The sequence below is a fragment of the Anolis sagrei genome, chromosome 10 (genome assembly GCF_037176765.1).
Source record: "Anolis sagrei isolate rAnoSag1 chromosome 10, rAnoSag1.mat, whole genome shotgun sequence".
In the NCBI taxonomy this organism is placed as follows: Eukaryota; Metazoa; Chordata; class Lepidosauria; order Squamata; family Dactyloidae; genus Anolis; species Anolis sagrei.
The window spans coordinates 28,927,902-29,072,080 of record NC_090030.1 but is presented as its reverse complement, the minus strand read 5'-3'; the positions used below and the strand labels follow the sequence as shown (position 1 = coordinate 29,072,080).

Here is a 144,179-nt window from a genome sequence, read left to right as displayed (position 1 = left end):
ACAATGGCTTCAAACTACAAGAGAGGAGATTCCATCTGAACACGAGGAAGAACTTCCTGACTGTGAGAGCCATTCAGAAGTGGAACTCTGCTGGGAACCACCATTCAAGAGAGATATTGACAAGCTGGAATGTGTCCAGAGGAGAGCGACTAAAATGATAAAGGTTCTGGAGAACAAGCCCAATGAGGAGCGGCTTAAGGAGCTGGGCATGTTTAGCCTGAAGAAGAGAAGGCTGAGAGGAGATATGATAGCCATGTATAAATATGTGAGAGGAAGCCACAGGGCGGAGGGAGCAAGCTTGTTTTCTGCTTCCTTGAAGACTAGGATGTGGAACAATGGCTTCAAACTACAAGAGAGGAGATTCCATCTGAACACGAGGAAGAACTTCCTGACTGTGAGAGCCGTTCAGCAGTGGAACTCTGCTGGGCACCACCATTCAAGAGAGATATTGACAAGCTGGAATGTGTCCAGAGGAGAGTGACTAAAATGATAAAGGTTCTGGAGAACAAGCCCAATGAGGAGCGGCTTAAGGAGCTGGGCATGTTTAGCCTGAAGAAGAGAAGGCTGAGAGGAGATATGATGTATCTCCTGTATTATTATTGCTGTAAATGCCATGGGATAAAAAGACTGCTTGTTAAATAATGCCATCCGATATCCACATACACCATTTTGTGCCTCAACAGAATACTACTTCCTGTTGGCATCACTCCAATTAAAACCACTCTGACTGCCAGCACACACACACATATACACACACACATATCTTCCCATGACTTAAGATTCCTTTCCGTCAGTACACAAGATATCATCAGCGACGGCGAAAGCTTGCAAATTCCATCCAAGAAGGTCCAGTTCTCTCCCTGCGTGATAATAAAAGGATTATTATGTCCGGTAACCTATTTATGAAAAGGAAACAGTGCACTCCTTTCAGAAGCCATCAATTGCTTTAATAAGGAATTGAAAAGCTCGCCCTACTTTATATGCTGAGCACCATTCCAGTTGCATAAGGATTTACAATGGGGAAAAACAAAACTGGTTTTGTTGTAAATAAGAGCCATTGGTGGAGCGGGGTGGGCAGAAGAGGAAGGAGGAGAAAGGCAACGCTCCGCAATTGCATTTGCACCGAGGGGGGAAAAATGATTTACAGGCTAATAAGGATCTATCAGGCTGTGGTTAATTAAAAACCAGTTGCATGTGCGATGGGAATAAATAGATGTTGAAGACAACTGTGGTGAAAATTAAAGCCAAGGGACGCACATGAAAGCGAGGCATATTTGTTCCTGGGTTGAGCTGTCAAGTCAGCTTTGACTTATGAATGAGAAGCCTCCAATAGTTGAGGTCTTGCAGATGCAAAGCCATGGCTTCTTGGATTGGATCGATCCGTTTTTTTCCAACAGACTCCCCTGTTGGAAAAATTCCATCTGAACATGAGGAAGAACTTCCTGACTGTGAGAGCCGTTCAGCAGTGGAACTCTCTGCCCCAGAGTGTGGTGGAGGCTCCTTCTTTGGAAGCTTTTAAGCAGAGGCTGGATGGCCATTTGTCAGGGGTGATTTGAATGCAATATTCCTGCTTCTTGGCAGAATGGGGTTGGACTGGATGGCCCATGAGGTCTCTTCCAACTCTTTGATTTTATGATTCTATGATTCCCCATAGAATCATAGAATCAAAGAGTTGGAAGAGACCTCATGGGCCATCCAGTCCAACCCCCTGCTAAGAAGCAGGAATATTGCATTCAAGTCACCCCTGACAGATGGCCATCCAGCTTCTGTTTAAAAGCCTCCACCACACTCCGGAGCAGAGAGTTCCACTGCTGAATGGCTCTCACAGTCAGGAAGTTCTTCCTCATGTTCAGATGGAATCTCCTCTCTTGTAGTTTGAAGCCATTGTTCCGCGTCCTAGTCTCCAAGGAAGCAGAAAACAAGCTTGCTCCCTCCTCCCTGTGGCTTCCTCTCACATACTTATACATGGCTATCATATCCCCTCTCAGGCTTCTCTTCTTCAGGCTAAACATGCCCAGCTCCTCAAGCCGCTCCTCATAGGGCTTGTTCTCCAGACCCTTTATCATAGAATCATAGAATCAAAGAGTTGGAAGAGACCTCATGGGCCATCCAGTCCAACCCCATTCTGCCAAGAAGCAGGAATATTGCATTCAAATCACCCCTGACAGATGGCCATCCAGCCCCTGTTTAAAAGCTTCCAAAGAAGGAGCCTCCACCACACTCCGGGGCAGAGAGTTCCACTGCTGAACGGCTCTCACAGTCAGGAAGTTCTTCCTCATGTTCAGATGGAATCTCCTCTCTTGTAGTTTGAAGCCATTGTTCTGCGTCCTAGTCTCCAAGGAAGCAGAAAACAAGCTTGCTCCCTCCTCCCTGTGGCTTCCTCTCACATATTTATGCATGGCTATCATATCTCCTCTCAGCCTTCTCTTCTTCAGGCTAAGCATGCCCAGCTCCTCAAGCCGCTCCTCATAGGGCTTGTTCTCCAGACCCTTTATCATAGAATCATAGAATCATAGAATCAAAGAGTTGGAAGACACCTCATGGGCTATCCAGTCCAACCCCATTCTGCCACGAAGCAGGAATATTGCATTCAAATCACCCCTGACAGATGGCCATCCAGCCCCTGTTTAAAAGCTTCCAAAGAAGGAGGCTCCACCACACTCCGGGGCAGAGAGTTCCACTGCTGAACGGCTCTCACAGTCAGGAAGTTCTTCCTAATGTTCAGATGGAATCTCCTCTCTTGTAGTTTGAAGCCATTGTTCCGCGTCCTAGTCTCCAGGGAAGCAGAAAACAAGCTTGCTCCCTCCTCCTCCCTGTGGCTTCCTCTCACGTATTTATACATGGCTATCATATCCCCTCTCAGCCTTCTCTTCTTCAGGCTAAACATGCCCAGCTCCTCAAGCCTCTCCTCATAGGGCTTGTTCTCCAGACCCTTTATCATAGAATCATAGAATCAAAGAGTTGGAAGAGACCTCATGGGCCATCCAGTCCAACCCCATTCTGCCAAGAAGCAGGAATATTGCATTCAAATCACCCCTGACAGATGGCCATCCAGCCCCTGTTTAAAAGCTTCCAAAGAAGGAGCCCCCACCACACTCCGGGGCAGAGAGTTCCACTGCTGAACGGCTCTCACGGTCAGGAAGTTCTTCCTCATGTTCAGATGGAATCTCCTCTCTTGTAGTTTGAAGCCATTGTGCCGCGTCCTAGTCCCCAGGGAAGCAGAAAACAAGCTTGCTCCCTCCTCCCTGTGGCTTCCTCTCACATACTTATACATGGCTATCATATCCCCTCTCAGCCTTCTCTTCTTCAGGCTAAGCATGCCCAGCTCCTCAAGCCGCTCCTCATAGGGCTTGTTCTCCAGACCCTTTATCATAGAATCATAGAATCATAGAATCAAAGAGTTGGAAGAGACCTCATGGGCCATCCAGTCCAACCCCATTCTGCCAAGAAGCAGGAATATTGCATTCAAATCACCCCCGACAGATGGCCATCCAGCCCCTGTTTAAAAGCTTCCAAAGAAGGAGCCTCCACCACACTCCGGGGCAGAGAGTTCCACTGCTGAACGGCTCTCACAGTCAGGAAGTTCTTCCTCATGTTCAGATGGAATCTCCTCTCTTAGAATAGAATCATAGAATCATAGAATCAAAGAGTTGGAAGAGACCTCATGGGCCATCCAGTCCAACCCCATTCTGCCAAGAAGCAGGAATATTGCATTCAAATCACCCCTGACAGATGGCCATCCAGCTTCTGTTTAAAAGCCTCCACCACACTCCGGGGCAGAGAGTTCCACTGCTGAACGGCTCTCACAGTCAGGAAGTTCTTCCTCATGTTCAGATGGAATCTCCTCTCTTGTAGTTTGAAGCCATTGTGCCGCGTCCTAGTCTCCAAGGAAGCAGAAAACAAGCTTGCTCCCTCCTCCCTGTGGCTTCCTCTCACATATTTATACATGGCTATCATATCCCCTCTCAGCCTTCTCTTCTTCAGGCTAAACATGCCCAGCTCCTCAAGCCGCTCCTCATAGGGCTTGTTCTCCAGACCCTTTATCATAGAATCATAGAATCAAAGAGTTGGAAGAGACCTCATGGGCCATCCAGGCCAACCCCATTCTGCCAAGAAGCAGGAATATTGCATTCAAATCACCCCTGACAGATGGCCATCCAGCCCCTGTTTAAAATCTTCTAAAGAAGGAGCCTCCACCACACTCCGGGGCAGAGAGTTCCACTGCTGAACGGCTCTCACAGTCAGGAAGTTCTTCCTCATGTTCAGATGGAATCTCCTCTCTTAGAATAGAATCATAGAATCATAGAATCAAAGAGTTGGAAGAGACCTCATGGGCCATCCAGTCCAACCCCATTCTGCCAAGAAGCAGGAATATTGCATTCAAATCACCCCTGACAGATGGCCATCCAGCTTCTGTTTAAAAGCCTCCACCACACTCCGGGGCAGAGAGTTCCACTGCTGACCGGCTCTCACAGTCAGGAAGTTCTTCCTCATGTTCAGATGGAATCTCCTCTCTTGTAGTTTGAAGCCATTGTTCCGCGTCCTAGTCTCCAAGGAAGCAGAAAACAAGCTTGCTCCCTCCTCCCTGTGGCTTCCTCTCACATATTTATACATGGCTATCATATCCCCTCTCAGCCTTCCCTTCTTCAGGCTAAACATGCCCAGCTCCTCAAGCCGCTCCTCATAGGGCTTGTTCTCCAGACCCTTTATCATAGAATCATAGAATCAAAGAGTTGGAAGAGACCTCATGGGCCATCCAGGCCAACCCCATTCTGCCAAGAAGCAGGAATATTGCATTCAAATCACCCCTGACAGATGGCCATCCAGCCCCTGTTTAAAATCTTCTAAAGAAGGAGCCTCCACCACACTCCGGGGCAGAGAGTTCCACTGCTGAACGGCTCTCACAGTCAGGAAGTTCTTCCTCATGTTCAGATGGAATCTCCTCTCTTAGAATAGAATCATAGAATCATAGAATCAAAGAGTTGGAAGAGACCTCATGGGCCATCCAGTCCAACCCCATTCTGCCAAGAAGCAGGAATATTGCATTCAAATCACCCCTGACAGATGGCCATCCAGCTTCTGTTTAAAAGCCTCCACCACACTCCGGGGCAGAGAGTTCCACTGCTGACCGGCTCTCACAGTCAGGAAGTTCTTCCTCATGTTCAGATGGAATCTCCTCTCTTGTAGTTTGAAGCCATTGTTCCGCGTCCTAGTCTCCAAGGAAGCAGAAAACAAGCTTGCTCCCTCCTCCCTGTGGCTTCCTCTCACATATTTATACATGGCTATCATATCCCCTCTCAGCCTTCCCTTCTTCAGGCTAAACATGCCCAGCTCCTCAAGCCGCTCCTCATAGGGCTTGTTCTCCAGACCCTTTATCATAGAATCATAGAATCAAAGAGTTGGAAGAGACCTCATGGGCCATCCAGGCCAACCCCATTCTGCCAAGAAGCAGGAATATTGCATTCAAATCACCCCTGACAGATGGCCATCCAGCCCCTGTTTAAAAGCTTCCAAAGAAGGAGCCTCCACCACACTCCGGGGCAGAGAGTTCCACTGCTGAACGGCTCTCACAGTCAGGAAGTTCTTCCTCATGTTCAGATGGAATCTCCTCTCTTGTAGTTTGAAGCCATTGTTCCGCATCCTAGTCTCCAGGGAAGCAGAAAACAAGCTTGCTCCCTCCTCCCTGTGGCTTCCTCTCACATATTTATACATGGCTATCATATCTCTTCTCAGCCTTCTCTTCTTCAGGCTAAACATGCCCAGCTCCTTAAGCCGCTCCTCATAGGGCTTGTTCTCCAGACCCTTTATCATAGAATCATAGAATCAAAGAGTTGGGCGAGACCTCATGGGCCATCCAGTCCAACCCCCTGCCAAGAAGCAGGAATATTGCATTCAAATCACCCCCAACAGATGGCCATCCAGCCCCTGTTTAAAAGCTTCCAAAGAAGGAGCCTCCACCACACACTGGGGCAGAGAGTTCCACTGCTGAATGGCTCTCACAGTCAGGAAGTTCTTCCTAATGTTCAGATGGAATCTCCTCTCTTGTAGTTTGAAGCCATTGTTCCACGTCCTAGTCTCCAAGGAAGCAGAAAACAAGCTTGCTCCCTCCTCCCTGTGGCTTCCTCTCACGTATTTATACATGGCTATCATATCTCCTCTCAGCCTTCTCTTCTTCAGGCTAAACATGCCCAGCTCCTCAAGCCACTCCTCATAGGGCTTGTTCTCCAGACCCTTTATCATTTTAGTCGCCCTCCTCTGGACACCTTCCAGCTTGTCAATATCTCTCTTGAATTGCGGTGCCCCGAATTGGACACAATATTCCAGATGTGGTCTAACCAAAGTAGAATAGAGGGGTAGCATTACTTCCCTAGATCTAGACACTATGCTCCTATTGATGCAGGCCAAAATCCCATTGGCTTTTCCCCCCCAAACATCATCGTCTCTCCCAGTGAGTCACACCATATCATTATACGAGGATGGGTCAAAAGGGTTTTGCCTCCAGCGTCATAAAAATGTTATGAATGAATTATCGGAGGCTTTCATGGCCAGAATCACTGGGTTGTTGTGTGTTTTCCAGGCTGTATGGCCATGTTCCAGAAGAATTGTCTCCTGATGTTTTGCCCACATCTATGGCTTATATCCTCAGAGGTTGTGGCTTGTGGTGCAGTGGATAGGCAATCATATGCACACAAAGGGAGACATAATTTATCTAAGTTTGTAAAAGTTCTGTCTTTTGACCAGGGACCACTTTGACCAGGGACCGCCTGACCAGGAACCACTTTGACCAGGGACCACTTTGACCAGGGACCACCTTGACCAGGGACAACCTTGACCAAGGACCACTTTGACCAGGGACCACTTTGACCAGGAACCACCTGACCAGGGACCACTTTCACCAAGGACCAGTTTGATCAGGGACCACCTTGACCAGAGACCATTTTGACCAGGGACTACTTTGATCAGGGACCATTTGACCAGGGCCCACTTGACCAGGAACCACTTTGGCCTTGGACCACCTTGACCAGGGACAACCTTGACCAAGGACCACTTGAACAGGGATCACTTTGACCAGAGACCATTTTGACCAGGGACAACTTGATCAGGGACTACTTGACCAGGGACCATTTGACCAGGGCCCACTTGACCAGGAACCACTTTGGCCTTGGACCACCTTGACCAAGGACAACCTTGACCAAGGACCACTTGAACAGGGATCACTTTGACCAGAGACCACTTTGACCAGGGACAACTTGATCAGGGACTACTTGACCAGGGACCACTTTGACCAGGGACCACTTTGACAAGGGATCACTTTGACCAGGGACTACTTCGACCAGGGATCACTTGACCAGAGACCACTTGACAAGGGACCACCTTGACCAGGGACTACTTTGACCAGGGACCACTTGACCAGGGACCACCTTGACCAGGGACTACTTTGACCAGGGACCACTTGACCAGGGACTACTTTGATCAGGGACCACTTGACCAGGAACCACTTGACCAGGGACCACTTTGACCAGGGACCACTTGACCAGGGACCACTTTGACCAGGGACTACTTTGATCAGGGACCACTTGACCAGGGACCACTTTGACCAGGGACTACTTTGATCAGGGACCACTTGATCAGGGACCACTTTGACCATGAACCACTTTGACCATGAACCACTTTGACCAGGGACCACTTTGATCATGGACCACCTTTACCAGGGACTACTTTGACCCAGGACCACTTGACCAGGTACCTTGTTCACCAGGGACCACTTGACCAGGGACCACTCTCCAACATTAGTACCAAAAGGGTTACGAATCAGTTTTTGGCCAACTTTGGATTCAGTTTGTTTATGTGGCATGCCAATTCAGAAAATTTCTGGCATTAACTTCTGCACCTGACAATTCATCCTCAGAAGACAGTTCCCAAGAGAAAGGCTGCCCTGGGCCCCTTTCAGGAATTTCACTTTCAGAGTCTACAGAAGAAACACAACATCCATTTTCAGAACTTGAAACCTCTGGCCTTTCAGCAACGCCAAGACTTGAAATCTCAGGTTCAGCACAACCATTATCCACAGTGACATCAGAAACAATAATTGGCTGAACTACAACAAGGGTTTTCATCACTAGAATCACTGGGTTGCTGTGAGTTTTCTGGGCTGTATGGCTATGTTCCAGTAGCATTATCTCCTGACGTTTGGCCTGCATCTTTGCCAGGCATCCTCAGAGGTTGTGAGGCTACATTCACACCTACCTCCAATAGACAAGAGTTCTTTCTCCCACCCTGGATATTATTCCACAGATATATAAACCCCATTTTCCAATTTCCCAACAGACCTCACAACCTCTCAGCAAGCAAAACGTCAGGAGAGAATGCTTCTGGAACATGGCCATACAGTCTGGAAAACACACAACAACTCAGTTATGAATTAACCTACAACAGCGGAGGTTGCTACAGTTCATAGCCTGAACTATCCTCTAAACCATTGGTTCTCAACCTTCCTAATGCCGCAACCCCTTAATACAGTTCCTCATGTTGTGGTGACCCACAACTATAACATTATCTTTTTTGCTACTTCATAACTGTCATTTTGCTAGTGTTATGAATCGTAATGTAAATATGTGATATGCGGGATGTATTTTCATTCACTGGACTCAATTTGGTACAAATACCCAATTCACCCAAATTTAAATATTGGTGGTGTTATGGAGGGAAGAATTTTGTCATTTGGGAGTTGTGTTGCTGGGATTTATAGTTCACCTACAATCAAAGAGCATTCTGAACTCCACCAACGATGGAATTGAACCAAACTTGGCACACAGAACTCCCATGACCAACGGAAAATAATGGAAGGGTTTGGTAGGCATTGACCTTGAGTTTGGGAGTTGTAGTTCACCTACATCCAGAGACCATGGTGGACTCAAACAGTGATAGATCTGGACCAAACTTGGTATGGATACTAAATATGCCCAAATGTGAACTCTGGTGGAGTTTGGGGAAAATAAACCTTGACATTTGGGAGTTGTGTTGCTGGGATTTATAGTTCACCTACAATCAAAGAGCATTCTGAACTCCACCAATGATGGAATTGAACCAAACTTGCCACATAGAACTCCTGTGACTAACAGAAAACACTGGAAGGGTTTGGTGGGCATTGACCTGAGTTTGGGAGTTGTAGTTCACCTACATCCTGAGAGTACTGTGGACACAAACTGTGATAGATCTGGAACAAACTTGGCATGGATACTAAATATGCCCAAATGTGAACACTTTGGAAAAATAGACCTTGACATTTGGGAGTTGTGTTGCTGGGATTTATAGTTCACCTTCAATCAAAGAGCATTCTGAACTCCACCAACGATGGAATTGAACCAAACATGGCACATAGAACTCCCATGACCAACGGAAAATAATGGAAGGGTTTGGTGGGCATTGACCTTGAGTTTGGGAGTTGTGGTTCACCTACATCCAGAGACCATGGCGGACTCAAACAGTGATAGATCTGGACCAAACTTGGCATGGATACTAAGTATGCCCAAATCTGAACACTGGTGGAGTTGGGGGAAAATAAACCTTGACATTTGGGAGTTGTAGTTGATTCTGAAACCTACTTGAATGACATTAAAACAGCTTTAAAATCATGGGACACTATCAATCCTGAATGTGTTGTTGAAGGCAACCAAAATGGTTTTGCTAAACAAAAGCGCAAATGTGTACAAGTTGATGGTGATTATGTTGTATGGTAGTTTTGTGTAGATGATAGCTCACGCTATGATCTATAGCAACTTCTGCTGTTATATGTTCGTTCATAATATTTTTATGACACAGGAGGCAAAACCTTTTGACCCACCCGTGTATGTCCAAAATATATAGCCTCAGGTCAGTCTTTTTTTGCCTTGCAGAGAGTTTTCAGGCTTGGTTTGGTTTAAGACCCTTCTCGTGTGTAATTTTGGTAGTCCACGGGATTCACAGAACCACATTTCAAATTAATGTTCATACTGTTAGCTGTCTTCATAACCATACATCACCATCAAAAATATGACAGCAATGATTCTGACTTTGGGATTGAATGATATATCACTGCACTTGAGGATTTTATCTAGTTCCATCATTACTACTTTTCCCAGACTTAACCCTCTTCTGGTGTCTTGACTGCAGTTTCCATTTTGATTAATGGCTAAGGCAAAGGAGAGAGGAAAAAAATTAACTGTATTTTTTAATGTCTTCATTATCTATTTTACAAAGATATAAACCATTCGTAGTCATTGTTTTCCCCCTTAATGTTCAGCTCAGCTCTACTTTTTGTGCCTTAACCTTCATCAATCACAACCTTTGCATTAGTGCAGTAAATACTGTCATTTTATTAATGAAATAAGCATTATTTCTAGGGCAGTGGTTCCCAACCTTTTTTAAAAACCATAGACCACTTGACCAGGGACCACTTTGACCAGGGACCACTTTGACCTGAGGCCACTTGACCAGGGACCACTTGACCAGAGACTACTTGGACCAAGGATCACTTTGACCAGGGACCACTTTGATGTGAGTCCACTTGACTAAGGACCACTTGACCAGGGACCAATTTGAGCAAGGGACCACTTGACCAGGGACCACTTTGACCAGGAACCACTTTAATGTGAGGCCACTTGACTAAGAACCACTTGACTAGGGACCACTTTGATCAGGGACCACTTTGACCAGGGACCACTTGACCAGAGACTATTTTGAGGCCACTTGACCAGGGCTCACTTTGACCAGAGACCACTTTGACCTGAGGCCACTTGACCAGGGACCACTTGACCAGAGACTATTTTGAGGCCACTTGACCAGGGCTCACTTTGACCAGGGACCACTTTGACCTGAGGCCACTTGACCAGTGACCACTTGACCAGAGACTACTTGGATCAAAGATCACTTTGACCAGGGACCACTTGACCAGGAACCACTTTGACCAGGGACCACTTTGATGTGAGGCCACTTGACTAAGGATCACTTGACCAGGGACCAATTTGAACAAGGGACCACTTGACCAGGGACCATTTTGACCAGGGTCCACTTTAACGTGAGGCCACTTGATTAAGGACCAGGGACCACTTTGACCAGGGACCACTTTGACCAGGGACCACTTTGACCAGGGTTCACTTTGACCAGGGACCACTTGACCAGGGTCCACTTGACCAGGGTCCACTTTGACGTGAGGCCACTTGATTAAGGACCAGGGACCACTTTGACCAGGGACCACTTTGACCAGGACCACTTTGACCAGGGACCACTTGACCAGGGATCACTTTGACCAGGAACCACTTTGACGTGAGGCCACTTGACTAAGAACCACTTGTCCAGGGACTACTTTGACCAGGGCCCACTTTGACCAAGGACCCCTTTGACCAGGAACCACTTTGACCAGGATTCACTTTGACCAAGGACCACTTGACCAAGGATCACTTTGACCAGGAACCACTTTGACGTGAGGCCACTTGACTCAGGACCACTTTGACCAAGTACCACTTGATCAGGAACCACTTTGACCAGGGACCACTTTAACCTGAAGCCACTTGACTAAGGACCACTTGACTAGGAACCTCTTTGACTAAGAACCACTTGACCAGGAACCACTTTGACTGGGGACCACTTTGACCAGGGTCCACTTTGACCAAAGACCCCTTGACTAGGGAACACTTTGACCAGGGCCACTTTGAACAGGGACCACTTTAACCTGAAGCCACTTGACTAAGGACCACTTGACTAGGAACCTCTTTGACTAAGAACCACTTGACCAGGAACCACTTTGACTGGGGACCACTTTGACCAGGGTCCACTTTGACCAGGGTTCACTTTGACCAGGGACCACTTTAACCTGAAGCCACTTGACTAGGAACCTCTTTGACTAAGAACCACTTGACCAGGAATCACTTTGACTGGGGACCACTTTGACCAGGGTTCACTTTGACCAGGGACCACTTGACCAGGGACCACTTTGACCAGGGACCACTTGACCAGGAACCACTTTGATGTGAGGCCACTTGACTAAGGACCACTTGACCAGGGACCACTTTGATCAGGGACCACTTTGACCAAGGACCACTTTGACCAGGGACCACTTTGACCAGGATTCGCTTTGACCAGGGACCACTTGATCAAGGACCACTTTGACCTGAGACCACTTGACTAAGGATCACTTGACTAGGGACCACTTTGACCAAGTACTACTTGATGAGGAACCACTTTGACCAAGGACCACTTTGACCAAGGACCCTTGACCAGGGACCACTTGATCAGGGACTGTGACCAAAGACCACTCTCCAACATTTCCATTTATCCGACGTTCTACCAGCCCATTCTGGAGTTGTTAGGTTGTTCCACTCTAACAACCACCATGTCAAACTACATAGGGAAGCCATTGAAATCCACAAGCATGGGGACAATTTCAACAGAAACGAGGAAACCATGAAAATTGAACACAATCTGGCTCTAAAAACTCTAAAATCAGGATAGTAAATAAATAGGAACATTCAAACAACAGGGGAATTCCTGACATGAAACAATCAGGGACAGCTAACACCTTCCAAACAGAGGATCCTAGCCAGACAGGAAGCAGTCAGGCTTTGAAGCTGCAAGGTCATTCAATGCTACTCAAGCAGGCTAATTGCAGCATTCACACTTGCCTCCAGACAAGTTTCTTTCTCCCACCCTGGACATTATTCCACAGATATATCAACCTCACTTGCCTAGTTTCCAACAGAACTCACAACCTCTGAGCGCATCTGCCACACATAGATATTGGAAGAAGCCAGGCTTTGAAGCTGCAAGGTCATTCAATGCTAATCAAAAAGGCCGATTGCAGCATTCACACTTGCCTCCAACAGACCAGATTTCTTTCTCCCACCCTGGACATCATTCCACAGATATATCAACCTCACTTGCCTAGTTTCCAACAGAACTCACAACCTCTGAGCGCATCTGCCACACATAGATATTGGAAGAAGCCAGGCTTTGAAGCTGCAAGGCCATTCAATGCTAATCAAGTAGGCCAATTGCAAGATTCACATCTACCTCTAACAGACAAGAGCTCTTTCTCCCACCCTGGACATTATTCCACAGATATATCAACCTCACTTGCCTAGTTTCCAAAAGACCTCACGACCTCTGAGCACGTCTGCCATACATAGATATTGGAAGAAACCAGGCTTTGAAGCTGCAAGGCCATTCAATGCTAATCAAGCAGGCCCTCCACACTTCCCTCCAACAGAAAAGAGTTCTTTCTTCCACCCTGGACATCATTCCACAGATATATCAACCTCACTTGCCAAGATCTATTTTCCCCAAACTCCACTAGTGTTCACAGTTGGGCAGATTCATCATTGTTTTAGTCCAAAGTGCTCTCTGGATTTAGGTGAACTACAATTCCAAAACCCAAGGTCAATGCCTACCAAACCTTTGTGGTATTTTCTGTTGGCTATTTTCAGCTCCGATTCGTAAACAGAGACTTTTGTTAATCTCCGTAGCTACAGATGGTTTCTCCTGGAAGCCAACCTTAATACTCAGCTCTTCACTCTATTCCTTATCTGCTGTTGCTACTTCTGACTCCTCAGACTGGCCTTGAGACCCTGCAGTTTCTGAGTCAGTTTTCTCAAAAAGAGAAACATCATTTTCCAGACCTGAATTTCTGTAGCTACAGATGGTTTCTCCTGAGAGCCCTCCTTAATCACTCAGTTCTTCACTCAATTCCTTATCTGCTGTTGCTACTTCTGACTCCTCGGACTGGCCTTGTGACCCCGAAGTTTCTGAGCCAGTTTTTTCACAGAGAGAAACATCACTTTCCTGACCTGAATTTCTGGGAGCCCTCCTTATCACTCAGTTCTTCACTCAATTCCTTATCTGCTGTTGCTACTTCTGACTCCTCGGACTGGCCTGGAGACCCTGCAGTTTCTGAGCCAGTTTTCTCACAGAGAGAAACATCACGATCCAGACCTGAATTTCTGTAGCTACAGATGGTTTCTCCTGGGAGCCCTCCTGATCACTCAGCTCTTCACTCAATTCCTTATCATCTGTTGCTACTTCTGACTCCTCAGACTGGCCTTAAGACCCCACCGTTTCTGAGCCAGTTTTCTAACAGAGAGAAACATCATTTTCCAAACCTGAATTTCCCAGACTTGAGAGCCTATCATTCTGTGCCACAGGAAAGCCCACAATCCTCTCTAAATCATCATTTGGTTCAATTCCATTGCTGGTGGAGTTCAGAATGCTCTTTGATTGTAGGTGAACTATAAATCCCAGCAACTACAACTCCCAAATGTCAAGATGTATTTGCCCCAAACTCCACCAGTATTCAAATTTGTGCCAAATTTTGTCCAGTGAATGAAAATACATCCTGCATCTCAGAGATTTACATGATGATTCATAACAGGAGCAAAATTACAGTTATGAAGTAGCAACGAAAATAATGTTCTAGTTGGGGGTCATCACAACATGAGAAACTGCATTAAGGGGCCGTGACATTAGGAGGGTTGAGAAAAACTAGGTGCTTGGTGGGATGGATATTGGGAAAGGGTCAAATTGACCATCCAGTCTACCTAATAATAATAATAATAATAATAATAATAATAATAATAATAGGTCTTGGAGCTATGTATTGTCGAAGGCTTTCATGGCCGGAATCACTGGGTTGTTGTAGGTTTTTCCAGGCTATATGGCCATGTTCTGGAGGCAATTTTTCTCCTGACGTTTTGCCTGCATCTATGGCAAGCATCCTCAGAGGTAGTGAGGTCTGCTGGAAGTAGGAAAAAGGGGTTTATATATCTGTGGAATGACCAGGGTGAGACAAAGGACTCTTGTCTGCTGGGGCTAGGTGTGAATGTTTCAGCTGATCACCTTGATTAGCATTCAATGGCCTGGAAGTGCCTGGGGGGAATCTTTTGTTGAGAGTGATTTCATGTGCCTGTTTGTTTCCCATAGCAGAGCACCTGATGAACCAACCTGGATACAGCATATTATTTGAGAACATAGAAGTGCTGGGCCACTCTCACAACCACCATGTCAGACTACACAAAGAAGCAACTGAAATCCACAAACATGTGGACAATTTCAACAGAAAGGAAGAAACCATGAAAATGAACAAAATCTGGCTGCCAATATTAAAAAACTCAAAAATTACAACAGCAAAACAACAGAGGGGAAACAAACTAGCACATAAAATCACTCTCAACAAAAGATTCCCCCCAGGCACTTCCAAGCCATTGAATGCTAATCAAGGTGATCAGCTGAAACAGATTTTGTTCATTTTCATGGTCTCCTCCTTTCTGTTGAAATTGTCCACAAGCTTGTGGATTTCAATGGCTTCTCGGTGTGGTCTGACATGGTGATTGTGAGAGTGGCCCAGCACTTCTATGTTCTCAAATAATATGCTGTGTCCAGTTTGGTTGATCAGGTGCTCTGCTATGGGAAACAAACAGGCACATAAAATCACTCTCAACAAAAGATTCCCCCCAGGCACTTCCAAGCCATTGAATGCTAATCAAGGTGACGGATTAGAGAGATGGGCCAAAATTAACAAAATGAAGTTCAACAGTGACAAATGCAAGATACTCCACTTTGGCAGAAAAAAATGAAATGCAAAGATACAGAATGGGGGACGCCTGGCTCGAGAGCAGTACGTGTGAAAAAGATCTTGGAGTCCTCGTGGACAACAAGTTAAACATGAGCCAACAATGTGATGTGGCGGCAAAAAAAGCCAATGGGATTTTGGCCTGCATCAATAGGAGCATAGTGTCTAGATCTAAGGAAGTCATGCTACCCCTCTATTCTGCTTTGGTTAGACCACACCTGGAATATTGTGTCCAATTCTGGGCACCACAATTCAAGAGAGATATTGACAAGCTGGAATGTGTCCAGAGGAGGGCGACTAAAAGGGTCTGGAGAACAAGCCCTATGAGGAGTGGCTTAAGGAGCTGGGCATGTTTAGCCTGAAGAAGAGAAGGCTGAGAGGAGATATGATAGCCATGTATAAATATGTGAGAGGAAGCCACAGGGAGGAGGAGGGAGCAAGCTTGTTTTCTGCTTCCTTGGAGACTAGGACGCGGAACAATGGCTTCAAACTACAAGAGAGGAGATTCCATCTGAACATTAAGAAGAACTTCCTGACTGTGAGAGCCGTTCAGCAGTGGAACTCTCTGCCCCAGAGTGTGGTGGAGGCTCCTTCTTTGGAAGCTTTTAAACAGAGGCTGGATGGCCATCTGTCAGGGGTGATTTGAATGGAATATTCCTGCTTTTTGGCAGGGGGTTGGACTGGATGGCCCATGAGGTCTCTTCCAACTCTTTGATTCTATGATTCTATGTGATCAGCTGAAACATTGACACCTAGCCCCAGCGGACAAAAGTCCTTCCACAGATATATAAACCCATTTTTCCTCCTTCCAACAGACCTCACTACCTCTGAGGATGCTTGCCATAGATGCAGGCGAAATGTCAGGAGAAAAATTGCCTCCAGAACATGGCCATATAGCCCGGAAAAACCTACAACAACCCTCTTGGAGCTATTTTTGCCATCACTTAAGCAGTAGGCCCTTTTGATTGAATGCAGCCAACACGTTAGATCTCTATTTCACACCTGTTGTTGTTGTTGTTTGAAATTTCCTAGAAATAATAATAATCAAAAGAAATACGATACATTAAAATAGATTCGAATTTATCAAAGCTAAGCGCAACAATTAAGTAATAACATACTTAAAGTGCAAAGGCACTTTAACAATCACACAAAAATAAAAGAAGGTGACACCCAGTGGCTGAACTTGGTCATTGACAGAGCTGCATGGGCAATAGTAGTATTTACAAAAAGGAGGAAGAGAGGAGGAGATATTTGGAGAGATCACCTGCTTCATAAAGTAAAGGCTTCCCCTTGACGTTAAGTCTAGTCGTGTCCAAATCTGGGGTGGCGGCGCTCGTCTCCATTTCCAAGTTGAAGAGCCGGCATTGTCCGTAGACACCTCCAAAGTCATGTGGCCGGCATGACTGCACGGAGCACCATTACCTTCCCGCCAAAGTGGTCCCTACTGTCTACTCACAATTTGAATGTTTTCGAATTGCTAGGTTGGCAGGAGCTGGAGCTGTACAGTGGGAGCTCACCCCACTCCCGAGATTTGAAGTGCCAATCTTTCAGTGAGCAAATTCAGTTCAGCAGTTTAACCTGCTGTGCCATCGGGAGCTCCTATTTAATACATTTCTTTAAAGCAGCGTTTCTCAACCTGGGGGTCACGTGGGGGGGTGTCAGAGGGGTTGCCAAAGACCATCAGAAAACATAGTATTTTGTGGGTTGTTGTAGGTCTTTTTCGGGCTATATGGTCATATTCTAGAGGCATCTTCTCCTGACGTTTTGCCTGCATAGTATTTTGTGTTAGTTGTGGGGGTTCTGTGTGGGAAGTTTGGCCCAACCCTATAGTTGGGGGGGTTCAGAATGTTCTTCGATTATAGGTGAACTATAAATCCCAGTAACTACAACTCCCAAATGTCAAGGTCTATTTTCCTCAAACTCCACCAGTGTTCACATTTGGGCATTTCACCTGCATAGTATTTTGTGTTAGTTGTGGGGGTTCTGTGTGGGAAGTTTGGTCCAATTCTATCGTTGGTGGGGTTCAGAATGCTCTTTGGTTGCAGGTGAACTATAAATCCCAGCAACTACAACTCCCAAATATCAAGGTCTATTTTCCTCAAACTCCATCAATATTCACACTTTGGTATATTGAACATTTGTTCCAAGTTTGGTCCAGATCCATTACTGTTTGAGTCCACAGTGCTCTCTGGATATGGGTGAACTACAACTCCAAAACTCAAGGTCAATGCCCACCAAACATTTCCAGTATTTTCTGTTGGTCATGGGAGTTTTGTTTGCTAAGATTGGTTCAATTCCATCATTGGCGGAATTGAGAATACTCGATTGTAGGTGAACTATAAATCCCAGGAACTACAAATCCCAAATGTCAAGGTCTATTTCCCCCAAACTCCACTAGTGTTCACAGTTGGGCATATTGAGTATTCGTGCCAAGTTAGCTTCAAATTCATCATTGTTTGAGTCCAACGTGCTCTCTGGATGTAGGTGAACTACAATTCCAAAACCCAAGGTCAATGCCCACCAAACCCTTGTGGTATTTTCTGTTGGCTATTTTCAGCTCTGATTTGTAAACTGAGACTTTTGTTAATCTCTGTAGCTACAGATGATTTCTCCTTGGAGCCCTCTTTATAACTCAGCTCTTCACTCAATTCCTTATCTGCTGTTACTACTTCTGACTCCTCGGACTGGCCTTGAGACCCTGAAGTTTCTGAGCCAGTTTTCTCACAGAGAGAAACATCACTTTCCTGACCTGAATTTCTGTAGCTACATATGGTTTCTCCTGGGAGCCCTCCTTATCACTCAGCTCTTCACTCTATTCCTTATCTGCTGTTGCTACTTCTGACTCCTCAGACTGGCCTTGAGACCCTGCGGTTTCTGAGCCAGTATTCTCACAGAGAGAAACATCACTTTCCTGACTTGAATTTCTGTAGCTACATATGGTTTCTCCTGGGAGCCCTCCTTATCACTCAGCACTTCACTCTATTCCTTATCTGCTGTTGCTACTTCTGACTCCTCGGACTGGCCTTGAGACCCTGCGGTTTCTGAGCCAGTATTCTCACAGAGAGAAACATCACTTTCCTGACCTGAATTTCTGTAGCTACATATGGTTTCTCCTGGGAGCCCTCCTTATCACTCAGCTCTTCACTCTATTCCTTATCTGCTGTTGCTATTTCTGACTCCTTGGACTGGCCTTGAGACCTTGCAGTTTCTGAGCCAATTTTCTCACAGAGAGAAACATCACTTTCTCACCACAGGGCTCTCTGGATGGTGGTGAACTACAATTCCAAAACTCAAGGTCAATGCCCACCAAACACTTCCAGTATTTTCTGTTGGTCATGGGAATTTTGTTTGCCAAGATTGGTTCTATCATTGACGGAGAATAGTCTTGGAACTATAAATCCCAGCAACTACAACTCCCAAATGACAAAATCAATCCTCCCCAACTCCAGCAGTGTTCAAATTTGGACATATCGGGTATTTGTGCCAAATTTGGTCCATTGAATGAAAATACATCCTGCATATCAGATATTGTGATTCACAACAGTAGCAAAATTGCAGTTGTGAAGTAGCAATGAAAATAATGTTATGGTTGGGGGTCACCATAACATAGGGGTCCTCAAACTAAGGCCCGGGGAGCAGATGTGGCCCTCCAAGGTCATTTAAGCGGCCCTCGCTCAGGGTCAACCTAAGTCTGAAATGACTTGAAAGCACACAACAACAACAACAACAACAACAACAACAACAATCCTATCTCATCAGCCAAAAGTAGGGGCACACTTCCCATTGAAATACTATTAAGTCTGTCTATCTATCTATCTATCTATCTATCTATCTCTATCTATCTATCTATCTATATCTATCTATCTATCTATCTATCTATCTATCTATCTATCTATCTATCTATCTATCTATCTATCTATCTGCTGTGTGCATAATGAGTACCTTAAAAACAAAAGAACCAATGAACAAAATCACACCAAATTTGACAATAAAACGTCTCACAACACAAGGAGTGACCATCACTCGAATAATTATGACTTTGTCATTTGGGAGTTGTAGTTGCTGGGATTTATAGTTCACCTATAATCAAAGAGCATTCTGAACTCCACCATTGATGGAATTGAACCAAACATGGCACACAGAACTCTCATGACCAACAGAAAACACTACAAGGGTTTGGTGGGCATTGACCTTGAGTTTGGGAGTTGTAGTTCACCTACATCTAGAGAGCACTGTGGACTCAAACTGTGATAGATCTGGACCAAACTTGGACTGGATGGCCTATGAGGTCTCTTCCAACTCTTTGATTCTATGATTCTATGATACAGAACTCACTTGACCAACAGAAAATACTGGAAGAGTTTGGTGGGCATTGACCTTGAGTTTGGGAGTTGAAGTTCACCTACATCTAGAGAGCACTGTGGACTCAAATAATGATGGATCTGGACCAAACTTGACATGAGTACTCCATATGCCCAAATATAAACACAGGTGCAGTTTGGGGGAAATAGACCTTGACATTTGGGATTAGTAGTTGCTGGGATTTATAGTTCACCTACAATCAAAGAGTACTCTGAACCCCACCAAAGATGGAATTGAACCAAACATGACACACAGGACTCACATGACCAACAGAAAACACTAGAAGGGTTTGGTGGGCATTGACCTTGAGTTTTGGAGTTGTAGTTCACCTACATCTAGAGAGCACTGTGGACTCAAATAATGATGGATCTGGACCAAACTTGGTATGAATACTCCATATGCCAAATATAAACACAGATGAAGTTCTAGATCTAGGGAAGTAATGCTCCCCATGCTCTATTCTGCTTTGGTTAGACCACACCTGGAATATTGTGTCCAATTCTGGGCACCACAATTCAAGAGAGATATTGACACATTCCTCTGGAATGTGTCCAGAGGAGGGCGACTAAAATGATCAAGGGTCCAGACCTATGAGGAGCCCTATGAGGAGTGGCTTAAGGAGCTGGGCATGTTTAGCCTGAAGAAGAGAAGACTGAGAGGAGATATGATGAAGGCCATGTATAAATATGTGAGAGGAAGCCACAGGGAGGAGGGAGCAAGCTTGTTTTCTGCTTCCTTGGAGACTAGGACGCGGAGCAATGGCTTCAAACTACATGACAGGAGATTCCATCTAAACATGAGGAAGAACTTCCTGACTGTGAGAGCCGTTCAGCAGTGGAACTCTCTGCCCTGGAGTGTGGTGGAGGCTCCTTCTTTGGAAGCTTTTAAACAGGGGCTGGATGGCCATCTGTTAGGGGTGATTTGAATGCAATATTCCTGCTTCTTGGCAGAATGGGGTTGGACTGGATGGCCAATGAGGTCTCTTCCAACTCTTTGATTCTATGATTCTATTATTCTATGACTGGGGGAAATAGACCTTGACATTTGGGATCATTAGTTGCTGGAGGAGCCCCCGGTGGCGCAGTGGGTTAAACCCCTGTGCCGGCAGGACTGAAGACTGACAGGTCGCAGGTTCAAATCCGGGAAGAGGCAGATGAGCTCCCTCTATCAGCTCCAGCTCCTCGTGCGGGGACATGAGAGAAGCCTCCCACAAGGATGATAAAAACATCAGTTCATCTAGGCATCCCCTGGGCAACGTCCTTGCAGACGGACAATTCTCTCACACCAGGAGTCACTCCTGACACGAAAAAAAAGTAGTTGCTGGGATCTATAGTTCACCTACAATCAATGAGCATTCTGTACTCCACCAACTACTGCATTGGGGCAAACTTCCCACACAGAACTCCCAAGACCAACAGAAAATACTTAAGGCCATCCAGTCCAACTCCCTTCATCAGGGTAAGAAAACATAATCAAATACTGTTTACCTACAAGCAGAAAGAAATTACATATAGTAGAAACCAACACTTTCTCATTACTTTATTTTCCAGACTGGGCCACAGCAACGCATGGCAGGGGATAGCTAGTAGGGCTGGGCGGTTTCATTTCGTTAATTCGTAATTCATTAAAAATTCGTTATTTTTTTATAACGAAGCGATAACGAACCATTCTGGAGCAACTTAAAAACGAAACGAATTTTTAAATTCGTTTCGTAAATGCTTCGGATTCGTTATGTATTCGTTTCATTATCGGTTTGAGGTCGTTTCGTTATTATTTCCGCATGTCTGGGGCAAGTTTTAAAGTTGTTTTTTGTTTAATTAGTGAAAAAAATTATATCACACCAACAGTCAACAACAGAGGGAGAGGGAAGCTTCAGAAGTCCCCCCTGTCCCATTTGGAGGTTTTTTAGCGTATTGCGTGGTCGCGTCCGCCATTAACGAATCGATTCGTATTTGTTTTGTAATTGTTTCATAATTTCCGAAATTTCGTAAATTTCGAACTTTTTTTAAGGAAAATTTCGGAATTCTTTTAAAAATCGAAACGCAAAAAACCCCTAAAAACGAATCGAGTTTAGAAACAAATTTTTCAGTGGTTGCCCAGCCCTAATTGATAGTATTTGTTAAAATTGTCCTTCAGTTTAATTATTGTGTTGTTTTTAAGTGTCTTTTGCACTACAAATAAGATACGTGCAGTGTGCATAGGAAGGGGATTCCATCTGAACATGAGGATGAACTTCCTGACTGTGAGAGCCATTCAGCAGTGGAACTCTCTGCCCCGGAGTGTGGTGGAGGCTCCTTCTTTGGAAGCTTTTAAACAGAGGCTGGATGGCCATCTGTCAGGGGTGATTTGAATGCAATATTCCTGCTTCTTGGCAGGAGGTTGGAATGGATGGCCCATGAGGTCTCTTCCAACTCTTTGATTCTATGATTCTAGGACTCCCATGACAAACAGAAAACACTAGAAGGGTTCGGTGGGCATTGACCTTGAGTTTTAGAGTTGTAGTTCACCTACATCTAGAGAGCACTGTGGACTCAAATAATGATGGATCTGGACCAAACTTGGTATGAATACTCAATATCCCCAAATATAAACACAGATGAAGTTTGGGAGAAATAGACCTTGACGTTTGAAGTTTGGGAGAAATAGACCTTGAATGTTTTTATGTTGAATGTTTTATATTGTGTATAAGCTATTTTAAATTGTAAGTCGCTCGGCGCACTTTGGTGGAGAGCGACTAATTAAGAAATAAAGTGATGATGATGATGATGATGATTTGGGAGTAGTAGTTGCTGGGATTTATAGTTCACCTACAATCAAAGAGCATTCTGAACCCCACCAACGAAAGAATCGGGGCAAACTTCCCACACAGAACTCCCAAGACCAACAGAAAATACTTAAGGCCATCCAGTCCAAATCCCTTCATCAGGGCAAAAAACGTAATCAAATACTGGTTTACCCACAAGCATAAAGAAATTTACATATATTAGAAACCAACACTTTCTCATTACTTTATTTTCCAGACTGGGCCACAGCAATGCGTGGCAGGGGATAGATAAAAAGGTAAAGGTAGTCCCCTGACATTAAGTCCAGTTATGTCTGACTCTGGGGTGTGGTGCTCATCTCCATTTCTAAGCCGAAGAGCCAGCGTTGTCCGTAGACACCTCCAAGGTCATGTGGCCGGCATGACTGCATGGAGCGCCGTTACCTTCCCGCCGGAGCGGTACCTATTGATCTACTCACATTTGCATGTTTTCGAACTGCTAGCTTGGCAGAAGCTAGGGCTGACAGCGGAAGCTCACGCCGCTCCCCGGAATTGAACCTGCGACCTTTCGATCAACAAGCTCAGCAGCTCAGTGTTTTAACCCACTGCACCATCGAGGGCTCCATAGGGGATAGATAGTATTTGTTAAAATTGTCCTTCAGTTTAATTATTGTGTTGTTTTTAAGTGTCTTTTGTAGGGCTGGGCGGTTTCGTTTCGTAATTTCGTAATTCGTTAAAAATTCGTTATTTTTTTTTTTAACGAAGCGATATTGAACCATTCAGGAGCAACTAAAAAATGAAACGAATTTTTCCAATTCGTTTCGTAATTGTTTCGTAATTGTTTCGTAATTGTTTCGTTATTGATTCGTTATTGATTCGTAAATGTGTCGTTACTATTTCCGCATGTCTGGTGCAAGTTTTAGGGTTGCTGTTTGTTTTCTCAGTGAAAAAAAATATAATTATCACACCAACAGTCAACAACAGAGGGAGAGGGAAGCTTCAGAAGTTTTTTTGGCGTATTGCGCGATCGCGGCCGCCATTAACAAATCGATTCGTAATCGATTCGTAATTGTTTCGTAATTGTTTTATGATTTCCGAAATTTTGTAAATATAGAACTTTTTTTAAGGAAAATTTCGGAATTCTTTTAAATAACGAAATGCAAAAAATCCCTAAAAACGAATCGAGTTTAGAAACAAATTTTTCTGTGTTTGGACAGCCCTAGTCTTTTGCACTACAAATAAGATACGTGCAGTGTGCATAGGAAGGAGATTCCATCTGAACATGAGGATGAACTTCCTGACTGTGAGAGCCGTTCAGCAGTGGAACTCTCTGCCCCGGAGTGTGGTGGAGGCTCCTTCTTTGGAAGCTTTTAAACAGAGGCTGGATGGCCATCTGTCAGGGGTGATTTTAATGCAATATTCCTGCTTCTTGGCAGAATGGGGTTGGACTGGATGGCCCATGAGGTCTCTTCCAACTCTTTGATTCTATGATTCTATGATTCTATGAGTCCATTTATGTTTTGTTTTTTTCAAATTATAGTTTGAGGGACTGTGACCTGGCCCACTGTTTAAATAGTTTGAGGACCCCTGCGCATAACCCGAGGAGGGGTATTAAGTAGGGCTGGGTAACCACGGAAAAATTTGTTTCTAAACTCGATTCATTTTTAGGGGGTTTTTGCGTTTCGTTTTTTCAAAGAATTCCAAAATGTTTATTTAAAAAAGTTCGAAATATACGAAATTTCGTAAATTACGAAACAATTACGAAACAATTACGAAACAATTCGTCAATGGCGTACGCGATTGTGCAATGTGCAAAAAAAACCCCTCCAAATGGGACAGGGGGAACTTCTGAAGCTTCCCTCTCCCTCTGTTGTTGACTGTTGGTGTGATAATTTATTTTTTTATCACTGATAAAACAAGCAACAACTCTAAAACTTGCATCAGACATACGGAAATAATAACGAAACAATTTCGAAACGATTTCGAAACGATTTTGAACCGATTACGAAACAATTATGAAATAAATTGAAAAATTCGTTTCGATTTTTAGTTGCTCCTGCGTGGCTCAATATTTGATCGTAAGCTAATTTAAATACGAATCAATAACGAATTACAAAATTTACGAACGAAACTGCCCAGCCCTGGTATTAAGGGGTTGCAGAATTAGGAAGGTTGAGAAACACTGCTTTAAAGAAAACGAAAACATTCCTACGTGCATGTATGTTGTGTAGGGGTGAGATCAATATCCTAGCATCCTTTGACTGCCCCTTTCCTCCCAAGACAAAACATCTCTCCTTACAAACAGTCAGTCTCAATATGTAAAGGGATTGGAATCTGGAATGCGAGAAAAAAGAAATAACTTAACGGGACCCTAAGAAAGAAAGAAAGCACCCTTCATCGTCCTGGCATAATACAAGGATTGTTGTAGGCTTCCAATGATTCAAAAAACCCTCAAGGATTTGATGGATCAAGTTCGGAACCGGGTTAGATTTGACGGATCAAGTTCGGAACCGGGTTAGTTTTGCTTTTGTAAAAAAAAAAGAGGATTTTTTTCTCTCCCCCCAGGAAACGAATCCTGCTGGGAACCCTCCCGAAACCCACCCGATTCACAGCTGGCTAATGGCAGTTTGTTTCTCCAGAACTTCGAGGTAGTCTGGTTCAGTCTGTAGCTTTCCCGGGAGTAACGGAAGGTCCGGTTTGGACTGTTCTGCAAAATACTTCCGCGGAGTCCCGTACAAAACTGTCTTATTTATCCTGTCCTGGTTTTGTCGCCTCGACTCGTAGGAAGGGGCGAACTGCCTTTTGGGGAGGGTGCAAAAGTTATAATGGACCAGGCTTCCACTAGGCAGCTCCTTGACCCTTTCCACAATGTTCTGATACAGCAACTCCGGCTCCCTCGCAAAGGCCTGCTTCTCTAGCATCTCGGCTGCCGTGATTGTAAACGCTAGGCTGGCCGAGTCCTCTTTCTTAGGCTCAAGGTTACTATAGCTATATTCGTGGAGGTTCCTGTAGTAAGCTACGGGGTCCCCTTCCTTCTGCATATAGATGGGGTTCTGGCACATCTGGCCCACGGGAGGTGGGATATAATTATATACATGCCCTTCGGCTTTATCGTGCGCCTCGCTGTTGTAGCACCCGTACTGCAACTGGAAGGAACTTACGTCGAGGTTGTTGGCACTGCTAGGCACGCTCGGCATGCCCTTGCGGCGTTTGAGCACAAAGACAAACAGGCCCGCTCCAAAACAGACCGACAAAATAAACACAACCAGCAGGCCCAGGATTAACACAGAGAGGGGGACTTCCGTCCGCATTTCCGGATAGGAACTGGGGAAGATGCTGAAGGCTTGGGGCACATCTGTGTTCAGGTCCGGAAAGGAGAAGGAGGAATCTAACATATTGGGATTTTCAGGGCAGATGGCTTCCTTGCTCAAGGTCTTGAGATGTTCTCCAGCGTGCTTGGATGGAGAATCGCAGATTACTTCGTTAATGACGACTGGAGTCCCTGACTGCTTGTTGTTTTGCTCGGTGACACGTTCGATCCAGTTCCTCAGCCCCATAATGTCGCAAGTACAATCCCATGGGTTTTCTTGAAGATCAATCTGGATCAAGGCTGAAAGCTGATCAAGGACCCCTCGCACGGGCAAGAAGGAGAAATGGTTGTTCCTCAAGTTAAGCCTGGTGAGGGTTGTGCCCCCAAACACGTTGTCTGGGAGGGACCTCAGCAAGTTGTTGTTCAGAAACAAGAGATGAAGGTTTCCCAGCGCATCAAAGGTACGTGGCAAGATCTCTTTAATGACATTATACTCTAAATACAGATATTGCAAGCTGTGTAGCCCTTCAAACATGGAAGGATACAGGACCTCAAGGTAATTGCCATTGAGATAGAGTCTGCGCAAAGAGGTGAGGTTAGAGAAGGCACCTTCTTGGATCACTGCGATCCTGTTATTCCCCAAGTGCAACAAATCCAACGAGCTGTATTCCAAGAGATCGGTTTTGTAGATAGTCTGCAAATAGTTGCTTGTTAGATAGAGTTTTCTTGGACTGGTGGGTCTTGGGTGGAGATCGGAAATGTTGCCAATCTTTTTCTCTTGGCAGTTGACATTCAACCCATTGTCAGAACCTTGAGAAGTACAGACACAACCAGTTGGACAAGTGAGTGGCACAGGGGACTTGGTTTGGTAAACCATGATTGGTCCAAATATCTGCCTGTCTTTCGACACTGTGACCCGTGGGGTGGGGCGGTTCCTTGTTTTGGGTGGGCGACTGGCTTTGGGAGCCCTGGTTGCACCAACGGCAGAGTTGGCTGTTGGGGGATATTTCTGGCTGTGCGTATCTGAATGGGAAGGGTGCTTCTCCCTCTGGTTGGAGTCCCCAGAACTTTTTCGAGGGCAAAGGTCCTGCCTGGTGAGTTGGGTAACATCTTTGCCATGCAGTCTGAAAGGGGTCTCGCAAACAATCTCCCCAACGAAGACGGTGATGGTATCTAGCCAGGCTTTGAGGGGCAGAAGGTCACAGGTACAGTTCCAAGGATTCTCCTCCAGCTGGATCTCCATGATGCCCCCAATGTGTTCCAGGACACCAGCAAAAGGCATCATCTTGAGCCTGTTCCCTCTGAGATCCAAGTGAGTGAGCAGGACAAAGCGGAACACATTGCTTGGCAGAGAAAGCAGGAGGTTATCATTGAGGATTAACACTTTCAGCTTGTTGAGCTTGCTGAAAGCTCCTGCCTCGATTGTGCTGATGTAGTTGTAATCAGCCTGAAGGTACTCTAGGCTTTCCAAACCCAGGAAAGTGTCCTCCCGAAGGATTTCCAACTTGTTGTTGTTGAGGTGCAACCTCTTCAGAGTCCGAAGGCCAACGAAGGCCCCAGTTCGAATCTCCTGCATGTCGTTGTTGCCCAGGTGGAGGGTCACAGCGTTGGAGTAGTTGACAAACTCATTGGGGTAGAGCCGGACGAAGGCATTGCCGTTGAGGAAGAGCTGGTAGATCTTGGACGGCGGAGGCAAGAGCAGGCTGACGGTTGTAAATCCCTTGTTTTCGCAATTAATATTCAGCACGTTCTCTTTCTCCTCGCAAGGGCAGCGGCTCTTGCTGCAAATGTCTTTGGCAGGTTTGCGGCTCTCCGTCGGTGAGATCCCAGCCACTGTGAACACACTGAGCAGCCAAACACCCTTCAGCATCTTTATGCTCCGGCGAGCCCAGCTTCGGCACCTGCGGTCAAACCTTAAGGGAGGTGGAGAAGAAGAAAGCAGAACCCTGGTTGACACAAGGAAGCGGCCAACTGGGAAGGCAGGACCAAGCAAGGAAGAAGCAAAGGGGCTCAGCGCCAAGTTCTTGGTGGGAGCCCTTCCATCGTCCACAATACCCTCTGTTCCCTCCCTCATCTCTTCATCATACTCTGACATCATTGCAAACCCAACTGAGAGCTCTCTCTGGGCTTGGGTCCTCTTACGGGAGATCTTTCCCCCTCCCCAGCAAATTCCTGGGAAGGGGAGGGGAGAAAGAGAGAGAGAGAGAGAGACGTGGGAAGCTTCAACTTGCCAACTGTCCATGCCCTACTTAACTCTCCCATTCCTGCCCGCCTCCTTTTCCAAGCACTGGGGCAGTTGCCAGACTCCTCTCCCCTCCTCCATGGCATCCAGAGTGCTGCTCTCCCCTCCTCCAATCCTCTTCCCCTGAAATTGGTGGGCTCTCCTGCCACGGGAGCTCTTTGCCAGCCTCCCAAAGATCCCTTTGTGCCAAAGCAGAGCTCAGCTCAGCCTTTCTCCCCACTCCTTCATCTCTACCGCCCTTTTCCCCACCTCCTGCTTTTCCATGGTCTTCCAAAGCTCTGTGAAAGATGCCGTCCTACAGCTCCCAGTCGAGCTACGAATCCCATGTGATGATCAAGAGAAGAAAACTGGAATGTTGCTGCCTGAGAAACAACCCTTCCTTCTCTCTTTCCTGTCTTTCCTTTTTTCTGTCTCTTTATGCTATATATGCAATATAATGGTATATAGTAATATATAATACTGATATTGTAAAAGGTAAAGGTAGTCCCCTGACATTAAGTCCAGTCATGTCCGACTCTGGGGTGTGGTGCTCATCTCCATTTCTAAGCCGAAGAGCCGGCGTTGTCCGTAGACACCTCCAAGGTCATGTGGCCGGCATGACTGCATGGAGCGCCATTATAGCAATATATAATACTGATATTGTAAAAGGGAAAGGTAGTCCCCTGACATTAAGTCCAGTCATGTCTGACTCTGGGGTGTGGTGCTTATCTCCATTTCTAAGCTGAAGAGCCGGCGTTGTCCGTAGACACCTCCAAGGTCATGTGGCTGGCATGACTGCATGGAGCGCCGTTACCTTCCCGCCGGAGCGGTACCTATTGATCTACTCACATTTGCATGTTTTCGAACTGCTAGGTTGGCAGAAGCTAGGGCTGACAGCGGATGCTCACGCCGCTCCCCGGAATCGAACCTGTGACCTTTCGATCAACAAGCTCAGCAGCTCAGTGCTTTAAACCACTGCGCCACTGGGGGCTCCACTGACTGATATTGTACTATGCTAATAATATAATATACTGTATGAAAATATATCTTGTAAGCCACTCTGAGTCCCCTTCGGGGTGAGATGGGCAGCATATAAATGCCGTAAATAAATAAACAAATAAATTCAAGTGCTCCAATTTTTTTTCTTGTCGTGTCAGGAGCGACTTGAGAAACTGCAAGTCGCTTCTGGTGTGAGAGAATTGGCCGTCTGCAAGGACGTTGCCCAGGGGACGCCTGGATGCTTTGATGTTTTTATCATCCTTGTGGGAGGCTTCTCTCATGTCCCCGCATGAGGAGCTGGAGCTGATAGAGGGAGCTCATCCACCTCTTCCCGGATTCGAACCTGCAACCTGTCGGTCTTCAGTCCTGCCAGCACAGGGGTTTAACCCACTGTGCCACCGGGGGCTCCAAGTGCATCCAAGTGCTCCAATGGGGAGCATGGAAAAGATGCGGGCGATGGGCGTGTTGTGGAATTTCTGCACAAATACTTAACATCAAGGCCCATCAATAATATATTGTCGAAGGCTTTCATACCTGGAGTCATGGGGTTGTTGTGAGTTTTCCAGGCTGTATGGCTGCATTCCCCCAGGCAGTAAGAAGCCAGACTTTGAAACCACTAGGCTATTAAATGCTAATTAAGGTGGCTAATCAAGTTGTCCAGGGTGGGAGTATTTTCCCCCACCCTGGACATTATTCCAAAAATATATAAACCCCATTTTCCTAGTTTCTAGCACACCTCACAACCTCTGAGGATGCCTGCCATAGATGCAGGTGAAATGTCAGGAGAGAATGCTCCTGGAACATGGCCATGCTTCTGTAACATCGTCATACAGCTCTGAAAACTCACAACAACCCAGTAATAAGCCCCTTATTCTTAACAGCAATACAATTCAATTGAAGCCCTACAGTATCTGAGGTTGGTAGCTGATAAATACTAGGAGGATATAGAGCAACTAAGCCCCAACATATACCATATATACTGTAGTATAAGCCTAGTTTTTCCAGCCCCCTTTTTAGGCTGAAAAAGATTTCTTTGGTTTATACTCGAGTTAAGATTATTATTTTTTGAGCTTTTAAGCAGAGGCTGGATGGCCATCTGTCAGGGGTGATTTGAATGCAATGTTCCTGCTTCTTGGCAGAATGGGATTGGACTGGATGGCCCATGAGGTCTCTTCCAACTCTTTGATTCTATGATTTTACTCTGTTGTTGTTGTCATTGTTGTTGTTGTTATTATTATTATTATTTGAAGCACAACAAGATGACTCCACAGCAAACAAGATCACTCTGCTGGCTGTTCATTGCACCACATGTCGGACACTTCCCTATTATTATTATTACATTTATTATTTCCTCTATTATTATTATTATTATTATTATTATTATTATTACGTTTACATTATTTTCCTCTATTATACATTTATTACATTTCTCTATTTATTGTTATTACATTTATTATTTTACTTTATTTATTTTTATTATTATTATTACGTTTACATTATTTTCCTCTATTATACATTTATTATGTTTCTCTATTTATTGTTATTATATTTATTATTTTACTCTATTATTATTTTTATTACATTTATTATTTTACACTATTTTTATTATTATTACATCTTTAATTTTACTCTGTTATTGGTATTATGACATTCACATTATTATACCCTATTATTATTTTATGGCATTTATTATTTGACTCTATTGTTGGTATTATTACGTTTATTATTTTTCTTTATTATTATTATTATTATTATTAAATTTACATTATTTTACTCTGGTTATTATTGCTATTACATTTATTATTTTACTATTATTATTATTATTATTACATCTCTAATTTTACTCTATTATTGTTATGATTACATTCACATTATTATACCCTATTATCATTTTTATTGCATTTATTATTTTACTCTATTATTGGTATTATTACATTTATTATTTTTCTTTATTATTATTATTATTACATTTACATGATTTTACTCTGGCTATTATTGCTATTACATTTATTATTTTACTATTATTATTATTATTACATCTCTAATTTTACTCTATTATTGTTATGACTACATCTACATTCTTTTACTCTATTATTGGTATTATTACGTTTATTATTTTTCTTTATTATTATTATTATTATTACATTTATTATTATTATTATTACATCTCTAATTTTACTCTATTATTGGTATTATTACATTATTTTACTCTATTATTTTTATGACTACATTTATTATTTTTCTTTATTTTGATTATTATTATGATTACATTTACATTATTTTACTCTATTATTATTATTATTACATTTATATTATTTTACTCTATTATTATTATTATTATTATTATTACATTTATTATTTTACTCTATTTATTATTACAGTACATGTATTTTTTTCCTCTTTATTATTATTACATATAGTATTTTACTCCGGTTATTATTGTTACTAAATGTATTATTTTACCTCTTATTACTACATTTCTATTACTTTACTCTTATTATTATTATTATTACATTTATTGGTTTATTATTATTGGAAGGATACATAAGCACATTTACATTGAAGGAGGTTACAATGATGATTTACTGTTTTCCTTCGAAATACAGCAAATATTCAAAAACTGAACTTACTAATGCCTCAATTAATGAATGATTATTTACTGTTTTTCTTTGAAATACAGTAAATATTCAAAAACATTGAACCTACTAATGCCTCAATTAATGTCATTTTATTGGTATCTATTTTTATTTTTATTTTTATTTTTTATTCTACCTGTAGCTGCTGCATTTCCCACCCTTGACTTATACTCGAATCAAAACGTTTTACCAGATTAGGTGTCTATATATTCGGGTTGGCTTATACTCGAGTATATATGGTATATTAAACATCTACAGATCCTGCTGCCGTCTCCATCTCTTAATCTTCTTAGTTTTCGAGTCTATCACTTTCTCAACCTATTTTTGACATATTTTTGGAGGACATTGTGCGAGACAAGGAAGCACGTTGCCGAATCCGGGCCCTATCCATCTATCAACCCTGACCACTCTGATAGGTGTTTTTAGGAAGAGACTGCAGCCCGAAGCCTCTTCTCCTGAACTAAATTGGTACCCCAATTCTCCCCACCCAGCATTACGAAGAGACATCCTTCTCCCAGCTTACTGTCCCCCTAAATACTCTGGTTGACATCTCACTCTGCATGGATGCCTTTGCCTCCCACAAAGGAGGGGGAGAGTCGAATCAGTAGGCAGCCCCCAAATGCAAGGTCAGAGAAGGGACTGATTGTCTTCCTTCAGGAGGAAGAAGAGAGGCGGAGGAAGAGAGGGAGAGGAGGAAAAAAGGGGGAGTAGAGGAAGAAGAGGGGGAGAGGAAAAAGAAGGGAGGGAGAAAAGGGCAAAGAGGGGGAGAGAAGGAAGAAGAGAAAGAGAGGAGGAGGAAGGGAGGGAGAAAAGGAAAAAGAGAGGGAGCAAAGGAAGAAGAGAAAAAGAGGAGGAGGAAGGGACGGAGAAAAGGAAAAAGAGGGGAGAGATGGTAGAAGAGAGGGAGAGAAAGAAGAAAAAAGGCGGAGGAGGAAGAAGAAGAGAAAGAGAGGAGGGAGAAGGAGGGAAAGGAAAAAGAGAGAAGGAAGAAGAAAGGGAAAGGAGGAAGAAGAGATGGAAGAAGAAAAAGAGAGGGGGAGGGAGGGAGGGAGGGAGAAAAGGAAAAAGAGGAGAGAGATGGCAGAAGAGAAGGAGAGGAAGAAGAAAAGAGGAGGAGGGGGAGGAAGAACAGAAAGACAGGAGGGCGAAGGAAGAGAGGAGAAAAGGAAAAAGAGAGGGAGAGAAGGAAGATGAAAGGAAGAGGAGGAAGAGAAGGAGAGAAGGAAGAAGAGAGAGAAGGAAGAAAAGAGGGAGAAAAGGGAAAAGAGAGGGAGAAAAAAGAAGGAGAAAGGGACAGGAGGAAGAAGAGAGAGAGAAAAGAGAGAGGGAAAAGGAAAAAGTGGGGAGAGAAGGAAGAAGAGAGGGAGGGGAAGAAGAGGGGGAGAGAAGGAAGACAAAAGGAGAGGGAGGGGAGTTCGGAGAGAGCTGGAGAAACATGGGGGAGTTTGGAGAAAAGGAACAGCAGGGGGATTCAGAGGTGGAGGAGAGAAAGAGGAGTTCAAGGGAGGAGAGCTGGGGTACTGTCTGCGGAGGGAGCTGAGATGGAGAAGTTTTGGGGAGCAGGAGAAGGGGAGAGAGGCGAAAGGGAGAAGGAGAGATTGTGGGGGAAAGAAAAAGAGGAAAGAGCTGGGAAGCTTCTATAGAGGGAGAGAAGGAACAGGAAGAAGATAGAGAGGAGGTAATAGAGAGAGGGGGAAAGAAGAGAGGAAGAGGAGGAAAAAGAGGGCGAGAAGCGGAAGAAGAGAGGAAGAAAAGAAAGAGGGGGAGAGGAGGATGAAGAGAGGGAGAGGAGATAAAAGAGAGGGAGAGGGGAAGGAAGAGAGGAAGAAGAGAGGGAGAGGAGGAAAAAGAGGGGGAGAGAAGGAAGAAGAGAGGGAGAGGAGGAAAAAGAGGAGGAGAAGGGGAAGTAGAGAGGAAGTAAAGAAAGAAGAGAGGGAGAGAAGGAAAGAGAGGAGGAAAAAAGGGGGAGAAGGAAGAGGAGAGGGAGAGGAGGCAAAAGAGTGGGAGAGGGGAAAGAAGAGAGGAAGAGGAGGAAAAAGAGGGGGAGAGGGGGAAGAAGAGAGGAAGAGGAGGAAAAAGAGAAGGAGAGGGGAAAGAAGAGAGGAAGAGGAGAGAAAAAGGGGGAGAGGGGGAAGAAGGGAGGAAGGGGATAGAGGGAGAGAAGGAAGAAGGGGAGGGAAGGAAGAAGAGAGGATTAGGAAGAAGAAGAGAGAAAGAAAATGAGGAAGGGAAGAAAAAGAGGGGGTGAGAGAAGGAATAAGCGGGGAAGAGGGGGGAAAGAAAGGGAGAGAAGGGAAAAATAGGAAGGGAAGAAAAGGGAAAAAGAAGAAAAAAGAAGAAGGAGATGGAAAAAAGAGAAGGAGAGAAGGTAAATGGGAGGGAGAGAAGGAAGAGAAGGGAAGAAAAAAGGGGAAGGGGGAAAAGAGAGAAGGAAAAAAGAAGGAAAAGAGGAAGGGAAGAAAAAAGAGGGGGAGAGAGGGAAAAGAGAGAAAGAAAAAGAAAAAGAAGAAAAGGGGGAGAGAAGGAAAAAGAGGGAGAAGGGAGAAAAGGGGAAAGGGAGGAAGAGAAGAGCCGGGGAAAGGGGAGAGAGAGGAGGCGGGGAAGAGGAGACTTTGAGGGGAGAGGGGACGAGAGTTTGGGGGAGTTGAGAAGAGGGAGGCATTGGGGGAGAAGGGAGCAAGGCAAGAGCCTGCTGCTGCGGTCTCTCCGTGCTGGTACTACTCACTCCTGGGGAGAAGCGGCGGCTGCCTTCCTCCGTCTCCTCCGCCTCCGCCGAGTGCGGCATCTTTCGCTTCTCGCGGATCCGGAGGCACCGAGGCTCACTCAGGAGGAGGAAGGAAGGAAGGAAGGAAGGAAGAGGGTCTCAGGATTGGGGGGGGGGGGGCAGAAGCTTTCCTTCCTTCCCAAGGCGGGAGAGAAGGGCTCCTCTTGCAGCTCCGACGGCTCCCCAAGCCCTTTGAACGGGCAGCCTTTTGGCAGGCGCGCCTTGGACACAGCCCCCACCCCCCCTCCCCTTCTCCTTCTCCTCCTCCCCCCGCGGAGTGACGTCACGCGTTGAGGAAGGGGGGGGGGAGAGAGAAGAGCTCTTCCCCTGATATATATATATATGTATTTATTATTATGTCCCTTTCCCCCAAATTTAATGCACTGGTACGAGTTTCCAAGTCTGGAATATTTGGGATCTCTCCCTCTCTCTATCTCCCTCTCTCTGTATCTATCTATCTTTTTATCTCTCTATATCTCCATCTCTATCTATCTACCTCTCTCTCCCTCATCTATCTATCTCTATTCTCTCTATCTCCATCTCTATCTATCCCCCCCCCTCTCTCTCTCTCTTTCTATCTCTATCCTCCCTCTCTCTATTTATCTCTTTCTCTATATATATATATCTTTCTCTCTCTCTCTCTCTCCATCTCTCTATCCCTCTCTCTCTCTTTCTATCTCTATCCCCCCCCTCTCTCTCTCTATATATATCCATCTCTCTATCTCTCTCTATCTAGCTATCTATCTATCTATCTCTCTCTTTCTCATCTATCTATCTCTATTCTCTCTATCTCCATCTCTATTTATCTATCCCTCTCTTCTATCTATATCTCTCTCTCTTTCTATCTCTATCCCCTCTATCTATTTATCTCTCTCTCTCTCTCTCTCTATATATATATATATATATCATTCTCTCTCTCTCTCCATCTCTCTATCCCTCTCTATCTCTATCTCTCTTTCTATCTCTATCCCCCCTCTATTTATCTCTCTCTCTCTCTCTCTCTATATATATATATATCCCTTTCTATCTATCTATCTATCTATCTATCTATCTATCTATCTATCTCTATTTATCTATCCCCCCTCTCTCTATCTGTCTCTCTCACTCTCTCTCTCTCTCCATCTCTCCATCCCTCTCTCTCTCTCTCTCACCTATCTATCTTTATTCTCTCTATCTCCATCTCTATTTATCTATCCCCCCTCTCTCTTTCTATCTCTATCCCCCTCTCTCTATTTCTCTCTCTCTCTCTCTCTCTCTCTATATATATATATAATATATATCTTTCTCTCTCTCTCTCCATCTCTCTATCTCTATCTCTATATATATCTCCCTCTTTCTCTATCCCTCTCTCTCTATCTCTCTCTATCTCTATCTTTCTTTCTATCTCTATCCCCCTCTCTTTCTATTTACCCCCCCTCTCTCTATCTCTCTCTCTCTCTCTCCATCTCTCTATCCCTCTCTCTCTCTCACACACACACACCTATCTATCTCTATTCTCTCTATCTCCATCTCTATTTATCTATCCCCCCTCCCTCTTTCTATCTCTACCCCCCTCTCTATTTCTCTCTCTCTCTCTCTCTCTCTCTCCATCTCTCTATCCCTCTCTCTCTCTCACACACACACACCTATCTATCTCTATTCTCTCTATCTCCATCTCTATTTATCTATCCCCCCTCCCTCTTTCTATCTCTACCCCCCTCTCTATTTCTCTCTCTCTCTCTCTCTATATATATATATATCTTTCTCTCTCTCTCTTTCCATCTCTCTATCTCTATCTCTCTCTCTCTATATATATCTCTTTCTCTATCCCTCTCTCTCTCTCTTTCTATCTCTATCCCCCTCTCTTTCTATTTACCTCTCTCTCTCTCTCTCTCTCTCTATATATATATATATACATATATATATATCTTTCTCTCTCTCTCTCCATCTCTCTATCCCTCTCTATCTCTCTCACACACACACCTATCTATCTTTATTCTCTCTATCTCCATCTCTATTTGTCTACCCCCCCTCTCTCTCTATCTCTATCCCCCTCTCTCTATTTCTCTCTCTCTCTCTCTCTCTCTCTCTATATATATATACATCTCTATCTCTATCTCTATATATAACTCTCTTTCTCTATCCCTCTCTCTCTCTCTATCTCTATCTATCTCTATCTCTATCTATATCTATCTCTTTCTATCTCTATCCCCCTCTCTTTCTATTTATCTCTCTCTCTATATATATATATATATATCTCCTTCTCTCTATCTCTATATATCTATTAGGCCTGGGTAACAACGCAAAAATTTGTTTCTAAAATCGTTTTGTAATTGGGGGGTTTTTTTGTTTCGATATTTAAAATAATTACAAAATTTTCCAAAAAAAAAGTTCGGTATTTACGAAATTTCGTAAATATTTACAAAACATTTTGTAAAGATGGCGCCCTTTTATTTCAATATTTATAAAATATTTTTTAAATTTAATTATTAATTTAGTAGAATAGGGAGGAGAAATTAAAATTATTATTATTAAATTTAAATTATTATTAAGGAGGGAAGGCAGGCACTCACTCTGGCGGGCCCTCTCACTCGCCGCTCGCTCTCCGCTCGCCCGCCCCTCTCGCTCGCCGCTTGTGGGGTTCAGAACGCTCTTTGATTGCAGGTGAACCATAAATCCCCGTAACTAAAACTCCCAAAGCCCTTCCCTGACATGGCCATCCAGCCTCTGTTTCAAAGAGTCTCCACCGCATTCCCTCTGGGGCAGAGAGTTTCACAGCTGAATGGCTCTCACCGTCGCCGCTCGCTCGCCCCTCTCGCTCGCCGCTCGCTCGCCCCTCTCGCTCGCTGCTCGCTCGCCCCTCTCGCTCGCCCTCTCGCTCGCTTGCTCAGCCAGCGGCATCGGCAGGCGGCCATCTTACGTATTTCCGAAATGGACGGAAATACAAAATTTTTTGGCGCCTGCCGTTTCGATATTTAAAAACACTTCTGGGTTGAAAAAAAAGTTTTGTAATCGTTTCGTAATTAAGAAAATAACGAATTTTTAACGAATTAACGAATTAACGAAACGAATTGCCCAGCCCTAATATCTATCTCTTTCTCTCTCTCTATCCCTCTCTCTCTCTCTTTCTCTATCTCCCCATCTCTCTCTCCATCTCTTTCTCTATCTCTATTTCTATATATCTATCTCTCTTTCTCTCTCTCTCTCTATCCCCCCTCTCTCTATCTTTGTCCCTATCTCTATCTCTGTATCTCTTCTCTCTCTCTCTATCCCTATCCCCCCTCTATCTATCTATCTATCTATCTATCTATCTTTATCTATCTCTATCTATCTCTCTCTCTCTATCCCTCTATCTCTACCTCACTATTTCTCTCTCTATCCCTATCCCCCCCTTCTCTCATCCGGGGAGGCCCTGCTCTCGGTCCCGCCTGCATTGCAGCTGCGCCTGGCAGGGACGAGAGACAGGGCCTTCTCAGTGGTGGCCCCTCGGCTGTGGAATGCCCTGCCTGCAGACATCAGATCGGCCCCCTTGCTGTTGGCGTTTCGGAGGAAGGTGAAGACCTGGCTATTTGAACAAGTGTTTGACTAAACAGTGAAATTGAACATAGGAATACGGAACAATGGATAATGTGAGTGGATTCTGATTTTATTGTTGAGGCGTTATGATTGTTATACTGTTGTTAATTGTTGATGTTATAATCTATTTTAATTGCATTATACTGTTTTGAGATATTTTGCATTGTTGTGTAAACCGCTTTGAGTCGCCTAAGGGCTGAGAAAAGCGGTATAGAAATAAAGTAAATAATAAATAAATAAATAAATAAATCTCTCTCTATTTATCTTTATCTTTATCTATCTCTATATATCTATCTATCTATCTCTATCCCTCTATCTCTACCTCACTATCTCTCTCTATCCCTCCCTCTCTGTATCCCTATCCCCCCTCTCTCTATTATATCTATCTCTCTCTCTCTCTCTCTCTCTCTCTCTCTCTCTATCCCTCTCTCTCTACCTCACTATCTCCCTCTCTCTCTATCCCCCCCTCTCTATTTATCTTTATCTATCTCTATATATCATCTATCTCTATCCCTCTATCTCTACCTCACTATCTCTATCACTCTCTTTATCCCTCTCTCTCTCCCCCTACCCCCTCCTCTCTATTTATCTATCTATCTATCTCTCTCTTTATCTCTTTCTATCTATTTATCTTTATCTATCTCTATATATCTATCTCTCTATATCTCTACCTCACTATCTCTACCTCACTATCTCTATCTGTCTATCTCCCTCTCTCTATCACTCTATATATCTCTTTATCTCTATCTTTTTATCTTTATCTATCTCTATACCTATCTCTCTCTCTCTTTATCTCTCTATCCCTATCCCCCCTCTATCTATCTTTCTATCTATTTTTCTATCTCTATCTCTCTATATCTATTTATCTCTATCTCTATATATCTATCTATCAACTCGACTATTTGACCTACAAGAAGCACTGCCCGAATATGAAGCAAAAAGTGGGTGCTAGAAATAATATCCTATGAAAGCTGACTGGCACAACCTGGGGATCACAACCAGACACAGTGAAGACATCTGCCCTTGCGCTATGCTACTCTGCTTCTGAATACGCATTCCAAGTGTGGAAAACATCTCACCATGCTAAAACAGTGGATGTAGCTCTGAATGAGACATGCCGCATTATTACCCTCGGATGTCTGCCTATGGTGGAGGAAACACCTAGCATATCTAGGATGAAATTGGGTGGTGGGCCATAGTGTTTGGGGAGGGCATTGGGAGGGTTTGGGCTACATGTTCATGGCACTCGCTATAACCTGCAATGTCAGCGGAGGGAGTGCCTTTGGAGACTTCTCAGCACTTGGAAGTATAGCCCTGGTCAATTATGTGTATTGCGTGTGCGTGTGTATATATGTGCATGTGTATTGCACACAGGCATATCTTTATTCATTTATTCTCTTTCTTTATATTCCGCTTCCTCTCTCCTTACATACTCAGACTGGCTCACAATGAAAATATCCATAAACGTTTATCATGTGGATGTGTGTGTATGTATCTATATAAATAAAAATGTAAGGTTCGTTTGTGGAATTAACATAACTCAAAAACCACTGGATGAATTGCCACCAAATTTGGCCAAAAGACACCACAAACGAACAAGCTGGAATGTGTCCAGAGGAGGGCGACTAAAATGATCAAGGTTCTGGAGAACAAGCCCTATGAGGAGTGGCTTAAGGAGCTGGGCATGTTTAGCCTGAAGAAGAGAAGGCTGAGAGGAGATATGATAGCCATGTATAAATATGTGAGAGGAAGCCACAGGGAGGAGGGAGCAAGCTTGTTTTCTGCTTCCCTGGAGACTAGGACGCAATGGAACAATGGCTTCAAACTACAAGAGAGGAGGTTCTATCTGAACATGAGGAAGAACTTCCTGACTGTGAGAGCCGTTCATCAGTGGAACTCTCTGCCTCACAGTGTGGTGGAGGGTTCTTCTTTGGAAGCTTTTAAACAGAGGCTGGATGGCCATCTGTCAGGGGTGATTTGAATGCAGTTTTCCTGCTTCTTGGCAGGGGGTTGGACTGGATGGCCCATGAGGTCTCTTCCAACTCTTTGATTCTATGATTCTATGATACTAACCCAAGCAGTGACCATCACCCCAAAAAAAATCGAGTTTGTCATTTTGGAGTTGTAGTTGCTGGAATTTATAGTTTACTTACAATCAAAGAGCATTCTGAACTCCACCAAAGATGGAATTGAACCAAACGGGCCACACAGGACTCTCATGACCAACAGAAAACACTAGAAGAGTTTTGTGTTCATTGACCTTGAGTATGGGAGTTGTAGTACACCTACATCCAGAGAGCACTGTGGACTCAAACAATGATAGATCTGAACCAAACTTGGCCCAAATATTCCATATATCCAACTAGGAACACAGATGGAGCTTGGGGGAAACAGACCTTGACATTTATTGGGATTTATAGTTCACCTACAATCAAAGAGCATTCTGAACCCCACGAATGATAGAATTGGGGCAAACTTCCCACACAGAACCCCTATGAGCAATAGAAAATACTTATGGCCATCCAGTCCAATTCTCTTCACCAGGGCAAGAAAATGTAATCCAATACTGTTTACCCACAAACATCAAGAAATTCCATATATTAGAAACCAACACTTTCTCATTACTTTATTTTCCAAATCACCAGGCTGGGCCATAGCAATGCCTGGCAGGCAGGAGCGGCTCAACCCATTACACAAAGTAAGCATTTGCAGTATATTTGATTTTGCCCAGGGGCGCTCTTGAGGCACTCTTGGGAGAAAATAGACCTTGACATATGCGAGTTGTAGTTACTGGGATGTATAGTTTGGCTACACCGAGATTGTGGATCTTTGGCTGGGGGGGGGGGGGGGCTCACAAAAATCTGGCCACCGAAAATGGGTTTAACCATATTGCATACCCCTATTAACAAGATCTTTCACCTTCTCACCAAATTTTAACTTGTCATAGATTGAAGGCAATACATTTGTATAAATATATATATAGATTTATTATTATTATTATTATTATTATTATTATCATCATCATCACAATTATTATTATTATTATTATTATTATTATTATTATTATTTAGCTGACCTCATGTAAGCCGCCCCGAGTCCCCATTGGGGGAGATGATGGCGGGGTATAAATAAAGTATTATTATTATTATTATTATTATTATTATTAGGTTCTTGTAGGTTTTTTCGGGCTATAGAGGCATGTTCTAGAGGCATATCTCCTGACGTTTCGCCTGCATCTATGGCAAGCATCCTCAGAGGTGAGGTCTGTTGGAAATAGGAAATGGGTTTATATATCTGTGGAATGACCGGGGTGGGGCAAGGAGCTCTTCTCTGCTGAAGCTAGGTGTGAATGTTTCAGCTGACCACCTTCATTAGCATTTGAAGGCCTGGCTGAGCCTGGGAAAATGTTCTGTTGAGAGGTGTTAAGATGTGCCTGGTTGTTTCCTCTCTGCTGTTTTGCTGTTGCAATTTTAGAGTTTTTTAATACTGGTAGCCAGATTTTGTTCATTTTCATGGTCTCCTCCTTTCTGTTGAAATTGTCCACATGCCTGTGGATTTCAATGGCTTCTCTGTGTAGTCTGACATGGTGGTTGTTGGTGTGGTTCAGCATTTCTGTGTTCTCAAATAATATGCTGTGTCCAGGTTGGTTCATCAGGTGCTCTGCTATGGCTGATTTCTCTGGTTGAAGTAGTCTGCAGTGCCTTTCATGTTCCTTGATTCGTGTTTGGGCCTTGCTGCGTTTGGTGGTCCCTCTGTAGACTTGTCCACAGCTGCATGGTATACGGTAGACTCCTGCAGAGGTGAGAGGATCCCTCTTGTCCTTTGCTGAACGTAGCATTTGTTGGATTTTCTTGGTGGGTTTGTAGATTGTTTGTATGTTGTGTTTCCTCATCAGCTTCCCTATGCGATCAGTGGTTCCCTTGATGTATGGCAGAAACACTTTTCCTCTGGGTGGATCTTCATCTTGACTCTCGTGGCTTGTTCTTGGTGGTCTTGCAGCTCTTCTGATGTCTGAGGTGGAGTCTCCATTGGCCTGGAGAGCCCAGTTGAGGTGGTTCAGTTCATCTTGGAGGAGGTGGGCTTCGCAGATTCTTTTTGCACAGTCTGCCAAGGCTTTAATGGTGCTTCTTTTTTTACTTGGGTGATGGTTGGAGTTTTGATGATCTATCTCTGTGTGTATGTTTTCTGTAGACGGTGTGACCCAATTGTTGATCTAGTTTGCGGATGACTAGGACATCTAGAAAAGGCAGTCTTCCTTCATTTTCTTTTTCCATTGTGAATTGGATGTTTGGGTGGATGCTGTTCAGATCGTCCAGGAACCTGTTGAGTTCTTCTTCTCCATGGCTCCAAATAGTGAAGGTGTCATCCACATATTTGAACCATATCGTGGGCTTTTTGGTTGTTGTCTCCAGGGCTTGTTTTTCAAAGTGTTCCATGTAGAAGTTAGCGATGACCTCTTTGCCCCACCCCAGTCATTCCACAGATATATAAACCCATTTCCTATTTCCAACAGACCTCACTACCTCTGAGGATGCTTCCCATAGATGCAGGCGAAACATCAGGAGATATGCCTCTAGAACATGGCCCTATAGCCCGAAAAAACCTACAAGAACCTAGTGATTCCAGCCATGAAAGCCTTCGACAATACATTATTATTATTATTATTATTATTATTATTATTACTACTAGCCGTCCCCTGCCACGCGTTGCTGTGGCCCACATGGGGGTTCTGTGTAGGAGGTTTGGCCCAATTCTATTGCTGGTGGGATTTAGAATGCTCTGTGATTGTAGGTGAACTATAAATCCCAGCAACTACAACTCCCAAATGTCAAGATTCTATTTTCCCCAAACTCCACCAGTGTTCACATTTGGGCATGTTGAGTATTTGTGTAGAATTTGGTCCAGATCCATCTTTAACCATGGACCACCTTGACCAGGGACCACTTTGACCTGGGGACACTTGACCAGGAACAACTTGACCAGGGACCACTTTGACCAGGGGCCACTTGACCATAAAACACTTTACCAGGGATCACTTGGACCAGGGACCACTTTAACCATGGACCACCTTGACCAGGGACCACTTTGACCTGGGGCCACTTGACCAGGAAGAACTCGACCAGGGAACACTTTAATCAGGAACCACTTTGACCGGCAACCACTTTGACCAGGGACCAATTGATCAGGAATCACTTTGATCAGGGACCACTTGACCAGGATGAACTTAACCAGGGACTCCTTTAACCAGGAACCACTTTGATCAGCAACCACTTTGACCAGGGACCACTTGGCCAGGAAGAACTTGACCAGGGACTACTTTGACTAGGAACCACTTTGACCAGCAACCACTTTCACCAGGGACCACTTGATCAGGGACCACTTTGACCTGGGGCCACTTGACCAGGAACCACTTGGACCAGGGACCACTTGGACCAGGGACCACTTGACCAGTGACCACTTTGACCTGTGGCCACTTGACCAGAGACCACTTTGACCATGGACCACTTCACCATGGCTGACTCTCCAACATTAGTATCAAAAGGGTTGCAAATCAGTTTTTGATCAACTTTAGATTTGGTTTGTTTATCTGGAATGCTAATTCAGAAAACCACATCAGCTATAGTTTCTGATACAAAACATATGTCATCCAGTAGTCACCATCTGCTCACCCACAGAAAACCATTCTTAATAATTTAGAACCGTTGAGAGCTACTGCCTTAAACTCTTTGAATCATAGAATTGGAAGAGACTACAAGGACCATCTAGTCCAAGCTGACTCTTCCACGCAGGAATTCACAATGCGCTTGTTCCAGAGACTCAGTATGGGCAGCAGGTCCAGCACCATTTCTGCTGTTCCATCAGCTTCTGTGTTGTTCCATCAGCTTCATTTTTCATCTCCAGCCAAATCTGTCTTTTTCAAAAGCACCACTTTGACAGCAAGCCTGCTTTGCTCAGCCCTTGTCAGCCCCCGAAGGAAGGATGTTGCATTTTGAGTGGTAGGACCCAAGGGTACTTGGAGATGTCTTGGACTTCAAGGCATTTGCATGCTTAAAACTTCATTGACTGGAGTCTGAGGATGTGTGTCTGTTTTAGATGTGAGCAAGGAATGAAGGTTGATCCCTTCACTGTTCTGTGAAATAAACTAACACTCTCCTTCTCCACTGGTCTGCCTGGATCAAGTGATGGAAAGCAGCTGCTTTGTTGTTGTTCATTCATTCAGTCGTCTCTGACTCTTCGTGACCTCATGGACCAGCCCACGCCAGAGCTCCCTGTCGGCCATCACCACCCCCAGGTCCTTCAAGGTCAGTCCAGTCACTTCAAGGATGCCATCCATCCATCTTGCCCTTGGTCGGCCCCTCTTCCTTTTGCCTTCCACTTTCCCCAGCATAACTGTCTTCTCTAGGCTTTGCTGCCTCCTCATGATGTGGCCAAAGTACTTCAACTTTGTCTCTAGTATCCTTCCCTCCAATGAGCAGTCAGGCTTTATTTCCTGGAGGATGGACTGGTTGGATCTTCTCGCAGTCCAAGGCACTCTCAGAACTTTCCTCCAACACCACAGCTCAAAAGAAGGCCATCCAGTCCAACCCCATTCTGCCAAGAAGCAGGAATATTGCATTCAAATCACCCCTGACAGATGGCTATCCAGCCTCTGTTTAAAAGCTTCCAAAGAAGGAGCCTCCACCACATTCCGGGGCAGAGAGTTCCACTGCTGAACGGCTCTCACAGTCAGGAAGTTCTTCCTCATATTCAGATGGAATCTCCTCTCTTGTAGTTTGGACATATTATTTTATTATTTTATTATTTTATTATTTTATTATTTTATTATTTTATTATTTTATTATTTTATTATTTTATTATTTTATTATTTTATTATTTTATTATTTTATTATTTTATTAATTTTAAGTGATTTTAATTTGTATTTTTACTAACTTAATGTATTTTAATTTCATCCTGAATTTCAGAAGTTCCCCCTGTCCCGTTTGGAGGTGTTTTTAGCGCATTGCGCAATCGCATCCGCCATTAACGAATCGATTCGTAATTAATGAAATCTCGTAAATTTCAAAATTTTGAAATATTAAATTTCGGAAGTCCTCAGAAATTCGAAACGCTGGCACCCCCTGGAAACGAAGTGAGTTTAGAACCAAATTTTTTCTTGATCAAACAAGCCTAGTAGGTAAACTATAAATCCCAGCAACTACAACTTAGAAATGACAATATCAATCCCCCCCCCCCCCCGTATTCAAATTTGGGCATAACGAGTATTTGTTCCAAATGTGGTCCAGTAAATGAAAATCCATCCTGCATATCAGATATTTACATTATGATTCATAACAGTACCAAAATTACAGTTATGAAGTAGCGAAGAAAAGTCTCAGCCAATTCTCTTCTTTGCAGATTCAACCATTCATTAGAACTCTGGCTAGATGTTGCAAGGGAGGGATATATCTCTCCCCTCTCCTGATTAGGGCTTCCTGATGCTGAGCAGAATTCTGGGAAATGTAGTTCAGGGCTAGGCCTTTTGCATTCTCTGGCATAGAGCTCCTCACCTTCCCAAACTACATTTCCAAGAATCATGTGCTTTCTCTACCTCTTTCCCAGTGAACTCTGCTTTCTACCTGCTGCTTCCCTCTTCTAATGGTGAGAGGGCATTAATTTGAAAAAGAAAGGCAGCCTTTTTGGCTTTGCTTTGCTTCCTTGCACTGAAAATGAAACTGACTTTGGGAGGCTTCCAAGATTTACAATGTTAAATGAACCTATCATAGTTCCTCATGTTGTGGAGACCCCCAGCCAACTTTGTTTTCTCGCTGCTACTTCCCTTTCCTCATGATGAGATGCCATTAATTTGAAAAGGAAAGGCAGCCTTTTTGGCTTTGCTTTGCTTGCTTGCACTGAAACTGAAACTGACTTTGGGAGGCTTCCAAGATTTACAAAATTACACGAACCTATCATAGTTCCTCATGTTGTGGAGACCCCCAGCCAACTTTGTTTTCTCCCTGCTACTTCCCTTTCCTCATGATGAGATGCCATTAATTTGAAAAGGAAAGGCAGCCTTTTTGGCTTTGCTTTGCTTGCTTGCACTGAAACTGAAACTGACTTTGGGAGGCTTCCAAGATTTACAAAATTACACGAACCTATCATAGTTCCTCATGTTGTGGAGACCCCCAGCCAACTTTGTTTTCTTGCTGCTACTTCCCTTTCCTCATGATGAGAGGCCATTAATTTGAAAAGGAAAGGCAGCCTTTTTGGCTTTGCTTTGCTTTCTTGCACTGAAAATGAAACTGACTTTGGGAGGCTTCCAAGATTTACAAAATTACACGAACCTATCATAGTTCCTCATGTTGTGGAGACCCCCAGCCAACTTTGCTTTCTCCCTGCTGCTTCCTTCCCCTCATCGCGAGAGGCCATTAATTTGGAAAGGAAAGGCAGCCTTTTTGGCTTGGCTTTGCTTCCTTGCACTGAAAATGAAACTGACTTTGGGAGGCTTCCAAGATTTACAAAAATGCATGAACCTATCATAGTTCCTCATGTTGTGGAGACCCCCAGCCAGCTTTGTTTTCTCGCTGCTACTTCCCTCTCCTCATGATGAGAGGCCATTAATTTGGAAAGGAAAGGCAGCCTTTTTGGCTTTGCTTTGCTTGCTTGCACTGAAAATTAAACTGACTTTGGGAGGCTTCCAAGATTTACAAAATTACATGAACCTATCATAGTTCCTCATGTTGTGGAGACCCCCAGCCAACTTTGCTTTCTCCCTGCTGCTTCCCTCTTCTCATCATGAGAGAATATTAATTTGGAAAGGAAGGGCAGCATTTTTGGCTTTGCTTTGCTTTCTTGCACTGAAAATGAAACTGACTTTGGGAGGCTTCCAAGATTTACAAAATTACATGAACCTATCATAGTTCCTTATGATGTGGAGACCCCCAGCCAACCTTGCTTTCTCCCTGCTGCTTCCTTCTCCTCGTCGCGAGAGGCCGTTAATTTGGATAGGAAAGGCAGCCTTTTTGGCTTTGCTTTGCTTTCTTGCACTGAAAATGAAACTGACTTTGGGAGGCTTCCAAGATTTACAAAATTACATGAACCTATCATAGTTCCTCATGTTGTGGAGACCCCCAGCAAACTTTGCTCTCTCTCTGCTGCTTCCTTCTCCTCATGGTGAGAGGCCATTAATTTGAAAAGGAAAGGCAGCCTTTTTGGCTTTGCTTTGCTTGATTGCACTGAAAATGAAACTGACTTTGGGAGGCTTCCAAGATTTACAAAATTACATGAACCTATCATAGTTCCTCATGTTGTGGAGACCCCCAGCCATCTTTGTTTTCTCGCTGCTACTTCCCTTTCCTCATGATGAGAGGCCATTAATTTGAAAAGGAAAGGCAGCCTTTTTGGCTTTGCTTTGCTTTCTTGCACTGAAAATGAAACTGACTTTGGGAGGCTTCCAAGATTTACAAAATTACATGAACCTATCATAGTTCCTTATGTTGTGGAGACACCCAGCCAACTTTGCTTTTTCCCTGCTGCTTCCTTCTCCTCATGGTGAGAGGCCATTAATTTGAAAAGGAAAGGCAGCCTTTTTGGCTTTGCTTTGCTTGCTTGCACTGAAAATGAAAGTGACTTTGGGAGGCTTCCAAGATTTACAAAATTACATGAACCTATCATAGTTCCTCATGTTGTGGAGACCCCCAGCCAACTTTGCTTTCTCCCTGCTGCTTCCTTCTCCTCATCACGAGAGGCCATTAATTTGGAAAGGAAAGGCAGCCTTTTTGGCTTTGCTTTGCTTTCTTGCACTGAAAATGAAACTAACTTTGGGAGGCTTCCAAGATTTACAAAATTACACGAACCTATCATAGTTCCTCATGTTGTGGAGACCCCCATGAAAATCCATCCTGCATATCAGATATTTACATTATGATTCATCACAACAGCAAAACTACAGTTCTGAAGTAGCAACAAAAATAATGTTATGGTTGGGGGTCACTACAACATAAGGAACTGCGTTAAGGGGTCACGGCATTAGGAAGGTGGAGCAACACTGTTCTATAGCATTGAGCCATGGCTGTTAAAGTGGTGTCAAACTGCATTCACTGGATTGTGAGGTGCGTGTGTTACTAGCATTTACATTACGAGATATAGAGCTTCAAAAAATCCCACAAATCTATAACTGCAGTATAGATTTTACCGTGTTCCCCGGGGGCTTGATTTTTGGAAGCAATCAGAGCATGACTCTTACTCTCATCCTCATATTGTGCACAAGCCACGGCTCTGAATGTGCAGGCAGCATGAGAGTGTGCCCCTCTTTCTCTGAATGTGCATGCTCTGGGTGTGCATTTCCTCTCCCCTTGCCAAGGTGTGTGGAACGTGCGATGCCCTCTCCAGAAGCCTGTGTGCCTGCTGCCTCTCTTTGAGCGTTGGCGTTGCCATTGTTGCATGGCGAGATATTTTTATTCCTCACCCCACTATGATTATTAAGAAAAGCCAACAGTTACTACATTTAAGCTGTAAACAGCTTGCAGTGTCATAATTCTGTGAAAATGGAGAGAGCTGGGTGCAATAGTGAAATGAAAAGGGCAGAGGATGTGCGAGGAAATGGGGGGCAAAGAGGTGGGCCCTTTTTGTCACTTGCAGAAAGGCAGTGCGGAGAGATTGGGGAGCTGGCACGACGGAAGGGCAAAGGGAGCAGGCAGCTGGCACAATGCCCAGCTCGCCTGCTGCTTGCCTCTGTTCCCTTGCTTTTGTCACAACATCTGGCGCTCTACGGCAGCATGGCAGGGGGTCATTGCGCCATCTCTTGGATGAGACTCCAGAGGAGGTGGAGGGGCAAATGCGGAAGCAACCCATCCTGGCCATCAACTCACTGGGTGGGCTCCATTCCAGAAGATGACTGCTCACTCCGCTCCAGGGGGTTAAGGCTCCCCAACAGAACAACTTTTCCTCCCTTTCGGGAAAGTTTGGAAAATGGCACAGAAAAGAACTCTAGGGCTCTGCAAGAAAGGCAAAACATCCTCACTCACAGAGCGATTGGGAGAGATGATTGCATTGGTCCTCTGCATTGCAGGCTCGGCATCAATGGATTCAACCATTCACAGTGTGAAAATAAATATCCAAAAAGTAACTCTTGATTTGGGAATGGAGAGAGAGTTGGGGAGTTCTCCTTTAATTGAAGGGGAAATGCTGGAGGAAAGGGGGGGTGTTGGATAAGAGTGTTGGATACTTAAGTAAGGTGATCCCTCATTAGCTGAGTAGGATAGTGTAACGAGGCGCGTATATGATCAAGGAGGGAATTAAACTCAGGCCTCACTTATTGGAAAGAATATATTGTAAAAGGTAAAGGTAGTCCCCTGACATTAAGTCCAGTCATGTCTGACTCTGGGGTGTGGAGCTCATCTCCATTTCTAAGCCGAAGAGCCAGCGTTGTCCATAGACACCTCCAAGGTCATGTGGCCGGCATGACTGCATGGAGCGCCGTTACCTTCCCGCTGGAGCGGTACCTATTGATCTACTCACATTTGCATGTTTTCGAACTGCTAGGTTGGCAGAAGCTAGGGCTGACAGTGGAAGCTCACGCCGCTCCCCAGAATCGAACCTGCGACCTTTCAATCAACAAGCTCAGCAGCTCAGTGCTTTAACCCACTGCGCCACCGGGGGCTCCCGGAATATATTGTAGGGGAGGCCAATTATTTGTAAACTAGGGTAGCTGCCACCAATCGTGAGGTATATGGGTTATCAATGATAAGATTTGGCTTCACAGACGCAGATTGACTGAGATGAAACGGTCTTCAACAAAAGAGAACAAGTTTATTTTGTACAAAGCGTGTGGTTACGAGTTGTTGAATGACTTCTGGAACTTTAAGTAACACTTAGTTTGTAATACAGTTCACTCTTTCAAATGATACAACTTATAGCAACTGTTAGTGAAATGTAGCACTTTGCTGAGCAATGTTTCCTGAGGTGAATAGCTTTCTAATTTGATCTGTCCTTGATCAAACTACTGATCTCTAGTCTTCTCTCGACTAGCGATCTTAACTAGCTTTCTTTAGCCTTCCCTGACGAAAGAAACTATCTAGGTTTCTCCCTCCCGCCTCCCTAGGCTGAAAAACCTACTGCTATTCCCTCTCACAGCTCTTCCACTAAACTACTATCTCCGACGGCTGACTGAAACAACCTCCTAACTGGAACTGCTCACTCCGAGCTCCAAACCCTAACTGACTGCTTCTTTTCAAATGCAGATAGATTTCTCTTGCTAGGCTCCGCCCACTTTCCACTCTCTACTACTAGCCTGCCTTGGTCCCCATGGCAACGCCACAATGGATACAACCAGTTATCTCTAGTTTTCAGCTACGGTTGCCAACCAAATAGTTAAACAGTTCAAATACATATACCTAGTTTCAATAACTTCCTTACAGATAGTCTTCCAGGATCTTGTGGGTCTGTAGTTGACTGTGGAGCCCTATTCTTGATCTGCATCTTCTCCCGCAGTGAGGGCATTGGCATCCTGGTGAAAGGCGATCTCTTGACGTGCCTTCCTCTTGGCACATTTCTCTCTTTCACCCTCCATTCATGCCTATTCAAATTCTACAGCACTGCTGGTCACAGCTGACCTTCACCTGGAGTGCTCAAGGGCCAGGGTTTCCCAGTTCTTAGTGTCTATGCCAAAGTTTTTAAGGTTGGCTTTGAGCCCGTCTTTAAACCTCTTTTCCTGTCCACCAGCATTCCATTTTCCATTCTTGAGTTCGGAGTAGAGCAACTTCTTTCGGAGAGGCATCCGGACAACGTGGGCGGCCCAGTGGAATTGATGGCAGAGGACCATCGCTTCAGTGCTGGTGGTCTTTGCTTCTTCCAGCATGCTGACCTTTGTCCACCTGTCTTCCCAAGAGATTTGCAGGATTTTCCAGAGGCAGTGCTGATGGAATCATTCCAGGAGTTGCGTGTGACGTCTGTTGGATAAGACGGAATGTCGGATAAGTGAAGGTCGGATAAGTGAGACTCTACTGTAATGGAACTTCAATATTTATAGATTTTGGTACTGGCCAAAGGGAATCCAGGAACACAATCCCAGCAGATAACATAGGCCTGTTGCAATGACCACAGTGAAAATATCTTCTCAATACTGGCAAGGGGATCATTGCAAAATCAGTTTGCTGTGGAGAAAGCGACACCAATGAACCATATGTCAATCTCATGATTTGTGTATTTATTTATTTACTCTATTTCAGAGTTTCTCAACCTTCCTAATGCTGCAACCCCTTAATACAGTCCCTCATGTTGTGGTGACCCTCAGCCATAACATTATTTTCGTTGCTACTAGGGCTGGGTAACCACGGAAAAAATTGTTTCTAAACTCGATTCATTTTCAGGGGTTTTTTGCGTTTCGTTTCTTAAAAGAATTCCGAAATTTTTCTTTTAAAAAGTTCAAAATATATGAAATTTCATAAATTACGAAACAATTACGAAACAATTACGAATCGATTTGTTAATGGCGGACGCGATTGCGCAATACGCTAAAAAACCCTCCAAATGGGACAGGGGGAACTTCTGAAGCTTCCCTCTCCCTCTGTTGTTGACTGTTGGTGTGATAATTTATTTTTTTATCACTGATAAAACAAACAACAACCCTAAAACTTGCACCAGACATACGGAAACGATTTCGAAACGATTTCGAAATGATTTCGAAACAATTACTCCATCTGTGTTCATATTTGGGCATATTGAGTGCTTGTGCCAAGTTTGGTCCAGCTCCATCATTGTTTGAGTCCACAGTGCTCTCTGGATATAGGTGAACTACAACTCCCAAACTCAAGGGCAATGCCCAACAAACCCTTCTGGTGTTTTCTGTTGGTCATGGGAGACCTGTGTGCCAAGTTTGCCAAGTGCCAAGTTACTTCCCTGGACCTAGACACTCCTTGTGTTGTGAGACGTTTTGTTCCCTAATTTGGTGTGATTTCGTTCATTGGTTCTTTTGTTTTTAAGGTACTCATTATGCACAGAGCATTTTTATAGATACACACACACTTCATTGCCCATGGCCTCTTCCAAAGGATTCTGTTTAGCCAACCTCGAAAATTCCTCGAAAATTCCTATTTTGGTATCTAGGAAGAAGAGCGAAATAATTCCATCGTTGATGGAGTTCAGAATGCTCTTAGATTGTAGGTGAACTATAAATCCCAGCAACTAAAATTCCCAAATGACAAAATCATAATTTTTTGAGTGATCATAGAATCATAGAATCAATCAAAGAGTTGGAAGAGACCTCATGGGCCATCCAGTCCAACCCCATTCTGCCAAGAAGCAGGAATATTGCATTCAAATCACCCCTGACAGATGGCCATCCAGCCTCTGTTTAAAAGCTTCCAAAGAAGGAGCCTCCACCACACTCTGGGGCAGAGAGTTCCACTGCTGAACGGCTCTCACAGTCAGGAAGTTCTTCCTTATGTTCAGATGGAATCTCCTCTCTTGTAGTTTGAAGCCATTGTTCTGTGTCCTAGTCTCCAGGGAAGCAGAAAGGAAGCTTTCTCCCTCCTCCCTGTGGCTTCCTCTTACACATTTATACCTGGCTATCATATCTCCTCTCAGCCTTCTCTTCTTCAGGCTAAACATGCCCAGCTCCTTAAGCGGCTCCTCATAGGGCTTGTTCTCCAGACCCTTGATCATTTTAGTTGCCCTCCTCTGGACACATTCCAGCTTGCCAATATCTCTCTTCAATTGTGTTGCCCAGAATTGGACACAATATTCCAGGTGTGGTCTAACCAAGTCAAAATAGAGCATGGGGAGCATGAGTCCCTGGATCTAGACACTATGCTCCTATTGATGCAGGCCAAAATCCTATTGGCTTTTTTTTGCCGCCGCATCCCATTGTTGGCTCATGTTTAACTTGTTGTCCACGAGGACTCCAAGATCTTTTTCACACATCATGTGCTCAAGCCATGTGTTCCCCATTCTAGTGAAGGAAAGCCCCTTCACTAGAAATGTTCAAAAAGAACCTTAAAACCTGGCTCTTCCGCTGTGCCTTTGGCGAGTAGGTGCATAATATGACACCATTGCACCCCTCAAAGCTCTTCTCACTGGCATACACGCCCTCCAAATGGGAAGTTTAACTCTGTGTTTTTATGAGTTCCCTTCAAATAACTTGCTTTGGCCTTAAGTATTTTCTGTTGGTCTTGTGGGTTCTGTGTGGGAAGTTTGCCCTGATTCTGTCGTTCGTGGGGTTCAGAATGCTCTTTGATTGTAGGTGAACTGTGAATCCCAGTGACTACAACTCCCAAATGACAAAATCATAATTTTTTGAGTGATGGTCACTCCTTGTATTTTGAGACGTTTTGTTGCCAAATTTGGTGTGATTTTGTTCATTAGTGCTTTTGTTTTTAAGGTACTTATTATGCACAGAGCAATATATATATATATATATATATATATATATATATATATATATATATCTGTGTGTGTGTGTGTGTATACACACACAAACTTCATTGCCCATGGACTCTTCCAAAGGATTCTGTTTAGCCAACCTCGACAATTCCTATTTTGGTATCTAGGAAGAAGAGCGAAATAATATAATCCCTAACACCAGCGTGGACTCTCCAGACAGGAAAAGCCTTGTCACGTCTTAATTTGTTTGTGCAACTGCACAATTGTTGCAAGGCCACCCAGGCCTGGCTAATTCAGTCCTGCTCCCAGCACCGCAGGTGAGTTATGATTTATTGAGCTTGGCATTGTAAGGGCACACTGTGTCGACTTTTGAGACAACCTTTGGCAGGGAGAGCTCTCTGGCAGACAAAAAATAGTAACAGGTAGGCGTCGAGGAAGCGAGAGAGCCCATGCGTCCCAGGCAACCTGACCTGAATTTAATGAACTACCATCAACCGTCTTCCAAAAAACCCCACCAATGACAGCAGGAATTCTATGCATACACAATTGCAGAGAATGGCCCTCGAGGGTGGGAGAAAAGGAAACACATTCACATCTAAATTTGTAGGAGCCTTAGGTGATATACCAAGATAGAATCTGGGCCAGAAGGATATTTTGGAACCCAAATGTCTTCTTTTTAAGTCTGTGAGAGCAAGGCTCATCTCAGGACAAAGCAAAGGGCGACAAAAATGGGTGTGATTCTTATATTACTTGGATTTATACCAAAAGGAAGCTATAATTTTAGATCAGATACTTAGTTACACAGTGACCTTAGCTATATTGCTAAACAATAGGCCTGGGCGGTTTCGTTTCGTTAATTCGTAATTCGTTAATAATTAGTTAATTTTTTCAATTACAAAACGATAACGAACCATTCTGGAGCAATTATTTAAAAAAACGAACTTTTAAATACGTTTTGTAAATGCTTCGTATTTCGTTATTGTATTCGTTTCGTTATTGTTCTGAGGTCGTTTCGTTATTATTTCCGCATGTCTGGGCCAGTTTTATGGTTTAATTAGTGAAAAAAAATTATAATATCACACCAACAGTCAACAACAGAGGGAGAGGGAAGCTTCAGAAGTTTTTGGAGGTTTTTAGCGTATTTCGCGGTCGCGTCCGCCATTAACGAATCGATTCGTTATTGTTTCGGAAATCGATTCGTTAATTTTTTACCATTTACAAAATTTCGTAAATATCGAACTTTTTAAAAGGAAAATTTTGTAATTATTTTAAATAACGAAACACAAAACCCCCCAAAAAACGAATCGATTTTAGAAACAAATTTTTCCGTTGTTACCCAGGCCTACTAAACAATGCTCTCGATCTGGATTGACTAGGCAGCAGCCACTGCAAGCAGAAGGGGTCAGTTCTGCTGTTGACCAGGAGACACCAATGGTAGTGGGACCAAGAGGAGGTCCTCCCCGGAAGATCTTAGAGCTCGTGCCGGTTCATAGAAGGAGATGCAATCATGGAGATAGACAGGGCCTGACTGTTTAGGGCTTTATAAGTCATGACCAGCACCTTGAATTTGGCTCAACAACTTATCGGCAGCCAATGAAGCAGTTTCAATATTTATTATTTGCTTTATTTTTATACCGCATTTTTCAGCCTAATTCGGCGACTCAATGCTGTTTACAATACAATTTATATAACAATAACAATTAGTTAAAACACAACATACACGACAGACAATACAAAGCAACACAACATAGTAATCAACGCCTCAGTAAAAATCAGATTCCGTTCTCATAATCCTTCTACCGTTCCTTCATGAGTTCAGTTGCATTGTTAGCCGAACGCTTTTTCATAGAGCCACGTCTTGCCCTTCCTCCGGAACGCCAGCAATGAAGGGGCCTCCCTGATGTCTATGGGTAGGGCATTCCATAGCCGAGGGGCTACCACTGAGGAGGCCCTGTCTCTCGTCCCCGCCAGCCGCGCCTGTGACGCAGGTGGGACCGAGAGCAGGGCCTCCCCGGATGATCTTAACGTCCTCGTCGGTTCATAGGTGGAGATGCGTTCGGAGAGGTAAGTGGGGCCGGAACCATTTAGGGCTTTAAAGGCTAAAGCCAGCACCTTGAATTGTGCCCGGTAGCAAATTGGCAGCCAGTGGAGCTGGCTCAGCAGCGAAGTGGTGTGCTCCCTGAGTGCCGCTCCCGTTAGCAACCTGGCTGCCGAACGCTGGACCATCTGAAGCTTCCGGGCAGTCTTCAAGGGCAACCCCACGTAGAGCGCATTGCTGTAATCTATGCGGGATGTAACCAGAGCGTGGACTACCATGGCCAAGTCAGACTTCCCAAGATACGGGCGCAGCTGGCGCACAAGTTTTAATTGTGCAAATGCTCCCCTGGAAACAGCCGAAACCTGGGGTTCCAGGCTTAGCGAAGAATCCAGGGTCACACCCAAGCTGCGAACCTGCGTCTTCAGGGGGAGTGCGACCCCGTCCAGCACAGGCTGTAACCCTATACCCTGTTCGGCCTTTCGACTGACCAGGAGTACCTCTGTCTTGTCTGGATTCAGTTTCAATTTGTTAGCCCTCATCCAGTCCGACACAGCGGCCAAGCACCGGTTCAGGAACTGAACAGCCTCCTTAGTAGTGGGTGGAAAGGAGTGACAGAGTTGGACGTCATCTGCGTACAGATAACACCGCACCCTGAAACTCCGGATGATCTCTGCCAACGGCTTCATGTAGATGTTAAACAACATGGGGGACAACATTGAACCCTGCGGGACCCCACAAGACAATGGTTGTGAGGTCGAGCAATAGTGGTGTTGTATGCTCCCTATAGCTACCATCTGTTCCCTTCTGTTGTTCCCTTAAAAAAAAGTTCCCTTCCCTAACCCTGTTGTTTCTTTCCCAAGTGGTGGCACCTTTCCCACACAAGCTCCCTTCCCATTTGTGTCCCTCACTCGCAATGAGCCTATGAGGCACGTGCAGCCCTATTTAAAGTGCAATGGCTGCCCTGCCAAAACCCTGCCCCTCCCCACATTGTTTCCCCTCATTGGCTGGAGGCAAGCATCCCACATTGCCTCCAAATGCTGAGTCATTTCCGATTCACTTCCTGAGTCAGAACAAAGATGGCGACAGTGGTTTTGAAAGGGCAAGGATACTTCCGGGTTCCCAAATCGCTTCGAAATCGCTTCAAAAAGGAATTTGATCTGAATTTGATCTGAATAACGAGGATTTCCAACTGGACTTAACCATGCCTACTAGGGCTGGGCAACCACGGAAAAAATTGTTTCTAAACTCGATTCGTTTTTAGGGGGTTTTTGCGTTTCGTTTTTTAAAAGAATTCCGAAATTTTTCTTTAAAAAAGTTCGATATTTACGAAATTTCGGAAATTACGAAACAATTTCGAAACAATAACAAATCGATTCGTTAATGGCGGATGTGATTGCGCAATACGCTAAAAAAACCCTCCAAATGGGACAGGGGGAACTTCTGAAGCTTCCCTCTCCCTCTGTTGTTGACTGTTGGTGTGATAATTATTTTTTTTTATCACTGATAAAACAAACAACAACTATAAAACTTGCACCAGACATACGGAAACAATTACGAAACAAGTTCGAAACAAGTTCGAAACAAGTTCGAAACAATTTCGAAACAATTTCGAAACAATTTCGAAACAATTTCGAAACAATTTCAAAACAATTACGAAACAATTACGAAATAAATTGAAAAATTTGTTTCGATTTTTAATTGCTCCTGAAGGGCTCGATATCGGATCGTAAGCAAATTTAAATACGAATTAATAACGAATTACGAAATTAACGAACGAAACCGCCCAGCCCTAATAATTACATAAAATGTTCAAAAAAATGTTCCCTTCCCTAACCTTGTTGTTCTTTTCCCAAGTGGTGGCACCTTTCCCACACAAGCTCCCTTCCCATTCACGTCCCTGGCTCGCAATGAGCCCACGAGGCACGCCCAGCCCTATTTAAAGTTCAATGGCTGCCCTGCCACAGCCCCGCCCCTCCCCACATGGTTTCCCCTCATTGGCTGGAGGCAAGCATCCCAGCATTGCCTCCAAATGCTGAGTCATTTCCGATTCACTTCCTGAGTCAGAACATTAGGAAGAACTTCCTGACTGTGAGAGCCATTCAGCAGTGGAACTCTCTGCCCTGGAGTGTGGTGGAGGCTCCTTCTTTGGAAGCTTTTAAGCAGAGGCTGGATGGCCATTTGTCAGGGGTGATTTGAATGCAATATTCCTGCTTCTTGGCAGAATGGGGTTGGACTGGATGAAGGCCCAGGAGGTCTCTTCCAACTCTTTGATTCTATGATTCTATGATTCTATGAAAGATGGCAACAGTGGCTTTGAAAGGGCAAGGATACGTCCGGGTTCCCAAATTCCTTTGAAATCGCTTCAAAAAGGAATTTGATCCGAATTTGATCTGAATAACGAGGATTTCCAACTGGACCTAACCATGTCTACTAGGGCTGGGCGGTTTCGTTCGTTAATTTCGTGATTCGTTATTAATTCGTATTTAAATTAGCTTACGATCCGATATTGAGCCATGCAGGAATAGTGTGAGGAGTAATTAAAAATCGAAACAATTTTTCCAATTTATTTCGTATTGTTTCGTAATTGGTTCAAAATTGTTTCGAAATTGTTTCGTAATTGTTTCGTAATTATTTCCGTATGTCTGGTGCAAGTTTTATAGTTGTTGTTTGTTTTATCAGTGATAAAAATAAATTATCACACCAACAGTCAACAGCAGAGGGAGAGGGAAGCTTCAGAAGTTCCCCCTGTCCCATTTGGAGGGTTTTTTAGCGTATTGCGCAATCGCGTCTGCCATTAACGAATCGATTCAAAATTAACAAAATTTCGTAAATAACGAAATTTTGAAATCTCAAAATTTTGGAAGTATTTAGAATTTGGAAACGCTAGCGCCCCCTGGAAATGAATCGAGTTTAGAAACAAATTTTTCCGTGGTTACCCAGCCCTAATGCCTACCTTATAGATATGGGGTTACTGTCTTTCTGTCTTTTGGTTACAAAGAGTGCATTGAGAACAGGCCGCTGGAGAAACATCAAAGGGTTGTGCAGCATCTGCTTTTCTTGACATGCTTCACAACTGGGAAAACATTCAAGAGGTAGCTTTCCTGAAAAAAGTATATTTTGCAGGCTCATGCTTCTTTATTACCTACCCTAAACATGAATATTGAGAGTTACAAGACTGGAAACTGAGTTGACATGCTTAGCAGCTACTAAAGAGGACAAACCCCCTCCCGCCATGATGTTTAGCAGTCTGGACATATCTTGAGTCAAGATCACCTTGACTCTGAAGCTTCCACTTTTGCAGGAAAAGAAATCTTCTGAAGCATTTTCAAGGGCTTGGAGAAGTTAATTAGAATTTGCTAAGAAAATAAACCAGGCAGTTCTTTGGTTTTACAGCAGAACTGGGAACGGTGTGACCCACTACTTGCATATAAGGCCTGGGGAAAGGGGGTATTCTGTGTCCTCTCCAGACTACTGCAGACTCTAGATCTACGGAAGTAATGCTACCCCTCTATTCTGCTTTGGTTAGACCGCACCTGGAATATTGTCTCCAATTCTGGGCACCACAATTCAAGAGAGATATTGACAAGCTGGAATTTGTCCAGAGGAGGGTGACTAAAATGATCAAGGGTCTGGAGAACAAGCCCTATGAGGAGCGGCTTAAGGAGTTGGGCATGTTTAGCCTGAAGAAGAGAAGGCTGATGATATGATAGCCATTAGGGCTGGGCAACCACGGAAAAATTTGTTTCTAAACTCGATTCGTTTTTAGGGGGGTTTTGCATTTCGACTTTTAAAAGAATTTCGAAATTTTTCTTTAAAAAAGTTCAAAATTTACGAAATTTCGGAAATTACGAAACAATTACAAAACAATTACGAATCGATTCGTTAATGGCGGACGCGACCGCGCAATACGCTAAAAAACCCTCCAAATGGGACAGGGGGAACTTCTGAAGCTTCCCTCTCCCTCTGTTGTTGACTGTCGGTGTGATAATTATATTTTTTTTATCACTGATAAAACAAACAACAACTATAAAACTTGCACCAGACATACGGAAATAATTACGAAACAATTTCGAAACAATTACGAAACAATTACGAAACGAATTGAAAAATTCATTTCAATTTTTAGTTGCTCCTGAATGGTTCAATATCGCTTCGTTATAAAAAAAAAATAAAGAATTAATAACGAATTACGAAATTAATGAACGAAACCGCCCAGCCCTAATAGCCATGTATAAATATGTGAGAGGAAGCCCCAGGGAGGAGGGAGCAAGCTGGTTTTCTGCTTCCTTGGAGACTAGGATGCGGAACAATGGCTTCAAACTACAAGAGAGGAGATTCCATCTGAACATGAGGAAGAACTTCCTGACTGTGAGAGCCGTTCAGCAGTGGAACTCTCTGCCCCGGAGTGTGGTGGAGCTTCTTCTTTGGAAGCTTTTAAACAGAGGCTGGATGGCCATCTGTCAGGGGTGATTTGAATGCAATATTCCTGCTTCTTGGCAGAATGAGGTTGCACTGGATGGCTCATGAGGTCTCTTCCAACTCTTTGATTCCATGATTCTATGACCATCTCATGGACCATCCCACACCAGAGCTCCCTGTCAGCCACCACCACCCCCCAGCTCCTTCAGGGTCAAGCCAGTCACTTCCAGGATACCATCCATCCACCTTTCCCTTGGTTGGCCCCTCTTCCTTTTTCCTTCTATTTTCCCAAGCATCATTGTCTTCTCCTAAAAGAGGGAAGGAGAGAAAGAGGGAGGGAGGGAAGGGAGGAAAGAGACAAAGAAGGATGGAACCAAAGAGCAAAGGAAGCAAGAAAAGAAATAGGTAGAGAAGAAAGAAAGAAGGGAAAGAAAAAGAGGGAAAGAAGCAAACAGGGAAGGAAGGAAGGAGAGAAAGAAATAAGGACAGAAAGAGAGAAGGAAGATTGGCCACAGCAACGCATGGCGGGTACTGCTAGTGGGAAAATAAGAACAGGTTAGTTTTCAATGTGCAGCAACATTTTCCACTCCTCTTTCCTTCCTTTTTTTTTTTTAGCCTAACTCCTTTTTTGACAACTCAATACATGTCTCTACTCCTTGAAAGACTACATTGGATTCAAGCCATAATGTTCCTTTAAATGCAAGTGTTTTGAGAGGCAGCAAGTGTTTGGTATGAATGCATGATGTCTCGGGGTATTTTTAATTATTTTTTGAGAGCCTAAGCACACTGCTCGGTTTTTTGATTTATGCCGCACAACTCTGTCACAACGCTGCACATGACTCCGGCACAAAATTAGGAATTTGATTTTGAGATGCTGAACATCTTGTTTGGGAACGAAGGGAATAATAGCTGAGGGGCTTTCTGAAGCAGCCAGTCACAAGTTCCCAGCTTTCATCCTTCCCCTCGCCTCGATTCAGGCGGATAAATACTTGGCCGGCGTTTCCCACCGCTCTTGGATCCTCGCCTCTCTAGAAGTATGAAAGAAAACATGCTCCCCCCGGCCTCCATATATGGGAAGCAGCCGCCAAGCCTTCTTGAACGCATGCCAACCTCGCTGTCACTTCCATGCATTGTAGAAGGCTCTCAGCTCAGGCTCAGACTTGCCAATCCATGTAAAAAGGGGAAACACACACAGGATTCATGGCAATGGATTCAGAGGCCAACCAGCTGGGCTCGGCAGAGTCTTTTCGGCTTTGCGATTTTCACATCTCTCCCATTCACAAACTGCGCTTGGCTCCTGGGGAAGAGGAGGGAGGCCCATCATTCCCCAGTGTTGTCGTTTCTCTTGAAAGGAGCCTTTCTTTGAAGCGGCTTATTTTAGCCCTGACAAACTGAGATTTAATTTTTAAGCACTCTCTCTCTCTCTCTTTTCACATTATGGGGCGACTTCAAGCGGAGTCCAGTCTCTTTCTGGCTCGGCAGTCAAAATGGACTCTCTCTAATCCCTTCCCTCCTTATTGCTATAGGGATGGCTTTGACAACTGTATTTCGCTAAGCCATGCAGAGGAAAAGAAAAGAAAAACAAGAAGGCTCCAGTGAAACTGAAGTGATTGCCGTAGTTGCGGGAATGAGATATCTAAGGAGAGATTTCTTTATTTCTTTATTTAAAACATTGATATTCCGCCCTTCTTTTTTTTTTAAAAAAAATATTTTTATTGAAAAGATTTTTTCGACGTATACAAATTGACAAACAAGATGAACAGTACAGACATATTTATATACCAAATTAAAAGGGTAGTTGCCTTAAAGGCTGCATATTTCTCTCTATGTATTATATTCTACGCAATCATCCATGTCTATTTTCTCAAGTCGTATTCGTTCCTATCTACCAAGTTATTTACCTAGCCCAAATTCCTAAACTAAATGTTGTCATAGCCCCCCCCCCCCCCACAACACATTTCGATATCTATACACATCAGTACATAAATACATAAATACTAGGGCTGGGCAACCACGGAAAAATTTGTTTCTAAACTTGATTCGTTTTTAGGGGGTTTTTGCGTTTCGTTTTTTAAAAGAATTCCAAAATTTTTCTTTAAAAAAGTTAGATATTTACAACATTTCGGAAATTACGAAACAATTTGAAAAAATAACGAATTGATTCGTTAATGGCGATTGCACAATAAACTAAAAAACCCTCCAAATGGGACAGGGGGAACTTCTGAAGCTTCCCTCTCCCTCTGTTGTTGACTGTTGGTGCGATAATTATATTTTTTTATCACTGATAAAACAAACAACAACTATAAAACTTGCACCAGACATACAGAAATAATAATGAAATAATAACGAAACGATTTCGAAAAAATTACGAAACAATACGAAATAAATTTTAAAAATTCGTTTCGATTTTTAGTTGCTCCTGAATGGTTCAATATCGGATCGTAAGCCACTTTAAATACGAATTATTAACTAATTACAAAATTAACGAAAGAAACCTCCCAGCCCTAATAAATACATATAGTTTCCCCCTAACTTCCAGGAACCTCAAGCAACCTGAGTTTAATTCATTCCCAACGTATTTTGTTTTGATGGTTAATTTTTAACCTACTTTTAATATCACTTCCGGAATTCTTCTTTCCTTCCTATTTTAACAATATTTGAGGTTATTTTTCTTTAGGAAATTAATGAACTTGTTCCAGTCGGTGTTATCTGTTGTTGTTCTATTTTTTCTTATTTTTGTGTTAGCAAGTCCATATTCATGATATCCATAGCGTTATTGATCCATGAATCAAAAGTTGCTGTGTTTTCAGTTTTCCATACACAGGCAATACATATCCTTGCTGCCGTGGTCAAGTAAAAAAAGATTTTATCGTCGTTCTTATTCAGTTTTAGGTTAGTCATTCCTAGTAGGAAATATTCTGGTTTGAGTCCAAAATTGCGTTGGAAGATCTCTCTCATTTTTCTATGTACTTCAGACCAGAACTTTTTAACAACTCCACACTCCCACCACATGTGCTTGAATGTACCCATTTTCTTCCTACATCTCCAGCACTTTTTATCAATCTTCCCCTTGCTATATTTCGCTAGTTTTTCAGGGGTTTGGTACCCCAAAAGGGACTCAGGGCAGAGCACAGCATATACGAGGGGTATTTTTAAAGTAAGGTCCATTTTGTTGTAGACACTAGTAGTTCGTGCACATACCGCAACGAACACATGCGTCGTGTACCGGCATGCCTCGGGGACAACTGTGCTCAGTTTCCACTCTGTAGCTAACCTGAATGATTCTGTTCTGTGCTTTAAAAATGTTTACGACTATCAACTCACCCTCCGCATGTGAGGTTCGCTCAGTGATATGGTTTTTGTCAGCAAGGAACCTGCCTGCTGCAGAAATCCATCGACAGATTTGTGAAGTGTACGGTGATACTGTTATGAGTGAAAGCAAAGTGCGTAAATGGATATGACAATTCAAAGATGACCGTGACAACGTCCATGATGAGGACCGCTCCCTTCTTTGATGACAACAACGTGAAAACGGCAGTGAACTCTTGGTTATCGGAGAAGGAGGCAAGTTTTTATGAAGAGGGTATTTTAAAATTGGTTCAGAGGTATGATAAGTGTTTGAACAAACTTGGCAACTATGTTGAAAAATAGAGTGAAGTATGTACTTTCTGAAAATAAATTTACTTTTTTGAAATAAACTTTCGTTGTGTACTTATGTTCCAATGGACCTTACTTAAAAAATACCCCTCGTACATGGCAAGCATTCAATGCCGGGACACAAATTCATATGCAATACATAGACATTAAAAACATTTATCAAAATATTAAAATACACCATTTAAAACCGTCCTAGTCATCTGCGTCAAATCAATTGGCCTGGTCATCTTTCCTATCGCTGCTTTATTGCCCTGTCCCGAAAGCTTGGTCCCACAGCCAAGTTTTTACCATCCTTCTAAAGGACAGGAGGGAGGGGTCCGACCTGATCTCACCAGGAAGGGAGTTCCATAGCCAGGGAACAATCACCGAGAAGGCCCTGTCTCTCGTCCCCACCAATCGTGCCTGTGACAATGGTGGGATAGAAAGTAGGGCCTCCCCGGAGGATCTTAATCTCCACAATGGTTCTGTCAGGATTATTTAGTTATGCATGTGTGTTTTTCAATGTGTTTCTATGTAATTCAAGATGGATTAAGATGTATTTCAAAATGGATTCTATTCTGCTTAATTGTGTATTAGAAATACTGTGAGAGGCAGAGAAAATGTAACCTTGACAGAAATAAGATAACGTGTTCCCTGGCTGGGAAGAAGTGGGAGGATCTGGTCTCAGCCAGAAAGTCAGATAAGCAGATGTTCAGAAACAGTTGTTTTGTGCTTTGTAGTTCCTGTCTGATGTTTGCTGTGAATAGACATGTATAGATGTTCTTAGTAAACTTAGTATTCTGTTGTAACTAAAAGCTTGCAGAGTCCTGATTTCCGAAACACAGTGTCTGCTGATCTAGCAATCCTTTCACTAGCAAACGTCAATACTCTGACAGGTTCATAGGGGGAGATGCGTTCGGATAGGTAAATTGGGCCGGGGCCGTTTAGGGCTTTATAGGCCAAAGCCAGCATTTTGAATTGTGCCCGGTAGCAAACTGGCAGCCAGTAGAACTGGTGTAACATGGGAGTTGTATGCTCCTTGTATGCCACCCCAGTTATTAACCTGGCTGCCTCTCGTTGGACCATTTGAAGCTTCTGAGCAGTCTTCAAAGGCAACCCCACATAGAGTGTGTTGCAGTAGTCTATCCTAGATGTAATGAAAGCATGGACCACCATGGCCAAGTCTGACTTCCCAAGGTACGGGCGCAGCTGGCGCACAAGTTTTAATTGTGTGAATGCTCCCCTGGCCACCGCTGCAACCTGGGGCTCCAGGATCAACTACTGTCCGGTCAGCCTCACGTCAATACCAGGCAAGATTCTGGAAAAGATTGTTAAGGAAGGGGTCTGCAAACACTTAGAAACAAATGTGGTCATTGCTAATAGCCAACATGGATTTATCAAAAACAAGTCATGCCAGACTCATCTGATCTCTTTTTTCGATAGAGTTACAATCTGGGTAGATGTGGGAAATGCCGTGGATGTGGTGTACCTGGATTTCAGTAAGGCCTTCGACAAGGTCCCCCATGATCTTCTGGCTAGGAAACTAGTCCAATGTGGGCTAGGCAAAACTACGGAGAGGTGGATCTGGAATTGGTTAAATGGACGAACCCAGAGGGTGATTCTCCCCAAGGCTTCCTCTTCATCCTGGAAAGAAGTGACGAGCGGCGTGCTATCGGCAGGGTCTCGTCCTGGGCCCGGTCCTGTTCAACATCTTTATTAATGACTTAGATGAAGGGTTAGAAGGCAGGATCATCAAGTTTGCAGACGACACCAAATTGGGAGGGAGAGCCAATACTCCAGAGGACAGGAGCAGGATTCAAAACGATCTTGACAGATTAGAGAGATGATGGCCCAAAACTAACAAAATGAAGTTCAACAGTGACAAATGCAAGATACTCCACTTAGGCAGAAAAAACGAAATGCAAAGATACAGAATGGGGGACAATGCCTGGCTTGAAAGCAGTACGTGTGAAAAAGATCTTGGAGTCCTCGTGGACAACAACTTAAACATGAGCCAACAATGTGATGTGGCAGGAAAAAAAGCCAATGGCATTTTGGCCTGCATCAAGAGGAGCATAGTGTGTCTAGATCCAGGGAAGTCATGTTCCCCATGCTCTATTCCGCTTTGGTTAGACCACACCTGGAATATTGTGTCCAATTCTGGGCACCACAATTGAAGACAGATATTGACAAGCTGGAAAGTGTCCAGAGGAGCGCGACTAAAATGATCAAGGGTCTGGAGAACAACCCCTATGAGGAGCGGCTTAAGGAGCTGGGCATGTTTAGCCTGAAGAAGAGAAGGTTGAGAGGAGACATGATAGCCATGTATAAATATGTGAGAGGAAGCCACAGGGAGGAGGGAGCAAGCTTGTTTTCTGCTGCCCTGGAGACTAGGACATGGACCAATGGCTTCGAACTACAAGAGAGGAGATTCCATCTGAACATGAGGAAGAACTTCCTGACTGTGAGAGCCGTTCAGCAGTGGAACTCTCTGCCCCGGAGTGTGGTGGAGGCTCCTTCTTTGGAAGCTTTTAAACAGAGGCTGGATGGCCATATGTCAGGGGTGATTTGAATGCAATATTCCTGCTTCTTGGCAGGGGGTTGGACTGGATGGCCCATGAGGTCTCTTCCAATTCTTTGATTCTAAGATTCTATGATTCTATGTTACAAGTGTCCAAAAAAGCCAAAAAAGCTGAAAAAGCCAAGGAAGCCAAAGGAAAACATCCAAACGAATCCATGCACAAGTCTAGTACCAAATACATTCTTATCCAACATGCTTGCTCGGTAGTAACATGGTTTTTGCTGAAGATGTTGGTGTTGTTATAGGCAATGGTTGTATTTATGTTTTGTTTTTGATTAATGATACCTGTCAATGCATTGTTTTTGTTGTTTTCCAGTTTGGTTCCCTCTTCAAAATCACTGGTCATCAGCTGATAGCCTAGATGATTAAATTATTATCCTGATAATGAGATTTCATATGATTAGTGTCAATTACCTGGGTAACCTTTAAGTAGGTTAATAGGCAATGCAGAATAATAATCACCCTGTAGACAGAGGCTGCCTGAGATTAAATGAAACACAGTGCTTCTTTTTAAACATGAACACACATCCAAGCATGACCCCACACATCCTCCCAAATGCATCAGCTATAGCTAGAGACCTGTTGAGTGGGAAAAGATCATGATGTTCCTTTTATGTACATGTTTACTTTGCTATTGATTTATTAACAGTTCTATAGAATCATAGAATCAAAGAGTTGGAAGAGACCTCCTGGGTCATCCAGTCTAACCCCATTCTGCCAAGAAGCAGGAATATTGCATTCAAATCACCCCTGACAGATGGCCATCCAGCCTCTGTTTAAAAGCTTCCAAAGAAGGAACCTCCACCACACTCCGGGGCAGAGAGTTCCACTGCTGAACGGCTCTCACAGTCAGGAAGTTCTTCCTCATGTTCAGATGGAATCTCCTCTCTTGTAGTTTGAAGCCATTGTTTCGTGTCCTAGTCTCCAAGGAAGTAGAAAACAAGCTTGCTCCCTCCTCCCTGTGGCTTCCTCTATCATATCTCCTCTCAGCCTTCTCTTCTTCAGGCTAAACATGCCCAGGTTCTTAAGCCGCTCCTCATAGGGCTTGTTCTCCAGGTCCTTGATCATTTTAGTCGCTCTCCTCTGGACACATTCCAGCTTGCCAATATCTCTCTTGAATTGTGGGGCCCAGAATTGGACACAATATTCCCGATGTGGTCTAACCAAAGCGGAATAGAGGGGTAGCATTACTTCCCTAGATCTAGACACTATGTTCCTATTGATGCAGGCCAAAATCCCATTGGCTTTTTTTGCCACCACATCCCATTGTTGGCTCATGTTTAACTTGTTGTCCACGAGGACTCCAAGATCTTTTTCACACGTACTGCTCTTGAGCCAGGCATTGTCCCCCATTCTGTATCTTTGCATTTCGTTTTTTCTGCCAAAGTGGAGTATCTTGCATTTGTCACTGTTGAACTTCATTGTGTTAGTTTTGGCCAATCATCTGTCTAATCTGTCAAGATCATTTTGAATCCTGCTCCTGTCCTCTGGAGTATTGGCTATCCCAATTTGGTGTGGTCTGCAAACTTGATGATCCTAACTTCAAGCCCTTCATCTAAGTCATTAATAAAGATGTTGGAATACTGTGTCCAATTCTGGGCACCACAATTTAAGAGAGATATTGACAAGCTGGAATGTGTCCAGAGGAGGGTGACTAAAATGATCAAGGGTCTGGAGAACAAGCCCTATGAAGAGCGGCTTAAGGAGCTGGGCATGTTTAGCCTGAAGAAGAGAAGGCTGAGAGGAGATATGATAGCCATGTATAAATATGTGAGAGGAAGCCACAGGGAGGAGGGAGCAAGCTTGTTTTCTGCTTCCTTGGAGACTAGGACGCGGAACAATGGTTTCAAACTACAAGAGAGGAGATTCCATCTGAACATTAGGAAGAACTTCCTGACTGTGAGAGCCGTTCAGCAGTGGAACTCTCTGCCCCGGAGTGTGGTGGAGGCTCCTTCTTTGGAAGCTTTTAAGCAGAGGCTGGATGGCCATTTGTCAGGGGTGATTTGAATGCAATATTCCTGCTTCTTGGCAGGGGGTTGGACTGGATGGCCCATGAGGTCTCTTCCAACTCTTTGATTCTATGATTCTATGATTCTAGGACTCCAAGATCTTTTTCACACGTACTGCTCTCGAGCCAGGCATTGTCCCCCATTTTATATCTTTGCATTTCGTTTTTCCTGCCAAAGTGGAGTATTCTGCATTTGTCCCTGTTGAACTTCATTTTGTTAGTTTTGGCCAATCATCTCTCTAATCTGTCAAGATGGTTTTGAATCCTGCTCCTGTCCTCTGGAGTATTGGCTCTCCCTCCCAATTTGGTGTCATCTGCAAACTTGATGATCCTGCCTTCTAACCCTTCATCTAAGTCATTAATAAAGATGTTGAACAGGACCGGGCCCAGGACGGAACTCTGCAGCACTCCGCTCGTCACTTCTTTCCAAGATGAAGAAGAAGCATTGGGGAGAATCACCCTCTGGGTTCATCCATTTAACCAATTCCAGATCCACCTCATTGTAGTTTTGCCTCGCCCACATTGGACTAGTTTCCTTGCCAGAAGGTCATGGGGGACCTTGTCGAAGGCCTTCCTGAAATCCAGGTACGCTACATCCACGGCATTCCCCGCATCTACCCAGTTTGTAACTCTATCGAAAAAAGATATCAGATTAGTCTGGCATGACTTGCTTTTGATAAATCCATGTTGACTCTTAGCGATGACCGCATTTGTTTCTAAGTGTTTGCAGACCACTTCCTTAACAATCTTTTCCAGAATCTTGCCTGGTATCGATGTGAGGCTGACCGGACGGTAGTTGTTTGGGTCATCCTTTTTTCCCTTCTTGAAGATTGGGACCACATTGGCCCTCCTCCAGTCTGGTGGAACTTCTCCCGTTCTCCAAGAACTCTCAAAGATTGTTGCCAATGGTTCCGAAATGACTTCCGCTAGTTGAAATGCAGTTCAGCCCGGTAGTGGATCCACATCAGTTAGGTTTAGGTTCACAGTTAGCCTGGGAGGAGCTAGAAAGGGATTTTCCTTTAAAGTAAAGCAAAGAAACAGTTAGAAGCCACCATTTGCTTAAAGCCTGAAAGCCTTTGTTTAACCTTTGAAGACAAAAGAAGTTTCTGTTTGATTGTTCATCAATAAAGACTGTTGTAATTCTCAAACCCTCTAAAGACTGTTTATGGGGGGAAATCTCTAAGAGCTTCTCTTTGGGCTTCCCGTTGGGCTCAAGTTGCACATCCTGTTTTAAAAGCACTTCATTACAGGCCCAGCAGCGACAGAACACAAATATTTTTCAACCATTTTTCAAATCCTTTAGAATATTCTTTCCAGCCATATGTAACCAACAAGGTTCTGTGTTTTCAAGAAAATCTGTTTCTCTCTTTTTAAAGCTGTTCTCGGTTATATTTTTAAGAAAAAGAAAAGAAGTAGAGGAGAAAGAAAGAAGGGAAATCATAGGGGAGAACCTTTACAATCTCGGCAAAGTTGCCACCCAGACGTGACAAGGATAATGAGATATTTTAGGCTTCTGCTAAGCTATCCAACATTATCATGGTATGTGGTCCCCAGGACAAAAATTACAGGGATTTAGAATGTCAGGTAGAGGAAAACATACTTAGGCATAATAACACAGAGAAGCTCTCTGGGCGACAGGTTTCCGGTTTTTCCTACCATTCCTTAAATCATTTGTGAAGCTATCTTGTTGCTGCAAACGAACTGAAGAAAATGTGGATTCATCCAGGTCTACCTGAGTTTTTGGTGGTATTCCTGATGTTACGACAGAACCATTATTTGCCATCATATTAAGTGACCAATACCTATGCATGACTTAAGATTAATTTACTTATTTATTTGCTACATTTATATACCACCCCTCTCAGCCTGCAGGCGACTTGGGGCAGTTTACAGTCAATATCAAAGCATAAGAATACAATAAAAACAATTAAGACAATATAAAATCAGGATAAAATCAATAAAAACATATGTCATTCAAGTCTCCCCTTCCACGTGTTGCAGTGGCCCACATGGGGGTTCTGTGTGGGAGGTTTGGGCCAATTCTATCATTGGTAGGATTCAGAATGCTCTGTGATTGTAGGTGAACTATAAATCCCAGCAACTACAACTCCCAAATGTCAAGATTCTATTTTCCCCAAACTCCACCAGTGTTCACATTTGGGCATATTGAGTATTCATGTAAAGTTTAGTCCAGATCCATCATTGTTTGAGTCCACAGTGATCTCTGGATGTAGGTGAACTACAACTCCAAAACCAAAGGACACTGCCCACCAAACCCTAATTTGAAATGGTGATATGACTGGTCAAATAAATAAATATTATTATTCGAGTGAAGGACATACATTGGGTTGTTAGGTGTCTTGTGTCCAATTTTGGTGTCGATTCCTCCAGTGGTTTTTGAGTTCTGTTAATCCCACAAACGAACATTACATTTGTCCAATTATATTCGTCCAGTCAGTCGATTTTCCTATGTTCGTTATGTGACTGCGCGAGTGGCGCCACCTATGTATAGAACTGTTAGTTGTAAGATTTAAACTGTTGTATCATGCTTATCCTGACCCCTTTCCCCTGCTTATGTATAGTTGTATGGATTGGTTGCTTGTAGCTGTCAATCAGTACTGTTTGGCTCCAACTCTTCCTGCTAGAGGGGAGAACTTCCTTTTTCTTCTTCATTCTGCCTTCCGAAGTTTTGCCAGATGGACGTGAGTAAGAGACTTGATTCTAAAAGACCCTGATTTAAGTTACCTCTTAGCATCAGTTCTGAGGTTTTTTACCCCTGGGACTCATGCTTTATGTCCAGATTGTCCTGGACAATTATTGAGGAGATCCAGGTGCCTTCAAGCCGGTTCTTTTGGCACCAAAGGAAGATCCTGAATCTTCAAAACATAGGCTATCTGAACTGGGGTTGTGGTTTGTTCCGGCATTCACAGCCATTGAGGAAAGAGGAAACTTGGTGAGGCTTCTCAGTGTCAAACCCCTTGGACCCAGGACTAATTGAGACTGTAAAGTATGTTTTCCTTCACCCCTCTAAAGTTTTCCAGCTCATTGCTTTGAAGAAATGACTTTGTGATCAATAAAACTTATTTTGAGCTATTTACAGCATTTTGGGTTTTTGGGAGTTCCAGTTTTCTAAAGGAGGGCAAGAAGCAATCCCTTGGGGGAAAGGTGCCACGTCCATCCCTCCTTCATTGAGAATAATAGCCCCCAAGCAAATGTTACACTGTATTTGGAAATGCTTGCTCAAAAAGCCAAGTCTTAACTTTCTTCCGAAAAAGGAGGGGGCCGGTCTAATATCCCCAGGGAGGGCATTCCATAGCCAAGGGGCCACTACTGAGAGGGCCCTGTTTCTTGTCCCCACCAACCATGCTTGTGACAAAGGCGGGATTGAGAGCAGGGCTTCCCCAGATGATCTTAAAGTTCTGGAAGGTTCATAAGGGGAGATGCGTTCAGACAGGTAAGTTGGGCCAGAACCATTTAGGGCTTTATAGGCTAAAGCCAGCACTTTGAATTGTGCCCGGTCACAAACTGGCAGCCAGTGGAGCTGGAGCAACAGAAGAGTTGTATTCTCCCTGAGCTCTACTCCCATTAGTAATTTGGCTGCCGCCCGCTGAACCATTTGAAGCTTCCGAACAGTCTTCAAAGGCAACCCCATATAGAGCGCATTGCAGTAGTCTATACGGGATGTAACCAGAGCGTGGATTACCATGGCCATGTCAGATTTCCCAAGGTACGGGTGCAGTAGGTGCACAAGTTTTAACTGTGCAAATGCTCCTCTGAAACCTGGGGTTCCAGGCTCAGCAATGAATCCAGGATCACACCCAAGCTGCGAACCTGCGTCTTCAGGGGGAGTGCGACCCCATCCAACACAGGCTGTAACCCTATGTCCTGTTCGGCCTTGCGACTGACCAGGCATACCTCTGTCTTGTCTGGATTCAGTTTCAATTTGTTCGCCCTCATCCAGACCGTCACAGCAGCCAAGCATCGGTTCAGGACCTGAACAGCCTCCTTAGTAGAAGGTGGGAAAGAGTGACAGAGTTAGACGTCATCTGCGTACATATGACACCATACCCCGAAACTCCGGATGATCTCACCCAGTGGCTTTATGTAGATGTTAAACAACATGGGGGACAGTATAGAGCCCTGAGACCTGTCTTCGAATATAATGCTTAGGATTAATTTACAACTTTGGGACAACATCAGTGAAATATTGCTATATAAGTGGCCATATGACATTCCAGAAATTGTGGCAGACTAGAGGAGTCTGGCCCACCCACCATGCTCTATGGAAAGAGATGGATCTGAACACATCATCTCTTGTATTCAGAATGATGTTGTCCCAAAGTTGTAAATTAATGATAGATATTTCCATCCTGGAATACGTTGACTCCATCTCAGTTTCCTGACCAGATGTTGATTCTTCTTTATTGGAGTTAGCCTTGTGTTGACTTCCTTCTAATCATAGAATCATACAATCAAAGAGTTGGAAGAGACCTCATGGGCCATCCAGTCCAACCCCCTGCCAAGAAGCAGGAATATTGCATTCAAATCACCCTTGACAGATGGCCATCCAGCCTCTGTTTAAAAGCTTCCAAAGTAGAGACTTCCACTGCTGAACAGCTCTCACAGTCAGGAAGTTCTTCCTCGTGTTCAGATGGAATCTCCTCTAATCACTGGAAACATTTCTCTTATCACTATCACATTGACCTTGAGTTTTGGAGTTGAAGTTCACCTACATCCAGAGAGCACGGTGGACTTAAACAATGATAGATCTGGACCAAACTTAGCACGGCCATGAAAGCCTTTGACAAATCATCAGCACGAATATTCAATATACCTTAATGTGAACACTGGTGGAGTTTGGGGAAAATAGACCTTGACATTTGGGAGTTGTAGTTATTGGGATTTATAGTTCACCTCCAATCAATGAGCATTTTGAACTCCACCAATGATAGATTTGGGCCAAACTTCCCACACAGAACCCCCTTGACCAACAGAAAATACTGCGTTTTCTGATGGTCCTTTTGAGCAACCCCTCTGACACCTCCTCACGACTTCCACAGGAGTCCTGGCCCCCAGGTTGAGAAACACTGATGTAGATGTACTATCTAGAAGGGGAGAAACACATCCAAATTCTGCAATAATAATAATAATAAAAAGGATGTGGACTTGAGATTTGGGAACAGCAATGCTTATTCATTCATTAGTCATTCAATTAGTCATTCACTAGTTTTGGCATTTTTTGTTTCCACTTTTGTTATACGAATTATGATGTATTGAATCTCTGGTGCTATGGCTCTGTATAGCAATTTCGGGAAAACATGAAAAGATGGGTGATGCAGAGAGTATTTGAGGATCGGGACATTGTGGAGGAATATAAAAGCTGTAAATAAATAAATAAAAAATAAATAAAGGATACCAAGGTGTTTGTTTATAAAGCTATTGTCCTCCCAACCCTGCTATACGCCTGCGAGATGTGGACTGTCTACAGATGTCACATGCAACTCCGAAAAATCCTGCAAATCTCTTGGGAAGACAAGCGGACAAATGTCAGTGTGCTGGAAGAAGCAAAGAGCACCAGCATTGAAGCGATGGTCCTCCGCCATCAACTCCGCTGGACCGGCCACGTTGTCCGGATGCCTGACCACCCTCTCCCAAAGCAGTTGCTCTACTTTGAACTCAAGAACGGAAAACGGAATGTTGGTGGACAGGAAAAGAGATTTAAAGATGGGCTCAAAGCCAACAATTCAAAGTGCTGGTTTTGACCTACAAAACTCTTTACGGTTCCGGCCCAGCGTACCTGTCCAAACGTATCTCCTTCTACATCCCACCTCGGAGTTTAAGATCTGCTGGGGGGGCCCTGCTCTCGGCCCCACCTTTATCACAAGCGAGACTGGTGGGGACGAGGGACAGGGCCTTCTTGGTGGTGGCCCCTTGCCTGTGGAATGCACTCCCCGGGGAAATTAGGACATCAACATCCCTCCTCTCCTTCAGGAAGAAGCTAAAAACCTGGATGTGGGACCAGGCCTTTGGGTAAGCTGGCAGAGGGACAAAGACAACCAATAATGACCAGAGTAGGAAAGGATAATGACAATGCTAAATGGTTTACGGACATGGATTTGGTGAACACTGACCACAACGTGTTTTTATTACTGTTAGTATATTATCTGATTGTTTTAATAAGTTATAACTGTGATATTATGCAGTAAATTTGTGTATTGTATATTGCATTGTATTTTGTAATTGTTAGGCATCAAATTGTACCTTTTATAAGCCGCCCTGAGTCCCCCCTAGGGGGTTGAGAATGGCAGGGTAGAAGCACCCCAAATAAATAAAATATAAATAAATAAATCTTAAAAACTCTGGCATAGACACTGAGAACTGGGAAGCCCTGGCCCTTGAGCACTCCAGTTGGAGGTCAGCTGTGACCAGCAGTGCTGCAGAATTTGAAGAGGCATGAATGGAGGGCAAAAGAGAGAAATGTGCCAAGAGGAAGGCGCTGTTGTATCTCAGGCTAAGATTCACCTTGCTGTCTGACAAACCAGCCAAACTTGTGAGGTAGAAAGTTTATTGTGAAGTTTTCCAAACAATCAGAGTATAAGCAATAAAAAGATCAGTAGTACAAGGTATAAAATCCAATATAATCCCTTGGGGTCAAAGCAGGAGACTTGAAGCAAAGAAGCAGAGTAAAATCCAGGAAATAGCATAAGGTTACATGAAGCAGGCTGTTTCCAAGCCCCAAGCCCCGGAGCTAACGCGAGCCATTTTGCAACGTTGGAACTGACGCCGGATCAATTCCAAGGCAGGTTACTTATACGTTAAACATCAAAACATCAAGCCTCAAACAAGCAGCTAACGAGCAATTTTCCCACCAACAGATGAGCTCAACACTTGGCTGTAAGTCGTGAACTCTCTCCTAACACCTGGGCAGCGTGACCTTGTTTCCCACCCAGTGTCTTATCAGCTACATTCCAATCTTGTGAAAACAGCAGCCTGTCTCTAGTTGTGTCTCTAGCTACATGAGAAAACTGAAAGGCTACATCTGTCCCCTTAATCCCATCATGCTGTTGCTCTGTATTCTCATGTCCATCATGCTGAACCACAACAGGCGCATCAAGCCAACCCCGACCGGGACAACCTTCCATCTGGAAACCAATGCCCTCACTGTGGGAGAAGATGCAGATCAAGAATCAGGCTCCTCAGTCACCTGCGGACCCATCCCCAGGATACTACACTTGGAGGACCATCATCCTCGGACTAACAGGGATAGCCTAAGTAAAGTAAGTAAGCAACGCCCCCATCAGAAAAGGGAATATCGAAGCGGACAGGGTTTTCCTGGAAGACATTCCATTGTTCTGATGGTCCTATATTTTGTGTCTTGTATTCAGACCATACTTTCATTGTTATGAAGCACCTTGTAGAGGCCTTCTAGGAGGTGAAAAATGTTTTATAGAGGTTTCTATGAACAAATAGGGAGCAAATACTTGTAGGCAAGGTTCCTCTTTTCAAAAGAAGGAGGAAGATAAAAATACAAAAGTAGGAAAGAAAGAAAGAAAGAAAAGATGTTTGTGGCATATTTGTTTCTTTGTGCAACCTTCACCTGACCATGCTTAATTAGAGAGGACAGCTTAATAATACCTTATTGGCATCTGCATGGATTTCATTGTAATGCTCCTTAATCATCACAATAACCAAGCCAACTTGGCCAATGGAGTCTTCCAGACTAATCAAAACGGGCTCTGCATGAGGTCCAATCAATTTCATTCAATTTTGGATTAATATTGATTTCCCCCCCTCCCACACGCCTTTTGTTTATAAGCAATGCTTCTAATGGTCCAAAGCAACCTGTTTTCTTCCTTTTTGACTGCAGTTCCCATAAATCCAGTCCCTCATTCCTTCATAATGTTGTTTACTTCTAGGGTTCCGGGAGTTGGTTTACACCACCTGGTGGGCCAAGAGTTGTAAGCCATTGGTTGAGAAGGTTGCATTCAAATGGACATGTGGCTCCCAACCTTTTGTCTTCCAGGTGTTTGGGACTTCACCTCCCAGAAATCCCAGCCAGCTTACCAGTGTTATTGACAAGCTGGAATGTGTCCAGAGGAGGGCGACTAAAATGATCAAGGGTCTGGAGAACAAGCCCTATGAGGAGCAGCTTGGGGAGCTCGGCATGTTTAGCCTGAAGAAGAGAAGGCTGAGAGGAGATATGATAGCCATTAGGACTGGGTAACAACGCAAAAATTTGTTTCTAAAATCGATTTGTATTTGGGGGGTTTTTGCGTTTCGATATTTAAAATAATTACAAAATTTTCCTTTTAAAAAGTTCGATATTTACGAAATTTCGTAAATGTGAAAAAAATTACAAAACATTAACGAATCGATTTCCGAAACAATAACGAATCGATTCGTTAATGGCGGACGCAACCGCGAAATACGCTAAAAAACCTCCAAAAACTTCTGAAGCTTCCCTCTCCCTCTGTTGTTGACTGTTGGTGTGATATTATAATTTTTTTTCACTAATTAAACAAAAAACTTGCCCCAGACATGCAGAAATAATAACGAAACGACCTCAGAACAATAACGAAACGAATACAATAACAAAATACGAAGCATTTACAAAATGTGTTTAAAAATTCGTTTTTTAAAAAATTGCTCCAGAATGGTTCGTTATCGTTTTGTAATTGAAAAAATTAACGACTTATTAACGAATTACGAATTAATGAAACAAAACCGCCCAGCCCTCATAGCCATGTATAAATATGTGAGAGGAAGCCACAGGGAGGAGGGAGCAAGCTTGTTTTCTGCTTCCTTGGAGACTAGGACGCAGAACAATGGCTTCAAACTACAAGAGAGGAGATTCCATCTGAACACGAGGAAGAACTTCCTGACTGTGAGAGCCGTTCAGCAGTGGAACTCTCTGCCCTGGAGTGTGGTGGAGGCTCCTTCTTTGGAAGCTTTTAAGCAGAGGCTGGATGGCCATTTGTCAGGGGTGATTTGAATGCAATATTCCTGCTTCTTGGCAGAATGGGGTTGGACTGGATGGCCCATGAGGTCTCTTCCAACTCTTTGATTCTTTGATTCTATGATTCTATGATTCTACTTTTTAAACCAGGTTCTTTTTATTGCAATTTTCAGTGTGAGCTAAGACAAGGAAGGGGACTGAGGAAGAGACTTTAAAAACACCTGTCTCCTGGCTGTTGCTTACTATATCTGCCTGCCATCTCAGAAGGAGAAGGAGGAAATATACCTGTCTCCTGGCTGTTGCTTACTGCATCTGCTTGCCACTTCAGGAGGAGAAGGAGGAAATCCTGCTGCTTCTCTCCCCCCGGCCCTCAAGCCAGCTAAGAGGAGAAAGGGGACTGAGGAAGAGACTTTTAAAACACCTGTCTCTTGTAGGGCTGGGCGGTTTCGTTTCGTTAATTCGTAATTTGTTAAAAATTCGTTATTTTATTTATAACAAAGCGATAACGAACCATTCTGGAGCAACTTAAAAACGAAACGAATTTTTAAATTCATTTCGTAAATGCTTCGCATTCGTTATGTATTCGTTTCGTTATCGGTTTGAGGTTGTTTCGTTATTATTTCCGCATGTCTGGGGCAAGTTTTATAGTTGTTTTTTGTTTAATTAGTGAAAAAAAATTTATAATATCACACCAACAGTCAACAACAGAGGGAGAGGGAAGCTTCAGAAGTTCCCCCTGTCCCATTTGGAGGTTTTTTAGCGTATTGCGCGGTCACGTCCGCCATCAACGAATCAATTCGTTATTGTTTCGTATTTGTTTCGTTAATGTTTCGTAATTTTTTTTACATTTACGAAATTTCGTAAATATCGAACTTTTTAAAAGAAAAAATTCAGAATTCTTTTAAATATCGAAACGCAAAACCCCCCAAAAACGAATCGATTTTAGAAACAAATTTTTCCATGGTTGCCCAGCCCTAGTCTCTTGGCTGTTGTTTACTACATCTGCCTGCCACCTCAGGAGGAGAAGGAGGAAATCCTATTGCTTCTCCCCCCCCCCCCCCCGCTCGCCCTCAAGCCAGCTAAGAGGAGAAAGGGGACTGAGGAAGAGACTTTAAAAACACCTGTCTCCTGGCTGTTGCTTATTATTTCTGTTGTGGTTTTATAATGAATTTAATGTTTCTATGTGCATTTTGATGTTATGTATATTACTTGTTGCCTGTAAACAACCTTGAGTTGCTGAAAGGCTAAGAAATGTAGTATACAAATACAGTAAATAAAATAAAATAAAATAAAATAAATAAATAAATAATATATCATGAGATTGGAGATGATTCTCCCAGGACTCTGTAAAAGATAGTTCAAAATTCATAATTTTGCCAAGGTCACCAGACTGGAATGATCCCATAATCCCTCATCTCTCTCCCATGTGGGAACCTAAGGTTTCTTCCATGACCCCATGGCCCCACATGGCAATGCCCCTGTAACCCAAACTAGCATCTGACTTTCCATGGACTCTTATGAACTTTTTCCAACTTCCATAAACTTTTGGGAACTTTTATCAAGTTTTGAGGTCTTTTAGTACCTTTAGGAACTCTTATGAACTCTTTTTTATCAACTTTTCCAAACATATGAATTTATATTTCTGATGGTCTTAGGCAGAGAAGGCTGAAGATTTCTCTACCTGTCCTTTTCTTCCTTTTTGGAAATAGACAGCGAATTCTCCCACCAAAAGCCCTCCTTGTGTTTGGCCAGTCTCTCAGCCAGCCTCTCAGCCAAGGGAAGGGCTGTTTCTGAGACTCCAAGCAGGGAGAGGAGAGCATGACAGTGTGGTGCACATGTGCAGGCAAGGGAGAGCATGTGATGCTGGAGGGAGGCTTGTGCCAGCGAGTCCCTTCAAGGAATGCATGGGGGTCCTAAGTGGGAAGTTTGGCCCAATTCGATAGTTGGTGAGGTCCAGAATGCTCTTTGATTGTAGGTGAACAATAAATCCCAGCAACTACAACACCTAAATGTCAAGGTCTATTTTCCTCAAACTCCACCAGTGTTCACATTTGGGCCTATTGAATATTCATGCCAAGTTTGGTCCAGATCCATAATTGTTTGAATCCACAGTGATCTCTGGATGTAGGTGAACTACAACTCCAAAACTCATGGTCAATGGCCACCAAACTTTTCCAGTATTTTCTGTTGTGTGCCAAGTTTGGTTCAATTCCATCATTGGCGGGATTCAGAATGCTCTTTGATGTAGGTGAACTATAAATCCCAGCAAGTACAGCTCCCAAATGTCAAGGTCTATTTTCCCCAAACTCCACCAGTATTCAAATTTGGGTATATTGGGTATTTGTGCCAAATTTGGTCCAGTGAAACAAAATCCATCCTGCATATCAGATAGTCACATTATGATTCATAACAGTAGCATAATGACAGTTATGAAGTAGCAACGAAAATAATGTTAAGATTGGGTGTCATCACAACATAAGGAACTGTATTAAGAGGTCGCAGCATTAGGAAGATTGAGAAACACTGCTATATGGGATGTAACCACCGGGAACCACTGGGATTGTGATGCAGCTGGCTGAGTGTCAGCTGCATTAATATCATTCTGACCAAAAGGTCATGAGTTCGAAGACAGCCCAGGTTGGAGTGGGTTTCCAACCAATTGTGTAGCCTGTTGTTGACCTTTGCAACCTGAAAGACAGTTGCATCTGTCAAGTAGGAAAATTAGGTACCACCTTAAAGTGTGGGGAGGCTAAATTAACTGATTTATGAGGCCATAAAGAAAACTCCAGCAAAGCATTCCAGCAGGGAAGCATGCGGGGAATGCGGAAGTGCTTCATCAGCGTCACAGATGGACGATGAAAGCGACAGCTCCCCTGGTGGCCAGAAAAAGTTAAATAGCCTCTGTGCATGTCTGTATATGTTTGTATGTCAAAAATTGGCATGGAATGTTTGTCATATCCAAGAAAACATGTCGCTCTATGGACTGTTTCCACCAGAATTTTCCATGCAGTGGAGGACGTAGAAAGTTCATAGAGAGGATACATCTCCAGGGGGAAAAAATTAAGATACCTCTCTAGAAATGTTCTAGTTCCTGCAGAAAGTGGTAATTTCCAATGGAAATCATCCATTTCGATGGGTTTTGCTATTATCTATGATTTCCTACTTCTACAGCAAGTGCGGGAACATAACCCACACAATGCTAGGCTCAAAGTAAGATGAGTAATGGCGAAAAGTCATATCCGTTTTCCAAAATGGACATATTTGCCAATTTCATTCCTCCTCACATGTGCCTCTAAGAGGAAATTAGTGGGTAGAATTTTTGGAAGCAGACTTTTTAGAATTTGGGAGTATGCTTCACTCTTCTGCCAATATGCAAACATCCCCTCCATGAAGAGGATAACCTTTCCAGGAGCGGAAGGACACCTGAATCCCAGCCATGGATTGAGAAAGATCAAAGAGGAGATGGTGGTGCTATCGTGAGCAATAGTATGCGCCTCCGCAGAAAGACTCACCAACCATGTGGAAGCCCATAGAGAAAAACATCTTTTAGGGGGAGGAAGAGGAGGAGGAAAATGTCCCTTTGAAGTCACCGGCAACAGAATGATTATTTGGCTGCCTTTCTCTTTATTTGGTTCCTTGCTTCCTTTTATAGAAAAGAGAAGGAATCAATATGAGTTGAGGACAGAATGTGCATCAGGGGATTGGTCATAAACCAGCAGAGAGGGAGCAAAGAAGTACTATGTGTGTGTGTGTGTGTGTAGTTCTCTATATATACATACACACACACATATACATATAGCTATAGTTTTCCTCTGTGTTTAGTTTTTGCATTACCTAGCTACGTCTTTGAGAAATTAGAGTGTGCGATAGAAAACTCATCATGGAATTAATATAATAATAATAATAATAATAATAATAATAATAATAATAATAATCTATATAAATAAAAATGTAATGTTTGTTTGTGGGATTAACAGAACTCAAAAACCACTGGATGAATTGACACCAATTTTGGACACAAGACACCTAACAACCCAATGTATGTCCTTCACTCAAAAAATAGTTTTTGTCATTTGGGAGTTGTAGTTGCTGTGATTTATAGTTCACCTACAATCAAAGAAGTTTTGAAAAGTTCTGAACATTTTTTTTCTGTGAAACTCGGAATTGACTTTAGAATCGAACCACCAGCACCCCCTACATCCGGAACAAGTTTTGAACCAATTTTTTTGGATCAAATAAGCCTACTATCTGTCTATCTACCTATCTATCTATCTATCTATCTATCTACCTATCTATCCAAATTATTTTAAAGAATGATCACCGTATTTTTAAGATTGATCACAACCATCCTAACTGTAGGGCCCCCTATTTTTGGAAGAAGTTTAGACCCAATTTAAATGTATTGCATATCCCTACTAAACAATAGGCTTGGGCGGTTTCGTTCGTTAATTTCGTAATTCGTTATTAATTTGTATTTAAATTAGCTTACGATCCAATATTGAGCCATGCAGGAATAGTGTGAGGAGTAAATTAGATTCGAAACATTTTTTTCAATTTATTTCGTTATTGTTTCGTTATTGTTTCGTTATTATTTCGTAATTATTTCGTAATTATTTCGTAGTTATTTTCGCATGTCTGGTGCAAGTTTTATAGTTGTTGTTTGTTTTATCACACCAACAGTCAACAACAGAGGGAGAGGGAAGCTTCAGAAGTTCCCCCTGTCCCATTTGGAGGTCTTTTTAGCATATTGCGCAATCGCTTCCGCCATTAATGAATCGATTCGTAATTCGCCCAGTTTTCTGTGTGCCCAGGGGGGAGTCTCTCATTTGGTATCAGCCATTGATTGAGGTTCTGGGTTTGAGACTTCCACTTCTGGACTCTCGCTTGCTGGGGTGTTCCAGCGAGTGTCTCTGTAGATCTTAGAAAACTATTTCTTGAATCAAGAAATAGTTTTCTAAGATCTACAAGGATGGTAGAACATCAAAACATCTAGACAACTTTCCCTGGGCAATGTCCTTGCAGACAGCCAATTCTCTAACACCAGAAGCGACTTACAGTTTCTCAATTCGCTTCTGACATGAAAAAAAAACATAGTCAATTTGTCCCCTTTCTGCAGTTCCACTGATCTTCATCACCTGTGCTGTCACACCCAGACAGGTGTCACACCTTAGATAAAACTAAGATGTGCCTCTCTCTATTTCTGGTTGAACTGCGGATGTCTTTCTTAAAAGCTTGAGATTTCCAGCAACTGAGGCTACTACAGGTTTTGAACACCAAAACAGAATATTTATTTCTCAAAGTCCTTGCAGACTTGACACAATTTGTCAAAGTTACAAACAAAACAGTCAATTGGTGAAACCATAGAGATGTTCTTTCTTTCTTTTTCCTCTAGTCGCTGAGTTGCCTTCCTCCAAATGGTAAAAAAAATCCTGAGATCTTTTTACCCCAACCCTGAGCTACTATCTTTTAGAAAGCGTAGGCCTTCCCCTATTCCAGCCCAAGGTTAGTTTTGGAGATGAAGCAATCAGTGTTCAATAACTATCTCAATAGCCATCAATAGCTATCTCAATAGTCCTTTATACTAAAATAGCTCAAAATCTCAATACGCTTCTCTATAGCTCAATACCTATCTATCTATAACTCAATTAAGACTCAATAAGCCTATCTATAACTCAATTACCTATCTGTCTCTCTGTCTCTCTGTCTATCTATCTATCTTAAAGACTCAATTAAGACTCAATTAAGATGCAATATGTTGTAGTTCAGCGTGTTGGTCAAGTTGCTACTCCTGGTAGCAGGGAGAACGGGTCTACTCTGGAGTCAGAGGGAGAACAGCAGCATCAGCGCATTAGGGAAATCATTATGGCTCCAAGCGATACTGACACGTTTCCAGATTTCTCCAATTGTGAGATGGGGGATGGGGAAGTGAGTAGAGGTGTAAAAAGGGCTTCTCGCGAGCCAGAGTCTGAGGGGGAATTACAAAGGAAGCATATTCGGGAAATACTTTGTGCACCAACAGAAGATGAAGATTTCCTTGGGTTTGAAGGGAGTTCTGGGTCTGGGAGTGAAATGGAAGAAGAGGAAGAGTTAGATTGGACCCGTGTGCAACACATAAGGGACATCTGTAACCAACCCTCCTCCAGTGAGGAATTTGAGGGGTTCACTGGGGATTGGCAGCCAGGGGACTCTTGGCAGGATCTGAACCCTGATAATCGTTGGTAGAGGTGGAGGGATGGGCATTCAGCTGCAGGTTTGGGGGCAGCTGAGAGTGATGACGAGAGGGTGGGGAGATCATCAAGCTCTGAGGAAGAACTTTGAGATAAAAGGGGGTTCAGTTTGGACTATACTTCGCAGAAGGCAAAGTGTCTTTATAAGACATAACTCTTTGTGCTGCCAATTTTCAACCTTTGGTCCTGGGCTGCAGCTTCGTATGTTCCTGTACTCCTGCTTCCTCGGTGATTCCAGCGTTCCAGCCTTTGTTTACCAACGGATTGACTATGTTTTTGGCTTTGTGGACTTTGAACTCTTATATCTTTGTGACTGAAACATTTCTTAGTTTTGAAACCATGTTTTTCCAGCTTCTGTGACTGTGTTTTTGTGCTATATCGATTTTCAAGCAGTTTGCTTAACCTTTTGTTTAACTCGGATTATAAGGCAGCGCTATAATCCGGATTATATTTTTGTTACTAGTACCAACTTCTTTTTGATGCCAAATCGCTCCTGATACACTTAGCACTGAAGTTAAGTGCTTTGTAGGTCCATTTTTATGTAATAAAGCTGTGTTTGAACCCTTATTCTGTGTCTGGCGTTGTTTAAGGCTTCTGGGTCCTGACACAATTACTATCTATCTATATTCTCTAATTGCTTCTTTATCTAAATAACTCAATTGCTCAATTATCTTTCTGTCTATAACTCATTTAACTCAATTGTACTTACAATGGTTTTTTCAGAGCTCCCTGACTGGCCTAATAGTACATCTGAGGCTTTTTCTCTAAACTGAAGGAGGCAGGGAAGATTCCAAAATGGAGATCTCAAACCCTAGGGAAAAGGGCGGTCTCTAAACCCAAAGAGATTCTTCCTAAACCAATAGCTGCAAAAAGTCCTGCAGGCTGGCTTTCCAGCTTCTGATGCTGTTAACTTTCAGGGTGCAGCTGAAATTGTAGCAACCCTGGGGAAATGCAAAAGAATGCTATCCCATGCAACTAAAAGGCAATGTAAACCATGCTCCTGGAAGACAGAACATCACCAGTTCTTATGTTAGGATTAGGGCTGGGCGGTTTCGTTCGTTAATTTCGTAATTCGTTAATAATTCGTATTTAAAGTGGCTTACGATCCGATATTGAACCATTCAGGAGCAACTAAAAATCGAAACAAATTTTTAAAATTTATTTCGTAATTGTTTCGTAATTGTTTTGAAATTGTTTCGTTATTATTTCGTTATTATTTCCGTATGTCTGGTGCAAATTTTATAGTTGTTGTTTGTTTTATCAGTGATAAAAAAATAAATTATCACACCAACAGTCAACAACAGAGGGAGAGGGAAGCTTCAGAAGTTCCCCCCGTCCCATTTGGAGGGTTTTTTAGCGTATTGCGCAATCGCGTCCGCCATTAACGAATCGATTTGTTATTGTTTCGAAATTGTTTTGTAATTTCCGAAATTTCGTAAATATCAAACTTTTTTAAAGAAAAATTTCGGAATTCTTTTAAAAAACGAAACGCAAAAACCCCCTAAAAACGAATCGAGTTTAGAAACAAATTTTTCCGTGGTTGGACAGCCCTACTATCTATCTATCTATCTATCTATCTATCTGACTCAAGACTCAATTAAGACTCAATTACTATCTATCTATATTCTCTAATTGTTTCTTTATCTAAATAACTCAATTGCTCAATTATCTTTCTGTCTATAACTCAATTGTACTTACAATGGTTTTTTTGGAGCTCCCTGACTGGCCTAACAGCACATCTGAGATCATCCAGGGAGGCCCTGCTCTCGATCCTGCCTGCCTCACAGGCACGTCTGGCGGGGATGAGAGACAGGGCCATCTTGGTGGTGGCTCCTCGGCTGTGAAACACCCTCCCGGTGGACATCAGACTGGCTCCTTCCCTGATGATATTCCGCAGGAAATTAAAGATTTGGCTGTTCAAGAAGGCGTTCGAACAAGAAGTGCAATAATTGGTAATGACGACAGGAATGGAACAACGGAAAATGACACTGGATTGTGGTTTAAACGATGAGACGTTGAGAATAGCTTTTTGTATTATTGATATTATTGATGTTTTGATGATGATGCTTTGGTTATTGCTACACTGATATTTGAGATTGTGTCTTGAATTGTGAACCTTGTCCTTCTATGTTGTACACCGCTGTGAGTCGCCCTCGGGCTGAGAATGGCGGTATACAAGCAAAGTAAATAAATAAATAATTTTTTTCTTTAAACTGAAGGAGGCAGGGAAGATTCCAAAATGGAGATATTAAACCCTAGGAAAAAGGGCGGTGTCTAAACTCAAAGAGATACTTTCTAAACCAATAGCTGCAAAAAGGCCTACAGGCTGGTTTTCCAGCCTCTGGTGCTGTTAACTTTCAGGGTGCAGCTGAAATTGTAGCAACCCTGGGGAAATGCAAAAGAATGCTATCCCATGCAGCTAAAAGGCAATGTAACCCATGCTCCTGGAAGACGGAACATCACCAGTTCTTCTTATGTGCAGGGGTGGCTCATCCATTATGCAAAGTAAGCGGTCGCAGAACACTTTTTTTTGCCAGGGGCGCATAGGCGCCTCTGTAAATGCCCCTCGACCGCCACTTGAGGAGCGCCCCCTCAGCTCACAACAGCCCTAGCAGTCTGGGGGGAGCCTCGGCTTTCTTGCCTTGCTGCCGGGCGATCCTCTTCCCAAAGGGGCCGGACCCTTGAGCCTCGCCTAGCCCCTCTCATTCCTGCTCCACCTGGCCACTGGGTGCCCAAGCAGAGCCGGCGCTCAATCGTTCTCCGCGTTCGATCCCTTCCCCATGACTGGCTCCCTTTCCTGATCCCCCGGCGCTCCACCCGTTTCCTCTCCTCTCCCCAATCCGCGGGTGGGCCAAGGGGCGGAGCCGCCGCGTCTGGCCCACTTCGGGTCCAGAGGCGTGTCTGAAGACCCCAGCATGCTCAACAAAAGTTGCCTCTTCTCCTGACTTTCTCTTCAGCCATTGGGACCAAGAGAGAGAGAGAGAGAGCCCCTCTGGCTGGAGGTATCTCCCACCTCCCCTCCCTCCTTTGTTTTTGCGCCTACCTTCAGGAAAGGTGGGCATCTCCACCTCTCTCTCTCTCTCTCTTGGCCCCAATGGCTGAGGAGAAAGTCAGGAGAAGAGGTGACTTTTGGTGCACATGCCGGGGTCTTCAGGCACGCCTCCAGACCCAAAGTGGGCCAGGCAAGGGAGCAAGTGCGGCAAGTGTAGTTACTGGGATGTATAGTTCACCTACAATCAAAGAGCATTCTGAACTCCACCAATGATGGAATTGAACCAAATATGACACGCAGAACTCCCACGACAAACAGAATATATATATATCAATGATTGGTTGGGGGGGGGGCGCCAAAATACTGTTTGCGTACCGTTGAAAATTACCTAGGGCCGCCTCTGAGTTCACCTACAATCAAAGAGCATTCTGAACTCCACCAATGATGGAATTGAACCAAATATGGCACACAGAACTCCCACGACAAACAGAATATATATATATATCAATGATTGGTTGGGGGGGGGGCGCCAAAATACTGTTTGCTTACCATTGAAAATTACCTAGGGCCACCTCTGAGTTCACCTACAATCAAAGAGCATTCTGAACTCCACCAATGATGGAATTGAACCAAATATGGCACACAGAACTCCCACGACAAAGAGAATATATATATATCAATGATTGGTTGGGGGGGGGGCAAAATACTGTTTGCTTACCGTTGAAAATTACCTAGGGCCGCCTCTGAGTTCACCTACAATCAAAGAGCATTCTGAACTCCACCAATGATGGAATTGAACCAAATATGGCACACAGAACTCCCACGACGAACAGAAAATATATATCAGTAATTGGTTGGAGGGGGGCGTCAAAACACTCTTTGCTTACCGTTGAAAATTACCTAGGGCCGCCTCTGCTTATGTGGGGATAACTGATTTTTTCCACCTTTGATCCTATTCAATTTTTGGTTCAGTTTTCATATACCAATGGGAAAGGGAACAAGCCTGCGATACAACATGAGAAAATGCATAGCAAGACATATTTTGAATATTTTTTTTGAAACACAAACACACACCTTTTGTTACTTACTGAATGTGACAAGCTTCCTATCCCACACATGTTTCTATGGTGACAAACAGGAGCCCAGAATGCATTTTGATTCATCTTAATTGCCGACGCGTGTTCGAATCAGGACTGGGAATCAACCATGATGTTTCTCCATTTCAAAGTGTCCCTTTGAAGCAAACAGCCTCCGCATAGGGATGTAAAGCCATTTGATAAGGCCCCGCAGAATAAATACTTGATAGGAATGTGAATTGAAACATTAAAGCCCAGCAATCCCTCCAGTGAAAACATACAAATTCTCTTTGGTAAGTCTCTGTCATAATCAAATAGGCTTTGGGGTGATTACCTACTTCATAGCAGAGATTTAAGTACCGCAAGATGTAGTCCACCAAAGAGGAGACATGGCTGTTTTGCTTTCAATACAAGTTGAGAAATGTATTTTGCAATGTTGAATAGGAACTTTTTTTATGGAACACATTTTTGCTGAGATGATCTAACTTGGGGTAAGGAAAATAATAGGGCTGGGCGGTTTCGTTCGTTTCGTTTCGTAATTCGTTATTAATTCGTATTTAAATTAGCTTACGATCCGATATTAATCATAGAATCATAGAATCATAGAGTTGGAAGAGACCTCATGGGCCATCCAGTCCCATTCCCTGCCAAGAAGCAGGAATATTGCATTCAAATCACCCCTGACAGATGGCCATCCAGCCTCTGTTTAACAGCTTCCAAAGAAGGAGCCTCCACCACACTCCGGGGCAGAGAGTTCCACTGCTGAACGGCTCTCACAGTCAGGAAGTTCTTCCTCATGTTCAGATGGAATCTCCTCTCTTGTAGTTTGAAGCCATTGTTCCACGTCCTAGTCTCCAGGGCAGCAGAAAACAAGCTTGCTCCCTCCTCCCTGTGGCTTCCTCTCACATATTTATACATGGCTATCATATCCCCTCTCAGCCTTCTCTTCTTCAGGCTAAACATGCCCAGCTTCTTAAGCCGCTCCTCATAGGGCTTGTTCTCCAGACCCTTGATCATTTTAGTCACCTTTCTCTGGACACATTCCAGCTTGTCAATATCTCTCTTGAAATGTGGTGCCCAGAATTAACTGGCTTGTGCCAGAATCTTTGCAGTTCGGTCTTTAAATCCTCATATTGTATAAGCTTTTCCTGTTGTTTCTCGTTAATCCTGCTGTCATCTGCCAAGAAGCAGGAATATTGCATTCAAATCACCCCTGACAGATGGCCATCCAGCCTCTGCTTAAAAGCTTCCAAAGAAGGAGCCTCCACCACACTCCGGGGCAGAGAGTTCCACTGCTGAACGGCTCTCACAGTCAGGAAGTTCTTCCTCATGTTCAGATGGAATCTCCTCTCTTGTAGTTTGAAGCCATTGTTCTGCGTCCTAGTCTCCAAGGAAGCATTTTTTGAGCTTCCTTGGAGCCATTTTGGAATAGTGTGAGGAGTTAAATAGATTCGAAACAATTTTTCAACTTACTTCGTAATTGTTTCATAATTGTTTCAAAATTGTGTCGAAATTGTTTCGAAATTGTTTCAAAATTGTTTCGTAATTACTTTCGCATGCCTGGTGCAAGTTTTATAGTTGTTGTTTGTTTTATCACACCAACAGTCAACAACAGAGGGAGAGGGAAGCTTTAGAAGTTCCCCCTGTCCCATTTGGAAGGTTTTTCAGCATATTTTTAGCATATTTGGAGGGTTTTTTTTAGCATATTGCGCAATTGCGTCCGCCATTAACAAATCGATTTGAAATTTACGAAATTTCGTATATTTTGAAATTTTTAAAAGGAAAATTTCGGAATTCTTTAAAGAAACGAAACGTGATGGACCCCTTAAAAATGAATCGAGTTTAGAAACAATTTTTTCCGTGGTTACCCAGCCCTAGAAAATAATGTCCATGGTCCAAAATCCACATTGATCCTACAATCCATTTTTGTGGCTTCCAAAACATCTAGGGGTGCTTCCATACAGCACTAAATTACGGGTTTTAGTGAGGGGCAAAAAATCCCAGGACTTCATAGAATCATAGAATCAAAGAGTTGGAAGAGACCTCAAGGACCATCCAGTCCAACCCAATTCTGCCAAGAAGCAGGAATATTGCATTCAAATCACCCCTGACAGATGGCCATCCAACCTCTGTTTAAAAGCTTCCAAAGAAGGAGCCTTCACCACACTCTGGGGCAGAGAGTTCCACTGCTGAATGGCTCTCACAGTCAGGAAGTTCTTCCTCATGTTCAGATGGAATCTCCTCTCTTGTAGTTTGAAGCCATTGTTCCGCGTCCTAGTCTCCAGGGAAGCAGAAAACAATATTATAATGTGATGCAATATAATAATAATATTATAATTATATATTTATATTACATGTAATATTACTAATATTACAAGCACTCAATACGCCCAAATATGAACACAGATGGAGTTTGGGGGAAATAGACCTTGACATTTGGGATATGTAGTTACTGGGATTTATAGTTCACATACACTCAAAGAGCATTCTGAACCCCACCAATGACTGAATTAGGCCAAACTTCCCACACAAGAAACCCCATGACAAACAGAAAATTGAGGTAGCTATTGAGGGCTATTGAGATAGTTATTGAACACTGTTTGCTTCATAGAATCATAGAATCAAAGAGTTGGAAGAGACCTCATGGGCCCTCCAGTCCAACCCCATTCTGCCAAGAAGCAGGAATATTGCATTCAACTCACCCCTGACAGATGGCCATCCAGCCTCTGTTTAAAAGCTTCCAAAGAAGGAGCCTTCACCACAATCCGGGGCAGAGAGTTCCACTGCTGAACGGCTCTCACAGTCAGGAAGTTCTTCCTCATGTTCAGATGGAATCTCCTCTCTTGTAGTTTGAAGCCATTGTTTAGTATCCTAGTCTCCAGGGAAGCAGAAAACAAGCTTGCTCCCTCCTCCCTGTGGCTTCCTCTCACATATTTATACACGGCTATCATATCTCCTCTCAGCCTTCTCTTCTTCAGACTAAACATGCCCAGCTCCTTAAGCCGCTCCTCATAGGGCTTGTTCTCCAGACCCTTGATCATTTTTGTCGCCCTCCCCTGGACACATTCCAGCTTGTCAATATCTCTCTTGAATTGTGGTGCTCAGAATTGGACACAATATTTCAGGTAAAGTGGTCTAACCAAAGCAAAATAGAGGGGTAGCATGACTACCCTAGATCTAGACACGATGCTCCTATTGATGCAGGCCAAAATCTCATTGGCTTTTTTTGCCACCACATCACATTGTTGGCTCATGTTTACCTTGTTGTCTATGAGGACTCCAAGATCTTTTTCATATGTACTGCTCTCGAGCGAGGCGTCCCCCATTTCTGCCTCTGTTGTCCAAACTTGACACTTTGTTCCAAGATTTAGAGGCTCCCAAGATAATAATAATATAATAATAAACTTTATTTATTTATTTATACCCCGCCTCCATCTCCCCAACAAGGACTTGGGGAGGTTTACATGAGGCCAAGCCCAACAGCATATTACATAAAATAAGATAAAAACAAACAACAACACAGTAAAATACCCAAAACAAATGAGTACAGTAAATAATATAAAAATACAATACAAAATCTAGGTTGTTGTAGGTTTTTTTTGGGCTATATTGCCATGTTCTGGAGGCATTCTCTCCTGACGTTTCACCTGCATCTATGGCAAGCATCCTCAGAGGTAGTGAGGTCTGTTGGAACTAGGAAAAGGGGTTTATATATCTATGGAATGACCAGGGTGAGACAAAGAACTCTTGTCTGTTGGAGCTAGGTGTGAATGTTTCAACAAACCCAGATTTTAAAAAAAATCCCATGATTTTGGATTGCAGGGACATACAGACATGTGAAGATCTGTATATTTGGCTCAAACCACAATATTCCAACTCTTGGAAATCTTGCATTTTTTGAAATGATCATATGACTGGTCAAATAAATAAATTATTATTATATTTCACTGCATTTTTTGCCTTTTGTAGTGATTGCTCCCGAGTTTAAGGGAACAGCATCTGGACACCCTCCTATTTGCTGTGGTGTAACATTAGAAAACGTTGATCATTTCCGCTCCCTTGGCAGCCACCTCTCCACCAAAGTCAACATCGACACTGAAATACAACACCGCCTGAGCTCTGCGAGTGCAGCAATTTTCTGAACGAAGCAGAGAGTGTTTGAGGACCGAGACATCCGTAGGGATACCAAGGTGCTTGTCTATAAAGCTATTGTCCTCCCAACCCTGCTCTATGCCTGTGAGACATTGACTGTCTACAGACGTCACATGCAACTCCTGGAACGATTCCATCAGCGCTGCCTCTGGAAAATCCTGCAAATCTCTTGGGAAGACAAGCGGACAAACGTTAGCGTGCTGGAAGAAGCAAAGACCACCAGCATTGAAGCGATGGTCCTCTGCCATCAACTCCGCTGGACCAGCCATGTTGTCCGGATGCCCGACCACTGTCTCCCAAAGCAGTTGCTCTACTCCGAACTCAAGAACGGAAAACAGAATGTTGGTGGACAGGAAAAGAGATTGAAAGATGGGATCAAAGCCAATCTTAAAACCTCTGGCATAGACACTGAGAACTGGGAAGCCCTGGCCCAGGCATGTAGCTGGGGGGGGGGGGGGGTTCGAGGGGCTTCAGTCCCCCCGAAATTCTCATGGTGGTTCGCGAAAAGGCCTTACTGGTGCATTATTTAGGCTGTTATGTTTATTCATCTCATGATCTGATCACCATACTCAATATATCCCATATGCATGGGGGTATTGGGGTAATGATACAAAAGGTTTGCTAGGCTAGACCCTCTTTCACTCAGACTCAGCCCCCCCCCCCCGAAACTCAGACCCCCCGAAACCCCGCCTGAAAAAAATTCATCTCCCCCCCGGAAACGAAATCCTGGCTACGGGCCTGCCCTGGCCCTTGAGCACTCCAGCTGGAGGTCAGCTGTGACCAGCAGTGCTGCAGAATTTGAAGAGGCACGAATGGAGGGCAAAAGGGATAAGCGTGCCAAGAGGAAGACGTGTCAAGCCAACCCCGACTGAGACCGCCTTCCACCTGGAAACCTCACTGAGGAAGAAGATGCAGAGCAAGAATAGGGCTCCACAGCCACATACGGACCCACAAGAACACTGGAAGACAATCATCCTCAGAATATGAGGGATCGCCTAAGTAAGTAAGTTGAAGTGATGTGTTCCTCGTGAGGTCAACGGATGTGCCAATATGGGCTTTATGTACACATGGACATTCTCTTCGTTCAACGTGATGCGAAAACCAAGCAGGAGATCTCCGTCTACATCATTTCATGTAGGGACACATTCTTTTGCTCTCATGGTTTTGAAAGCCATGGGGCTCATATCACAATGATGGGATAGAGAGAAAGATATCTCCCTGATACTCCATGCTGGCATTTGTGATTTGTTCTTTGACGCGTGCGTTTTGACAGTGACATCTTCAGATAGATGTGGGTAGACAGTGTTGAGTGACAAAGCTTGCTCACAGTTCCTTGCAGGTCACATTATTACGGAAGTGACATCCTTATTACTTCTATATTAAGTGACCTGCTGGGAAGTGAGAGCACGTTTCTTCACTTCACACTGTCTCCTCACAGGTACCAAAAGATACCACAGACATGAAAAGAAATTATACTTTGAGCAGCTCAGTTTAGATTCAGGTGGCTTCTTCCTCCTCACTTTTAATATAACTTCATTCACTCAAAGACAGCTGCTTAAGTTCTCATGGGAATGTATCATCTGATGTATTGGTGATGCCATGTCAATTCATCATCATCATCATCATCATCATCATCATCATCATCATCTAATAACTTATTAATCGCCCTCCATCCGAGAATGCTCTAGGCGATTTACAGCTAAATTAAAAAAGATAAAATACATACATACAAAATAGGGCTGGGCGGTTTCGTTTCGTTAATTCGTAATTCGTTAATAATTCGTTAACTTTTTCAATTACAAAATGATAACGAACCATTCTGGAGCAATTATTAAAAAAACGAATTTTCAAAAACGTTTTGTAAATGCTTCGTATTTCGATATTGTATTCATTTTGTTATTGTTTTGAGGTCGTTTCGTTATTATTTCCGCATGTCTGGGCCAGTTTTATGGTTTAATGAGTGAAAAAAAATTCTAATATCACACCAACAGTCAACAACAGAGGGAGAGGGAAGCTTCAGAAGGTTTTGGAGGTTTTTTAGCGTATTTCGCGGTCGCGTCCGCCATTAACGAATCGATTCGTTATTGTTTCGGAAATCGATTCGTTAATTTTTTACCATTTACGAAATTTCGTAAATATCGAACTTTTTAAAAGGAAAATTTTGTAATTATTTTAAATATCGAAACAAAAAAACCCCCCAAATACAAATCGATTTTAGAAACAAATTTTTCCGTTGTTACCCAGGCCTAATACAAAATTTAAAAATCAACATGGATCGAATGCTCTAGAAAAAAGCCAGGTCTTAAGTGCGAGAGTAAAAGGCCCTAAGTCACGCATGGCTCTCATGTAGGGCGGCAAGGAATCCCACACAACAGGGGCAGAAATAGATAAAGCCCATCTGCGCCTGGTCCTTTCCAAGTGCACTTCTCTAGGACCCGGTATATGGAGTAAGTCACGTTGGGCTGGTCGTTGCGACCTCCGATGATGGGAGAAGGAGAGGCGGTCCCTAAGGTACGATGGACCCTGGCCGTAAAGAGTTTTAAAGGTCAGAACTAGCATCTTACACAGTCCACGGTACTCAGTTGGAAGCCAATGTAAATGTTGCAGCACTGGTGTTATATGGCATTTCATGGGCATTCTTGTGAGTAACCTGGCTGCCGCATTCTGAACAATATGAAGCTTTCGGGTCGTAGACATCGGAAGGCCCACATACAGGGCGTTGCAATAGTCCAGCCTAGACGTGACCGTGGCATGGATGACAGTTGCCAGAGCCTCCTCAGATAGGTAGGGTGCCAGTTGCCTCGCTTGTTGTAGATGGAAAAAGGCCTGTTTGCTGGCAGCAGCGACCTGAGCTTCCATTGTCAGCTGTGAATCCAGGATGACACCTAAGCTCTTAACAGTGGTCGATGGAGATAGGGCGGCACCATCAAAGGTGGGTAATGGAGGAGTCAGACATGCCGGGTGGCCATGCCAGAGAATCTCTGTCTTCGCTGGGTTCACCTTCAGTCTGCTAGCACATAGCCAGTTTGACAGAGCTTCCAGACATAGGGTGAAATTGTCTGGAATTGACGTTGTTCCAGGCTCCACGTGCAGAAGGAGTTGGGTATCGTCTGCATATTGGTAGCAGTCCAGGCCGAAACTCCGAGCCAAACTAGCAAGGGGTCTAACGTAGATGTTGAAGAGGAGAGGAGAGAGAATTGCACCTTGGGGGACCCCACATAGGAGGGGGGATCTATCGGAGACTTGATCCATTTACTCCACGCGTTGACTCCGGTTCTGGAGAAATTAGTTGAACCAATTGAGGGCCTGACCATGGCAAGACGGTGAATCATTAGATTGTAGTCGACGGTGTCAAACGCTGCAGTAAGGTCGAGAAGTACCAGTAGCGCGAATCCACTGTTGTCAGACTGGCGACGGAGTTCATCCGTAATGGCAACCAGGACTGTCTCCGTCCCATGACCCGGGTGAAAACCTGACTGGAATTGAAGTCGGACATCATCTGTGTTTTGATTTGAAATCTTAGGGTGCATCTACATTGTAGAATTAATGCATATTGACACTACTTTAACTGTCATAGCTCAATGCTATATGGTAGGCATGGTTAGGTTTCGTTGGAATCTGCATGATTCAGAATAAATTCGGAAAGATTTCCTTTTCGAAGCAATTTTGAAGCTTTTAAGGAAACTAGAAGTCCTGACGTTCCTTTTGAGGTCCAGTTCTGGAGGCCCAGTCAGGATGACAGACTGGACGCCCTTGGAAGAATATGAAAAACAGAGATACAAGTGACGAGAGGAAGCAAAAGAAAGAAGAGACACAGAGGTAAAGACTACTGGATAGTAAGGTGTAAAACAATGAAGGAAGTTCAAATTGGATCTCGGGAGAGAAACCGAGTACACTCTGTACGGAATCCAAACGGAAGTCGTTTTTAATCTCCCTACCCTCCCCTTTCCCACAAAGGGCAGGAGGAGGACCGAAGCTCCCTAAAGGATTAAATCTGCCAATGGTCCTACGGACTACGCTCTGTAGACTAATAAAACAGCCACTAAAGCTAAGGTTTCAAGATTGACTCTTTCATCCGGATTTAGCTGTCGACCCCTAAGGGACGAAGATTGAAATGCTGTACATGCAACATGTAGAGGCAACCACACGACAGCTACTAAAAGAAACATAACAGGGAACTTCCCCCCTCCCAACCTGACCCATCTGGTCTAATTGTTCATACCTTAGAAACCAACTGCCCCTCCCCCCCTTAACCCCCCCCTCTCCCCCCTTGTACTTACCTAACCCCCTCCCCCTCACCCCTCCTCCTCCCCCTTTACCCCCCACCCCCCCCCACCCCCCCTTTTTCCCCCCCTCCTTTTCCTAAGTGTATTTTCGTACTGTATTTTGTATTGTGCATTTTGTAACTAAAATTAAAACTAATAAAGATTATTTATATATATATATAAAAAAAGGAAACTAGAAGTCCTTTTGCCCTTCTGAAGCTTTTTCTGCCATTTCGCTTACAAATCAGTAAGTGTGTTGGAAATGATTCAGTTTTTCCCCCAGCTTCTGTTCCCTGGCCTCAATTCAAGCCAGAAAACATAAGCTGGACATGACAAGAGATTAAAAGTGCTGGACATGACAGGTGAAATGTAAGGAATTTAGAGTAGGTGCGATGTGCAGACAATCCTAAATCTCTAATAAAGTGTGTTTGGGACATGATGCTCGGAGTTTCCTATTCTGGAAAGGCATACTGGAACAGCCAGGTCTTCAAACTCTTCCTAAAGACTGACAATGTTGGGGTTTGTCTGATGTCCTTGGGGAGAGAGTTCCAGAGTCGGGGGCTACCACAGAGAAGGCCCTGTCCCTTGTCCCCACCAAACGCGCTTGCGACGCAAGTGGGATCGAGAGCAGGGCCTCTCCAGATGAAAGGAGGGATCGTGTGGGTTCATATACGGAGATGCAGTCACGCAGGTAGGCGGGTTCCAACCATTTAGGGCTTTGTAGATGAGCACCTGCACCTTGAATTGGGACCGGAAAATGAACGGCAGCCAATGGAGATCCTTAAACAGGAGGGTTGACCTCTCTCTGTAAGGAACACCAGTTAACAACCTGGCCGCCGCCCGTTTGACCAGTTGGAATTTCTGAGCCGTTTTCAAGGGCAGCCCCACGTAGAGGGCATTACAGTAGTCCAATCTAGAGGTGACCAAGGCATGGACCACCCCAGCCAGATTAGCCTTTACGAGGTATGGTCGCAGTTGGCGCACGAGTCTCAATTGTGCAAAGGCCCTCCCTGCCACCGCCGACACCTGAGCCTCAAGCGTCAGTGATGAATCCAAGAGGACACCCAAACTGTGGGCCTGTGGTTTCAGGGGGAATGTAACCCCGTCCAACACAGGTTGCCACCCTATACCCCGATCCGGTTTACGATCGACCAGGAGGACCTCTGTCTTGTCGGGATTGATTTTCAGCTTGTTCATCCTCATCCAGACAGCCACAGCGGCCAGGCACTCATCCAGCATTCGAGGGGCTTCCTTGGAGTTAGGTGGAAAGGAATAGTAGAGTTGTGGTCATCTGCATAGAGATGGCACCCAACTCCAAAACTTCAGATAATCTCTCCCGGCGGTTTCATGTAGACGTTAAAAAGCAAAGGAGACAGAATAGAGAAGCATTCTAAACCAGTGTGGATGGATTCCCTTCCCTTCCTTTGCCTCCCGTGTCAGTTTAAACCAGTGTGGATGGATTCCCTTCCTTTCCTTTCCTTTCCCTCCCACTTCAGTCTTAAATGAGAGAAGCAGTTTTAATCAGAGTGGATGGATTTCTTCCCTTTGCTTCTCCCCCTTTCTGGAGTAAAACAACTACTTTCAAAGTAAAGACCACCCAATGAAACAGGAAACACCACTTTGCAACCATTAACGAAGGATTCAGAAGTCTCAGGAGTTTTGCAAAGTTTTGAACTTTTTTTCTGCGAAAATCAAAATTGACTTTAGATCCAAATGACCAGCGTCCTACATCTGAAACGAGTTTTGAATCATTTATTGGATCAAACAAGCCTACTATATGGATTCCTGTGATGTTTAGTTTGGTAAGACCCCAGGAATCTTTGATAAAGAATCATAGAATCAAAGAGTTGGAAGAGACCTCATGGGCCATCCAGTCCAACCCCATTCTGCCAAGAAGCAGGAATATTGCATTCAAATCACCCCTGACAAATGGCCATCCAGCCTCTGCTTAAAAGCTTCCAAAGAAGGAGCCTCCACCACACTCTGGGGCAGAGAGTTCCACTGCTGAACGGCTCTCACAGTCAGGAAGTTCTTCGTAATGTTCAGATGGAATCTCCTCTCTTGTAGTTTGAAGCCATTGTTCTGCGTCCTAGTCTCCAAGGAAGCAGAAAACAAGCTGAAAACCTTGTGAAAATACAACTCCCAGGAGTTCTTAGCATTGAGTAATGAAAACGGAAGTAGTGATGAACAGCACCAATTTTACAAATTGCTTTTAGACAGAATGACTGCACTGGTAGAAGACTCAAAGAAGAAAATATCATTGTAAGAGCTTCAGGATGGTGTCATCATGAGATTGTCGAGAAAACACCATGGTAGGTTGTCTTAGGGTTGTCTGCACACCTTTGGCAGGACTTATGTTTTTTATTCTTTCTCTTGTAATGCACCATGTACATTAATCGAATGAAGAAGAGGAAGTGGAAAGGAAGAAGAAGTAGAAGAAGAGGAGGAGGAAGAAGAGGAAAAAGACCCAATGGGATTTTGGCCTGCATCAATAGGAGCATAGTGTCTAGATCTACGGAAGTCATGCTACCCCTCTATTCTGCTTTGGTTAGACCACTTTACCTGGAATATTGTGTCCAATTCTGGGCACCACAATTCAAGAGAGATATTGACAAGCTGGAATGTGTCCAGAGGAGGGCGACTAAAATGATCAAGGGTCTGGAGAACAAGCTCTATGAGGAGCGGCTTAAGGAGCTGGGCATGTTTAGCCTGAAGAAGAGAAGGCTGAGAGGGGATATGATAGCCATGTATAAATATGTGAGAGGAAGCCACAGGGAGGAGGGAGCAAGCTTGTTTTCTGCTTCCCTGGAGACTAGGACGTGGAACAATGGCTTCAAACTACTAGAGAGGAGATTCCATCTGAACATGAGGAAGAACTTCCTGACTGTGAGAGCCATTCAGCAGTGGAACTCTCTGCCCCGGAGTGTGGTGGAGGCTCCTTCTTTGGAAGCTTTTAAACAGAGTCTGGATGGCCATTTGTCAGGGGTGATTTGAATGCAATATTCCTGCTTCTTGGCAGAATGGGGTTGGACTGGATGGCCCATGAGGTCTCTTCCAGCTCTTTGATTCTATGATTCTATGATTCTAGGATGGTGTCATCATGGGATTGTCGAAATAAACACCATGGTAGGTTGTCTTGACTGCACACCTTTGGCAGGGCTGACATTTTTTATTCTTTCCCATGAAGAAGAGGAAGTGGAAAGGAAGAAGAAGTAGAAGAAGAGGAGGAGGAAGAAGAGGAAAAAGACCCTGAGAGGTTCCACTTCTAGATCTTGGATTGATCAAATCTCTCTTAGTCCATCTGTCATGACCTTATTTCCTGGTTTTATGTGAAGCCAGGACATTAGATCATGCCTTAGAATTGGCCTGTGTATATTTGAAACATGAGGAAGGTTTCCCTGGAAATGGAAGCAATGAAGGGGAGGAGCCAGGGTGAGAGATAGGAGGCGTGAGGGTAAGAAATTGTCAGTTGGAATTTTGTTTTTGTACCACAATGTATGCTTTTAGAACTAAAGCCTTCCCACTTTGTCCATGAAGTAATTTCTTTGCCAGAAAGCTACAGATCCAGACATCACCCTCATTCTTAATAAGACATGTATAACTTTAAGTTAGGCCCATATTAACATTACAACAATTTGTTGGAAATAACTGTTCTCTAGTTAGACCTCCAGGGCTTCCCAGTCTCTCTATGTGTGTGCCACAGCTTTTAAGGTTGGCTTTGAGCACATCTTAAAATCTCTTCCTGTCCACCAGCATTTCATTTTCCATTCTTGAGTTGGGAGTTGAGTAACTGCTTTGGGAGACTGTGATTTTTGGGCATTAGGACAGTCCAGTGGAGTTGATGGTGGAGGATCATGGCTTCAGTGCTGATGGTCTTTGCTTCTTCAGTACGCTGACATTTGTCTGCCTATCTTCTTCCCAAGAGATTTGTAGGATTTATCAGAGGCAACTCTGATGGAATCATTCCAGGAGTTGAGTGTGATGCCTGTAGATGGTCCATGTTTCCAGGCATATAACAGGGTTGGGAGGACAATAGCTTTATAGACAAGCATCATGGTTTCCCTATGAATGTCCCTGTTGAGATCAACTTCACAATTCAGCAGCAGATCAGTTGCACAACTTCAGCACTTTCCAGTAGCTTCTTCCTGCGCAGTATTTTCAATCAACTGCTCCCACAAACTGCAGTCACTCTGGAACCTTTTACAGACACTTGAGCACATGCCCGGCCATTGTCAGTTTTACCATTGTCTTTCCCCCAGTCTAGATGATATTACAAACTTACCACAGCATACACTTATATCTTGTCTTAGCAGACAGGTTCTTTTAATCAATTACATAGAGCCTTCGACGAACAGCATCACAGCACAAGGAGAGAGAATACACTGTACATGACTTCCTTATATACAATTCTATACAATTACACATAGCAATCTCTGATTGGTTCCCAACTCATTAACTTAACTCAGACCCAGGATTACATCATTCACAATCACCTGGACTAGGCCAGAACACATTCCCCAAATGATTCCCTATATACAGTTAATGCATGACTCAGCATTTCCAATAGAAGCCCATTAGCAGTGCATGACTCAGATATATTACATTACAATACATTGTAAAACCTGACAGTCCCGGTCCTCAAAAACTCTCTGCTTCATTTTGAAAAATGCTGCACTCGCAGAGCTCAGGTGATGCTGTGTTTCAGTGTTGATGTTGACTTTTGTGGAGAAGTGGCTGCCAAGGTAGCAGAAATGGGGAACATTTCACCATTAAGCTGTATTTCTGGAATTGCAGAGGAACTGGCTGGTGCCTACTGAAGGAGCATTTTGGTTTTCTCAATGTTCAGTAAGAGGCCAAGCTTTTCATATGTTTCTGCAAGGGTGTTTAGAGTGGCTTGTAGGTCTTTTCCTGAATGCGTACAGACTACAGTAGCATCAGCATATTGGAGTTCTATAACATATGTTGTTGTGACTTTGGCTTTAGCTTTCAATCTGCTGAGCTTAAATAGCTTGACATTTTTCCGATAGATGATTTCTACTCCGGTGTGAAGCTTCCCATCAACAAAGTGCAGTATCATAGTGATAAAGATTGAGAATAAGGTTGGGGCGATAACACATCCCCTTTTGATGCCTGATTCCACCTTAAATGGGTCACTTTGTGAGCCATTGCTACCCAAGACTGTTGCCATCATGTCATCATGGAGGAGCCACAAGATGTTATACTTCAATCTTCAATGCTTGGTACCTCTCTCCGTTTCCAAGACTTAGCCAATAATATCCTCGCTGCAGTGCTGAATAAAAACAAGATTTTGTCCTGATTTTCGTCCAACTTCTGTGGGGATATACCGAGTAGATATGTTTCGGGTTTTTGGGGAAAATTAATTTTAAATATTTTTTGTTCTGCCTGATGAACTTTTTTCCAGTATTTTTTTGTTTTTTTACAGGACCAGCATAGGTGGAAAAAGGATCCCTTCTCTTTACCGCACTTCCAACAACTGCTTGATATATTTTTTAGGGCTGGGCAACCACGGAAAAATTTGTTTCTAAACTCGATTCGTTTTTTGGGGGTTTTTGCATTTCGATTTTTAAAAGAATTCCGAAATTTTTCTTTTAAAAAGTTCGATATTTACGAAATTTCGGAAATTACGAAACAATTACGAAACAATTACGAATCGATTTGTTAATGGCGGACGCGACTGCGCAATACGCTAAGAAACCTCCAAATGGGACAGGGGGAACTTCTGAAGCTTCCCTCTCCCTCTGTTGTTGACTGTTGGTGTGATATTTATAATTTTTTTTCACTGATTAAACAAACAACAACTATAAAACTTGCCCCAGACATGCGGAAATAATAACGAAACGATTTCGAAACGATAACGAAACGAATACAAAACGAATACGAAGCAATTACAAAACGAATTGAAAAATTCGTTTTGATTTTTAGTTGCTCCTGAATGGTTCATTGTCACTTCGTTATAAAAAAAAATAACGAATTTTTAACGAATTACAAAATTAACGAACAAAACCGCCCAGCCCTAATATTTTTATTAAATTTTGCTATTTTTTCTGGTGTATAGTACCATTGATAAAATATTTTGTACCAGTTCTCCCACAGATCACTGGCTATTGTGTATTTTAATTTAGTGTTCCAGAAGAAGATTGGTTTTGATATTATCCAAATGGAAGGACTATCTCAAAGATTAAAAGGAATAAACAAAAAGACTGACTGGTCAGGATTCAAGGACTTTATTGTAAAAAGAGGAGTTCCATAATTGATAGATCTATCCAGCATATAGTGAATGTTAGCAGCGGAAATGAAGCCGGAAAAAGGACTGAAGAATAATAAAAGAAGAATATCAGGAGAAGACATTGGTCCTCTCCCTTTTAAGATATTCTCAGAAGATATTGGGAAGTCGAATCACAGACACGAAGGGATTCGGGGTGGAGGGATAAGACTGTCATCTTATGCTTCTTGGATTGGGGTTTTTTTTTTTTTACATATACACACTAGGCTTGGGCAGTTTCATTCGTTAATTTCGTAATTCGATATTAATTCGTATTTAAATTAGCTTACGATCCAATATTGAGCCATGCAGGAATAGTGTGAGGAGTAAATTAGATTTGAAAAAAATTTTTAATTTATTTCGTAATTATTTTGTAATTATTTCGTAATTATTTTCGCATGTCTGGTGCAAGTTTTATAGTTGCTTGTTTTATCAGTGATAAAAAAATAAATTATCACACCAACAGTCAACAACAGAGGGAGAGGGAAGCTTCAGAAGTTCCCCCTGTCCCATTTGGAGGTTTTTTTAAAATATTGCGCAATCGCGTCCGCCATTAACGAATCAATTCGTAATTATATGAAATTTCGTATATTTCGAAATTTTTAAAAGGAAAATTTCGGAATTATTTAAAAAAACAAAATGCAAGGGCCCCCTAAAAACAAAACGAGTTTAGAACCAAATTTTTCCGTGGTTACCCAAGCCTAATACACACTTGTCTATCTTTTTCATACTGTTCTATCTTCTTCCTAATATTCACCCTCTTTCGCTGTAATCCTTCAAAAACTTTAATAAAAACTATAAGGAAAAAAAGATGTTATACTTACGCACTACTTATACACAAATTTCTATGAACTGCTGAATACATTGTCCATTGAAATGTGCTCCCTATGAAGAGGGCAGCTGAGGACACCAGGCTTCTTGATCATTCTTGAATGCCATGCTCCTCTTTGACAGAGCTGAAGAGCTTAATTTAGATAGGCAGACAAATAGGTATGATTGTCCTTCTCTTATCACTGAATTTATTTTCCTTTCAAACACGAAGGATCAAGACTAGTTCATGATGAATCCGCTAGGCAGAAATTAAGCAACACAATTGCCCAAAGGCGGAGGACTTGAATTATTTTCACCATAAAGCTCAGCACACTTTAACAGCACCATAACTGCAGTGAGAAGCAACACCATTGTAAGTCATTGTAATGTGGTGTCATTTAATAAAAGTGAAAAAAGAGTGGACTGGGAGAATCAGTGGAGGGTCTGCAATGTTTTGTGGAGTTTTTCCTCTAGACACACCAGTTGCTGTTTGTCTTCAGTGTTGATACTCTGGTTCAAGGAAGACTGTATTAGAAAACAGAAGTAGTTATCATATTCTACCCATATTACTGTGGAAATTGTTTGGTATGTGTATTAAGCAGAATGTAGCAGAGCCAATGCAAATTGAACTTGATGTATAAAACAGGATAGAACTATGCAAGAAAAAAAGATAAAATGTACATTAGGCCTGGTTGATTTTAAAAATGGTCCAAAACTTGTTTCGGGGCTGTAATGAACTCATACCTTTTCTTCGTAGGCCGCAGCCTGGGAGTCAGTGAGCTGGCATCTATGTTGGGAAGGCAGCTCAGGATGGCAGACATGATGGTATAGGCAGAGAGGCAAGGGGGGGAGTCAGCTAACTCCTGATTGGTTCAGACCCCAAGGGGAGGAGTTGAAGGAGAGTGTAAATAGGCTGTCATTTCTGACAGAAGGAGGAGAGAAGGATTTGATCTAGCAGAGAAAGGATTAGGATTTCAGACAAGGAGAAGAGAATTTCTTAGTGAGCTAGGACTGTTAGACTGTTAGGGAATAATTAAAGAGCAAGTGCTTCTGTATAGTTTGACTAGGGCAGTCAAAGTGAAGGCTTGTTTACTTGTATTAGGACAGAATACAAGTGGGTTTATTTCCCTAAAGATCAGAGTAGTCTAGAGGAAACCTAGATACTCTGGAAGACAGCCAGGGGTGGCTGGTCAAAGAAACACACTGTTACTAGGCCTGGGCGATTTCGTTCGTTAATTTTGTAATTCGTTAAATATTCGTTAATTTTAGCAATTACAAAACGATTACAAAACTTATTTTTAAACCCGGAAGTGTTTTTAAATATCGAAACGCATGCGCCAAAAATCTTTGTATTTCCGTCCATTTCGGAAATACGTAAGATGGCTTGGCTAGATGCTTGCTGGGAGCTCTCCTCTCTCTCCTCTCCTTAGCCAATCAGAGCCTGAAAGAGGAGGAGGAGGAGGAGGAGGAGGAGGAGAGGGCGGGGAAGGCGCCGGCTGAGCAAGCGAGCGAGAGGGCGAGCGACCCTCAGCGGGAAGGCGGCCCGTCCCTCCTTCCTCACCTTTGCGGTGGGTGGGTGTGCTTCGAAGGCGCCGGCTGAGCGAGCGAGCGAGAGGGCGAGCGACCCTCAGCGGGAAGGCGGCCCGTCCCTCCTTCCTCACCTTTGCGGTGGGTGTGCTTCGTTCTCCCAATTCCTTAGCGGAGGGCTGGGCTAGATGGCCTTTGGGGAGCCCTTCTCAAAATTTTGCATTGCTTCGGAGGAGCCGGCGGCAGCGCTTGAGGGCCCGCCAGAGTGAGTGAGTGCCTGCCTTCCCTCCTCAATAATAATTTCTCCTCCCTATTCTACTAAATTAATAATTAAATTAAAAAAATATTGAAAAAATATTGAAAAAATATTGAAAAAAAAGGGCGCCATCTTTACCAAATGTTTTGTAAATATTAACGAAATTTCGTAAATACCGAACTTTTTTAAGGGAAAATTTTGTAATTATTTTAAATATCAAAACCAAAAAAAAAAAACCCAAATACAAATCGATTTTAGAAACAAATTTTTGCGTTGTTACCCAGGCCTAACTGTTACATATTACAGGATAGTGTGAGGAAAGTAGCTCATCTTAAGGAAAAGTTACTCCTTCTAAAGATACCATTTGCTTAATAAGTCTGTGCTTCAGAAACAAATTACGTGTATGTACCTCTCAGTAGTCTGTGGTTTGCTTCAAATACTTCAATAAACTTATTCCCTAGTTTACTGTTAATCTGCCTCAGCCTTGTTTTATCATATAAGGTTAGATCCAGTAAGCCTCCACATCTCTACAGTTCAGTCAATAGAAAGGGAGCCAAAAGGAAGAGCCGGTGTATAGGGACATTTTACCTCAAGTACAACAACAAGACAATTCCTCAAACTGTAATTTGGGGTAGTGGCAGCAAACCTACCATTACGCACTCACGTTGTAACAACAACACCCGTGTTGAACTTCATTTTGTTAGTTTTGGCCCATCTCTCTAATCTGTCAAGATTGTTTTGAATCCTGCTCCTGTCCTCTGGAGTATTGGCTCTCCCTCCCCATTTGGTGTTGTCTGCAAACTTGATCCTGCCTTCTAACCCTTCATCTAAGTCATTAATAAAGACATTGAACAGGACCGGCCCCAGGACGGAACCCTGCGGATGGCACTCCACTCGTCACTTCTTTCCAAGATGAAGAGGAAGCATTAGTGAGCATCCTCACAATATATCTGATGTGATATTGTTTTAAAAAAGGGTGACCCTGAAAATTATCCAGGTGTCCACAAACAACCCTGCCTGATATATTGGTTTGATTTGCTCCTCATAACTCATCAGATCCTGCAAACCCTTCCCAAAACGAGCATACTTTCATATGAAAATCAAACAAAATGGCATCAGATTGCTTCTGGATCACCAGGAAAATATCAGTGAGGTTCATGCTCACATGCTCCCATCCTTGTTGCAGGTTGATAGCTTTACTCTCCTGCAAGTAATATATTGATAGTTCCCAAGTGTTTGCAGCAAACCTTTCAATCAAGGAAGATTTACATTGAAAAGAACTCGATTGTTCAATTTGGAGAACAAAGAAAGAACAACTAAAAAGGAATTCAGAATTCAAAGTGTGCAATTGATTAGCTAGAAAATTGAACCAGGAAGAAAAATAATAAGAATGAATTAATAAGATGTAATGAGATTTGGAATCCATCTGGGTATTGCAGTCCCTCTTCGAATATAAACATTAATGAGCAGACTACATTGTTTGGATTAACTTTTGCATATACCTTAAGTGTGTGCCTTGTCTCCAAAATGTAGTTAGTTCCCTCAGGAGTTGCCTGCAGTTTGATGATCATTACACTCTTCCTTTATCAATTATTTAATTCCAAAGCAAGGGAAGTGTCTTCCTCCAGCACAGAATGTGACAATGATACATCTTACATCTAAATAAGTTTTATTTTTTATTATCTTACATCTTCCTTTTTTTCAAACAGAAATGTTTGAATGCTTAAGTCTGAGAATATTCAGGTGCCAATCAGATGACATATTCTGTTTTTGCAAGAAACTGTTTGCATCATGACATTAAAAAAAAAAGAATTGCTTCCTGCCCTTGGTCATAAGTTACGGCTCAAGGCAAAGCCACACGACAACAACAACAACAACAGCTTTTTTTTGGTACCCCACCTCCATCTTTCTGAATGAACGCAGGGTGGCTTACATGGGTCCAAGCCCGATCAACACAGTTAAAACATAACACAGTAAAATACATGACAACAGTAAATAAGAAATAAAACAACAACCTTATGAAAATATATAAACAACAGACATCAAAATCAACAACCAATATAAATCATTTGTCATCAAGAGTAGGTGGACTGGTGCAACAGCAATTTAGACGATAGGGCTGGTGAACGAAGTGCATAGATCATAAGTCAGTAGTAAGGATAAGAACAATGTAAAATAGATCATTATGGCTTTGGGTACAAGACAGAAAAGTGCGAGGACCGATTATCTAGAGAATTGTCTAGTCAAAAGCACAGCGGAACATCCACATCTTTAGATCTTTGTGGATAGTGGACAGGGAGGGGTGGTGAAGTGTGAATTTTAATCTACAGTTATGTATAATAATAAATAGGTGTTTAAAAGGGTATCTAAACTAGCATAACTGGGGGGGGGGTGGTATTGCCATAGAAAAGGGGCGGAGTCAACTGTCACTTGGCAGGGCAGCCATTTTAAAACAGTTAGTCTGTAGTCAGTGAACTACAGGAAAGGCTGGTTCTGTTGTGTGTTGAGAACCAGTAAGGTAGTCTGTAGTCTAAGAACTACAGGGAAAGGCTGATTCTACTGTTTTGAGAATCAGGAAGGTTTTATTTATTTATTTATTTATTTACTTTGCTTGTATACCACAGTTTCTCAGCCCGTAGGCGACTCAACGCGGTTCACAACAAGAGCAAAAAGACAGTCATAACAATATAGCAATATACAATTTAAAACCATAAGAACATAATATACAAAGTAATGGCACATCAATAACAGCACATTAACGTCTCGTAACTAGAATCGTGATCCAATTCGTCGTCTATAATTCCGTTCCTATATTCATCGTATTCATTGCACTGTTCATCCAAATGCCTGTTCAAACAGCCAGGTTTTTAGTTTTCTTCGAAACACCATTAACGTAGGAGCTGATCTAATGTCCATGGGAAGGTTTTGGCTTTTAGCCTGTGTAGTTTAGATAGGTCGAGTTGACTTGTTTATATTATTAGTCAGTGTATGAGCAAAAGGGGAGAGAACCCTAATAAGAATCTATACTGCAACAGAAATAACATAAGGAAAGGATAAGCTTGCACCTGAAGTAATCTATTAGAGAAAGAAACACATTTTAAAGGAGAATAAGTTTAAAACCTGTTTAGTGAAAGGAATAGTTTTCTTAAGAGTTGTTTTATAAAATGTTATAAATGTAACCTCTGAAGATATGTGTCTCTAAGAGTTAAGAAACATTGAAACCATCAAGCTTCTTCTATACTTCAATAAACTTGTTACAGTTTCTTCTAAAGCCAAGTCTCTGTTACAAATACTTTCAAGTTAAGCCACGCTACACATTCAAGAAAGACCAAATCAACATTACAAACTATTAGTTGTGTTATCAGTTTAGTAAGTCCTTACAAAGTAGTGGCTCCATTACAAATCGTTACAAATTGGGTGGCTACAAATTGGGTGGCTCTTTATAGGAGGGTACTAGCCTAATTTCTCTGGGGAGAGAGTTCCAGAGCCCTTTTCTCTCATCCCCACCAACCACACCTGAGACAGAGGTGGAAGTGACAGAAGAGCCTCCCTCAATGACCTTAAAGATTGTGTGGGTTTGTAGGGGAAGATGCGGTTCCCATTTAGAGATTTATAGGTGATAGTGGAGCTGTTTAAACGGTTAGTCCAATGAGCGGCAGCTAGATTAATCACCGGAGCGTCATACAGGGAACATACCACCCCTCTGTTGTGTCAGCTCCACAGGCTGCCGATCCAGTTCTGAGGACCGGGTCCAGGATGGAACCCTGCGGCACTCCGCTTGTCACTTCTTTCCAGGATGAAGAGGAAGCATTGGTGAGCACCCTCTGGGTTTGTCCATTTAACCAATTCCAGATCCACCTCACTGTAGTTTTGCCTAGCCCACATTGGACTAGTTTCCTTGCCAGAAGGTCATGGGGGACCTTGTTGAAGGCCTTACTGAAATCCAGGTACGCTACATCCACGGCATTCCCCGCATCTATCTAGCTTGTAACTCTATCGAAAAAAGAGATCAGATTAGTCTGGCATGACTTGTTTTTGATAAATCCATGTTGACTATTAGCGATGACTGCATTTGTTTCTAAGTGTTTGCAGACCACTTCCTTAACAATCTTTTCCAGAATCTTGACTGTTATTGACATCTGGGGACCCACAGGTTGAGAACCACTGGGTTAGACCTTCTCGTGGTCCAAGGCACTTCAGAACTTTCCTCCAACACTACAGTTCAAAAGCATCTATTTTCCTTTGCTCAGCCTTCGCTATGGTCCAACTCTCACATCCATAGGTTACTACGGAGAATACCATTGCTTTTACTATGCGGATCTTCGTTGCCAGTGTGATGTCTCTACTCCTCACTATTATCAAGATTGGAGAACTCCCATGATCAAGAGAAAATACTGGCAGGGTTTGGTGGGCATTGACCTTGAGTTTTGGAGTTGTGGTTCACCTACATCTATAGCAATGTGGACTCAAACAATGATGGATCTGGACCAATCTTGGCACATATACTTGATATATCCGAATGTGAACACTGGTGGAGTTTGGGGAAAATAGACCTTGGCATTTCGGGAATTGCAGTTGCTGGGATGTATAGTTCACCTGCAATCAAAGAGCACTCTGAATGCCACCAATGATAGAATTGGGCCAAATTTCCCACAAAGAACCCCCATGCCCAACAGAAAACACTTTATTTTTGGATGGTCTTCGGTGACCCCTCTGACACCCCCCTCACGACCCCCTCAGGGGTCCCAATCCCCAGCTTGAGAAACACTGCATTACACAATTCTGACTCTCAGCAGCTTTAATATTTCATTAAAACCCAGAGTGGATTCCCCATCCCACTAGCATCAGCATTATGAGCCTTCAGTTCCAATCTCTCAGCGCAATTGATTACCCATCCCAGTGTTAATACGGCTGCAATCAATATTGCTACCCATGCATTTGTGTGAGAATTTTCTCCTTTGTATTGGCGTTGTCATTCTAGTGCTGCAATTCTGGCAACCTTGCTCAGATCAGGAAAGAACCAAATGGCAAATGTTACTCTCTGAAAAGTAGAGAAATGAATTTGCAGTATGGAATCAGTACCACTGTTTTGGATAATAAACCTCTGGGATAGCTCAGAAACTATTTTAGTGCTTACTTACTTACTTACTTAGGCAATCCCTCGTTGGACGAGTAAGATGGTCTTCCATTATGGATTTCCTTGTGGGTCCGTATGTGGCTGTGGATCCCTATTCTTGCTCTGCATCTTCTTCCGCAGTGAGGGCATTGGTTTCCAGGTGGAAGGCGGTCCCGGTCGGGGTTGGCTTGACGCACCTTCCTCCTGGCACGTTTCTCTCTTTCACCCTCCACTTGTGCCTCCTCAAATTCTGCAGCACTGCTGGTCACAGCTGTCCTCCAGCTGGAGCGCTCAAGGGCCAGGGCTTCCCACTTCTCAGTGTCTATGCCAGAGTTTTTAAGGTTGGCTTTGAGCCCGTCTTTAAATCTCTTTTCCTGTCCACCAACGTTCCGTTTTTCATTCTTAAGTTCGGAGTAGAGCAGCTGCTTTGGGAGACGGTGGTCAGTCATCCGCACAACGTGGCCGGCCCAGCGGAGTTGATGTTGGAGGACCATTGCTTCAATGCTGGTGGTCTTTGCTTCTTCCAGCACACTGACGTTTGTCCGTTTGTCTTCCCAGGAGATTTGCAGGATTTTCTGGAGGCAGCGCTGATGGAAACGTTCCAGGAGCTGCATGTGACGTCTGTAGACAGTCCATGTCTCACAGGCATAGAGCAGGGTTGGGAGGACAATGGCTTTATAGACAAGCACCTTGGTCTCCCTATGGATGTCCTGGTCCTCAAACACTCTCTGCTTCATTCTGGAAAATGCTGCACTTGCAGAGCTCAGGCGGTGTTGTATTTCGGCGTCGATGTTGACTTTGGTGGAGAGGTGGCTGCCAAGGTAGCGGAAATGGTCAACATTTTCTAATGTTACACCATTAAGCTGTATTACTGGCATTGGAGAGGGATTGGCTGGTGACTGCTGGAACAGCACCTTGGTTTTCTCAATGTTCAGTGACAGGCCAAACTTCTCATATGCTTCTGCGAAGGTGTTTAGAGTGGCTTGTAGATCTTCTTCTGAATGCGCACAGACGACATTGTCATCAGCATACTGGAGTTCTATAACAGCTGTTGTTGTAACGTTGGTTTTGGCTTTCAGTCTGCTGAGGTTGAATAGCTTGCCATCTGTCCGATAGATGATTTCCACTCCAGTGGGAAGCTTCCCATCAACAAGGTGAAGTATCATAGCGATGAAGATGGAGAATAGAGTTGGGGCAATAACACATCTGAAAAGTACTTTTCTCTGAAAAGTAGAGAAATGAATTTGCAGTATGGAATCAGTACCACTGTTTTGGATAATAAACCTCTGGGATAGCTCAGAAACTATTTTAGTGCAGCCTACCATCCAATATAGCTTGCCATATGTATAAATGAGCATAAATTAGATTGCATTGTATTGTCAAACATATCATTGCCACCCTCACACATTAGACAGAGGATACATTTATATCTATATATTATACACACACACACACACACACACACACAGAGTTAACTGCATAACCTCAGGCAGGTTGGTGCAAAATTTAATTAGTGTGAAACTATCTGACACCAGTGAAGCATAAAATGGAGTATTTTCAGGACTCTCCTATTTTAAAGCCTATTTATTGCCTGTTTATAGCTTTTCTTTATTCTGATTGGCAGAGACCACATTGAATAACACCCACCCCCAAAGCACTCAGACGATTCCCAACTTTGGGTTTAGATGCTAAAAGTTCGCAAAAGTTTTGTCAACGTTCTGAGCTGCAGGAACTATTTTTGGAAGTGGGAGCTTAAATGGCCCTGAAGAAGACACCTTTTGGTGCTTTGAAACATAGTTCCTTAAGCAACCACAATCAGCAGCTCACACAGGCATGCTAATATCACTGCCTCATCCCTCAGAACTGTTCCTCATGTTGGGTTGACATCCAACTATAAAATCATTTTCGTTGTGACTTAATAACTGTAATTTTGCTACAGTTATGAATCGTCATGTAAGTATCTGATACTAGCTGTCCCCTGCCACATGTTGTTGTGGCCCTGTCTGTAGATCTGGAAAATAAAGTAATGATATGTAATGTCTTTCTTCTTGTGGGTAAACAGTATTTCTAGCTGTTTCTTTGTCAGTGTTGATGTGGAGAGTGTCTGGTTTGCCTACTCTGGAACATGCAACATGTAATTGTCCTTCTTCAGGGGTCCCTTTCAAATCTATGACACTATATCTGTGTGTGTGTGAGTCATATCTATCTATATCTATGGCTGGATGGCCCTTTGTCAGGAGGGCTTTGACTACGTGTTCTTGCCCTGGTGAAAGGAGTTGGACTGGATGGCCTTGAGTATTTTCTGTTGGTCATGGGGGTTCCGTGTGAGAAGCTTGGGAAATTCTGTCGTTGGTGGAGTTCAGAACACTCTTTGATTGTAGGTGAACTATAAATCCCAGTAACTACTACTTCCAAATATCAAGGTCTAGTTCCCCCAAACTCCATCGGTGTACATATTTGGGGATATGGAATATTCATGCCAAGTTTGGTCCAGATCCATCATTGTTTGAGTCCATGGTAGTCTCTGGATGTAGGTGAACTACAACTCCTAAATTCAAGGTCAATGATCACCAAACCCTTCTAGTGTTTTCTGTTGATCATGGGAGTCCTGTATGCCCTGGCTGGTTCAATTCTATCATGCTATTTGATTGTAGGTGAACTATAAATCCCAGCAACTACAACTCCCTATCTATCTATCTATCTATCTATCTATCTATCTATATCTATGGCTGGATGGCTCTTTGTCAGGAGGCGTTTTCTTGCCCTGATGAAGGGAGTTGGATTGGATGGCCTTAAGTATTTTCTGTTGGTCGTGGGTTTTCTGTGTGGGAAGTTTGCCCCAATTCTGTCGTTCGTAGGGTTCAGAATGCTCTTTGATTGTAGGTGAACTGTGAATCCCAGTGACTACAGCTCCCAAATGTCTATTTCCCCCAAATGCCATCTGTGTTCATATTTGGGTATATTGAGTGCTTGTGCCAAGTTAGGTCCAGATCCATCATTGTTTGAGTCCATAGTGCTCTCTGGATGTAGGTGAACTATAACTCCCAAACTCAAGGATCATACCCACCAAACCCTTCCAGTATTTTCTGTTGCTCATGGGAGTTCTATGTGCCAAGTTTCTTTCAATTCCATCGTTGATGGAGTTCATAATGCTCTTTGATTGTAGGTGAACTATAAATCCCAGCAACTACAACTCCCAAATGACAAATCATAATTTTTTGAGTGATGGTCACTCCTTGTGTTGTGAGATGTTTTGTTACTAAATTTGGTGTGATTTCGTTCATTGGTTCTTTTGTTTTTAAGGTACTAATTATGCACAGAGCATTTTTATATATATAGATATAGGATATATTTCCATTCACTGGACCAAATTTGGCACAAATACCCGATATACCCACATTTGAATGATGGTAGGGTTGATAGGGAGAGGGGGGAGATTGATATTGTGATTTGGGAATTGACGTTGCTGGGATTTATAGTTCACCTACAATCAAAGAGCATTGTGAACTCCACCAACAATGGAATTGAACCAAACTTGGCACACAGAACTCCCACAACTGACAGAAAATACTGGATTTGCAAAGATACACAATATGGATAAGTGTTGTTCAGAAAAATGTTGGAGGGGTTGCCAAGACAGGGGTACATATATCCACATGTGGTGGCAATGTCAATAGTAGAAATAGAAAGTATTATGAAGAAAAAATTAATATAAATCCAGTGACTACACTGTTACCTATTTTTATAATACAGATGAATGGAAGGAAAATGAAAAGAATCCGATAATGATGTTGTTAATGCCTGCAAGGCTACTAATAGCAAAATATTGGAAAGGAGAGGTGAAAAGAGCACTGTCAGTTCAAGCAATAATGGATCTGCACCAAACTTGGCATGGATACTCAATATGCCCAAATGTGAGCACTGGTGGAGTTTGGGGAAAATAGAGCTTGACATTTGGGAATTGCAGTTGCTGGGATGTATAATTCACCTACAATCAAAAAGCATTCTGAACCCAACCAACAATAGCCTCACGTCGGTACCAGGCAAGATTCTGGAAAAGATTGTCAAGGAAGGGGTCTGCAAACACTTAGAAACAAATGCGGTCATCGCTAATAGTCAACATGGATTTATCAAAAACAAGTCATGCCAGACTCATCTGATCTCTTTTTTTCGATAGAGTTACAAGCTGCTTTTTCTGCTTCCCTGGAGACTAGGATGCGGAACAATGGCTTCAAACTAGGGCTGTCCAAACACGGAAAAAATTGTTTCTAAACTTGATTTGTTTTTAGGGGTTTTTTGCGTTTTGTTATTTAAAGGAATTCTGAAATTTTCCTTAAAAAAAGTTCAATATTTACGAAATTTCAGAAATCATAAAACAATTACGAAACAATTACGAATCGATTACGAATCGATTCGTTAATGGCGGCCGTGATCACGCAATATGCTAAAAAAACTTCTGAAGCTTCCCTCTCCCTCTGTTGTTGACTGTTGGTGTGATAATTATATTTTTTTTCACTGAGAAAACAAACAGCAACCCTAAAACTTGCACCAGACATGTGGAAATAATAACGAAACATTTACGAATCAATAACGAATCAATAATGAATCAATAACGAATCAATAACGAATCAATAACGAATCAATAACGAAACGAATTGGAAAAAATCATTTCGTTTTTTAGTTGCTCCTGAATGGTTCAATATTGCTTCGTTATAAAAAAAAATAACGAATTTTTAACGAATTACGAAATTACGAAATGAAACCGCCCAGCCCTACTTCAAACTACAAGAGAGGAGATTCCATCTGAACATGAGGAAGAATTCCTGACTGTGAGAGCCGTTCAGCAGTGGAACTCTCTGCCCCGGAGTGTGGTGGAAGCTCCTTCTTTGGAAGCTTTTAAACAGAGGCTGGATGGCCATCTGTTGGGGGTACTTTGAATGCAATATTCCTGCTTCTTGGCAGGGGGCTGGACTGGATGATGGCCCAGGAGGTCTCTTCCAACTCTATAATTCTATGATTCTATGTTCTCAGGGAGTACCTTTGGATTTATGCGGGATTTCTATGACAGTGCTGGGTTGGCTCCAGGCTTATGGGATTCCTTTTTAAAGGAAAAAAAATACCTACGATACTAAGATTGAGAGGATTTGCTGCAAAAGGTGTGTGCTTAGAATTAAATTATTCTGAGCCCAATAATTTGTGTTGACTGCCAGCGCTGAATGGAGATCACAAGGCTTTCCCTTTCAGCAGAATAATTTAAGGTGGAAGAAGGCTGACAAAACAAAGGGGAGAGGCGGCAGGGAGAAGAGTAAAGGGACGAAGGTTCACATCGCAAGAATATTATCCTCACCGCATTACATCAGCAGTTGCTATCATTAATAAATCCAAGCAGGGTTCTGATGATAGTATTCATCAGCTTGGAAATTCCCGTGAGACGTGAGAGTTGTTCTGCTTCAACGCTCCCCTTGGAAAATAAATAAAACAAAACTTTTTCTGTGGAGTAATAATCCTTCATTTTGCCCAACGTTCTCGCAGCTTTAAATTATAACGGCATCTTTCTCCCTATCTGATGAACGGAAAAATAAGGCAGTGTTCTGAGCCTCTCTACGATTTTATCGAAGCCATGATTCACTCTTGGAGGCACTCGTAGTTGTGTGATAGCAGAAGATAAATCCAAGGCAAGGAGAAACATCAGGCAAAGGAAATATGTTTGAGGAAGAAATAATCTGCTTGAAGGATCTTGTTAGGGTCTGTAATTGGAGTTTATTTTGCTAAGAGTGTGGATTTAATTTTCCTGTGGTACCTTGCCCTACGGTAGTGGGAAATCTTTCAGGAAAGGAAAGATGAATGGACAATCCTTGGCTAAACCCTAGGTAATAGGGCTGGACGGTTTCGTTTCGTTAATTCGTAATTCGTTAATAATTCGTTAATTTTTTTAATTACAAAACGATAACGAACCATTCTGGAGCAATTTTTTTAAAAAACGAATTTTTAAACACGTTTTGTAAATGCTTCGTATTTCGTTATTGTATTCGTTTCGTTATTGTTCTGAGGTCGTTTCGTTATTATTTCCGCATGTCTGGGGCAAGTTTTTTGTTTAATTAGTGAAAAAAAATTATAATATCACACCAACAGTCAACAACAGAGGGAGAGGGAAGCTTCAGAAGTTTTTGGAGGTTTTTTAGCGTATTTCGTGGTCGCGTCCGCCATTAACGAATCGATTCGTTATTGTTTCGGAAATCGATTCGTTAATGTTTTGTAATTTTTTTCACATTTATGAAATTTCGTAAATATCGAACTTTTTAAAAGGAAAATTTTGTAATTATTTTAAATAACGAAACGCAAAACCCCCCAAAAAACAAATCGATTTTAGAAACAAATTTTTCCGTTGTTACCCAGGCCTACTAGGTAATTTTCAACAGTAAGCAAACAGTATTCTGCCCCCCCCCCCCCCAACCAATCACTGATATAAATTTTCTGTTCGTCGCAGGTGTTCTGTGTGCCATATTTGGTTCAATTCCATAATTGGTGGAGTTCAGAATGCTCTTTGATTGTAGGTGAACTATACATCCCAGTAACTACAACTCGCATATGTCAAGGTCTATTTTCCCCCAAAAGTGCCTCAAGAGCACCCCTGGGCAAAATCAACTATACTGCAAATGCTTGCTTTGCGTAATGGGTTGAGCCGCCCCTGGCTAAACCAAAATGAAAGTGCTATTGAGAATTTCTCTCTGAAACATGGTAGGACACAAACTCTATGATTCCATGGTGGTGTTTCTCAGGATCCCTGGGGGGGGGGGGTGTTGTGAGAATGTTTCGGAGGGATCACCAAAGACCATCAGAAAACACACATTTCTGATGATCATAGGAACCACTTTGGCAGAGAAGGCTGAAGATCTCTCCACCTGTCCTTCTCTTCATTTTTGGAAACAGATGGTGAATTCTCTCACCAAAAGTTCTCATCTGCTTTGATTGGCCAGCCTCTCAGCCAAGGGAAGGGCTGCTTCTGAGACTCCAAGCAGGGAGGGGAGAGCAGGCATGCTTGACGCATGGTATCATGGTGTGAATGTGCAGGTGAGGGAAAGCACACAAGGCTAGAGGGAGGCTCGCCCCAGTGAGGCCCTTCAGAGCATGGGAGTTCTGTGTGGGAATCATAGACCTCATGGGCCATCCAGTCCAACCCCCTGCCAAGAAGCAGGAACATACTGCTCTCGAGCCAGGCATTGTCCCCCATTCTGTGTCTTTGCATTTTGTTTTTTCTGAAGATCCTGAAGATCCTGAACAGGACCAGGCCCAGGACAGAACCCTGTGGCACTCCACTTGTCACTTCTTTCCAGGATGAAGAGGACGCATTGGAGAGAATCACCCTCTGGGTTCGTCCATTTAACCAATTCCTGATCCACCTCATCGTAGTTTTGCCTAGCCCACATTGGACTAGTTTCCTTGCCAGAAGGTCATGGGGGACCTTGTCGAAGGCCTTACTGAAATCCAGGTATGCTACATCCACGGCATTCCCTGCATCTACCCAGCTTGTAACTCTATCAAAAAAGAGATCAGATTAGTCTGGCATGACTTGTTTTTGATCCATGTTGACTATTAGCGACATCAGAGAAATGTCAAGAGAAGCACAAGAACACAAATCATCAGAAGACTCTTTCCCAACCAGAGTCTTCTGTCGAAGGGAAGCATGCAGCGGTTGGAAACCATAAAGTGCAACTCTTGCTTGCACTAACAAAGGAGAAGAATGGAGAAATACTGGCTGAAATTTGGATTCAGGTGGGCAGAATGTAAAATTCTGCAAAGCAGAAAACAATCAGATCTCCTTTCTCATCTTTTCTCTCAGTCTATTTCAAATGTCCTGCAGCTCTCCCTTCCCAAACAAGCATGTTCCATATTTCCAAGGGCTCATTGATTGTCTCTGAGGTTCTTACTTTACTTACTTAGACGATCCCTCGTTGTCCGAGTAGGATTGTCTTCCAAGGTCGGTGTCCTGGCGGTGGGTCCGTAGGTGACTGTGGAGTCCAAGCCTCCACTGCATGTTCTCCTACAGCGAGGGCTTTGGTTTCCAGGTGGAAGGTGGTCCCGGTTGGGGTTGGCTTGATGTGCCCTCCTCTTGGCATGTTTCTCTCTTTCGCCCTCCATTTGTGTCTCTTCAAATTCTACAGCAGTGCTGGTCACAGCTGACCTCCAACTGGCTTTTACCTTCCCACTGAGGTGGTACCTATTGATCTACTCACCTACAAAGCCCTTAACAGTTTGGGACCCCCCTACCTTCGTGACCATATCTCCTTCCATGAACCAGCCCAATCTCTTCGATCTTCGGGAGAGGCTCTCCTTTCACCCCTGCCACTTTCACAGCCTCGCCTTGTGAGAACAAGGGAGAGAGTCGTCTCTGCTGACCCCCCCCCCCGATTTTGGAACTCATTGCCCGGAGAAATTAGGCAACCCCCCTCCTTAGAAACCTTTAAGAAGGACCTTAAAACCTGGCTCTTCTGCTGCCCCTTCAGAGAGTAACCGCGCAACTAGATATTGCTGCTCCCCCTCAACGTTTATTCCTACAGTACACTTCCCACGCTTGTATGAAGGCCTGTTTCTATGCCCCCATTTTTATGTGGTCTCCCTTACAAATAATTTGCTCCATTTCTATCTCACCCTGAGTTTTTAGTATTTTATCCTGTACATGTGGCCTGCTAATTGTCACTAGGATTGTGAATGACTTTTACTGTATTGTATATTGTTTACTGTATTCTTATGTTTTATGTATTTTATTATGTTGTTGTTTTATGCCTTGGTTTTATTTTATTTTGTTGTACTGTGTTGTTGGGCTTGGACTCATGTGAGCCGCCCCGAGTCCCTGTTGGGGAGATGGTGGCGGGGTATAAATTATTATTATTATTATTATTATTATTATTATTATTATTACTATTTGAAACACAACAAGATGAGTCCACAGCAGACACTCTGCTGGCTGTTGAATTGGATCACATGTCGGACACTTCCTAAGTGTCTAGGACTGTGTGATGTATTGGCGAATAATGTGTGCAGATCCCAGTGACGTGGCCTTTTGCAGCTGGCAGATGGTCATTTTGTCAGTGCTGATTGTGTTTAAGTGCAGGCCAAGGTCTTGAGGTATTGCACCCAGGTGCCGATCACCACTGGGACCACTTAGACTGGCTTGTGCCAGAGTCTTTGCAGTCCAATCTTTAAATCCTCATATCATGTCAGCTTTTCCAGTTGTTTCTCTGCAATCCTTCTGTTACCTGAGATTGCGACATCGACAACCTATACTTTGTTTTTTAACATGATTGTGAGGTCAGAAGTATTATGCTCCAAAACTCTGTCTGTCTGAATCTGGAAGTCCCAGAGGAGTTTGACGTGTTCATTCTCTGTAACTCTTTCCGGCTTGTGATCCCACCAATTCTATGTTGCAGGCAGATAGTATTTGTGGCACAAGTTCCAATGAATCATCTGAGCAACGGTGTTATGCCTCTGCTTGTAGTCTGTCTGCGCAATCTTCTTGCAGCAGCTGAGGATGTGATCTATTGTTTCATCTGCTTCTGTTGCTACTCTATGTTAAAGTTTTGGTGTATAGCTCTATGTTTACATATGGCAGATAGGGAAGAATAGGCACAGACAGGGTAGCAACAGCAGAGATAGGATTCATTTGCATATGTGAAGCCAATTGGTCATATGCAGATTAATGTAGGCCCAGGATTAGAAAAGGTTGCTAGGCCAAAATGACAGTTGGGGAGAGGAAGCCAACAGAGCTGAACATTCCAAAGGGGTGGAGCCAAGGTTCTGGAAGAGGCAGTTAGAGTGAGGGAGTTTGAAAATGACAGGAATCTGTGTGTGAAGAGAAGAGTTGTTTTTTGAGTGCCTGATAGAAATAAGCAGTTATGAAGATGTGTTAAAGACTTCTGATATAGAGAAGCAGTTAGTTAAATAAAGCTCGAGTTTTAAGGAACATAAAGAAGGCTAGTGTTGCCTTAGTTCAGATTATAATTCAGCCAAGTGTGTGCAAAGCAAGTAACATGTTTGTGAATATGAAACATTGATAGTTTATTCAGAAAAGTAAACCAAGTAAATGATACTGACTGTAAGCCGCAAGATTGCAACAAAACACGAATGTAACCACAAGCATTGGAGCCAGAAGCTATAAATAAACTGTGTTACTTTGTTATACACAAGAGTGTTTCATTGCCTGTGATATAAGGTATAATGGTTTAACAGCACACAGAAAGTCCCAACCAATATAAAAGAAGAAACTGAATCAGCATAAGGCAGCAAAGATGTTTTTAAAAGAGGAAATAGTCTCTCTCCCTCGACTCAGCTTCCTTGCAGAGTCTACATTTATTATTATTATTATTATTATTATTATTATTAATCACATTGCATGTTTTCAAACTGCTAGGTTGGCAGCAGCTAGGGCTAACAGCTGGAGCTCACCCTGTCCCACAGGTTTGAACTGTCAACCTTCTGTCAGCAAGTTTTCTGCAGCTAGCGGTTTAACCCGCTGTGCTACTGCGGCCCCATTAGGATTCTTATCATTTTCCTGATCACCTGCAATGGATGCTAGTTGTCTACTTTTTCCTAAGTGTGCAGTCTTTGCCAGCTTTGCTTTCCAAGGTAAAGTGTTCTTCTCCAAGGAGCCAATAATTCAGAAGGCTGTACCTACTTAACGTTATGGCAACCCACTATGCTAACACTTGTAACAGCATCTGCTTTTAGTCATCTTGACAGTTGCGAACCATTCCTATCCTGCACTGTTTTATTGTCCCTCTACTTACTATGATAAGGATTTTCAGGCCTGGCTCATAATTTCTGAATATGTGAAGTTGCAGCTCCCTTGATGTTCTCTGGCTCACTCAACATACCCTGAATTGCAGCTGTAGGCATATACTAAATTGTTTTGCTAACAGCCTACAGATGCAATGGACTGTTGCTTTTTTTCCTGGTGATTAGCTTCCTTTTCAGATCTCTGTATCCATAACTGCCTCGAGCAACTCTTTATAATACAGGCAAGTATACAACAGGTTCTATAAATAACCACTTTTTATGGCTGTCCCATTTTCTCCTTCACTTAAAATGTACCAAGGATGGTTTTTCAAACTAGTCCAATGTGGGCTAGGCAAAACTACGGTGAGGTGGATCTGTAATTGGTTAAATGGACGAACCCAGAGGGTGCTCACTAATGCTTCCTCTTCATCCTGGAAAGAAGTGACGAGTGGAGTGCCACAAGCAGGGTTCCGTCCTGTTCAACATCTTTATTAATGACTTAGATGAAGGGCTAGAAGGCAGGATCATCCAGTTTGCAGACAACACCAAATTGGGAGGGAGAGCCAATACTCCAGAGGACAGGAGCAGGATTCAAAACAATCTTGACAGATTAGAGAGATGGGCCAAAACTAACAAAATGAATTTCAACAGTGACAAATGCAAGATACTCCACTTTGGTAGGAAAAACGAAATGCAAAGATACAAAATGCCTGGCTTGAGAGCAGTACGTGTGAAAAAGATCTTGGAGTCCTCGTGGACAACAAATTAAACATGAGCCAACAATGTCATGTGGCGGCAAAAAAAGCCAATGGGATTTTGGCCTGCATCAATAGGAGCATAGTGTCTAGATCTAGGGAAGTAATGCTACCCCTCTATTCTGCTTTGGTTAGACCACACCTGGAATATTGTGTCCAATTCTGGGCACCACAATTCAAGAGAGATATTGACAAGCTGGAATGTGTCCAGAGGAGGGCGACTCAAATGATCAAGGGTCTGGAGAACAAGCCCTATGAGGAGCGGCTTAAGGAGCTGGGCATGTTTAGCCTGAAGAAGAGAAGGTGGTCCCAGTGGTGATCTTCACACTGGGTGCAGTGCCTGAAGACCTTGGCCTGCACTTAAACACAATTGGCGCTGACTGGATTACCCAGCTGCAGAAGGCCACCTTACTGGGATCTGCATGCATTATTCGCTGATACATCACACAGTCCTAGACACTTGGGAAGTGTCCAACGTGTGATCCATACAACAGCCAGCAGATTGTCTGCTGTGGACTCATCTTGTTGTGTTTCAAAGAAGGAGGAGGAGGAGGAGGAGGAGGAGCAGCAGCAGCAGCAGCAGCAGCAGCAGCAGCAACATTTAAAGATCAAACTGCAAAAACTTTGGCACAAGCCAAAGAGAAGTCAATTTTAAACCAGAGAAGGAAGGAATTTCCTCCGCTTGCTTTCCCTCGCTTCTGGAGTAAAACAACTATTTTCAAAGTAAAGACCACCCAATGAAACAGAGAAGCCAGTTTTAACGCCAGAGAAGCCAGTTTTAAACCAGAGAAGGAAGGAATTTCCTCTGCTTGCTTTCCCTCGCTTCTGGAGTAAAACAACTATTTTCAAAGTAAAGACCACCCAATGAAACAGAGAAGCCAGTTTTAACGCCAGAGAAGCCAGTTTTAAACCAGAGAAGGAAGGAATTTCCTCCGCTTGCTTTCCCTCGCTTCTGGAGTAAAACAACTATTTTCAAAGTAAAGACCACCCAATGAAACAGAGAAGCCAGTTTTAACGCCAGAGAAGCCAGTTTTAAACCAGAGAAGGAAGGAATTTCCTCTGCTTGCTTTCCCTCGCTTCTGGAGTAAAACAACTACTTTCAAAGTAAAGACCACCCAATGAAACAGGAAATAGCACTTTCAAACCATTAATGAAAGGATTCGGAAGTCTCTGAAGTTTCGAAAAGTTTTGAATTTTTTTCTGTGAACATCGGAATTGACTTTAGAATCGAACAACCAGCTCCCCCTACATCCGAAACGAGTTTTGAACCATTTTTTCTTTTTTGGATCAACCACCCCTTGTTATCCACCTGCTGCATCCCAGACCAAGAAACGAGACCATAAGGTTAAATCCACCACACTGGACTGTAGGAAAAACAATCCTTTTTTATTGATGAAAAATTGGTTACAAAAGAAAGGTAAATGCAATGTCAAAACACCACCATAGAAACACAGCAGTCAGGAAAATCTCTGAACTTGAGCAAAAGTCCAAAAAAACACAAGACAAGAACCAGGAACCTGTTAGCCTCTCACCAACCATGTACTTGAAAAACTAGAAGCCTCTGGGATTACCGGCCATGGAACACAGGAATTCTGCCAAGGCACAGCCACAGTCCCAAACGTTGCTTGATCTAAGGAGGCACCCGGCAGGCGGCCCCTTATACCAAAGAAACTATTCCTTGAAACGCCCCTTGACTTTGAAGCCTGAGCCTGTCTCTCCTGTAATCTACTTGACCTTCGTAGGAACTGTGAATCACTCCTGTCTCTCGTTATCTGTTCCCTTCGGTCCTCATTAAAAAACCTAGGTGAAGAGCTCTCATGGCTGGATTCCAAAACATTTTCATCCGGCTGTTCAGTTTAGTTTTCCCCGCTGCTGAACTCAGCATCAACACCAGTTTCCACATTGTCAGGGAAAACTACATGTTCAGTGGCTTGCTCAGTTGGAAATACTATCAGAGAATCAGGTTCGCACAGATCAGATTCACATAGATCAGGCTGAACCCCAAAACCACCTTACTGGACATTATCATATTTTTCAGTGACTCATAACTTCTCATGGTATGACCCATATAAGCCTCGGTTTAGTCATCTTCTAGTACGAATTCAGCCTAGATATGTTCTGGAACCCATTTGTGTATGATTTTAGCTGCCTATGGTATTTGTTGAACTCTTCGCCAATACTACATTTCAAATGAGTTGAAACGAAGCATAGGTTATTTTCTATATGTTAGAATTAAAGACAAATCTCCTTTCAAAAGTGGTTTGTCTCCATTCAGAAAGAGGCTGACATGGGTATGTGTCCTCAGCCAAAAAATGTTTTAATGACTTCTGATAGCCTTGGGACCATTAATACCGATAATGCAGAAGACAAAGATTTGTATTAGTGCTTTGCCAGTGAATCATAGAATCATAGAATCAAAGAGTTGGAAGAGACCTCATGGGCCATCCAGTCCAACCCCCTGCCAAGAAGCAGGAATGTTGCATTCAAATCACCCCTGACAGATGGCCATCCAGCCTCTGTTTAAAAGCTTCCAAAGAAGGAGCCTCCACCACACTCTGGGGCAGAGAGTTCCACTGCTGAACGGCTCTCACAGTCAGGAAGTTCTTCCTCATGTTCAGATGGAATCTCTTCTCTTGTAGTTTGAAGCCATTGTTCCGCGTCCTAGTCTCCAAGGAAGCAGAAAACAAGCTTGCTCCCTCCTCCCTGTGGCTTCCTCTCACATATTTATACATGGCTATCATATCTCCCCTCAGCCTTCTCTTCTTTGGGCTAAACATGCCCAGCTCCTTAAGCCGCTCCTCATAGGGCTTGTTCTCCAGACCCTTGATCATTTTATTCATCCTCCTCTGGATACATTCCAGCTTGTCAATGTCTCTCTTGAAATGTAGTGCCCAGAATTAACTGGCTTGTGCCAGAATCTTTGTGGTTCGATCTTTAAAACCTCATATCGTGTCATCTTTTCCAGTTGTTTCTCATTAATCCTGCTGTCACCTGGGATTGTGACATCGACGATCCATACTTTGTTTTTTAACACGATCGTGAGGTGAGGAGTATTGTGCTCCAAAACGTCTGTTGTTATTATTATTATTATTATTATTATTATTATTATTATTATTATTCAGCAGTGAGCCAAAATGCCCAGCTCCGTCCATTGTGGAACTTAACACATGTTCACATCACCAACAAACAGAACAGGGGAGTAATATGAATAATTTAAAGATCACTTAATGTTCTAATCAAAGAGTACATGCTGGATGTACAATTTCCCAGAAGGGGTTCTTTCTGCCATAATCGACATCGACTATTACAAAAACATCTTTTGTACCTCACCCACTTATTTTCTGGTTTTGTATGGTCTTCATTTTTTTACTTTTCAAAAATCTAGATAACTTTGTATTCAATCACAAGCCTATTCATATCCAAAGTATTCTGGTTCAACTGTAATTTGGAACTAATCAGATCTCTATGTAATTAGATCACCCCATTGTCGAATAAGATAGCAACCTTAGATGAGGCCGTCGTTTCCTAGGCAATTTGCTGTTACAAAAATGGCACAAGTGTCCCTACTTCAATAAGTGCAATTTACTTTTAATTTCCGTTTATATGGTGGTGGATCACATCAGAGAAGAATTAAGCTTTAAAAAAGAGAAGTAAACTATATGCTGATTGGCTTATCAAAGAGGTGACCAGGGCCATGCAAGCTGTAGTTATCGTCCTAATATCAAAGCCATAAGAAATTATGGCAGAAAGACTTTCCTTGTGATAGAATGGTAGAAACAACGTAGGCAAGTAATTTGAAAATCCATTACTAGCTCTCCTTTCTTGTATGTTAGATAATAGGTAAGCGAGATTCCATTACACTATGTAACACTATTTTTTGCAAAATGGTGGTTTACCCCAAAGCAGCGTTCTTCTACTGACCTTATTTATTATCTATACTAACGATCAGCCACAACCACCACTCACAAAGAACTTTCTATTTGCTGATGACCTTGGCCCAACAACACAAGCAAAAGACTTCGAAAAAGTTGAAATCCAACTTACTTAATGCCTTGAAAGATCTCTCCAGCTACTGCAAAAATAACCACCTGAAGCCTAACCCTGTCAGAACACAAGTGTGTGCTTTCCACCTATGCAACCATGAAGCCAACAGGAAATTGAAAGTCACCTGGGAATGATCTAGAGCTAAAATTTAGGGGTCTTTTGCCAGGAGGCAGAGACCAATTAGACTCATCAAAGAGTTCTTTTTCCCTGGCGAGACAGAGAAGCATCCCATATTTTTCCCTGATTTCCCAATGAAAAGTCTCACCAGTTGAAGAAAAGCCATCGAGGTTTAATGCAATTCAGCTGAAACAGATGCAAAGCTGCAATAATTCGCCAAAGCTAAGCATGAGGGGAGTACACCAATATAGTCATATTTATAGCAAATTCAAAGTTGCAGAGTTCAAACTCCCTGTCCCGGCTTCCCTGTTGTTCCCTGCCATGATTGGGCGATGGGCTCCAGTGATCCGTAGGAAACAATGGGGAGACCTCTGCCGCCTCGTGGCGACAGCCAATCAGGAAAGCTGGAGGCAGGATAAGGGAGCACAAAGGAATCTGGGAAAGGAGTAAACAAAGGAAATGCTATGCCATGCGGCCGGCGAGACAAAGGGGAAATCTCAAGCCAGCCTGATCTATTGTGCTTTGAGTGGAATGAATAATCAGAGCGAAGGCAAAAGGTTTTTCGGGGACCTTTTGTTCTTCAGGAGGAAATATGATTAAGATTTTTGCCAAAGGGGCAAGCTGAGGGCTGCGCAATTCCTCCGAGGGCCACCAGCTGCCCAGGCTATTGTTCATGCAAAAGGAAGTTGTGGATAAAAAAATCCTGGAATGTTTGGGGCTTTGTAGTCCCTTTTGTGGATTTTCTTCATGTATATAGGGAAACAAAGGTCAGAAGAAAAGGGGAAAGGCTTCTGCCACACAAAGAAATCAGAAAACACATTTCATACATCTAAAGTTCATAAAAGGTAAGATTTCATAAGGTTTGTCCATGTGGGGGGGAAAGAGTGTCCATAGGAGATGGCTAAAATGCAAGTGTATTGCACAAAGGTCCTGGCAGGAGTTCTTGAGTGGCCCAAATGGACCTGGTGTCTCTGGAAACAAGCTTTGCTCCCCGTCCTTGGAGAACTACAGCTCCCGAGAGAGGCAGAGACCCCAAGGTCTAGCTATTCCCGAAGTTTCATGGGGTCCTCATTGTTGTTAAGGCCTTGGCAAATTGACCAAGACTTAACCCTTACTGTGCAGTCTGGTATCTTTGTCCTTTGCAGAACTATAAGTCACCATCCCTTGTGGGGGGGGGGGGGACATGCTCGATGTCAGGAACAGAAACGACTCAAAGTTCCAGGAATGATCCTAGTAGCGGAAAGACCACATGCGCAGTACGGAAGCGCCGTCTTTGTCAAACGAGGCCTCCAAGTCAGCAGTGCCCACAACACTGAAGAAAACAATATCGAGGTTCTAATAGTAGAGCTTAATAACATCACCATCACCTCTGTGTACAAGCCCACAAATGAAGAGTTCTGCTTCTCCTCCCCCGAGAACTTTGACAGGCATCAAAGGGCGGTAGTAATTGGTGACTTTAACAGCCATAGCCATGTATAAGGCTATGCTCAAGAGGATAAAAATGGAGATGCTATCCTCTCCTGGTCTGAACTGCACAAACTATCACTCATCCATGATAGTAAGCTCCCACCATCATACAACAGTGGGAGATGGCACCAAGGATATAACCCAGACCTCTAATTTGTGAGCAACAGCATTGTACAGAAATGCACTAAATCAGTGGGACCACCAATTCCAAACACACAGCACGGACCAATAGTCTGCTAACTGTTCCCAAAAATAAGGCCTCAGGAAGTTCAATTTAAATCAGTGTTTCTCAACCTGGGGGTCGGGACCCCCGTGGGGGTCGCGAGGGGGTGTCAGAGGGGTCGCCAAAGACCATCAGAAAAACATAGTATTTTCTGTTGGTCATGGGGGTTCTGTGTGGAAAGTTTGGTCCAATTCTATCGGTGGGGTTCAGAATGCTATTTCATTGTGAGTGAACTATAAATCCCAACAATTACAACTCCCAAATGGCAAGGTCTATTTTCTCCAAACTATACCAGTGTTCATATTTGGGCATATTATTTGTGCCAAGTTTGATCCATATCCATCATCGCTTGAGTCCACAGTGTTCTCTGGATGTAGGTGAACTACTACTCCAAAAAAACTCAAGGTCAATGTCTACAATGTCTTCCCAGTATTTTCTCTTGGTCATGGGAATTCTGTGTGCCCAGTTTGAATCAATTCCATCATTGGTGGAGTTCAGAAGGCTCTTTGATTTTAGGTGAACTATAAATCCCAGCAACTCCAGCATTACCAAATGACAAAATCAATCACCCCCAACCTCACCAGTATTCAAATTTGGGCGTATTGGGTATTTGTGCCAAATTTGGTCCAGTGACTGAAAATACATCCTGCATATCAGATATTTAGGTTACAATTCATAACAGTAGCAAAATTACAGTTGTGAAGTAGCAATGAAAATAACATTATGGTTGGGGGTCACCACAACATGAGGACATGTACTAAGGGGTTGCGGCATTAGGAAGGTTGAGAACCACTGATTTAAATGAAGATTCAACTTCAGAAAGACAGATTGGACTAAATTCTCAGACATGATCACATCGGTCATGCCAGTCCCTGAGAAATACGAGCACTTCATTGAAATCGTGAAAACCTGCTCACGGGCCTCGATACCGAGAGGCTGCAGAACCAACTACTAGGGCTGGGCGGTTTCGTTTCGTTAATTCGTAATTCGTTAATAATTCGTTATTTTTTTTAATTACAAAATGATAACGAACCATTCTGGAGCAATTTTTTTAAAAAACGAATTTTTAAACACGTTTTGTAAATGCTTCGTATTTCGTTATTGTATTCGTTTCGTTATTGTTCTGAGGTCGTTTCGTTATTATTTCCGCATGTCTGGGGCAAGTTTTTTGTTTAATTAGTGAAAAAAAAATATAATATCACACCAACAGTCAAGAACAGAGGGAGAGGGAAGCTTCAGAGGTTTTTGGAGGTTTTTTAGCGTATTTCGCGGTCGCGTCCGCCATTAACGAATCGATTCGTTATTGTTTCGGAAATCGATTTGTTAATTTTTTACCATTTACGAAATTTCGTAAATATCGAACTTTTAAAAGGAAAATTTTGTAATTATTTTAAATATCGAAACAAAAAAAACCCCCAAATACAAATCGATTTTAGAAACAAATTTTTCCGTTGTTACCCAGGCCTAGTAGACACCTCCAAGGTCATGTGGCATGACTGCACATGGAGTGCCATTACCTTCCCGTTGGAGTGGTACCTATTGATCTACTCACATTTGCATGTTTCCAAACTGCTATGTTGGCAGGAGCTGGGGCTAACAACGTTAGCTCATCCCACTCCCTGGATTCGGACCTGCAACCTTTCAATCAGCAAGTTCAGCAGCTCAGCGGTTTAACCAATGTGCTACCGGGGGCACCAATGAATACATACATAAATGGAATCAGAGACCCAAATGCAAATAGCCCTATGCAAGGAATTAATACTATTTTAGGAATCCTGTCTTTCAATAGTATGCAAGACCTACCAGGCCAAACATCTGTGTGCTCTGGCAAGCTTATCCCCCTCCTTACATTTCTCTTATTAATTATTTTATTCAGCTGAGATATAAAGCACATAAAAGTGCATTGGAGTAATGCCAAAACTATGTTTAATAGGGGGAAGCGCTGCCCCGTTTCTCTTCAAGGGTGGACTAATCTCCAGTTCTTGTCAATTTGACATGTTTTCCCCTTAGTTGTGTTCCATTTCTTTTCCGAGTTTTATCTGCTTTTTTGGAACGCCTCAAATATGTATTTAAATATGCATGTAAGTGCAGATGTTCTCTCGAAATGCATAATTAAATGCTTATTTTCTCTCAAGATATGTATTTAAATGTGCAGTTTTCTATATCAGATGTCTACTATGCCACATCATCTGGAGGAGCATAGACTCTCTATGGGTAGTTACATAGCTTTGATCCACACACAAGTTCTGAATGTTCTCTTCATACCAAGACATTTTGTAGCATTAAGAGGATGCAAATCTTTATAAATTTCATTTTCTCGGGCAAGAATGAATATTTTCACAATATTTTTCTCTTCTCTCCACTTTTAAAAGACTCTTCTTCACAGTTAAGGTTGTAACTCTTGACTGATTTTCTTCTTGGAGGAAGCAGTTCACTTTTCTGATGTGCATTCAAAGCCTATTTGCAATTGGGGACTTATTCTATGCAGAGTTTATGATTGGCGGTTTACAGTGTTCCTTCGCTACACTGGGCATGCATACTCAGCAGCAGAGTAGCATAGCGCAAGGGCAGATGTCTTCACTGTGTCTGGTTGTGATCCCCAGGTTGTGCCAGTCAGCTTTCGTATGATATTGTTTCTAGCACCCACTTTTTGCTTGATGTTCAGGCAGTGCTTCTTGTAGGTCAGAGCACGGTCCAGAGTGACTCCCAGGTATTTGGGTGCGCTGCAATGCTCCAGTGGGATTCCTTCCCAGATGATCCCCAGGTTGTGCCAGTCAGCTTTCGTATGATATTGTTTCTAGCACCCACTTTTTGCTTGATGTTCAGGCAGTGCTTCTTGTAGGTCAGAGCACGGTCCAGAGTGATTCCCAGTAGGCCTGGGTAACAACGCAAAAATTTGTTTCTAAAATCGATTTGTATTTGGGGTTTTTTTTTGTTTCGATATTTAAAATAATTGCAAAATTTTCCCTTAAAAAAGTTCGGTATTTACGAAATTTCGTCAGTATTTACAAAACATTTTGTAAAGATGGCGCCCTTTTTTTTTCAATATTTTTTAAATATTTTTTAATTTAATTATTAATTTAGTAGAATAGGGAGGAGAAATTAAAATTATTATTAAGGAGGGAAGGCAGGCACTCACTCTGGCGGGCCCTCTCGCTCGCCGCTCGCTCACCGCTCGCCCTCTCGCTCGCCGCTCGCCCCTCTCGCTCGCCGCTCGCCCCTCTCGCTCGCTCGCCGCTCGCCCCTCTTGCTCGCTCGCCGCTCGCCCCTCTCGCTCGCCCTCTCGCTCGCTTGCTCAGCCGGCGCCGAGAGAGGAGAGCTCCCAGCAAGCATCGCCAGGCGGCCATCTTACGTATTTCCGAAATGGACGGAAATACAACATTTTTTGGCGCCTGCCGTTTCGATATTTAAAAACACTTCCAGGTTTAAAAATAAGTTTTGTAATCGTTTTGTAATTGCTAAAATTAACGAATATTTAACAAATTACAAAATTAACGAACGAAACCGCCCAGGCCTAATTCCCAGGTATTTGGGTGCGCTGCAATGCTCCAGTGGGATTCCTTCCCAGATGATACCCAGGTTGTGCCAGTCAGCTTTCGTATGATATTGTTTCTAGCACCCACTTTTTGCTTGATGTTCAGGCAGTGCTTCTTGTAGGTAAGAGCATGGTCCAGAGTGACTCCCAGGTATTTGGGTGTGCTGCAATGCTCCAGTGGGATTCCTTCCCAGGTGATCCTCAGAGCTCGGGATGCTTTTCTGTTCTTAAGGTGAAAGCACATGTCTGTGTTTTAGATGGATTAGGGATCAGCTGGTTTCCCCTGTAATAGGCAGTGAGAGCACCTAGAGCTTTGGAGAGATTCAGTTCAACCATCTCAAAGCTCCCTGCTTGAGCGGGCTCGATGATGAGCCCAAAGGAAAAGGGGGAGATGTTCAGCATGTTCAGCAAGGTGGCTTTGCTGGCACCCACTTTGTCTCCAGTCTTAATCAACTGCACATTGCTCAGGATTTCAATGGTGCCTCTGGAGATCTTTGTGGTAATGCCCAAAGCTTGGAAAAAGGAGGTCTTCTCAGGGCCCAGGCCAGTGTTTTGGGCTGGCACAGTCACATCACAGGGGGCAATGGCACTGGCATGAGCAGAAGCTTCCACTTTGTTAGCCAACAGCATGTCTCTAATTTCGGTCAGATCCTCCTTGGTGAACACAAAGCCCACATAGCCACGGATTTGAGGCAAAATCTTGCCTCACATGAGGTAGGGTTGTTCTCCAGATGCCCCCGAATGGCCTTGCGCATCATGATGTCCTTCTCTATGAGAACCACAGCCTTCCCATGCAGGGACATGCGTATCTGCTGCATCTGCTTGGATCCCACGTTGTCTGTTCCCACAATGAAGCATTTTGGATAATCATCCAAGAGTTGGATGATATTGAGGAAATAGTTCGATTTCCCCATGTCTCGGTCTTCCCTCGGCATCGCGGTGACCCAAGGATCGCACAGTGGCAGCGGTATAAAGACTGTGGTGTCTCCTTACGACGCCTCCGTGGAACAAAAGGGATGAGTGCCATTACATTCCTGACACAGTGGTACTTATTATTATCTACTCACATTCACAGGTTTCCAATCTGCTAGGTTGGGAGAAGCTGGGGTTAACAACTGGAGCTCACCCCATCCCATGGTATTGAACCACCGACCTTCAAGTAAACAAGTTCAGCAACTCTGTAGTTTAACCTTCCTTCCAGATTTGCATATATAAACACACACACAGAATTGTATGCATGGCACAGGTACACCATCTTCTACCACAAAAAACCCTGCTATCCAATGCATTTTTGCACAACCAAGATCCTGAAGTTTGAGCTGTTCTCCTTTTTCCTTGGTGTGGCATCTCAAGTATTGAGACACCTATGTTTTCACTGATGATCTATATTTTAGTGAATATTCTTCACAAGTCTACATGCTTATCACTGGCACCTTACAGATCAAGCGGTTTGGGTCATCATGAAAAGAGGAAGAGTCTCTCCAGTCCTTTATTTATGAGCCATTCTTGATAAGTGGATGATATTATTTCTCCATGATCAGTCAAAACATAATCAGATTGAGAATCTTAGTGGTGAGTCTGGATGAATGGAAAGACAAATAGATCAATAGGCAGACACAGAGGCGGACTGACCAGGAATGAGGTTTAGTGGGGTTCGCTTGTGGAAACTAGGTCAAGCCATGCTTACACACTTAATTATATTTATACTGTTTGTTTCCCCCTTTCCCTTCAGGGACTTGGTTGTCTGGTAGCCTACTTCCAAGTTGCATAATTAGGTTTTCCCTCCCTGTCAGCTGGGAGGTGGGGGCTATTTGCTGGCCCCCAAGGAGTTACAAGCTGGGTAGATGCAGGGAATGCCATGGATGTGGCATACCTGGATTTCAGTAAGGCCTTCGACAAGGTCCCCCATGACCTTCTGGCAAGGAAACTAGTCCAATGTGGGCTAAGCAATACTACGGTGAGGTGGATCTGTAATTGGTTAAATGGACGAACACAGAGGGTGCTCACCAATGCTTCCTCTTCATCCTGGAAAGAAGTGACGAGCGGAGTGCCATCTGCAGGGTTCCGTCCTGGGCCTGATCCTGTTCAACGTCTTTATTAATGACTTAGATGAAGGGCTAGAAGGCAGGATCATCAAGTTTGCAGACGACACCAAATTGGGAGGGATAGCCAATACTCCAGAGGACAGGAGCAGGATTCAAAATGATCTTGGCTGATTAGAGAGATGGGCCAAAACTAACAAAATGAAGTTCAACAGTGACAAATGCAAGATACTCCACTTTGGCAGGAAAAACGAAATGCAAAGATACAGAATGGGGGACAATGCCTGGCTCGAGAGCAGTACGTGTGAAAAAGATCTTGGAGTCCTCGTAGACAACAAGTTAAACATGAGCCAACAATGTGATGTGGCCGCAAAAAAAAGCCAATGAGATTTTGGCCTGCATCAATAGGAGCATAGTGTCTAGATCTAGGGAAATCATGCTCCCCATGCTCTATTCCGCTTTGGTTAGACCACAACTGGAATACTGTGTCCAAATCTGGGCACCACAATTCCAGAGAGATATTGACAAGCTGGAATGTGTCCAGAGGAGGGCGACTTAGATGATTAAAGGTCTGGAGAACAAGCCCCATGAGGAGTGGCTTAAGGAGCTGGGCATGTTTAGCCTGAAGAGGAAAAGGCTGGGAGGAGATATGATAGCCATGTATAAATATGTGAGAGGAAGCCACAGGGAGGAGGGAGCAAGCTTGTGTTCTGCTTCCTTGGAGACTAGGACGCAATGGAACAATGGCTTCAAACTACAAGAGAGGAGATTCCATCTGAACACGAGGAAGAACTTCCTGACTGTGAGAGCCATTCAGCAGTGGAACTGTCTGCCCCGGAGTGTGGTGGAGGCTCCTTCTTTGGAAGCTTTTAAACAGAGGCTGGATGGCCATCTGTCAGGGGTGATTTGAATGCAATATTCCTGCTTCTTGGCAAAATGGGGTTGGACTGGATGGCCCATGAGGTCTCTTCCAACTCTTTGATTCTATGATTCTATGATTCTAAGGAAGGGAGACTCAGGCCCCATTTAGATGGGCCCCAAACTGGAACCTGTCTTGGTTTTATCAAGGTTGTCCAAATGACACTGTCACAAAAAATTAATGTGAAGATTTTATAAATGTGGATTTAATAGGATGTGTGGGAATGAATGGAAGAATGGAAGGATGTATGGATGGAGCTAATAATTTTGGAGACACCAGTATAATATTAAGGACTGCAGTGACTAACTACCTGCTTGCTGGACTGTAATTAAAAGTTGCTAGTAAGAGCTGAAAAGTAAACTCTGATAAGAACTGGGAGAGTGGTAACAGGAATGTTTGCAATGTTAAGAAGGAAGTCAACATATTATCAACACCAATCAAGAAGATCAACATCTGGCCAGGAAACTGAGATATATCTAGGATGGAAGGCGTCTATCATTCATTTACAACTTTGGGACTACATCAGCAGGATATTCCTATAAAAGACTCATTCTAATAATGCTCAAAGTGTGGCAGACCCGAGGAGTCTGGTCCACATGCTATGCTCTGCTCCATGGGAAGGAGAGAGATAGTGTACGTATGGAGAGTGGCAGATTGCACCGGAGCAGTTTGGCCACTTTAACCTTCTTCCTCATGGGAAGAGGAAGAAGTGCGCTTCTGGAGTTTTGGATTTTGTGCAGGGAGTCGGGTTCTGCTGTATGGAAAACAGAGATCTGGTCCTTGGCATTGTTCTTAGGAAAAGAAGTTTTGGCATTTCGGCGTATTGAAGTTTTGGCGTTTTGAAGCTATGCATTGGCAGTAGGCCTGGGTAACAACGGAAAAATTTGTTTCTAAAATCGATTTGTATTTGGGGGGTTTTTTTGTTTCGATATTTAAAATAATTACAAAATTTTCCTTTTAAAAAGTTCAATATTTAAGAAATTTCGTAAATGGTAAAAATTAACGAATCGATTTCCGAAAAAATAACGAATCGATTCGTTAATGGCGGACGCGACCGCGAAATACGCTAAAAAACCTCCAAAACCTTCTGAAGCTTCCCTCTCCCTCTGTTGTTGACTGTTGGTGTGATATTATAATTTTTTTCACTAATTAAACCATAAAACTGGCCCAGACATGCGGAAATAATAACGAAACGACCTCAAACCAATAACAAAACGAATACAATATCGAAATACGAAGCATTTACAAAACATTTTTGAAAATTCGTTTTTTTTAATAATTGCTCCAGAATGGTTCGTTATCATTTTGTAATTGAAAAAATTAACGAATTATTAACTAATTACGAATTAACGAAACGAAACCGCCCAGCCCTAATTGGCAGGCTGCAGGAAAGGAGGGTCTGGCCTAACAGATGCTTCTCCAAGGAGGGAGAAAATGATATGGTAATATTTGAATGCCTGAGAATGAATGAGTGTACATGTGGTGTGAATGCTGAGTGAAGGCGTGGTTCCCCTTTGTTTGTTTGTTAGTCCAATGTAGCTGAAAGTTGTTGTACATCCAATGTAGTTGCATAGAATCTGTATGTCTGTATGTCCAAAGTCATTCTTTGTCTAAATGTTTTCTGTAATCTGATCTACCCTCTCACACTGGAAATTGCAATAAAAAGAATCTATGCTTTTAAGTAATTGAAAAGTCATTCATGACAACACCTCCAGGAAAACCACATTAATTTTAAACAAACCAGGATTTTCCTGGTTTGTTCTAAATTAATTAAATACCTGGATCTGGATTTTAAGGAAAGATCTGAGTCTTACCAGGTGTGGACCCTGTGTGCATTGGATCCGGGAACAGCGTCGTGTGATTCCAGGGCCCAATACACAGCACCATTCTGGTTTTTTGGACTCCTGGTGAGGACACCCACCCTACCACCTAAATCCCATTTTTCCCCTTAAAACTAAAGTCAAAGATCCGCATAGTTAAAGCAATGGTATTCCCCGTAGTAACCTACGGATGTGAGGGCTGGACCATAGGGAAGACTGAGCAAAGGAAAATAGATGCTTTTGAACTGTGGTGTTGGAGGAAAATTCTGAAGGTGCCTTGGACCGTGAAAAGATCCAACTAGTCCATACTTCAGGAAATAAAGTTTGGCTGCTTGTTGGAGGGAAGGATAGTAAAGGCCAAGATGAAGTATTTTGGACACATAATGGAAGACAGAAAAGCTTAGAGCAGTGTTTCTCAACTTGGGGGTCGGGACCCCTGGGGGGGTCGCCAGGGGGTTTCAGAGGGGTCACCAAAGACCATCCGAAAACACATTTCTGATGGTCTTAGGAATCCCTTTGGCATAGTCATTTGGATTCACAGTGCTCTGTGGACGTAGGTGAACTACATCTCCCCTAAATCACTATCAATTCATCCCAAAGCTCTCCACAATTTTCTGTTGGTCCTGGGGGTTTCTGTGTGGAAAGTTTGGCCCAATTCTATCATTGGTGGGGTTCAGAACGCTCTTTGATTGTAGATGAATTATAAATCCCAACAACTACAACTCCCAAATGTCAAGGTCTATTTTGCCCAAGCTCCACCAGTATTCACATTTGGGCATATTGAGTATTCATGCCAAGTTTGTTCCAGATCTATCATTATTTGAGTCCACTGTGCCCTCTGGATGTAAGTGAACTACAACTCCAAAACTCAAGGTCAATGCCCACCAAACCCTTTCAGTATTTTCTGTTGGTTATGGGAGTTCTGTGTGGCAAGTTTGCTTCAATTCCATCGTTGGTGGAGTTCAGAATGCTTTTTCGATAGTAGGTGAACTATAAATCCTAGTAACTACAACTCCCAAATGACAAAATCATTATCGTCTCTCCCCCCCCCCCCCAAATCCCACCAGTATTCAAATTTGGGTGTATCAGGTTTTTGTGCCAAATTTGGTCCAGTAAATGAGAATATATCCTGAATATTAGGTATTTACTTTAAGATTCGTAACAATAGCAAAATTCCAGTTATGAAGTAATAACGAAAATAATTTTATGTTTGGGGGTCACCACAACATAAGAAACTGTATTAAGGGGTTGCGGCATGAGGAAGGTTGAGAACCACTGGCTTAGAGAATACAATGATGCTGGGGTAAATGGAAGGAAAAAGGAAGAGGGGCCGACCAAGGGCAAGATGGATGGTATCTTTGAAGTGATTGGCTTGCCTCTGAAGAAACTGGGGGTGGTGACGGCCGACAGGGAGCTCTGGCGTGGGCTGGTCCATGAGGTCACGAAGAGTCGGAAGCGACTGAATGAATGAACAACAAACTCTGCTCATGTGGTGGATAATTGGCTCAGATGGAACCATAAATATTCTTCCCTGTGGGAAACTGGGATAGAGTTTGCCTCTTGGTGTACACTTAGGCACCATGCTTGGTGAAGACCAGGAATGAGAACTCCCACTTGTGTGTTCAGACAACCAAGCTGGAGATGAATGGAAATGACCTTGGAGCTGTGTGGGCTTGAAAGGTTTAAATAGATAACAATTAATAATATTGCCCATAGTTATTCTCGTATGGTTGTCTGCCTCATTATTTCAGTGGTGGGGGAGCAATTATATATTATGTCAGGTCCAACTAATCTTGTCAAAACAGTCAAAACAAGCTGTCACTATGTGACATGCTAACCCATGGAAACCAATGGAATTGCCTATAACTAGTCTTTGCTTGCTTTCTCTTCTTTTACCTTTTCTCTCCTTGTTTTATTTTGATCCTGCAAGGCCCTCATCTATGCTACCAAAGAAAGGACATTCTGCCCTTCTTGTGGGTATATAATATCACTGCATTAATAGGGTTATTATGCAAAGGCACCAAAATATACCTTCGTTGTGTGCTCAAGAGTCTCCCACAGCCTGTGCTTAAAGCTCACCCTTGCTTACCTAAGGTATCAAGAGGGATAACCAAACATATCAAGCTGGAATGAAAGCATGATACAGCAATTGTCTTCAAACAGGGTGAAAGCTTGTTCCTAGTTTCCCTTTGCGTCCTGCCCAAAATGAAAGAGGAGAGATTTGCACATAAAGTAATATTCATTCTCCTGAAATTGTTGGGGACAGGGAGGTGATTTTGGGCAGAACTGAGAAGTAATGGAAGAGCATTTGGAAACTTACTTACTTACTTAGGCAATCCCTTGTTGTCCGAGCAGGATACTATTCCAAGATTAGTCTACTGGTTGGTTCGTAGGTGACTGTGGAGCTCTATTCTTCATGTGTATGTTCTCTTGCAGTGAGGGCAGGCATGTAGCCGGGGGGGGGGGGGGGGGTCTCGGGGGGCTTCATTCCCCCCCCCCCCCGAAATGCTCATGGTGGTTTGCGAAAAGGCCTTACTGGTGCATTATTTAAACTGTTATGTTTATTCATATCATGATCTGATCACCATACTCAATATATCCCATATGCATGGGGGTATTGGGGTAATGATACAAAAGGTTTGCTAGGCTAGACCCTCTTTCACTCAGACTCAGCCCCCCCCCCGAAACTCACCCCCCCGAAACCCCCTCTGAAAATTTTTTAGCCCCCCCCCCCCCCCGAAACGAAATCCTGGCTACGGGCCTGAGTGAGGGCATTGGTTTCCAGGTGGAAGGCAGTCTCGGTTGGGGTTGGCTTGACGCATCTTCCTCTTGGCACGTTTCTCTCTTTCGCCCTCCATTTGTGCCTCTTCGAATTCTACAGCACTCCTGGTCACAGCTAACCTCTAAGTGGAGCACTCAAGGGCCAGGGCTTCCCAGTTCTCAGTGTCTATGCCAGAGTTTTTAAGGTTGGTGCTGAGCGCATCTTTCAATACCTTTTCCTGCCCACCAACATTTTTCCGTTCTTGAGTTTGGAGTAGAGCAACTGGTTCAGAAAATGCATTGGACAAACCACATCAACTCTAGTTTCTGATACAGAACATATGCCATCCAGTAGTCACCCTCTGCTTTCCCACAGAAAACCATATTTAATAAGCCTTGCACTATAAGAGGAGTTTCACAAGAGCAGCCACTGTCATTGCAATGGTGTGGTAATGGTGATGCTGCAGACAGAGGCGGCCCTAGGCAATTTTCAACAGTAAGCAAACAGTATTTTGCCCCCCCCCCCCCAACCAATCATTGATATATATTTTCTGTTCGTCATGGGAATTCTATGTGACATATTTGGTTCAATTCCATCATTGGTGGAGTTCAGAATGCTCTTTGATTGTAGGTGAACTATACATCCCAGTAACTACAACTCACATGTGTCAAGGTCTATTTTCCCCCATGAGAGCCTCAAGAGCACCCCTGGGCAAAATGAACTATATTGCAAATGCTTACTTTGCGTAATGGGTTGAGCAGCCCCTGGGGAGAGGTCAAACAGCACCCCTCCCCCCTCTGTCTCGCTCTCCCTCCCTTCCCCATAAGGGAAAGGGGGAGGGGCACATCAAGCAGCACCCCTCCCCCTTCTCTGTCTCTCTTTCTCTCTCCCCCTCCCCCCCCCCTTAAGAGGGAGGGGGAGGTCAAGTAGGACCCCCCTCTTTTTCTATCTCTCTCTCCTCCTCCCCTCCCCATAAGGGAAAGGGGGAGGGGGAGGTCAAGCAGCACCCACTCCCTCTCCCTTTGTCTCTGTGTCTCTCTCCCCTCCCCTCCCTCTGAGGCACGCTCCCCTTTTGTCGCCCCTTCCCTTCTCCTTTGATAGGCTGGCCTCGAGCGCCCAGTGTGTGCGCGTGCAGGCATCCACTCGCCCGCCCACCCACCCGCTCGCGCTCCACCTGAGAGAGAGAGAGAGAGAGAGAGAGAGAAGTGGAGATGCCTGCCTTTCCTGAAGGTAGGCGCAAAAACAAAGGAGGGAGCAGAGGTGGGAGATACCTCCAGCCAGAAGAGCTCTCTCTCTCTCTCTCTTGTTCCCAATGGCTGAGGAGAAAGTCGGGAGAAGAGGCGGCTTTTGGTGCGCACGCCTCTGGACCCGAAGCGGGCCAGGCGCAGTGGCTCCGCCGCTTGGCCCACCCATGGATTGGGGAGAGGAGGCGGGTGAAGCACCGGGAGCTCAGGAAAGGGAGCCGGTCGTGGGGAAGGGATCGAACACAGAGAACGATTGAGCGCCAGCTCTGCGCGCGCACCCGGAAGCCAGGTGGAGCAGGAACAAGAGGGGCTAGGCGAGGCTCAAGGTCCCAACCCCTTTGGGAAGAGGATCGACCGGCAGCGAGGCAAGGAAGCCAAGGCTCCCCCCAGACTGCTAGGGCTGTTGTGAGCTGAGGGGGCGCTCCTCAAGTGGCAGTCGAGGGGCATTTACAGATGCGCCTCTGTGCCCCTGGCAAAAAAAGTGTACTACGACCGCTTACTTTGCATAATGGACGAGCCGCCCCTGGCTGCAGACCATATTTCAGCTATTGTGGACCACTGGTGGTCTACAGACCACAGGTTCGGAACCATTGCTTTAGAGTATTTCAGTCAGGAGCAAAAATGACCTCCAATGACATATTAAATGTCTTCCTATCAGAATCTTCTTTTGAAGAGCCTCATTAAAACAAAATACAAAGTTAACTTTTCAAAGAAAACAAGAATAGTCCCTGTTTTCACCTTCCATCAACTTGGGTTGCTTAACTCTTTGGAGATCTTTAATACTCCATAAAGAGATCCCTGGCTGCCACTCTCAAACAAAATGAGAAATATCACTGACAAAGAAGGAGAGCTGAGAAAAGTCATAAGATGTAAAATGTTTACACACATTTTTATTAGTGGTTGAACATTTCACAAGCCCTCTAGACATCATGAAAATTGTAAACGGTGGGGGGAAAAATTACCCTTGCTAGTAGTTTTATGGTAAAGTGCTGTAACCAACTTTACAACGAGTGGAGAAAATTCATGATGCAGAAGACAACATATTTGGGGTTGTTCTGAGCCAAAGCCATTTGCAGGACAAAGGCAAATAAACGTAAACATAAAAGTTTTTTTAAAAAGATATCTTCTCCCATTTAAAAGTGAGTATCAAAAAGTTAAACTGCCTGACATCTATTTATTGGTAATGTTGGTGTTCATATACTGGTGCTTCAGATGCTGCAAAGCAAGGATATTTATAGTTAGGGTGGTTATACAATGAACAGAAAATTACCCTATGGAGCTATTAACAATCAAAGGTGTAAATCAGTGGTTCTTGACCTTTTTTTGAGCAGGGACATTTGACCAGGGACCACACTCCAACATTAGTACCAAAGGGGTTATGAATCAGTTTTTGGTCAACTTTTGATTCGGTTTGGTTATTTGGGGTGCTGATTCAGAATATTGCATTGGATAGAACACATCAGCCTTTATTTCTGATATAGAACATGCTAGCTTTACCCGCCACGCGTTGCTGTGGCCAGCCTTCTCTCCCTCTTTCTCTGCTTCTTTCACTCCTTCCTTCATTCCATTTTCTTCTTTCCTTTCTTCCTTCTCTACCTGTTTACTTCCTTCCTTAGCTGTTTGCTTTCATCCTTCCTTCTCCTTATTTCTTTCCTTCCCTGCGTCTTTCTCTCCTTTCTCTTTTTCCTTTGCTGTGTCTTTCCTCCCCTTTTTTCTTTCCTTCTCTCCTCCTTCCTTCTGTACCTCTTTCCTTCCTCCTCCCTTTTTCTTTTCCTTCCTCTTTGTCTCCTTTCTTCCCTCTCTTTCTCTTTCCTTCCTTCCTTCACTCTGTAGTTCCATACTTCCTTTTCTTTCTTTCTTTCTTTCTTTCTTTCTTTCTTTCTTTCCTTCCTTCCTTCCTTCCCTCCCTTTCTCTTCTTCATTTGCTTTCTTTCCTCCCTTCTCTTTTTTTCTGTCCTTTCTTCCTACCTTTCCTTCGTTCTTACACCTTCCCTTCCGCTCCTTTCTTCTTCCTTCCTTTCTCCTTTCTTTCCCATGCTCCTCTTTTTTCTTTCTTTCCTACCTTTCTTCCCTCATATACTTTCCCAACTTCTCCTTCCTTCCTTTTTTCATATACCTTCCCTTCCCCTTCCCTCCTTTTGTTTATCTCCTACCTTTCTTCTCTGATATAACTGCCTTCCTTCTTTCCTTCCTTCCTTCATTCCTACTCCTTCCCTTCCCACTTTTCTTCTTTGTTGCCTTCTTTTCTTCCTTCCTTCCTTCCTTCCTTCCTTTCTATTTACACCCCTTCCCCTCATTTCCGTCCTTCCTTCCCTCACCCGCTTCCTTCCCTCCTTCCCGTTCCTCATCATCCCCGATGGCGGCATCCTTCCTTCCCTGGAGCCAGACGCCGGAGTGCGGGGGCGGCCTGGGCCGGGCGTGGTGGATGCCGAAGTGCTGTCCTTGGGAGAGGCGGGTTGCGGCCTCTCCCGGGCGGGCCACAAAGGCGCGCAGTGGGGGCCTCCCGGGCAGCCTCTGCTGGTCCAGCCCTGGGAAGGCCACCAGATGTCTGGGCCCGTGGAAGGTGGACAGCCCCCTGCACCGCACATGCACCAGGCCAGCCCCCAGCGCACACAGGTGGGCGAGCTCCCACTCCCAGGCCGGGGCTTCATCGTCGGCACCTAGGCCGCTCTCAGTTTGGCATGGGGGAAGGGGTGGGCTGGTGATGGGAGGGGGCATGGCTTGCGCGGAGGGAGCGTGGTGCGGCCATGTGCGTGCGCCGGGCGTCTCGCGCTGGGACTCCTCTGCACATGCTCTGTTTGGTTGTGCAATTGTGAGTTTGTTGTTAAGTTTTTTTGAGTTGTGATGAGTGTTCTGCATACCTTGTGGTTTGAGGTATGCGTACGCCAAGTTTGGTGATTTTTTGTCCGGACGTTTTTGCGTTTTGCGGTCCCTAATGATGCCCTTTTGGATTTTATATATATAGATGCCATCTAGTAGTTGCCATCTGCTCACCCACAGAAAACAATATTTAATGAGCCTCGGCACTATAAGAGGGTTTCACAAGAGCAATCATTCTTGTTGCAACAATGAGGCCATGGACCATATTTTAGTTCTTGCGAACCACTGGTGGTCCACAGACCACAGGTTGGAAACCACTGGATTAAATGCTATTGGTCCTTACTAGAGCAAATCCTTTGAATCAATGGAATTTACTTATGTGTTGATTCAGTGTTCGATGACTGAATGGATCCACTGTTGTTGAGAGAACAACAACAAACAAATAGGTCCAAAGAGCAAAGGATTTCATTTCATATCATCTGATTTATTACGTCATCTGCTATATTATTTTTATCCAGATTTCTTATGTATGGAAATTGTTTCTACATGGAAAGGAGGCAATAGGCATGATTAGGTCCAGTTGGAAACTTTGTTATTCGGAATAAAGTCAGAAAGATTACCTTTTTGAAGCAATTTTGGCTTCTCTGGCTTGAGCGAGATGCAGGAAAAGCAAACAGGAGGAAATTCACCCTTCTCAAGTCAAATTTTGAACTTTTTTAGGAAACCGGAAGTCCCCTTGGCTTTCCAAAGCTAGACTTGCCAATTTTTTTCTGACTAAGGAAGTGAGTTGGAAATTATTCAGCTTTTCCCTCACTTCTGATCTCAGAGAAGTGAGTTATAAACCAGAGAAGCGTTAATTTCCTCCCGTTTGCTTTTCCTGCTTCTCACTCAAGCCAGAGAAGTGAGTTATAAACCAGAGAAGCATGAATTTCCTCCTGTTTGCTTTTCCTGCTTCTGGCTCAAGCCAGAGAAGTGAGTTATAAACCAGAGAAGGATGAATTTCCTCCTGTTTGCTTTTCCAGCTTCTGGCTCAAGCCAGAGAAGTGAGTTATAAACCAGAAAAGGAAGAATTTCCTCCCGTTTGCTTTTCCCACTTCTACCTTAAGCCAGAGAAGTGAGTTATAAACCAGAGAAGGATGAATTTCCTCCCATTTGCTTTTCCTGCGTCTGGCTCAAGCCAGAGAAGTGAGTTATAAACCAGAGAAGGGTGAATTTCCTCCTGTTTGCTTTTCTTGCATTTGGCTGAAGCCAGAGAAGTGAGTTATAAACCAGAGAAGCGTGAATTTCCTCCCGTTTGCTTTTCCTGCTTCTCGCTCAAGTCAGAGAAGTGAGTTATAAATCAGAGAAGGAAGAATTTCCTCCCGTTTGCTTTTCGTGCTTTTGGCTCAAGTCAGAGAAGTGAGTTATAAATCAGAGAAGGATGAATTTCCTCCCGTTTGCTTTTCCTGCGTCTGGCTCAAGCCAGAGAAGTGAGTTATAAATCAGAGAAGGAAGAATTTCCTCCTGTTTGTTTTTCTTGCATTTGGCTGAAGCCAGAGAAGTGAGTTATAAACCAGAGAAGGATGAATTTCCTCTCGTTTGCTTTTCGTGCTTTTGGCTCAAGCCAGAGAAGTGAGTTATAAACCAGAGAAGCGTGAATTTCCTCCCGTTTGCTTTTCCTGCTTCTCACTCAAGCCAGAGAAGTGAGTTATAAACCAGAGAGGGGTGAATTTCCTCCCATTTGCTTTTCCTGCGTCTGACTCAAGCCAGAGAA

General features: G+C 43.4%; 1 protein-coding gene and 1 pseudogene across 1 annotated transcript; both read right to left on the bottom strand.

Moving 5' to 3' along the window:
• Positions 1 to 25,098: 25,098 nt before the first annotated feature.
• SLITRK2 (SLIT and NTRK like family member 2) lies at positions 25,099 to 34,886 on the bottom strand. The gene is made up of 2 exons (XM_060756447.2): positions 34,613 to 34,886; positions 25,099 to 27,944 (listed from the first exon to the last, which is right to left on the bottom strand). Exon 2 carries the CDS (start codon positions 27,899 to 27,901, stop codon positions 25,328 to 25,330), a length of 2,574 nt encoding a protein of 857 aa, XP_060612430.2. The 5' UTR covers positions 27,902 to 27,944; positions 34,613 to 34,886; the 3' UTR covers positions 25,099 to 25,327.
• LOC132763223 (large ribosomal subunit protein uL10 pseudogene) lies at positions 27,904 to 131,755 on the bottom strand (annotated as a pseudogene).
• Positions 131,756 to 144,179: the final 12,424 nt, after the last annotated feature.

Bases quoted from the DNA above. Each gene is read 5' to 3' on its own strand.
- SLITRK2 (XM_060756447.2), bottom strand. From the start codon at position 27,901: ATGCTGAAGGGTGTTTGGCTGCTCAGTGTGTTCACAGTGGCTGGGATC.